The following is a 104,085-nucleotide window of genomic DNA, read 5'->3' on the forward strand; positions in this document are numbered from 1 at the left end:
TCTCCTGTCAGAAGCCCTGTACTCATATTTGCTTGTTCCTATTTCTGAAGTCTCATTCCTCACACATCATCCATTCTTCATTTCCACTTTTCATTTACTCTTGACTTGCTTCTTCCAAAGACTCTTTAGTGTCATCACCCTTGCTCTTAGGTAAGAGCAATGATTGTTTCTCAGTTACTTTTCTGAATTACTTGTTCAAGACTCTGATGAAATCAATGCTCTTAGTTTGTTGAATTCTCACAATCCTCACCCAAGCCTTGCGGCCCAATGACCTACTCACTGGCCCTTTCTCAAGGAACAAGCTGTTCAAGATTGTCCTTGGCCAGGCCTTCAAGCCCTGGTGAAGACTTGTGCGCAATGGTCTGCATGTTGTCAAAATTACACTTTTAATTGATTGCAGGATAGGTTTCATAACTTTGAACCATTCTGCCTCACAAGACATACTTGATTTTTAGCTGTAAACATACCTTCAACATAGTCATATGTACTTTTTAAATTAATTACAATGGGATTGAAATTCACACTTTATTGGTACTGCTGCTCAGGATATAAATGGGTGGGCTGATCCAGATCCAACCCAAGACCCATTGGCTTTTGGGGCAGGTTTGGGCACATTTTGAGTAAACATTAGTTGACCCAAACTCCTCAGGTCCCCAGATGATGAGTGTGGGTGTGACAAGGAGGGTTGAGATTTGGACAGCAGTTGCTGTTTGCATGGTGGAGGCTGCAGAATTGCAGGATGGCATCCGTAAATTTGAAAAGGGAGGGGTGGGGTGGGCTTGCACCCTGCAGCGGCGTAGCCGCTAGAGATGGCAATTGGTACCCGGGTACCCGCCGCGTGTCCGGCAAGGGTGGGCAGTTACGTTACGGTACGTTACGGAGGGCTAATTGGATACCGTAACTTTTTTTTAGTTATCCAAATTAGCCATTTGGGTAACGTAACATTTTTTTTGAGTAACGTAACGTAAAGTAACTTTTTTTATTTTTGAGTTTTGGAGGTTTTGGATAACGTAACTTTTTTCGGGTGGACATTTTCTGTTCAATATTCTCAAAAAATGGTTCATTTGAACAATGAATTTAGCATAATGGTTAGTGCTTGCCACTTGTATGTTTTGCAACATGCAGGTTGCGGGTTCAATCCTCACTGTGCACCTATTTTGACCTGACACCCTGGGCAGAAACTGGCATCAGTGGCTGTTTTACATCAACTTGAGCCCAATGCGTACTCATATTGAACAAAAAAACCCACAAATAGTCATTTCTCTTGGAAAGTTACGGCAAAGTTACCCAAATTTGGGCAAAACTGTAACGTAACCCATTTTGTTGAAAGCTTCTGGGTAACGTAACTAGAAAATAAACAGCCCTTTTTCTGCGGCAGATATCGCAACTAAAATCAAGGTATCTGTAACTACTGGGTAACGTAACTTTTATCCCAATTACGGGTAACGTAACGGCCCACCCTTGTGTCCAGGTACCGCCTGCTTTTTTGGCCCAAAACAGATACCCGTACCCGTACTTGGCACCCGCAGCGGCGGTACCCGCAACCCTGATGAGTACCCGCCGGCGGGTGCCGGGTACCGCCGCGCGGGTACCCATTTGCCATCTCTAGTAGCCGCTTTGGCCTCTAGTAACTCTCAACAAACCAAACCAGGCATTTTGTACCACTTTGATGTTTTTTTTATTGGCAATTAGATGCCCTTTTTTTGTACAGAGAGGATCTACACTACAGTGCGCAATGTCAAATCAAATCTGCATTTAAAAAAAAAAAAAAAAAAGATGCCCGCTACAATTGTGTAGTCAGGTGGTACCTTCTCTCCCTTCCCAGGGGTTTTTACACCATGGACGCAGAAGGACACAGAAGGACACAGATGAGATGGGGACACAGTTTCTTGGCCTTGTTGAAGGCCAGATGGCTGGTTATTCTGAACTTGCGTGCAGGGTAATTGACAGTGATCACCATAGTTAAAGAGTCTGAGCTCAGAGAAACCAGCTGGCCTGTTTGTTCCTCTCAAACCTCTTGCTGCATCAATTCCAACAATTGCTAGCTTGAGCTGGTACAGCAATGGTGCCTCTCCTCCCCCATCAGTCATGTGTCCAGCTTGAAATTACATGACAACATAAGCTTAAGCAGCCTCTCTGGAGGTGTTGCGGGGGCAACACTCTTGTAGAGAGGCTTATGTGTAAATTTGGGTCACAGGGCTGGCAGCATTGACAAATTACCCTGATTACCCCTTTAAATTAGTATAAAAGAAACAAGTCAAGCAGGTGACTATTCCAATACATGAAATTCCCTTTTGTTGTAGACAATTATTATACAGGGGGGTAGAATTTTACAACCCTTCTTTTACAAGTCATAAGCCTTGTAAATTGCATCCATTGTGAAATTATGACAAGCTGGGAGGCATTCATAATTTTCCACACCTCCTCCCATATTTTCCACCATTGTAAAACAAGCATTTTAAAAGATACGTTGTAATTTTTTTGTCCAACGGACTGAAATGTAATTTCACAAGTGATTCTCTTGCAATGATCTCCCTTGTAAAAAATAAGCCCCGCAAAATAGCGTGTGGGGCCAAAAAACTTCAAATTCACAAGGCTTCACTTACAAGGGATGTATTTTTGCCTTCACAACGGTCACAAAATTCTCACCAGGCAAAAGAAAATGTGAAATTTACAAGCCATATAAAAATTTGCAAGTGATAAATTGCAAAGCGCCAAACATGGAGAAACAAAAAATAAAAAAGAGACCATGGATACCCAATAGCCAAACCCCGCCATCCCTAACCAAATTTAGCTTTACAAAGCCTTGACTCCCCGGAGGCTTTTTGTTTGCAACCTCCCGCTTGTTCCGATCCAGATGTCGCACTGACACTCTCTTGGGGCTCACAGGCAGCACCCCTGGGCTTTGTTTGAGCCATGGAAACCTCAGTGGCCTCCAAAGATGCCCCATCAAGTACCTTATTATCTGCCGCCGCCTCAATTTGCTGATCTTTGACTGTCGATCCAGCTGGCCTCAACGGTCGCTTGGACTTTCTTGAAGCGGAGTGCCCGGTCCACTTTTTCCAGCGTGGTCGAGATGATCGAGTGGTTATCGTGGAAGAGCTTGGACAACATCGGCGTGACTTTGAAGTCGTCCCTCAACCCTAGGGAGCGCGGTAGCCGGGTATGCCGGATCCAGGAGATCGTGGTCCCATTGGCTTTGGTCGATTGGCCATCCTCGTACTCAATCAAGACCTGGAACCCGGAATTGCAGTTGTATCCTTGCTATTTGTTCTGGCAGTTCCGATGGATCCTCAGCACTCCGCTACGGAACTGGACGTCCGAGCGCGCGCCCTGGAGCCACCATGGCCATCGTCTATTCTTTGAGGTAGCTTGCAGGACGGCCTCCCAGGGTACCGAGATCGGGGCAAAGACGATTTTATTCTCTAGTGCGCGTAAGACCAGACGCACCTTTCGCCGCATCTGGACCTGGGCGTTCTGGTTCTGGGCAACAGATGCGCGCAGGTCAGCGGGGGTGGAGATACAGACGGGATCCGCGGGCCGTTGGTCATACTTGAAGACCACCGTGAACGGGAACGGGACGACATCGGCGCGGCCGAAGAAGGTGGTCACGCCAACAAGATCAGCCGCATTATGCGGCTTCCAGAAACAGTCGGGCCCGGTGAACTCGCTCCGGATAACGCTCTGTATTGCGAGCGCTTTTGGGTCTGCCCGGTGGCCTGCTTGGCCTGCAGCTCGGCCGTACCTCTCCGCACCAAGCCCCTCAAATAGTCGCACATTCTCAACCAGTCGTTCCCCATGAGTTCCGTCAAAATTGACCAGACAAGACGCTCCCGGAACCTCTTCCCACCATTGCAAGCGCTTCCCTTCGGCCATCCGGTACTCGGGCATGCCCAAAATCCTAAAACCATTGGAGTAAGATATCGTCACAAGAACAGAACACGCATTGAGACTCTCGTCCCAAACTCGCCGGATCACTTCCTTCCGGAAATCAAAATCAGCCGAAAACAAGCTCTTGTCGATCTGAAGGTCTCGGTTAAAGGAGCTGATGAGTCGCTGTACCCTCTTGGAATGGATGTTGAGCAGATAAATCTGGAAGAACACATAGAGATATGGTAAGTCAGTGAGTGGTGTCAGCAATGTGCTCGATGTTTGGAGTGCGCACAAGCGTCGTCCAGATCAGAAGTATTGATCCAAACAGCAGTTCCTGGAAATGGATGATTGCCGATCCTGCGCCGACGACGCTGCACAATAGAAGGAGGCGATGGTCAGCAAAAAGCCAGATGTGATATGGGCGAGGCTGCAGACCTGAGCAAAAGACAGAACTTGGTGTTTGTCGAGACACAGCTCGCCATTTGCATAGACGTTTGGATGGAACATTTTCAAGAGGAATTTCACCATTGGGGCTGGTGGTGATCAAATCAATCAGAGAATTTGAGTGTTTGCAGTGAGACTCCACTATTGCGATTGGGATGAGGGAGTTATGAAGGCAGACGGCAATAGAAGGCGGAAGGACATACTTTCAAGTGGGTGGAAATCCAACGTGATCAAGGCGTTGAGGCATGTAAATTTTGTGTGTCATGGTGAGTTGGAATACTTTTCCGGGCGAATACAGCATTGTAAAATAAAGGCTTGTAACCTGTATCCCGTAAAAATACATTTTGGAGTTCGGATGAAGAAATTCCAAAGGATGTGTCACAAGGTTTGTGAAACATGCAGTGTAATATTATGTAAATGCTATCTACATAGTATATTTGCATAGTATGTTTTACAACGAATAATTTACAAGGGCCAAAACAAGTCCGAAAGCACCGGAAAAATACATATTACCGCGTACATCCCATAAAATCCCAATGCATCCCTTTCACAAGGATTATGCCTTGTGAAATAAGTTTTGTAAAATTCACGTACCCGTTATTATACTGATTTCTCCGTGTTTTCTGTTGGGGTGAAAATGTTTAACATCACAAATTCAGTCGTTTTTGTCGGGCCAAGACTGATCTCTGTTGCCGGTGAGTTTTTAAACCCCCCTCCTCCTCTGGGGTTCACAAAGTGTCACTAATGGACATCTGCCCTGTCACAGACTTGTAGATAGTCCGTTCCACCTCCTTCCTTGGCTCAGCAGAGAACTGACATGCAGTCTCTCTGAGCCAGGTACCCTCAAATTAGCTGATTGAGGGATGCTTATCAGTGAAGCCACTCCAAACATCCCTCCGACTGCCTGGATAACAGAAAACAGGAGCGTCTCCTCCTTTGCGCCCAGGAGGGACTTACATACATAGTTAAGTTCGGGGGTTGCTCCAAAAAATACCCTTGGTAGTGCAGCGGTGTTGGTAAAATTCAACTGTGGACTACCTCCTCTCTTAAATGCTTGATAGAAGTTAGAACGTAATTCACCTAGCAGCTAGTGTCAAACTCAGGTCAGAAACACCGAAAAAAAAAAAAAAAAAAAAAAAATCATGTATAAAGAAAATAAATAAAAAGATACAAAGTGTAAAGTCTATGTACAATCTTCTAGGTTACGCTTGGTTACGGCTTCAGTTCAAAACAGATCAAGATGTGTTAATAAACAGTTGTCTTAGTTATGATAAGTTATGATTAGTAGAAAATCCCTCGTTAAAAGTTGTACTTTCCTTTATAAATAGTGACGCATCAGTCTTGTTTTATTTTCCCTCAAGAGACTTATTTTGTTATCTTATGTTATCTTCTCAAAAATCTAGTAAAAATCAAAATATTATTTAGTTTTCAAACGAAAAAGCCATACAGTGTTGACAAGTTCTTTACATTATAAGTCTCTCAATCCCACTCTAAAGTAACGGAGTATAAATATCAAAGTTATCAAGTAAAGTCTCGTAGAAAGTTATAGTGTTATCATCAGTGCAGAAGTTTTTCAATTTCGTAGAAAGTTAGATTATTATCATCAGTGCAGAAGTTCTTCATATTATCGTTTTGAACGTTCAAAGTCAGAAAAGTCAAGCATATCTTCACAAACAAATCACCTTAGTTCATCATTCCGTCATACTCTCTCGCAAATCTACCGGAGGAGGAGTCAGATCACTCTGGATCTTCTACTCCTCAATCAACAAGTAGCTCTCAACCTTGGTTTTCTCCAGCCTCTTCCCCCACTTGTCATTACCGCCCCGAAATCCCTTCCCCCCTTCGTCAGATCCAAACCTTATCTAGAGATCAGGACACCTCAACTTCTCACGTGTCGCCATTCATTCGGCAAGAGCCCCCTCACTTCCCTCAGCCTTCGACGGGCTTCTCTCCGACGCGTGTCGCATCTCCCATCTCAAGGCCCGTGAGATATCGACCTAATAACCAATCGATCTCTCGTTCTCGACTCCTTCATTTGCAAATCCGGCTTCAGGCTCAGCAGCTTACGGCGGACACGGAGGACTTTGGTGTTTGGTTGAATTCTTACATTAACACTGTTTCTTCTCGCCCCCCCTCTCTCTCTTCCCCTCATTTGCCTCCTTCTTCAGTTCAGATGGATTCAGATGAACAATCCCGAGGGGCTCAAGGCCCTGCTCCTTCGGCAGAATCCTCCTTGTTGGCGGCACAGTCTCAGCGTTTGGATACTCTGGATCAACAAGTCGGTCGAGTGGCGTCGGGTCTGGAGCAGCTAATCTCCATCATGAAGGATACCAACCTTCGCCAACATCCTCCTCCGCCACCGGTTCAGTTCGATCCGGTTTCCACGACTTATACGGACACCCCGAATTTCGCTCGCTTTGCGTTTGTCCCAAATTCGGCGGCACCGGTTCCCCAACTACAGCCCGGTGAAACTTTTCGCTCGGCAGGCGGTAACCCCCAGCAAGGTCGACCAATGCCTTTCCCGTCAAATGATCACCCGATTGAGGAAGCGGAGGGCCAAGGACAGCGTCGGGTCTATCTCGAACCTCCCAAACTTGCGGATGTTTGGTTTTCGGGCAATCCTAAACAATTGGGGTGTTTTCTCCAGCTGATCCATGATTTCCTTTATCCTCGTGAAGCCTTCTTTTCATCCCAGGCTAGGATGATCGTCTGGATCTCTCGTCACTTTGGTTACAAACCATCGGATCCTTCCCAAAACCCCAGCCCCGCCGAGAATTGGTACAATTCTCTCATCTCCACCAATGCTCGAGCTCAGAACGTCGTGGATCCCTACGCCAACTTGGATCGACTCCCCTTCCTTCACCCGATGTTGCAAACGGTCAAGGACTTCGAGAAGGGCTTGGTAGCTTCTTTTGGGGATAAATTCGCGGCGGAAACGGCGAAGAGAGCTTTGGAGGAATGTGTACAAGGGGGACGGACGGTCGCGGAGTACAACGCTCATTATCAGTCCCTTTGTCACTTGGTGGTCGATTCTGAACGGGCTATGATCGACAAATATGTGGACGGGTTGAATGACGACATTGTGGATCAGGCAATGTCGGAGGCGTGGTTAACGACACCAAACCTGGCCACCAAGATGAGTATGGCGCTCAGTGCGGCCGTGCAATTGGAGAGTTTGGTTCGGCGGAAACAAAAGAAGAAAGGAAAACACTCTCAATCCCCTTCTTATCCAATCCATCATCCGCCTACCCTTTTTTATCAACACCCGAATACCTCTGCGCCGGTCAAAGCTCCAGATGCAATGGACATTGATGCTGCTTCTACCTTCCAAGCAGCCAGAACTCCGGAGCAACAGTTCGAGGCGTTATTTCGAACGGTTTGCATGGCTCAGCGAGTTTGCTTTCGATGCTTGCAACGGACCAGTCCACCGGATCACATCAATGCTTATAACTGCCCCAATATGGGAGTTACGGGGGCAGCACGGAAGAAGTTTGTCGAGCAATATCGGAACGCGGTCCCACGGCAGGTAGCAGAAGTCTTGTTCGGTATCAGGCCACCCGGGGAGAGCAGTATTCGTCGGTTGCCTTTGTATCCCAAAGGTCCACCAAGTCCACCGCAAATCCCTCAACATCCCAGCTGGCATTGGTCGGAGACGATAATTCCGGGTCCCGCTCCTGTCCCGGTAGCAACTCAGAACTCAATTACGCCATCGGCACCGGCAAACTCGGCCAACCCAATTGGCTATGATGAGCCCGAAGATGAAAGTGAAGCCATCCCGGTGGCAACGGTGCAGGTTCGATTGGATCTTTCAAAGGCAGGACGAATTTTGATTCCGGTTTCCTTCAGGACTTCGTCGACGAGTTCGGTCATCGCTTCAGTATTGGTCGATACGGGATCGATGGCAAACTTTATCAGCGATCGGTTCATCAGGGAACATCGACTTTTGTCTCGAAGACGCAAGACTGCCATTCAGTGTGTCGGCTTCGATGGACAACCGGGTGTGGGTGGGACGGTGACCCATGATTGGGCAGGGAAGATCACACTTTCGTCGATCGATAATACGCCGGTGCAATTCAACAGCACTTTTGGGATCACTTGACTCGGTTCAGTCGATGCAATTTTTGGTCTGCCGTGGTTGGATCGACAGACTTGGAGCGCATCTGGAAGTGTCGATCATGGACATCGATTTACATTGGGGTCCACGCAAGTCTTCGTCATTGATTCTTCAGATCTTGGGGATGAACTTGAAGGTAACGTAGACTTTCTTGGCTGTATCGCTTCCATTTCTAATCCCCCATTCACGCTCCCTCCTGAATTTCAGCAGTTTGCTAATGTTTTTCGTCCACAGGATAATTGTACTCTTCCCCTGCATCGCGACATGGACATGTCCATTACTTTGCGCGAAGGAGCGGTTCCCCCTTTTGGCGGATTGTACAATCTATCTGTTGTAGAGTTAGCACAGCTGAAGGAATATTTTGATGAAAGTTTGAATAAAGGTTTTATCCGAGTTTCTTCCTCTAGCGCCGCTGCGCCCATTTTTTTTGTGAGAGTTCCCGGTAAGAAACCTCGACCCTGTGTGGATTATAGGGGATTGAATTCCATGACTGTGAGAGACAGTTACCCCATTCCCATTTTGGGGCAGTTGTTGAATCAACTGCAGGGATGTAAGTTCTTCTCCAAAATTGATCTGAAGGCGGCTTTCAATTTATTGAGGGTAAAAGAAGGAGATGAGTGGAAGACAGCCTTTAAAACTCCGTGGGGTCTGTATGAGTATCTTGTTGTGCCTTTCGGCTTGGCGAACGCTCCAGCGTGTTTTCAACGTTTTATTCAACACGCTCTGCGGGAATTTATTCACATTACCTGTTTTGTATATATTGATGAAATCTTAATTTTTTCTAAGACTAGATCCGAACACACGAAGCATGTTCAGCAGATTTTGTCTTGGTTGCAGGACAATCACCTTTTTGCTTCTCCCGAAAAGTGTTCTTTCTATGTTGACAAGGTTTCATTTCTAGGGTTCAACATTTCGCCGGTGGGAATAAAAATGGATACGGTAGTGCAGTGGCCATACCCGGAATCTATCTGTCATCTGCAAAAGTTTTTGGGATTCACAAATTTTTATCGAAGATTTATTCACAGGTTCTCAGAGGTGACGGCGCCGCTCACTGCGTTGACTAAATCGGGTGTGGAAGTGGCAAAGAAATTGGAACAGGAAGAGTGTCGCACTTCATTTTCTCATCTAAAAACTTGTTTCACTAAAGCCCCGTTGTTGATGCACTTTGATTTTGCAAAACAACGAGTACTTTTTGTAGATAGCTCCAAATATGCGATCTCCGGAGTGTTATGTCAACCAGATGATAAAGGCCATTTGCATCCTGTCTCGTTTCTGTCGAGAAAACTGACCCCACGCGAAGCTCTCTGGCAGGTTCATGATCAAGAATTATATGCGGTGGTCTCGGCGTTTGCAGAATGGCGAGCATGGTTAATTGATACCAATGAGCCGGTTATAGTAATGTCGGATCATGCAAACCTATGTTATTTTTTGGCTAATCAAAACTTATCAGATCGACAGGCTAGATGGGCTTCTACGCTCTCCTCATATCATTTCGTTATCAAACATGTCCCAGGGAAACAAAATCCGGCAGACCCAGCTATGAGAAGGCCAGATTTTGTCAATGATGATGGAAAAGACGAGTTATCACGCGCGGTTTTTTGTGAAACAAAGGATGGATTATCACTGATAGACTCGGGATCTTCAATACAACAGGAAATTTCGACAATTGTTCACTCACCCGAGAGTAATTCGGAAGACAAGATTCCTACAGACGGACGGATTCAAATTGATCATATGTTTTGTCAGCCGACGAGACGGGCTTTGGATCTTTTACGCGAAGCCTATCGGAAAGAGCCTCCTGTGTCAGAAAGGGGGGATGACGAATCACCGATGAAATTCGAACATAACATTTGGTGGTTGAAAGATAGGATTTTTGTCCCTTTATCCCTTAGGACAACTATACTGAAAGAATTTCATGATGATGTTTCCGCAGGACATTTAGGTTCCTTAAAGACTCTGCAGAACATCTTATCAAACATGTCCCAGGGAAACAAAATCCGGCAGACCCAGCTACGAGAAGGCCAGATTTTGTCAATGATGATGGAAAAGACGAGTTATCACGCGCGGTTTTTTGTAAAACAAAGGATGGATTATCACTGATAGACTCGGGATCTTCAATACAACAGGAAATTTCGACAATTGTTCACTCACCCGAGAGTAATTCGGAAGACAAGATTCCTACAGACGGACGGATTCAAATTGATCATATGTTTTGTCAGCCAACGAGACGGGCTTTGGATCTTTTACGCGAAGCCTATCGGAAAGAGCCTCCTGTGTCAGAAAGGGGGGATGACGAATCACCGATGAAATTCGAACATAACATTTGGTGGTTGAAAGATAGGATTTTTGTCCCTTTATCCCTTAGGACAACTATACTGAAAGAATTTCATGATGATGTTTCCGCAGGACATTTAGGTTCCTTAAAGACTCTGCAGAACATCACTAGGACGTTCATTTGGCCAGGAATACGGGCTGATGTTATCCAGTACACAAAATCGTGTCTCTCCTGCCAAAAATCAAAGCACTCAACGCAACGCCCCGCCGGCCTAATGGTCCCCTTGGCTGTTCCACAACGTCCTTGGAGTGTCATTGGCATTGATTTTGTGGTAAAGCTTCCGGACTCCATGAAATTCGACTCGATATTGGTCATAGTGGACCATTAAACAAAGGGAGCTCATTTCATTCCGGCCTGTGAAACTTGGACAGCTGAGGAGTTCGCGTATGTATTCTTGGACAGATTTATTAGGCACCACGGATTACCCGACAAAATTGTGTCAGATAGGGGTGCAATCTTTGTTTCCAGGTTTTGGAAAGAAGTCCAACGTCTTCTAAGGATTCGACCAGCTCCTTCCACGGCTTGGCACCCGCGGACAGATGGACAGACAGAGCAAACAAATCAAACTATGGAAACATACATTCGGCATTTCGTGTCGGATCGACAAGATGATTGGGTTCAGTTGTTGCCAATGGCAGAACTAGTGTTTAACTCTTCGACCTCAGCATCAACGGGATATTCGCCATTCTTCGCTCAATTTGCTTTCCATCCTCGGATTAATTCCCTCACAGGCGGTTCTGTAGTTCCAGCAGCAGAAGAGTTAGTGGGAAAATTGACTGACATTCAGATTTCCTTACAGGAATTCATGACACAATCAAAGAAGGTTCAAAAGGACTATTTTGACAAACGAGTTAGAGAGGGACCGGAATTCAAAGAAGGCAATTGGGTATGGCTGTTGCGGAAGAACATAGCAACAAAACGACCATCGGGGAAGTTGGATTTTAAGAAACTGGGACCTTTCCGAATTGCTAAGTCCATTGGAAGCGAAGCTTATCACCTTTCTCTTCCGTCGGAATTAAAGAGAATTCACCCGGTTTTTCATTCATCTTTGCTTGCTCCATATATAAACCCTTGAACATTTCCAGGAAGAAAAGGACCCCCGGCTCCCAGTTTGCACAATGTAGCTCCGGAATTATTCTATGATGAGAATGAAATAGAAAGCATCATAGGATATCGACGCCCGAATCCAAAAACTCACAAATACTTGGTGACATGGAGAGATGGATCAACGGCGGATAATTCTTGGATACGAGCGGGGCATTTTTCCGAAACTATGCTCCCATACATCAAGAAATTCCATAACGAATTTGGCATCACTCCCATCAGACTTCCCTCAAACAAGATGATCCGGGTAAATTTATGAGGTACAAGGCAGATCATTTTGTCAAACTCAGGTCAGAAACACCGAAAAAAAAAAAAAAAAAAAAAAAAAAAAACATGTATAAAGAAAATAAATAAAAAGATACAAAGTGTAAAGTCTATGTACAATCTTCTAGGTTACGCTTGGTTACGGCTTCAGTTCAAAACAGATCAAGATGTGTTAATAAACAGTTGTCTTAGTTATGATAAGTTATGATTAGTAGAAAATCCCTCGTTAAAAGTTGTACTTTCCTTTATAAATAGTGACGCATCAGTCTTGTTTTATTTTCCCTCAAGAGACTTATTTTGTTATCTTATGTTATCTTCTCAAAAATCTAGTAAAAATCAAAATATTATTTAGTTTTCAAACGAAAAAGCCATACAGTGTTGACAAGTTCTTTACAGCTAGCTAAGACAACCTGTACACTACAGAGCATTCATTGTAAGAGCATCTCATCAAATCTTTCAATTATGAGCAAAAAAATGGACTGTCAGTCAATCTGGACATGGCCCCATGGGGCAGTCCCCCGTCGAGGTCGAAAAGCGGGGTACGGGTGCGGGGATAGCCTCGGGTGAAGGGGATCGTCACAGATCCCAGGGTGAACGGCAAGCCTTCGTTGATTGCAGAATACTCGTTGTCATACCACAACCTCTGAAGCTACTCAGTCGAACAACAGAATCACCATGCCGGAAACGAGGAAAACTATCCTGGGTGAGCCTGGCTGGAAAAGTAAACTCAGCAATCCCGAGCACTGATGAATTACCTTATCGCCGATGTTCGCCGGCTGATGTCTCAATTTAGTCGTAAGTCCATTTAGGTGCTCGGTTGTTTTCGAGAATTGATCCTGATTTTGTATCTGGTTTGATGTTCATGATAATTCTCACTGTAGACGGGGGGTGCAGGATACATTGGCAGTCACGTGTTATTGTGCTGTTTATTAACCAAAAAATACAAAGTCATAACTATCGATAAGTTCGTTATCAATATCATCCTCAATCCAATACAACCCCATCGTAAATACGTACAAAGCGTCCCTTCCGACTTCATCTCTTCGGATCACCGATTACTGAATCCTTTCGTTTCGTTCATCTACGTCATAGCTTTCACAATTCGTTTCCGCCGGCCATCGATCGCGTCTCCCGTATCGCTCGCAGTGAATTGCCAGATGATGCCTCAGAAGAAGACAAACTTTACAGCAGTGTGACCATCTACAAGGGTGACATCACCAACAAGCCGGACATCGAGAAGATCTTTCAAAGTGAAAAGGTTTGGGGCGTCATTCACATCGCTGCACACAAAGCCGTCGGTGAAAGCGGAGAAAAACCAATACAGTACTATGAGAATAATATCACTGCGACTATTAACTTGTTAGACGTACGTCCACTGTGGGTGCATTTCGAAAACCAGTTTTGCTGACGCTTTGCCGCTTGCTTACATTCAGGTCATGAACCGACACGATTGCCATCACTTGGTATATTCATCATCTGCAACCGTTTATGGAGCCCCGACGACGATCCCGATCCCGGAGACGACTCCTCTCGCCCCAGAGTCAGTTTACGGAAGAACGAAGATGATGTCAGAATTGATCATCAAAGACCTCTGTGACTCTCAGCCTACAAAATGGAAAGCAATCTCGTTGAGATACTTCAATCCAGCTGGCGCTCACCCATCGGGCTTGATCGGCGAAGATCCGGTTGGAAAACCGGGGAATCTACTCCCCCTCTTGGCACAGATGGCTGTTGGCAAGATCCCACACGATTTGAAAGTCAATGGCAATGATTATCCGACCCGCGATGGTTGTTGTATACGTGATTACATCCACGGTAAGCTACTTCTACCCTGTTCTCATAGACTTTGCAACTCTCTCTAGTTTCACTGCCCCTTCGATAATTTCTGACGCTTGCTTTTGCCTCTGTTTCACCAGTCATGGATCTTGCTGGTGGTCATATCAATGCATTGGATGGTCTTACCAAAGACTCGACCTGGAGTACACCTTGTGCAGGTTTCAAATCCGCCTTCGGCACGAGTGGCGGGAAGTACAAAGCATACAACCTTGGAAAGGGCAGAGGCCAGAGTGTTTTTGAAAGTAAGACATGTCGCATTACACTGAATATATTCAATAACCACTCCGCTCACGTCTACGATGATGATATTCACTGAATTGCGTCTGCTCTCGACTTTGCTTTACTTATTCCAAGTGATCGAGGCAATGCGCAAAGCTACTGGATTCGATTTCAAATATGAGATCATCGGCCGAAGAGCAGGAGATGTTCCCGATCTTACTGCCGATCCCTCGTTGGCCAGGAAAGAACTCGGGTTCAATGCACCTGTGCGCTATTCTTTTTCTCCTGTTGACGGCAGCATTACCATTCGTCCCAGATCTAACTTTTGATCTCTTTTGTAGCGCGAACTGGATGAGATGTGTCGGGATTTATGGAATTGGCAAAGTAAAAACCCCAAAGGTTTGTCAAACAATTTCTCTTCTTCAGTTTATAAATCTGCGCCAATGAAGTGACCACATCTATACCGTGTTGCCATCCACAGGGTACGCATAGAGACATATACCGGCAAAAGCGGTTGATTCAGCATGTTGCAGAAATCATATCTTCTTCAATTCCTTCAATTCCACATAATCTCACTGAGGACTTGAAATCCCAGCCAAGGCCTCATTAATACTGGTCGTTTATCAATTACGACTGCTAATAATTTTGGTCGCGTTCATCAGTTGATGGTGATGCACAAGGGTATTAATGTAGAGTTGCCAATTTAACTTGAATATAAAACAGTCGGGTGTGAAGTCATGTGTTATGACTCAGGCTTCTATCTGATTCTGACTGGTTTGGTTGTCCTGGTTGGCTAAGTGTTTTATAAATACATCGATCATATTTTGCAATAAAGACATGTCTAAAATAGTGTAAAGTAAAAGACGAACTTATAACAGTATGAAGTTAGGAATAAATATATGGGTGCTAAGTTATTGGAGGGTTTCAGCAACCAGGTCTTTGTTATATGGTAGTGAATCTGAGTTTCTGATTGCTCGATACCACTCCTTGGGTGCTTGACTGACTCTGGGTTGAGACTTGAACGCTGGGGACCGATGATGTTTTTTGATTTTGAAAATACAGGGTGCACTTGGCGCGTGTGACTCATTGTACAACTGTGTAGCGCCCAGCCTGAACCCGGCCGGGTTCGGGCGGCCTGTTGGACACTGACGTGGCCGGCTAGTTTTTGGGCGTCCGGGCTCGAGCTTAACAAAGCCTCTCTGAGGAGGCGCGAAGCGTCTCCGAAGGAGAGGCTTACCTCTAAAGTCACACCATTGGCCCAACAGACTCGAGAATTTCTGGCAAAAAAACACATATTTTATTTTCAAAATGTTTTTAAAAATGTAGTTTTTAGTTTAAAAAAAATCTGAGTAGACAGACTTGTAGCCTGCAATCTTAGCTTCCATTTCACAGTTTTTTCCTAGCTGACACACATAATTACTAGCCCACTCCACCTACTGTGAAGTGGTTCTGGAGAGGTGATCCAGTGGTTTTTGAGCTCAAAATTTGAAATTCCCTGAGCCCGCGCGGGCTCAAAGGGGGGGATTGGGTACAGAAATCCACCATGTAACAACATTTACAGGACGTTTCTTACAAGGGGGGATGGATACGGGGGAGTTTGAAGTGGGTTAAAATAAGCTAAGAAGCTTGCCATTCCAATGGTGCAAAGGGCGTGGGATGAATCAAAAGGAAACAGGGAGATATTGGGGAAAATGGGGGAGCGTAGGGTCCTCCCTGCCATTTGTCTCGATCCTGTAGGGCGAGACATGCCAAGCTTAACTGAGCCTCTCCAAGGAGGCGCGAAGCGTCTCCGAAGGAGAGGCTTACGTGTAAAGTCGGACCCCCGGGCTGAGGACATCCAAATTTTGGCAGGGAAATGCTAAAAAATAAACTCAACACCCAATTAAAAATAAACCACGAGTCCTTCTCAAATGCCTTGAGGGGCAGTTGTAGCTGCCCATCTTGGGCATCTCCTGCTTTTTATTTGGGAAAATTTGGCCATAAATAAGCTGCTCAGCAGCTTTTTTGGCAAGGGCACTTACAGATTTGGTAAAGCAAAGTTTGATGACGCTTCGGATTCTGTTTTTCTCGGATCACGGAAAGTCTCACGGTTTTTAAAGTATCAATTTACAATTTTATTGTCTTTTCCGAGAAGGTTGGACCTTTTCCATTTTTTTTTTTTTGGTGTATGGGTTTATTTTTGATTTTGAGATTAACTTTTGGCTGGAGTATCCCACAGCCCTCTTGTCCTTTGCAGGTTGTGTAACGGTCTGGTGCTTGGTTGGCCCCTCCGTTTGGGCAGAGGGCAGCGGTCTGTCACCATGCGCCATGGTCGGGGGGTCAACAAGCAGCTCTGGTTCCAAATATGAGCTCAGGCCCCAATTATAAACCAATTTTTGAGTTTTATTTTGAAAGTATTCAAAAAGAATTTTGAAACAAAAATGAAATCAAGATGAAAGATTTTTGATTTCGAAATTCTCTTGGAAAAGCTTCAAACAACAGGGTGCACATATAAACATTTGTGCATCCCTGAGCAAGTAGCCTGCCGGAGTGGGCAGGCAGGGGCGGGATGTCTGTGACACAGGCAAGCTGGATAGAATACAGCTTGCCTGTTCAGCCTTGGCTGAATGGTGTGACATTTCCTGCGCGGCCGCCTCCATGGACATTTGGATCATCAGCGCCGAGATCAAAGCCAAGCGTTTTTTCCCGTGCCTCCGCCGCCAAGGTCAGGATCATATTGCCCCTGGTGGTCCCGGGTTTTCTGGGGAATTTGGTTTTCCTGCAGGTGTTCGTAACGGTAGGCCATTGGGATTTTTGTAGTGACTGCGATCCAATTGTGGAATGTTGAGGCAATTGGGTATATCGGCACTGCAGCAGTAATTTTTTTCATGTGCTGGCCGACCCCCGCCCAGTGAGCTCCGCCAACCCAATACAGCCATTAAATGGGGGGGGGGGTTTGAGGCACCAGTGGCCTGGCAACCATACAGGCATACTGCCTGTTCAAAATTTTGATTCCTCAAATTTTGAGATTCTGGAATCTTGAACACCCCTCCCGGGTCTAACTTAGCTAATTCCCCCCTTGGGGGAGCGAAGCGACCTCCAAAGGAGGGACTTACGCGCTATGTGGACCCCGCGGCCTGAGAGAATTATGACTTTTGGTGGGGACCTTTTTAGAATCACTCTCCCTCATGAGCCTCTGCACCATTTTTGAAATTGTTTACATTTCTAGGATGGCCCAAGCTGTCCCTATCTTTCTACTATTTTTTCCCATCCTCAACACCTCTTGTTGAGCTGTAATCAGAGTTGTAACATCATGGATTCCAGATTCTGTACAGTGCAACATGTGTGATATGGGATATAGCCAACTAGATTAAGTTGCAAAAAAAGCATTTGAATGTCATTACATATCCCTAAAAATAGGAGAATAGGTGGAAAGATTCTCCTTGATCTTCTGCATCTATTGTTCCCCTACCACTCAATCACACAATGTGATCTGATGAAGCTACACATGATTCAAAAAGGCCAAGTTCCTGATTCTCTCAGGCCACGGGGTCCACTTAGTGTATAAGTCCCTCCTTCGGAGGGTCCCTGCGGGACGGCGTCCCCCCTCCACAAAGAGAGGGACTTAGTTAAGTTAGCTCCCGGGTGTGTTTGAAGAGATTTGGGATTATTTTGAAATGAAAAGAACTCAAAACAAAGTTGGTTTTGATTTCAAAACAATTTCAAAATAATCTCAAAATAATCTCAAAATTCCGTTTATAATTGGGGCCTCAGTTTTTCCTGAGGTCTACTCCAAGACCATCTTCTCAAGGATGATGGCTCTGGGTTTCAATTTAGCCTTGGGCTGTATCTGACACCTGTCAAATGAAAACTCCGAGTATATATGAAAGATATGTGATTTGCAAAGGATTTTTGAAAACATTTTTTTTTAAATCTGTCCAAGCTTCTTGGAAAAGACAATAATAGAAAATTTGAAATTACTCTCCAGCTTGTATGCCTTATGCCGTGTATGCAATAAGGACCGGACCTATGCAAGAACTTATCTGGGCCTGCATTGGGCGGATTGCTCCAATGTCCAATACTTATCCATTCCCCTAGCTTCCTAATGCTATGGAAACCTTGAGCTTTGAGGGCCGTACATATACCAAAAAATCACAAGCTTTTCAATGGTCTGAGAGGCGTGACCAGAATCAGAGTGCTTGTGGGTGATTTGGGGGTTGTAATGTGTTCCTCAGCCAAATGGCTGGTTGCCCTCACGCAAAATTTGGGACATAATAGGGGGTTTCAAAGTTGGCTAGATCCAACTTGCATGCACTTTTGCAAGTCAGTGTCCAAGTTGCAAAAGTGCATGCAAGTCACATTGTACTACACCCCCCCAAACCTGCTTGAATGTTTTTTTTGAATGTTGGTGTTGAGGAAAAGCCTTGACAACCAACTTGCAAAAGTATATGCAAGTCATGCATGGCCAACGTTGAATCCCCCTAATATTCAAGCCCCTCCTTCGGAGGCGCCCTCCTCGGAGGGGACTTGTGTTAAGCTAGGAGACATGCGACTTTAGAGGCAAGTCCCTCCTTCGGAGGTCGCTACGCTCCCCCGAGGAGGGTGCGCTTGTGTTAAGTTCGGTCCGGGCTGCCCTTCGGACTCTCACCGGGAGGCTTGTGCTTGTCCGGTCGGTAGCTTAAGTTGGGAGGGTATTACATAAATTTGTACTTCGGCAGTAGAAGCTCTTCTTGACTCCTCGGAGGCGGGCGCTTCGCGGTCAGGAGGGACTTCAGCCAATTTCGGCCTGGTGAAGCATGGACCTGAAGGTGTGGCTCCATACAAACGCGTCCTTTTTCCAGTTGGAAATTTCCTTCCGATATGCTTTCTGGGATCCTTCTAATGATTCTCGGCATTCACCATCCCTCGACAGCCTTCATGCTCAGCCCTGCTCGGCCTGGTGAGGATCACCAATCGATCAGCATTGAACTATTTATGCATCATAGGAGCGTGAGCAATTCAACACTAACCTTTCTACGGATCCACATCGTACTGAATGTAGGCCGATGTGACCAGCTCACCAAAACTTCGAGTCTTGGTCAAGTAAAACCAGATCAAAGATATATTTAAGTATGAGGATGTAGCTGCCCCATTTGCCCTCCACATCCATCCTCACGACTGGATCCCCTCCTCCATCATCTTTCAATCCTCGCGCTAGACGCCAGCATACATATTCCGCCGAGTAAAGGGACCTCACACGCCTTCAAACTTTGACCTATCATAGACTTTTCCACAAAGAGCCGCGCAGCGTTGAGCGTTTGATACGAGCAACCCACCGGCCAGAGCCTGAATTCTTATTTTTGAATTTTTTAAATCCTGACTTCAATTCCGACCTACAATCCATCGAATCCCGGCAAGATGACGAACTCTGAGATGCCAGCCAAAGCGCGAAACTTCGACAAAACCTTTGAGGAGGAAAAAGCTGCCACGCGATGTCTGGTTGACATGAAGACGATCCAGTTGAATGCCGAGGACCTTTACGATCGCGAAAAGGTCGACCTCGAACAAGTAGAGCTTGAAGATGTTTGGCAGCTGTTGCAGTAAGTGTCTGAATCAGCTGTGATTCCAATGTCCCAATTGCTGACGAGCTTCCTTCTGCACCCCTAGGACAAGCGAAAATGGTCTCGATGCCGCTGAAGTCGAACGTCGACGCGGAATATTTGGTCCCAATCGTTTGGAAGAAAAATCAGTCAATCCGTTCTTGCAGTTCCTAAGTTTCATGTGGAAGTAAGTTTAAATTTTCCTGTCATCCGATTCCAACCTGCGTGAACTTACCATGGAATGATCTTGTTACATAGTCCGTTGTCATGGGTCATGGAAGGTGCGGCAGTAGTCTCGATTGCGCTCTCGAACGGAGAAAACCGTCCACCAGATTGGCAGGATTTCGTTGGTATTATGGCTTTACTCCTCATTGTAAGTCATTTCATGTACCAGAATCGAAATATACGTGAAAGTTAAATCTGACCTTCTTGTCCATAAAGAACTCCGGTATTGGGTACTACGAAGAGAGATCCGCCGGTAATGCAGTCAAAGCTCTCATGGACTCTCTTGCTCCCAAAGCAAAGGCGCGCCGCAACGGGAGCTGGTCGGAGATTGACTCGGCTGACCTAGTCCCTGGCGATATTGTTGCCTTCAAGGTGGGTTCACTCATTCGGCCGTGTTGATGATCAAGCTATTGCAAGATTTTCTGATTGTCATCTTTATCCAGATCGGTGATGTAGTGCCCGGAGATTGTCGTTTGTATGACGCAATCAACGTTAGCATCGATCAAGCAGCCTTGACTGGCGAATCGCTCCCGATTTCCAAATCAGTCGGCGATCAGTGTTTCTCGGGATCCATCTGCAAACAGGGTGAGGCTGAGGGTATCGTGAGCGCTACTGGAGCCAACACATTTTTCGGACGAGCTGCCACCCTGGTCGGTGCAGAAAATGATTCTACCGGACACATGCAAGCAGTGTTGGCCAAGGTTAATTGACTCTCTCTTGTGAGTTGCACCAGAGCAGTGGGCTGATTTCTTCTTCTTCTTCATTTATACAGATTGGTGGCTTCTGTCTTGTCTCAATCGGCATTGCCATTGCACTCGGTGAGTAATCTCAATAACTTCTTTGATTGCAGACCAGACCTCTGATTTCCCGGTCTATTGCAGAGCTCATCGTTCTCTATGGGGCATTCCGCTACTCTTACCGCCGGGGTTTGGACAACATCCTTGTGTTGCTCATCGGCGGTATCCCAATCGCTATGCCCACTGTTTTATCGGTCACTCTCGCTGTCGGCGCTCAACAGCTCGCGAAGTACAAAGCCATTGTCACCCGTATCACCGCTATCGAAGAACTTGCGGGTGTCACTATCCTGTGTTCTGACAAGACCGGCACTCTGACCACGAACAAGCTCACAATTGACAAATCGACCATCAAGACATACTCGGATGTTGGACCGGAGGACGTTTGTATTCTGGCCTCGTACGCTTCCCGGGTCGAGAACCAGGATGCCATTGACGGATGTGTGGTCGGCACTGTCGGAGCTGATGTGGCACGTCGAGGGATCAAGCTTGTGGACTTCAAACCGTTCGATCCAGTTTCAAAACGGACCGAGATAACCTACATCGATATCGCCACCGGAGAAATGCGCCGAGTTACCAAAGGGATGACCGGAAAGATCATGGACCTGTGCACTTACAACAAGACCGAACAAATCGAACAACAACTTGAGGCCGATGTTGAAGAGTTTGCCCGTCGAGGTTTGCGAGCCCTGGCTGTTGCGTATGAAGACGTTCCGAGTGGCAACGCCGAAGGACCTGGAAGTGGATTCCAACTCATTGGCCTCTTGTCCATCTTCGACCCTCCCCGCGATGACACCAAGCAAACCATTGACGACGCTGTTAGCCTCGGACTCAAGGTCAAGATGGTCACTGGTGATCAACTTGCCATCGCAAAGGAAACCGGACGACGATTGGGCTTGGGTGACAACATGTTTGCGTCCAAGGTGCTTAAAGAGGGCCCGCCACCTGGCAGCAAATTTTCATCGGTAGATAGTATGATTCTTGGTGCGTTTCTCTTTCTGAACATGACTCCCTCAGATAACAACTGACTTACAAACTCCATATGCGCACAGATGCCGATGGATTTGCTGGAGTGTACCCTGAGCACAAGTATGATATCGTCAAAAAATTACAGAGCCTGGGTCACATGGTTGCCATGAGTGAGTGCTTTAAATTTGCTATGCTCGACCAAAAACTAACCAAATGCAAAATTGCCAATTTACCCTTTCACAGCCGGTGACGGTGCCAACGATGCTCCTGCTGTAAGTTCAGGTTTTCATGTCTGCACTCTTTCAAAATGCGGTGTTCATTTCTTTTATTACTCAACTTTTTAGCTTGCCCGCGCCAACGTCGGAATCGCCGTTGAGGGTGCCACTGATGCCGCCAGAGGAGCCGCAGACATTGTCCTCACCGAGCCCGGTCTATCAACCATTGTCCACGCCATCCGACAGTCGCGAATCGTCTTCCAGCGCATGAGGAACTATTCTATCTACGCATGCGCTGTCACCATCCGGATCGTCGTTGGCTTTGCCATCATGGCTTTTGCCTTCCAGTTTGATTTCCCCCCTTTCATGGTCCTGGTCATTGCTATCCTGAACGACGGAACCGTCATGACCATTTCACTTGATCGCGTCTTACCCAACAACGAACCTGATCACTGGGACCTGGCTGAGATCTGTGAGTAACCGTGGCCTTCATAATTTGTAGCTACATGTACTGAAATCTTCTTTACGATTCCAGTTACATACGCCGTCGCATATGGCCTTCACCTTGCTTTATCGACCATTCTCTTGTTTGTGGTTATTGTGAACACGACATTCTTTGAGGACAACTTCGGCCTATCACCCTTGAAGGAGGCAAACAACCCTCAGCTGCACATGGTTATCTACCTTCAAGTGGCTATTATCTCCCAAGCGTTGATCTTCATCACCCGATCTCACAGCTGGTTTTTCATGGAGAGGCCCTCTTTGGCATTGGTTGGCGCGTTTTGCATTGCTCAAACGGTTGCCTCGTTGCTAGCCGTATTCGGAACCATGGAATTCTCATCCGTTCAGGCTATCCCATTATCCTGGGTTGGTGTGGCATGGGCCTGGAACTTGATATGGTTCCTGCCAATGGGTGCGCTCTCAATAATAATGTCCATTTCTGCCCGAGAAATGACGACAGATAACTGATTCGTCCCTCCACTCCTTAATCCAGACTTGATCAAATTTGCCACTCGTGCCTTGATCAGAAAGTACCGCGCCAGCCAAAAATCGCAGCATCCGACTCCCGTTCCTGCCCCGGCTGAGAAGAAGCATGAGAGTGCTGGATCCTTGTACAACAACAGACTCAGCTTCATCCAACGCGCCGAACACTCCCAAAATGTCCGCCGATCACTGCATGGACAGGTTCAAACTTCCGAGCGCGATTTACGGAGGTGAGACCTACTAACATCTGATTCTGTCGCGTAGACTGCTCATACTGATCCCTGGTTTCTTTCACTGCTTGGCACCAGGTTCTCGTCTGCACAAGTCGTATCCACAAGCGCGGCTCTGAAGCGATCATAAGCAATCTTATGTCTTCTATCCCTGATCCTATTCAGTCCGTTAGCAGAATACGCTCGAATCCCACTTGCTTTGTCATTACATATATTTCTATTACTTACGACCTTATTTGTATACATGTGAACAAATTATGTATCTAACGACCACATTCATGACATCTGACCCAATTGGAGATCCATGTCCACTTGCCAAGAGTCCTTAATTCATTACCGCATTGCGAGGAATGTCCTGCCTCTTTAAGTTTACGCTGAGATTTATAACCCGTTGATCTTTTGGTTGGCCCCAGGTCGCGTGTTGGGCCCTTTACAATGGGGGAACACTGGGTCAATGAATCTCAAGAACCAGCCACACATAGCTTATAAGTAAGGCCTCTGGCCCATCACATCCGATCTCGCGAAGTTTCGAGGTCAAGTGTACGCTTAAGGAGCCCGCCATGACTACCGAAATGGATACTATACATCTGGGCATTGGACTGACTGCTTTGTTTTCTCATGCTTTGCAGATTTTGAAGGACGCAAAAGATTACCCCACTTCCATCATCAACTGACCTCCCCTCGTCGCGTCTCTACCCAATGTCTGGGATTGTATTTTTCATCGAGGCAGAATTGATTTGTCCCTATTCTTTCGACACCTGCATGGTTGGTCGCCTGCACAGGTGGCAATCTTACTTGTAGAAAGCGCTTTTTTGAAGAATGATGATTGAAAGCTTGCTGCCGATATCACTACGAAATTACCAGGCCAGTGTTAAACTACAAGGGTAATCTGTTTGGGCCAAAAATGTGAAGAGACATAATTATCTATGACAATATGTGACTTGAATCTTATCGTTCGGGCACATTAGATAGTGCTCACTCAATTGTCAAAGCTTGGGTGAATATCCTCGCAACTCAGTCCAGCTAATGGGTTACGTCCCAACCCGCCTTGCTAATTATCGTCGAGCACGAATGCTGCTCATCTTCGAGAACAAATCTCTTTCCCCAAGGAAGAAGGCCAAAACTTGCCTAGAGAGTATCAAGCGTAAATGTATTCTTCTCTAACTGTGAGACAAGAAATCGGCAGTCAGACAAAGCATCATCGGAAGCATGGTTGGAATTCATTTTCGCAGCAACTAATCAAGAAGCAAGATGAATATAGTGATATTCGTACCTCAGCTTCCAATTGTTTTCTGAGTGCGTTCACACACTCATGGGTGACCAGTAGATGAGTCTCGTCTAGCTGTTGGATAATGAACGGTGTGACCAGACCGAATTCAGAGACTTCATGGCCTGGTTGATCGTTCAACTTCTCAATCAGCTGTTTGGCCGCCGGATCACTTTAAATCGATACATCGTCAGTGAGCGTCAAAATCAAGAGGCTCGGAAGGAAAGTCAACATCGCATCTTCGTTTTCGGAGTTGTTATGTAACAGAATGAGAGCGCCTACCAAGTCACCAAGACTCCTTTGTGGGCTCTGACCATATCCAAGCAGACGGAGTTGAGGGGCGAAGGTAGAAGTCGTGTGTAGAACGTGCCCAGCGGAATGAAATCGGGCTAGCCTGCTAGGTAAACTTATCTGGTGTTTACAATGAGGGGGAGGGGGTGGTGAGAGTACATGCGTGACAGGCGGAAAACAGGTGGATGTTGGTCTCTCTCGATCGCCCCTGTTTTTTTTTTTTTCGGCTCATCCATGATCCAACCCGCCCCCCTCTTCTTGACCATCACCACTCTCCGTTGTGACCCTCCCACGACTTCTCATCACCTCCCACCCTCAACCAACGAACTCGCACATCTTCTGTACTCTCCACGATGGATGATGACGAGGCTTTCCTCTATGGGGATGATGCGCCCGAGACTGCGGTCGAAGTGGGCAAATCGGCTAGTAGCCAATCGGCCCAACCGGTCACACAACCTACCCGTGAGTTCAAACTGATCCCATCAGTCGAGCCAGCCAACAAGCCTGATTGTAATAATTACCAGAGCCATCAAACGCGCCGGGAAAGCTCCTTTCGCCTCCCCCTTCCACGTGAGTTCTTCAACACCCGATCCGTCTCCCTGAATATTACTGACTTCATTGCGCTACCAACCCTGGCAAAAAACATCTGAAGCAGTGTGCAGACTACATCGGACCAAGTTCATCGCGCTTTTGAGCTCGCCTCGAACACTCTCATACCTCCCGATCCTTTTCCCATCCCACTCCCATCTCGTTCCCCAGAACCTGCAACTGTTCCGCTCACACAGGCTCTCCCACCACAATCCGAAATCGGCGATCACAGCCAAAGCCAAAGCCTAAATATCGACGGCACTGGTCTGGTCGACGATGAGGCTGAAGATGATGACGATGAAGCGGGGGATGAGCATGGACTGCTGGATGAAGACTCTGACGAGGTTCGGTTAATAATTCACGTCGTCTGGCTCAATTTACTCCTTTGATTCATGCTTTCTTCTTCCGGGAACAAAATAATGTTAGGATCTAGATATCATCTTAGAAGGAGATACCTCAGTCGCTCCTTCGGCACCCCCCTCACGTCCTTCAACCCAACCCATGCGTTTCGAAACTCCTCGAGATTCTGTTCCTTTGGGTCGACGTAACTCGGCATTCTCCCTTGTATCTAAAAAGTATAAGACACGAGTCAAGTGCTGATCTCCCGTTTTTTTTTTTTTTTTTTTTTGCCTGTCCTAGCCCTCGAGCAACTCAATGTTACCACAGAATACAAACCGCTTGAACGAGTCGACTTGAAGCTTGCTGAGCCGACTTCTGCCTTGCCCCTCAAGCCTAGTCCTATTCCGGCCACCCAGGCTAACCCATCTCCTCGGCACGCTCCCAACTTCAACAGCCACAACAGACTACCTACCCCTGAGAATTTTCCGGTCTCAGGTACTCCTCCTCCTCAGCCACCCGCAGAACTGAAGCCGCCAGATGTACAAGCCGAAAATCCAGCGATTCCATCTGGCTATGATGACAAAGATGGATCTGCGTTGATGAACTTTGATTTTGATGCCCTCCCCGAAAGTGAAAAGGGTTGGAAAAAGCCTGGCGCTCATCTTGCAGATTGGTTCAATTACGGCTTTGACGAAACCACTTGGAGAACATATGTCATGAAGCAGAAGCGGATGCGCAAGGAAGAAGGCTGGGCTGCGAATCCGTTCGCGGTGTGTATTTTTCTTCTTTACCATGGTTTGGTTTGGTTGTTTGCTGATTCAAAATCGTCCAACCAGGCATTCGCCATGGGGAACATAGAGCAAGCTTGGGCAGGACTTCCGCCAGAACTGAAGGATGTCATGATGGGAATAATTATGGGGAGTTCTTCGGGATCGAGAAACAATAACCATGCTTCACAAATTCCTCCATTGATACCTCCGATGATGGCGATGAATCCCATGATGCAAGGAATAGAAATGGGGGGATACGGTATGCAGGGAATGTCTAACATGATGGGTGGTGGCAACCCACAAATGAACGGTGGACATAATCCTGGCTTGAATAACCAACACAATGAGGGCGCTAGTAGAGGTCAGCTCTCGATTTCTTTAAGTTTCTCGAATGTTGCTTCTGAACCTTGTACACAATCTGTCATGAACAACATTGGAATGTCATTCGATTGGACTGCAACTATTAACATCAAAATAACCGTTGCGGCTCACCTCGCGGCTGGATATCACTTGTAACCTGGTTTTCTGAGTCGTATGATTTTTCTACTTTAGTCATTAAACAAGACCCAGGCGGTGCTTCTGAGCAGACAGAAGATTCGCCTGCCCTCTACGGTGATGACATGGACCCGCGAGAGCAACGCCATCATGAGCAACAAAGGATACAGGACCAGATGCGACATATCCAGCATATGAACCACATGGGTATGGCCGCTGGCTTCATGCCTGGAATGGATCTTGCTGCAATGTTCGGGAACGTTAGTGACTACTTTGCTGTCCTCTCTTTTATCTTCCGTTGCTTTCTTATCTGTTTATTTGGCTAAGGCTCTGCCGAGTTCTGTGAAAACTAATGCAAAGATATTTCTTATCGATATTATTTGCACCTTTCATATCTAAGCAAGATCATCCGATGTTCATGAACGGGCCGTCTTTTAACGGGATGATGGAAATTCCACAGATGCCGCACATGCAACATATCCCGGCGCAAATGCAGCAACAGCAGCAACAACAACAACAACAGCAGCAGCAGCAGCAACAACAACAACAACACCAACAGAAACAACAACAGCAGCAACAACAACAGCAGCAACAACAACAACAGCAGCAGCAGCAGCCAATTGTACCTGGTCTTCCAATCAAGGTGACCATGCCGCCTGGCGTGATTTCTACACCTACCAGCACATCGGTCAATGCAGCGATGGTAGTTCAAACGGGCGCCCGATCCGACTCGCCCGGAATCCCCAGTACGACTGCGATCTCGCCATCTGCGCCGGGCCCAGTGACACATACGGCGACGCCCGCCGGCTCGCCGAGCTTAGGATCAACGTCTAGTCCGGCAAGCGCAAGAGGACGAGGAGCAAGACTTGCCGCAAGGCCTAGAGGGAGCGCTCAAGCAAGTGCCTTCTTGGCTGCCGCTGCCGCTCGGGGTCGGGGCAGGGTGATATCCGCCTCGAATTCTGTCACCCCACTGGCCCCTGGTCCCGCTACTCCAACACTCAGCCCCAAGATCGATCCACCAGTTCAACTCACACCAGCGACTCTACCTGTGACGACTACCCCAGTATCTTCGGTACCATCCACTATCGCAGGCCGTACGTGTCCCACTTGATCTTGACATCTTCTCAGTTTGATTTCTATGTTTTACCGTTTATCGTTGGACTTACTCAAATTCCTGATTCTCAGCAACCGACCGAGCATCCGCCCGGCCAGTATCACCCCTACCGTCGAACGTTCCTACAGGACCCCGACGAACGGTGCCCGTGAGTAGTGTCCCACCTCCTCGGGGACCACGTGGCACGGGTGGATACTTCGACAAAGATGCAGCTGGTGGGCGTGGAGATGAAGGATTGGACTATGGCGGGGGTGGCGGAGATAGTCCACGTGAGGATCGCAAATCGATCAGTCGTAGACACAGCCACAAGAGCGACCGAGAAAAATCAGAGAAGGATTTTCAAAGGTTCGAGAAAGGGGAAGACCCGGGGGATCGATCCCGGTCGAAATCGAGGGATAAGGAGCTCGTCGACGAGAAAGACATGTCCCACAAATTCCCCAAGTCCCGTCATCGACATCGTGCGCGCTCCAAATCTAGGGACCCTGCCGAGCATCGTAGTGGCCGAGAAAAGAGCGAGAAAGACAAAGAGGAGGGCGGGCATAAGTCTGGCAAAGGTTCTAATGGGGGCAGAAGGAGTCGGCGGAGTCGTCGGGCAACCGAGGGCGATGAGAGAGAGGAAGATCGCTCACCCCATGAAGCTGGCGATGACCGCGACAAGGACAAGGAAAGACTCAAGGAGAAAGAGCGGGATCGGGAGCGGGATCGGGATAAGGATCGGGACAAAGAGAAGGAAAGGGACGAGGATGATCATGGCGACGCCGACTATTCAGCTCCTGCAAAGTCAGTCAAACTCCCCTCTTAGTCACATACCGCTTCCTTCCCCCTGTTCTCTCATCTTTCTTGAAACTTACTTCGGATCCTCTCCTCCTACAGCTCTGGCTCTCGCAAACGAAAGCCCAAGGAAGATCGGAGCAGTCGATCAAAGAGGGAACGAGCTGACTGACATATCTTGCTTTCTCTCTCTCTCTTCCTCTCCAAGTAACCGTAAGTCTTTGAAGCACACCTATTAAATATATATACTAATTCTTAAAATAATCGGAAGAAAGATAGACCAGACAAAGGGCCTGTTGGTTTTGTTTTTTTTTTTGCTTGTCTTTAACGTTCCCTTCTCTTTTTCTCTCCTTTTCTACCTTCTTTTCTTTTAAAATAATTTCAATACCGTTTACATATAGAATCACAACGGTGTATACAATGAAAACCTAAAACCTTTGCTGTCAAGTATCTGCTTACATACTTGTGTAATCTGCATACTTGCTCAGCAAGCAAGCCTCTTGCCTCGATTTTGTCATTGAGCACCATTTGGGACCCCCCCCCCCTCTGCCTCCTCACGGAACTGTAACTGCCCAGTGTGGCTGTTGCATACACTGTATCGCTTTGGACCCAGGTATGGATTATCTTGACTCTTTTCTCCTTTCTCTATCCTTTCTGTTTTTGCTATTTTTTCATCAACAATCATTACCCATACAGCAAAGAATCCTTTCATACAACGTGCACCTTTGGCCCGTGTCTATCTCATCACTCAGAACTGGTTGTGTCTCCAGGAGGGCTCTCGGCTGCCTTGCAAGTGGATGTCGCAGGGCTCGCAAGGCGGCGCTGATGACTGAAATGAGAACGTGAGGATAGATTTCCTGAAAGACAATCGTCTTCTCTTCTGGAGCGGCAGTGTCTAGCTTAGACTGGACGTGTCGGGACCCAAGCTGATCACCAGCGAATTCCACAAATGTCTTGGGGTTGCCATCTAAAGTAAATAGTACCCCAGCTGTGCCATATTCCATGCTGTAAATTTCTGTTTCCTTGGAATAATTTCTAGCCGTGTGGTATCATGAGTATTCAATTATTCACAGACCAATTAACCAGCTATAGGAAACTTAGGTTAGGGCAGCATAATGAGAGAAGGTTAATTAATATTGCTGGGAGGCGGACCCTCGGACGGCGTCCCCCCTCCAATAGAGGGACTTAGTTAAGTTAGGGAGACGATGAATGCGATAAAGTATTACTGTTGGGGTAAGACGACCATTGAAATCGGGATCAGTTGAAATGGTTTACAGGCTTTTCCGCTGGCGTTTGTGGGGCAAGTTGCTTTCGGTAGGCCGCTCATGAACCCGTTCGGAGTTTCTGAATTCAATGTTGAACAGAGATTTCTCGATCATTCGTATCTGCTTGAGTGAAAGCTCGACCCGAGTATGAAACTTCGGGGCGTTCAAATCCGCACTTGGTTGGGGCATCCGAGCGGCTTGGCTGGAGGGCCCGCGCCCGATCGGTGATTTTCCCGGGAGCGAATACCCCTCGATGGGTCGAGAAAAATATCGATTTGCTTCATGGGGCATAGTGGGGTAGTGGATCAAATGAGTCCTTTATTCACCATGTAACTGGGATAGCTTAGCTTGGCTCACTTCGGGAGTCATGCATCATCACCCTAAGATGTGGGGACTTCTTGAACTTGGAATGAAAAAGCGTTGGTTGAATCTTCTTGGGGTTTACTGGTCAGAGGGGTTATTTTTGGCCCGAAAATAGGAGTTTGGAGGAGTCAGTGCCAGCAAGACTCGGTGACAAATATGTGTGTGACTGGGGAATTTTCCAGAGAAATTATGTACCTGATTTCAATGAGGACCCTGCTTTGCCAATTGAAGGCTGACTGCCAGCGCTGCCACGGAATTGTCTCAAAAGTGCGCTTCGCTGGAGGTTTGGAGGCCCTAAGCTCAACTGAGGCTCGTACATCCCTTGGGATATCGCCTTTTGGCCAAAATCGTGAGGAAGCTGGCTGGAAACACCTTCGTAATTAACAGGTGCACCAGCTGGGGTCTTGATCGCGTGCATTTCCAAATCGAGCTGAGGGTGGATCGGCTTCTTCCCAGCACCATTAGCCAGCGTCTTTGGTGCTGAGGGTTCAAGGCTCAACTTCAAGTAGTCCCTGTGCAAGCCGAGGTCGAATCGAGGGTCCGTCGGAATATTCATATAGTCAGCGGCATCGGATCGCCCTGCGTTGCCACGAACCTTGGCGGGGTCCTCGACACGAAATTTCTCGCTTGATGTTGGGGGACCGAGTGCTAGACGCAAATCGACAGTAACTGGGCGGGTTAGGCCGACATCCGGCTTGATGGATCTTGTTGTGCCTAAAGTGTAAGCAGGAGCGGCTTCGACAATAGCTGAGCCAGAAAGGGTATAGAGAGCAACAATGATCCCGAGCCAAAGGGAGCGTTGTGGCAACGTGGACATTGTCTGTGCCATCGTGGGATAAAATCTGGAAACGGGTCGAGAGCAATGGATAGAAGATGGATGTGTGGTGCATGGACAAGTCTTGTGCCGGCTTTAAGTGATTTGCTATTGAGCCCTGCTAGGCTCTCCGGTATTCCTTTAGGCGGTGCATATTCCGGCACCCACAGAGAAACACATTGTCCGACACGAACATTCAGGAGCATCTCGTGTACCGTGCTCTCCAAGCTTCAGAATACAAGTCGAGAAAAAGAGGTGATTTGCTGTCGAGCCGTGCTGGACTCTCCGGTATCCCTTTAGGCGGTGCACATTCCGGCAGCCACAGAGAAACACATTGTCCGACACGAACACTCAGGAGCATCTCGTGTACCGTGCTCTCCAAGCTTCAGAATACAAGTCGAAAAACAAGTCATCAACGCTGGCGGGGAAAGGAGGGGGTGAAAAACACCGAAATTCCATGATTATGTTGCAGATGCCCCCCTGTTTTCAGGCGATGTGTATCAGACTCCTCCAAACATGGGGACTTCAAAGGTGTACCAAAGAGGTTATCCATCCATGTCACTCATGTTCTGAAGAGGATGCATCTGAAGATGATGCACCCTTGGCAGCGTCTACAAGCACCGTGTTGAAAACGACAGTTATATGGAAGTGGAACTTATGAAAAGAGAATGTTGGTGCTGCCTGCAGCAGTGACCGCTTGGCCCCATTGGTCTTCTGATCAGTCTCGGGGCCGATGTTGTCCCAGTAGCTCGGTACTCCCGGTGCGTCTGGGAGCGCGATCATCCACTGATTCCACTCTGGCAGATTGAATGGCCGGAAAGCCACGCATTGAAGCAAACTTGATGTGAATCTTCTGTTGTAGAGGCGAGTGGGCTCTGCTATAAATTGTCTAGTGCTTGTGTCCAACTTTACCATCTTCGCTCTTGTCCAATTCTCATTCCATTACATACCCAGTTCGTTCAACCAACAAGCTTTGCAAGCAGCTTTCAATTATCTTTCTTTCGCCGTCTGACTAAGAGATCCAGAACCTTCGACCTCCAAACAATCGCATTTGCTATACACATTTTCTCGTCCAGAACCAACATGCGTTCCTTTTTAGCGGCATTAGTTATGGCCTTGTGCGTCGGCGTTTCTGTCACGCGATCAAATAACATCAAGCGAGACGTTTGTGATGTGATGAATAACGATGCTGCAGATGACGCCTGCAGCATGAAGAAAGCCTTCGGCGGAAGCTCAGTTTTCCCTCAGGTTTGCTGTCTTGAGGAACTAACGACCACTCGATTTGAGACGTATACACACTGACCTTTGATTCTCGGAAACAACAGCTTTTGTCTATCTTTGACCCCCAGGCAGCTCTCTACGTTCACTATGCTGAGGTGATCGTTGGTGGTGCTCAGCAACTTACGCCCAACCGAGTTGCTACGAAGCCCAACCTCTCGATCGCCTTCATGCGTGGCCCACTCAGCGTGCCCGGAGCACAGATGCTTTTGAACAAATACGTCGTAATGCTTGTTGACTTCCAGCCCCAAGCCCGAATTACCAAGCCAATCTGGATTCAATCCGGGATGACTGTGAACCGCAACACTGGAGCATTGAGCTCATCAACTGCCGTGAGTAAAGATCGATCCCTCTTCAGATCAATAAGATAGACCCGACGTTGACCATGAAGTTACTTTCAATTACATAGCCCATCATTCCTTACACATCCCCTAACCCTCAGCGAGGAACCGGAACGCATGAATACGTCTTCTTAGTCTTTCAAGAAAACGGCGCTGGATTATGGGCATCCCTCAAGCAACACCCGCAATTACGAGCGAGCCTCTCCGGTTCAATGGACTTGAAGGCCTTCCGTGCTCAAGCCGGCCTACAAAACTTGGTTGCTGGCAGCTGTAAGCTCCATGTGCTCTGTATACCAGCCTTCTTGAATATTGCCTCCGTGAAACAATCCAAGGCTGACATTTGCTTTCCCAGTTTTCAAATCCGTTCACCCTTAGTTGAAGCAACACATGCACTCTTTTTGGACATTCGCTATTTATTCATTTGCTTTGGTTCGCTGTCGAGGAGCCCCAAAACTCTCGGCAAATTAGTCAGGCTTCTCCAGATAACCCGAGTTGATTGATTTCGCTTTTCATGTACATCCCTTTGCCAATAAATTTGTTTTGAAAGAGCACTTGAAATGAAGCCACAAGGATGGCAGCTACGCCCCTACAACTTTTGGGATAATTCAAATTAGCAACTATGCCGGAGGTGCCCTTGATCATGTGCGCAGAATTGTCGATGAAGATGACTCTTCCGTGAGTGACATCGATCCAGGCCAAGGCTTTCATTGAACCTGTCCCGACGACACCTTCCACATCTGTACCACAATGTGAGTAATGTGCTGCAGAATCATTTAGCTTGATCTTTGACGAAAACACCGCGCTGTATCTACTGTGTTTTGTTGAATCATCGCCATTGTGTGATACGTCTTCTAAGCAAAGTCGCGATTGCTCATGTAGCTTGTCAGAAAATTGGATTGAATATAATGGATGCGCCCTTCATCATCTCCAACCATCCATGTGATGTTGGAGAGTGCTTGTTTGTGGTTGGTTAGCGTGAGGATCCCCGCTCCCCAAGGCAAAGCTGGGTTCAAGCATGGGTTATAGAATGTATTTTGCCAGCCTGCTTCAGGCTGTTCATGTGATTGCCGCCGCAGCACCGACAGCAGGCCGGCCTAGGCAGCTATTCCAACCACGAAAGCCCGGTGTGGCAGGTCAGATATACCGGCGGCGAACGCCGATACCTCCGGTAATGTGGAGTTTAGTTTGACGTCGGCTTGCACGTCGAGCTCCGGTCCATGGAAATCTGTGTACACCACCTCGCAGCATTTACTCTAGCAAGAGTTGTCAATGGCGAGCTACATAGTGGATTTCCTTCAAATAAAAGGCAGGAGGTGAACTGGGTTGACACTGCGGAAAGCTTTTGCCATTTCTTGAATGCTTTGTTTTTGGATGGGGAGGAGATATTGGTGTGTACCTAGCTCATGTGCATCTTCCCACGGACTGTTTCGGACCCTTTCGATTCCTCCTCTATGATTTTCTCTACGAATTTCCCTCCCCCTGCTCGAAGCCTCTTTGAAGCAGCCACATCCCTTGATTCTACCTTGTGATGAAAGATGTGGGGACCGTTGAGGACTGTTGGCCTGGGTGGGCTGAAGTTCCACTGAATTCCAATCTGCCCCTCGTCAACGAAAAGCGGATCGGCTGCTCGTTTTGACAACATACACCACAGGTGAAGTTTTAAAGTTTGAATCCAGTAAAAATACTGGAGGGCAAGAAAAACCGAAAAGCGATCGGAATGCTTCCGGTGTGGTCGAAGGACCGGAATCATTCCGATCGCAATTCGGGTTAAACCCAAACCTGAAAAGATGGGTCCGCGCCGGAATGAAGTCGGAATTCATTCGACTTCATTCCAGGAAACAGACCGGAATCTCATGCCGGTTTCTTTCCTGGATTTTCCCCGGAATAGTTTTGTATACGACCGGGCAAGCCCCACAAATGCAGCCTTATATCCACTAACCACACACCTGACTGCATGGTGTGTCTAGCATAGTGGTCAAGCAGCTCCTGTAGGGTGGATCAGCCAGATGGTGCTGGTTCGATTCCCCTTTTGTTTGACCAGTTGCCCACTCGCATTTTCGAGCCTTCAGCAGACCGCGCCAACCCGTCACCATTCCGAATAGCCATCGAAAGCAATTCGGAATGGGGTTGGCAATCCGAAATAAATTTGGAATCCCATCCAGTAAACCGCTGGATTCCTTTCTGGAGAATCGCCGACCGTCAATGGACGGTCCGCCCTTGCAGGCGTGCCAACCGAAAGCACTTCGGTGGGCGATTGAAATAATTTCGACGCGCTTCACCCATGGTGTAAGCGACAAATCTACTGCGGTACATACACCATAGCCCAATACTGTAATCCTTGTGGGTGGTGTTCCAGCGCGTCGCCTGACGACGTGGAAGTCGGAGCCAGGTCTAAAACCCTGCGGCAAGTGGTTAAACCCCGAGAAAGCCGCCCAGACAAAACGGCAGAAACCAAAGTTACATCGTCATCGGGTCTTCACATATTGGTTTTTTTCCTCCCTCCTGCAGCTTGGCCGACTTCGTCGTAGCAATTAACCACCATCAACCACCACCCCCCTATCAACTTGGTTCGTCAACACTTCTATAAATATCGCATCTTCTCCGTCCGCAGGTCTACGCCACCCCAGACCTACTCTCTTCCTAAAATCCCTGTCCCAGAACCCTCCCCTGGATCATCTTTCTCAATCAGGTTCTAACTGACTCTTGATTGAATTCTTGAATTTCAGTATTCCATCCGTTTATTCTGAGTCGACTTCGATGAGATCAACCTGCACTGCTGCAGCTCTCGCTGCAATTTGTTCTCTTTCTGTCCATGCTGACTCAGGGGCGCCAAATGCCGAAACTCCCAAATTTACTGTAAGTCAAGCTTCCTAACGAACGACAAGCCATGAGGCGATCGCTGATCGACCTGTTCTCTTCCTTTTTATCTTACCTCATGAAGCCATCCTCAGTGGTAGGTCACTTTGTTGAACAATTTACGAGTGATTGGTCAACTCGATGGAGTCCCTCGGAGGCAACCAAACAAACAAGCACTGGCGGCGAGACGTTCAGTTACGGTGAATATATGGTTTAATCACAACATACTCTTTTCGTCCGAAACAGTCCAGCTGATTGATTTCAACATTTGCAGTCGGAAAGTGGGAAGTGGAAGAACCCACTGTGCTGCCAGGAATCGAAGGTGACCAGGGTCTGGTGGTCAAGAGTCCCGCTGCCCATCACGCCATCTCTGCCCCATTTGCTAAAATTCTTGACAATAAGGACAAGACATTGGTCGTCCAATATGAAGTATGTACCTCCCTCTTTGTTGTTTGTGCGTCCGGAAAATGGGAAAGAACCATATGGACGAATCTCCTTGATCGTTCAAAACCACATTTGACTGACCCCTGACTCTTTCATGTAGGTCAAGCTACAAAATGGGCTGGAGTGTGGTGGAGCTTATCTGAAATTACTCAAGGAATCCCCCACTGGGATTCAGGCCCAAGGCAAGCTTCACTTCGCCTCTATGCGTGTACTACCAGACCCATCGCTACTATTTTCTGACGTGAACGTCCTGATCATTAGAATTCTCTGACAAGACCGAGTACTCGATCATGTTTGGACCCGATCGATGTGGTGCCACCAACAAAGTGCACTTTATCTTCCGTCACAAGAACCCAAAAACTGGCGAATATGAAGAGAAGCATTTCAACAACGCACCTGCCATCAAGAACGTCAAGACTACATCCCTCTACACCCTCATCGTTCGACCTGATCAGACTTTTGCGATCAAGATTGATGACGAAGAAGTTAGCAAGGGAAGTCTGTTGGAAGACTTTGAGCCGTCTGTCAACCCACCCAAGGAGATCGGTGCGTGAATGCAGTCAACCACCTATGCGTTCGATCTGACTGACATGCTTGTCTTTGCGCGGTCTAGACGACCCTGAGGACAAGAAGCCTGAAGATTGGGTAGAGGACAGCAAGATTGTTGACCCCGAGGCCAAGAAACCGGAAGATTGGGATGAAGAAGCGCCCCGAGAAATCCTCGATGAGGATGCTGTGAAGCCTGCGGGTTGGTTGGATGATGAACCTCTAACTATCCCTGACCCAGATGCCGAAAAGCCCGAGGAATGGGATGATGAAGAGGACGGAGATTGGGTCCCACCAAGCGTTCCCAACCCCAAGTGTGAAGATGCCCCAGGATGTGGAGCATGGGTCCGACCGATGAAGTCTAACCCTGCTTACAAAGGAAAATGTAAGTCTTGCTTCGGTTATAATTTTCCTGTAGGTGCTAGTCTGATCAGAAAAATACTTGTCCTCCCAGGGGTCCCACCAATGATCGACAACCCGGCTTACAAGGGTGTTTGGTCGCCACGAAAGATCGCAAACCCGAACTACTTTGAAGACAAGACGCCCTCCAACTTTGAGCCGATGGCTGGAATTGGTTTTGAGCTCTGGACAATGCAAGAGAATATCTTATTCGACAACGTACGACTTCCTCTCTTACAAAATCTCAGTTCGAAATGCTTACTGGCGTGTCCCCCCTGCCAATTCATGCCACATCCAGATCTACATTGGTCATTCGGAAACCGATGCTGCGGCTTTGGCCAAAGACACATACCACGTCAAGATCGCTGTTGAAAAGAAACTGGAAGATGCCAGCAAGCCTGAGGAACCCAAGCCATCGACAGAAGGCATCCCCACATTTGCTGAATCGCCCATTCAATTTGCCCGTGGCCACGCGAAAGCATTTATTGACCTGGCCATGATTGACTTCAGATCCGCAGTCAACCAGATGCCATCAACCGCCATGGCTATGGGAGGATTGCTCGCCACTATCATTGGAGCCCTTTTCCTTGGTGAGTCTCCTCTTTCATGATCTTGATTCCCACGTATTGATTAACGATCTGATACCCGTTCACAGTTCTCACTGGCTCAAGTGCCCCCGCAACCAAGAAAGTCAAGAAAACAAGCAAGAGCAGCACATCCAAAGACAAGGCTGCTGCTGACAAGGCTGCTGATGCACCTGTTGCAGGTGATGCTGATAACACTGAAGGATCATCTGACGTTAGGAAGCGCAAATAGCAGCCCGAAAATTGCCCATTATTGTGTCAAAGTCATACATAACAATAAAAAAATACCTGCTTTAGTCTCTTCCTCTCTATCTTGTTGCAAGAGATTGTTGGTTTACTTGCGGTTCTGTTTGCGATTTTCAACCCCGCGACTTCTACCAATATGCTAAGCTTATAGACATGTAGAGGCATATGTGGTGATGAGACGTAACGAACCACAACGCGGCTGCTTTTCTCTCCTCACACACACACATACACTCTATTCCATATCATTTGCTTTTTTTTCTTTTTCTTTTTTTTCTTTTTTTGCTTGGCTTTGTCGATGACTTGAAAGAATGGGAAACACATTGGCTCGATCTAGACTAATCTGACATACCCAAGCCAGCTTCAAATGCTCCGATCATTCTTTTGCACTGTGTCTTTTCTGATTCTTTTTGGACTAGATGTGTAGCATCGTGCTTACCTGCTTGAAAAATCTCACTGGCGTTGCTACCATTCAACCCCTTGCGATGCCTTGTGGGACTGATCAAGAATACTCGTCTCTTCCCATTTCATCCACCATCTCAAAGACTCTAATCTCAAAGACTCTACCCATGCCGGGAAAATGTGTCCATGACCGAGTGTCTCCTGACGCAGTTTCGACCTCAGGATCAATACGGCAGACTTCTAATTAGGCTGATCTGATTCTGAGAAACAAAACGAGAGCGAAGACTGCGAATTACGATGTCCATGCCCCCGCCTCGGAACCCTCCGAGTGGCAGTTAGTGTCTTCCCACAAGGTTATGTAGCACTTTGTGCACCTCGTACCCCTCGCGTCGCAGCGAGAAACCGAGTAACCACCTGTTTTCAAGTTTTAAAAGTAGTAATCCATTCTCAATTTGACGCAGATGTCGAGGAGATTAGGGAGCCGACCCATTGACTTGACTTACCAGGATACCCAATTCGCCTACAAATCGGGTTCTCTTGCAAGTGCCTGCGCGAAAAGATGACGGGAAGACATCTGCTTGTCATGGGGCTGTGAGAGACTCTCTTTTCGGACTATATCCGCGTAAAAGGTTCACGTTAGTCAGGTAGCCATTTTGTATGTAGTTGGGTAAAGCGGATGAAGGAGTTTATCCCGGTCGGTCAGTCAGTCAAGCGGAGCACCCGCCACCAGCTACTGCTTGAGATCACACCTTGCCGACATCCTTCAGACCCCTACCAGAAAATTTCTTGATGTGCTTACATAAAGGCGTCCGATTGCCGTCATGCTCGCCGTCATTTCCTGCTTCCTTGGGATCTATCCTCCTGGAGCTTCTTATTAGTTGGGCCGACGTGACATACCCTGATTTGGACGAAGTTTGCCAGAAGATGTGTACTCAGCTGAGACTCAGCTTGGTGCACCGAAACAGGCGCAGTGTGTCAAAATATGCTCTCCATCTCGCCTTTTTTGGTTGGCACATTGGAGTTGTTCCCAAGCTCAAGAGATAAAGCTATGTAAGCTGGTGCCGGGAGGGCCCCTCCATCTCATGATCGTGTGCTTCATCCACACTCTCAAAACTCTTTTGATCCACTTGACTCAGCGTTTCAGCAAACCCCGACCCACTCTATTTCACGACAACCTATAAATCTCCGTAAATCTCTGTGCGTCTGTTTGAACCCACCCCTTTCTCCTGATTCGGCCTACCTTGCCCGCGTTCTGAAACTATCAGCCGAGGCTGACTGAATCCTTTTAGGCCTGTGTCTGTCCGCCTTCGAGACCATCCACCGCCGAGATCCCCCCAAACCCCTGATTCTCGACAAACTGCCTGAGTTGGCTTGTTTGTCGTTCAGCACTTTCACAACTCCTACTAGCGGTAGCAAACGAACCCTATAATCATCAATTAAAGCCCAATTTTTAACTACCGATCAGCTAGCACGAATTCATTCACGTCTATCCCCTCAGTTAAACATCAGATTTTGTCACGACCTTTAATTTATTAGCGTTCCTGCTTACCTCGGCAAAAACACCGGCCACCTTCAAGTAGACGCACGCGAGCATTCGACTCCCTCCGCAAGACCCGACTACGCAAATTGACACGGACAACAAAGCACCCTCTCAGCTCATTCACTTCGAGATTAATCCGCTACTTACTTCTGGGTGAAATCTTCTTTCACTCAACTGGCCCAGGGCCATCTGGTTACATACATCTTTTGGATATAACCTTGAGCACAGTAAATCATCTCAGTGATCACCAAGCCCATGCCTGCCTCATTTTCCGTGGCTCGTGCCACCGCCACTTTACCCAGACATTGGTCAAAGCCTCTTCCCAATGGCCAAGCTCTAAATTCGGACCCCCGAATCAGCAAGAAACAACAGGTTTGTAGAGATCCCACCCCTCCCCATCATCCGTCAGATATGCTTACCCTTCTTTTGCGCATGATAGGCTGCAAACAAAACTCGTTTGATCCTGCAAAATTACTTGAAAAGCGGCATCGAACCCCCGCCAGAAGTGCTAGATAGTCTGGATCCCACCAACCTCAGCTACGATGGCACCTTGTCTTCTAAGGGCTCGACAGACTCTCTCAAAGTCACGTCGGCCGCCTCAGATGAGCGCAAACGGCTTGTTCGCAAGCAGACCCGCCGACAAAGCATTCTGCCTTCATTCTTTGAGCCAATTAATCGCAACTCCAAGTCCTCTACCTCGAGCAGTGGTGCGCCTGTCGCACTGACCACGGCTGCTCTCACTCAGCACGACTATCCAGCCGTGGCCTTCCTTGCTCCCTCATCGCGTGTCATCCGTCGAGCAACCTCCTTCGCTGGCACCATACCGCCACCACCAATGATTCGCATAGTCAAACCCGAACCTGAGTGTCTCGATGATCACTCCAACCCCAGTAGCCGGGATCCATTCTATTATGACAAGGTACTAGATGGCCTGGAAGAAGATCGACCATCTAGCCCTCGTCGACAACGTCGCCGAATCAACTCCAAGGTCGAGCCACGTCCCGACAGCGGTTTCGACCAAGGCGGCGTGACGGCCTGGTTCGCGGATCAATATTTAGCTGCCAACTAGTTACGCATTTTGCTTGTTACAAAATCATAGAAAAACAAAACATTCACTACTCCTTACTTGGCTTCTCACGGCACATTAAAACTGACTTGCGGCTTACATGGCCAGCAAGAGCTCTCGAAGTTTCATATTGCGTTTTGCTCCCTGCACTCGACTATCAGGATTTGAGCCAGCTCCTGTTTCATTAAATTTCAAGCATTTGATATCAGCGTTTTACTTCGATTATCTTCGTCATTTGTTTGGATCTGGTAGCCCTGATACTCTATTCCTATCGGTTGTTTCGTTTCTGACACACTCATTCACCCCAATTACTTTTGAAACCCATCTTTGCACAATTCATCCAACTTGTCATTCATCAAAGAGAACTTGTAGCTCCCCTATCCTAAGTCTTGCTCGCAATCCTTTCATTTATTCCTCTCCGAACTTGTTCTTTTTTACGTGCTATCACCTCATTACCAGCGTCTCTGTATTATTGGGTCTTCTCTAGCGCAATAGACTTCAACAACCTCGCAAACCATCTTGCGTGCAATCAAATGTTCTAACTGCTGCCAACATGGAAACCAGCATTTTCACACGCCTCTTAGTAGAGTATTGGCTCATGGGTTCCTCATAAGTGAATGCAGATAGCACTGAAGGCCATTGGGAGGGATGGAAAGTTGTGGAATTGAATTATTTTGAAAGCATATATGGTGTTGCAAGCCCGTCTGGGCACTCACCAAAGTTCGGCCGAAAAAAGGCCAAGCGCGCGTGGCCGACGCTAAAGCCCACTTGGCCAATCCTCAGGCCCGCCTGGCACCCAACTTAACCAAGTCCCTCTCTTTGTGGAGGGGGGACGCCGTCCCGCAGGGACCCTCCGAAGGAGGGACTTATACACTAAGTGGACCCCGCGGCCTGAGAGAATCAGGAACTTGGCCTTTTTCAATCCTGTGTAGCTTTGTCACATCACATTATGTGATTGAGTTGTAGGGGAACAAAAGATGCAGAACATCAAGGAGAATCTTTCCATCTATTGTCCTATTTTTAGGGACATGTAATGACATTCAAATGTCTTTTTTTGCAAGTTCATCTAGTTGGCTATATCCCGTATTGCACATGTTGCACTGTACAGAATCTGGAATCCATGATGTTACAACTCTGATTACAGCTCAACAAGAGGTGTTGAGGATGGGAAAAAATAGTAGAAAAATAGGGACAGCTTGGGCCATCCCAGAAATGTAAACAATTTCAAAAATGGTGCAGAGGCTCATGAGGGAGAGTGATTCTAAAAAAGTCCCCACCAAAAGTCATAATTCTCTCAGGCCGCGGGGTCCACATAGCACGTAAGTCCCTCCTTTGGAGGTCGCTTTGCTCCCTCGAGGAGGGAATTAGCTAAGTTAGGCCTGGCACACTCCCAACCCCCACTTGGCATATCACAAAGTGGGCGGGGTTTGGCACAAAGCCCCGCTGGGCCGATTTCAAGCAAGGGTGCCATGCACGCCAAACGCTGTGCCGGCCATCAAGGAGAGAAGTTTCCCTCCTTGATGGTCGGTCTACAAACCGGTCATCGAGGAGGGAAGACTCCCTTCTTGATGATCAATACAAGTATCACCCACCGCGAAGGGAGTCTTTCCTCCCCAATGACCAGCCTACAGACCAACCATCGAGAAGGCAAAGCTCCCTTGTCAATGTCCAATGTGCGATTTCGAGAAGGGAGAACGTTTCCCCTCCTTGAGGGCACGTTGTTCTTGCCTTCTGAGGCAGAGAGGAGGGCTGGCGTCTCATGACCGGCATGTTGCCATCAGCCCAGAGCTTGATCTTGGCCAAGCGGGACTTGGCTGTGTGCCAAGCTCTGCCCCCCGCGCAAGCTGCCCAATCAAGCCCGCTGGGCACATACCCAACCTCCGGAGGCACTTGGCCAAGCAGGAGTTGTGTATGTGCCCAGACGCGCTTGCAACACCATAATGAAAGAAAAAAATATGCCAATTTTTTGTTGTCTGATTATATCTTGAGGAGGCATGCATATATTGTGTTTTGAAAAAAGCTTGGACACTTTTCCAAAATCAGTTCTGCACCGGAAAGTTCAAAAGTTACACTTTTGGGTGTGGGAGGCACTGGTAGCTGGATATGAGTAGAATCTGTGAGTGAACCCCATTTTTGGCATACATCAAGTGAAGTTGGTGTTTTTGTGATGGAGGGGGGGGGGGATACCAAATGTCCAAGAATTATTCAAAACACAATATGTGTCAATCAAAAATTCACCTGAGTATAACACATTGCCCTACCCCGAAGGATGTCTCCCGCACGCTCAGGAGACAGCCTTTGAGGGTGGGCTCCGCCAAAGTGTCAACATGCCAAAAATGCCTCAAGCAGCATTTTGGAAGGCATACAGAGTCAATTGACTTTGAAAAATCCGAACAACTTTTGATCAACTTGATACAACAACATAGGGTTTTTTCATATCCCCCCCTAGGCTCCTAAGCCCAACCCAGGACCTAACCCTGAGCCCAACCTAAAGGCTGGAGAGGGTGATTAGAGGGGAGAAGCATCATGAATGATCACTTTGTCTAAATCCAAACTAGAAGTTGCGCAAGGTTGGCAGGGCGGGCCCAAGCTTGGCATTTTCAGTATGTTGATATTTTGGCAGAGCCCACCCTTGAAGGCTGTCTCACAGGCGTGCGGGAGACATCCTTTGGGGTTGGGAAATGGCTGGCAATGGGTTAGACTCAGGTGCAAAAATTCATGAAACTTGGTTTGCAGGGGATCTCACCAATCTGCTTATATAATTATGGTATTCAAAATTGCATAAGATTTTTTTTACATAAGATCATAAACTGCAATTTTGGCTGGGAGATGTCACTTTAAGTTTTATGCACACTGACATCTCCCAGCCAAAATTGGCTTGATTTTATGAGGACCCCGGAGAGCCCCTACCAAGCCGACATATGTTGCACGTATCCGGGGGACATTTTTTTGCAAAATGCTCCTGATGTAATTCAGCGGATACATATACAAAATGAATTTTTGTCCTCAGATGATCCTGATGTGGTTGGTATCTTTTTGGCATTTCCTGGAAACCAAAACCAAATATTTGGGTCTTGGGTTCAATTCCCACCCAAAAAAGCGGTTTTTCTGCCAAATTGTTTCCTTTTAGGCCTTTATTTTTGAAAATCCTCCTTATGTACACTGTATCTAAACCGGGTCTAATTGGGAAAACCCCAATTTCCCCACATATCCAAAACCCAGAATTCCAGGAATTTACATATGTCGGCTTGGTCGGGGCTTTCCGGGGTCCTATTTTATGTAAACAGTGACATATGCAATTTTGAATACCATAAATCTTTGGGGTTCCCAGTCAACAAAAATTTATGAAATTATGATGTATGCACTTATGCATGCATAAATTTTAACTTTGAACACCATAATGGGATAGAATAGGACCCTGGCATGCGCGGCCAGCGGGTACGCATGAAAATGTATGAATGTTTCAAGCCACTTTGGCTCACAACCAAACATGATATATGTATTCTGAAAAGATGGGCACAAGTAGGCTTAAAAAGAGAATAATGTACTGCTAATTTCTCCTCAAAATGTGGTAAAAGTTGGCAAGAAAAGCCAAAAAAATATTTTAAAAATGTATGAATCCCACAATTTTTGAATTGATATTCATGTGTACCCTCTGGCCGTGCATGCCAGGGTCCTGATAGAATCAGCTGTGCTTGAGGTTGATGCAACTGAACCCCAGGCTGCTATATCCATCAAACTTTGATGCAGTTTTCTTGGTAAATGTATTCATGGAACATTTAAAATCTTATGAAAATGCCAGGAGGAAGGTAAGGATTGTTATGTATAAGCAAAGAAAACATGTTGGCAACAGAATATTATAATTTTATCCAAGCAAGCATTCAGAGTCAGGAATGCGTGAGGGCTTTGGCACCTATAAAATCATTTGTTTTGAGGAAAGAGGTTGGCAACAGAGCATTATGATTTTATCCAAACAAGCATTCAGACTCAGAAGTACTTGAGGGCTTTGGCATCTATAAAATAATTTGTTTCAAGGAAAGAGGTGACACAAGCATTAGATTCAAGACAGACAGTGGCTGGTGAGATGGGCCATGAGTCAGGACTGAAAGAATCCAAATTACTAAGATTCATTTCTTAAGTCAGAAAGTAGATAAAGAAAGGAATGACTATTGTACCTAAGAGCAAGAGACTGGCTGCTCTTCCACTCAGTAAGGAGTGATATCCGAGTGATCCTAACTTGTTAGGTGCAGATAATTTCACAGAGGAGTTTTCTTCCTTGTTGTTGTCTCTGGCTATCACATTATGTTGGCGCTGAAAGTCACAACAATTGTTTGGGTAAGCCTTTTTCTTGTTACTTGACTGGGGCCTTAAGCTCTTATTGACCAGCTGTTTTAGCTTCAGCAAAACGGTGTAGAAGTCTCTCAACGTTAAGACACTTCTTCAGCTTTGCTGTTCCTTTCTGCCTAGCTTATGAGACTCAATTGCTTACCGTATTTTGTTTCTCCTCTTTGAGCAGTAACAACGGGCAAATCATTCCTATTGTGTTTGACAAAGTCTACACAGATATTGGATGAGCATTAGCCATCTTTTCCTGCCAATTAGCCAGAATTCTTGCTACTCGCCTTCGGTGTTGGCTGAGATCCTTTCTGGCTAGTGTCAAACAGATTTATGAAAACTGTCTTTCTGTCACCAAGGCAAAAAGTTGCAAAGGTTACACAGCTCATGCTCTAAAGAGATCCAATACAGTGGAAAATCACTGGCCAATCTCAAACCCACAATTTATCTTGATTAACACCTCACTGCTATTGGTGATAAAATTTGATTGACATCTCACTCATTCCACTGAAAAAGATGCAGATTACTCCTTAAGAGGGTTATGTGAAGACTAAGAGGAAGCTGCCATTGACTCATGGAATCTGCTGCTTGGTTTCAGTGGGGTATTATGCCCGCAAGGTTCTCATAGCTCAAGAAGCCTAGGAGCTCACTGAGCAGCTTGAATGAGAGCTTACTTGATTCTAAAAAACTGATATCACTTTCCGCCAACTCAGCAAACATCTGGGAAATCAGTATTCAAAAACTTGAATGTGAAGCTTATAAGTCTGATTCTTATCACCCTTCCTCATCTTTATATGTCACGACCACTAAGTTGGAGAGGTGTTTTCAGAAGTAATTTCACAGTGTGGTTTTTGAAATCTCTACAAGGGAGAGAATCTCAATATTTAATTGAACACAAGAGAAAAAGGGGGTTGAGAGTAAATTGTTATCAAGCACTTCCGCCATAAATGAGCAATAGGATAGAAACGTGATCAAGAGGGGTTATACAGGCGCTCTTTCAAGAGGGATATCATTTGAGAGCGTTCGACGACGACTCCACACTTGTCCTGAATGGCCAAATTGCCCTCTTTTCCGACTTGCTCCTTGATTCGAACGTGGCCTGATTTGAGTTCTTCCGGCCCAAGGATGATCGCAAATGGGATCTGATCTCGGTCGACAATCTCGAATTGTTTTTGGGTCTTCGGTTTTGATTTATACATGAATTCAGCCTGAGTTTGTTGTTTGTACGTATTTACATCCCGAAATTCATCCAACAAAATAATTCAAAGTCTCGTTAGCAGCTTACATATAATCTATTGATTCAATGTTTGAGAAAGAGATAAAAAGAGGGGGGGTTGACTTACACTTAAGCCAGCGTCCCAGAGCTCCTTACATAGCTTCATCCGCTCGACCAACAGGCCATCTCCGACACTCATAACGTAGACGTCTACGTCCTTTCCGCGAAGTTTTTCCATCCGATTCTGGGCAGCCTTAGTTTTAAGAATCGAGAAGATCCGCTCAACACCGAAGGAGATTCCTACACAAGGGATCTTGTCCTTGCCCGCCGAAAACATCCCCACCAAGTTATCATACCGTCCTCCGGCTGCGATCGAGCCCACCCCAATCTGGCTCTCATCGATTTCGGCGGTCTCACTCGGCTCGTTACTTTTCCCTTTCGCTTTCGATCTCGAGCTTTTTTCCCCGCTCGGTTCATCAGTTGTCGTGGCTGTCACTTCTTTTGGGGGCGGTGCCGAGCCTTCGACTACCGCTTCGTAGATGACACCGGTATAATAATCCAGTCCACGGGCTAGACTCAAATCAAACGAGATCTACAATGGATATTCACAATTTATTTTCAGCATCCCGTCCTTGACAAAGCTCATGATACTTAAGAATTAGGCAAACAAACTCTGGGCATGATACCAAAGACATTCATGTAAGACATCAACAACTTCATCTCTTCTAGTCCTTCTTTGGCGGTCGTATTGGCAATCAATCGTTGATCTTCCAAGAGCTGAGCTAGTAGATCTTCAGAACCTGCGTTACCACGAATTTGATCAGTATGTGTGAAGGATATCAACGCCAATTCATGCAGAGAGAGAGAGAGACAAAAAAAACCTTTGAGTTTAACATATTCTCCGATCCGGTCCGCAATCTCAGGGTCCAAGTTTTTCTCTTCCGTCATCTCTTTTCGGACGTCTGTCCATGACATCTATAACGGATAAAACAATATGGTTCTATAAACAAATGAGAGACATCCGATGGAAGAGGCAGGCCGCGAAAAAAGAGATACCTTGTCTAGTTTATCAACAGCTGAAGAGATTGCTCTAAATTTGTCCTCAGGCACTCCACATAGATCGAAGATCCCATCCAACAGTTTTCGGTGATTAAGCTGTATGGTAACATAAGAAAAGAATCAGGGAAGGATTTCCCCTAGATAGAAATGAACAGGGGGAGTCATTTTAACCTTGATCGTGAATGGGCCAACTTCCAAAGCTTCCAGGACTTCGCAGGCGATCGTCAACACCTCTGCGTCAGCAATCATCGGATCAGTCGCACCGGCGATATCAAAATCCTGGAAACATTCCGATCAAAAACTTTTTCTTAGTCCTTTTTGAAGCAGTAGATTTTAACCCGTGTTTTTCTTTCAACGAACGCATTGATAAAATTCTCTCATCCTTCCCTTCGTCATCGCCGGTTGATCTCTTCGATAGACTTTGGCAATATGGTATCTTTTGATGCTTGGATATTCTTTAGAATTCATAGCCAAGAATCTAGCAAACGGAACCTAAATACTTCACGCAAAAAACATACACCGAAAGGAACAAGTTCGGTTAGTTTTTTTGTGGGGGTAGGTAGATAGAAAGATAAAGCTGAGCTGACTGTAAGATCGTATCTGAGACTGCATAGTTCACCGCCTTGGTCTTGTAAGTCATAGATTAATTTCGAATCTTCGCCGTATTTACCCGAGAGAATTTCTTTAAGTTCGAAGACTGGCGTGTCGATGGTGACTGCGCCATGTAACTTGAAGATTTTCGTGATCGTCGAGAAAATCTTTTCTCTGATCAGCATTTCTTTGGGATGGTGGTCCTTGGTCCCCTTGGGTACTTTGAGTTGGAACTTCGTCGGTGGGACACTTGTAGCATCTTTCTTCTTCGATTTCGATTGTTGTTGATTGGTTGGTGGTGGTTCCTGGGGACCTTTGAGACGCTCTAGTTCCGCTTTCAAGTTTTTGAGGCTCTCGATGGCTTGTGCTATCTCAGTTGGGTCTCGTCGTTCGGCTGGCGCTGATTTTAGGCTTCTGACGTGGTTCCCCTGGTTCTTGATTTTCGCGTTGAGCTCTTCAAGTGGGTCTGATTGGATTTCCATGTTGAAGAATCTTCCTCTGTTGTAGTTCCGCTGGTTGTGTTTGAGTAGGGTCGTCGCTAGCTTTCTGATCAGTCTCCTACTAGTCATCCGTCGGTTGCTGCGTTGTTTTGTTGTAGTTGAGTTTGGTATTTCTGACTGAGTTTTATTTGATTTTTGCCGGGACTTTATTCACAAATAGTGCAAAACGTTATTCAATTTGGACCCTGGTCAGTGGTCCCTAAACCAAGTTTTCATTCCCCAGAGCACAAACCCCAAACCGAGCAACTCAGGAACCAACAACATGGCCGACGTCTCCCATATCCTGTCTCTAAAACCTAAAGGGTAAACCGCAAAGACTGGTATCAGAAATCATATCCAGAATAATTAACAATCCGCTTGCAATCCACAGGAAATCGGTCACCGTCGAACGTGAAATTCCTATCGATCTCGATGTTGGTTTACTCGCTGCATTTGATCCCAACCCAATCGACCAACCTGAATACAAGTAGGTGTGAAATTAGAAACTACAAACATATTTAAATTGTCTGATCAGTTTGCTTGGATTTTGAAACAGCTCAGCAGGTCGAGAGGAATATCTAAAGCAATCGGCCCGGGACTCGATTCAAGTGCTGGTGAACAAATTATTTGGGCTTCCGACGAGTCTGACGGATGACGGGGTGGTAGCCAACTTACCCTCGGGCGGGCCGACGACAACCTTGCCCCGATCGAAACGATTGCCGAAACCGAAACCGCTAACGAAGTGGCAGAAGTTTGCCAACGAGAAGGGAATCGCACCCAAGCCAAAACGGGATCGGATGGAGTTTGATACGGAGAAGCAGGAATGGGTGAATCGATGGGGATGGAATGGGAAGAACAAGGATGAAGAGAATGCCTGGATTAGGGAGGTCAAGCCGTCCGAGGAAGTCACCAATCCTGGCCTCGAAATCAACCATGCCAAACGAGCTAGGAAAGAGAGGACGCTCAAGAACGAGAAACAGAGGCTCAAAAACGTCGAACGAGCGGCCACCGAGACTGCCAAAAGCTCGGCGACCAAGGTCTTGGAAGCCTCCACCGCTCGCCCATCCACTAGTTTGAATAATAGCCACAAAAAGTCCGACGTCCGAGCGGCCAAGATCGCCGACAACACTGCCCGCACTAAAGCACAAGCTAATGCTAAACGAGAGGAACAACTCAAGAGGAAACAGGAGGTCGAAGGCCTCTTGGTGGCCACTAAGAAGAGTACCGCCAGTTTGGGCAAGTTTGATAAGAAGTTCGCCAATGAACCCAAGCCCAAAGGCCTCAAGCGAAAGGTAAGATATCCTTGCCCGATTTTTCCCTTTCTCCACAACTCAAAGCAACCCTTATTTTTCCTATTTCTGACGCCCCTTATATAAACAGTTTGAACCGACAGAACAATCGGCCAAGGTGGAACGCAAGAGTCAACTAGCGATTGTCGAGCAACTAGCCAAGAACCCGACAGCGTTCAAGGAGAAAGTGGCCAAGAAACAGAAGAAATCCAGCTCGACCAAGTCGGCCACCACCGAGGCCGACAAGTCCACCAAATCTTTGGTCAACACCCGTAAGGCAATCAGGACTCTCACCGGGGGTAGGGGCGCTACTGCTTTGGAGAACCCTAAGCCACTTAAAAAGGCTAAGAAACGCCCATAAAGACTCTATCTTATTGCTTTCTCTTTTCCCGCCCTCTCCCTTTTTCCGTTCTAGTTGTGACAAATATCGTCTTGTCAATCAGTTCGCTGTTACGTCAAGAAAATTGCAGAATTATCAAACTCAAACAGTGCGAAACAGATACATAGACAACTTTGATGGAGCACGCCGGCCCTTATGCGTGACATTCTTGAGAAACCACGTCTCACAATGTGATACGCTAAAACTACCAGCAGCGCGCGCTATCCGCTAGTCTAGTGTTGCGTAATTCCTGGCACAATGCTGTAGCGGTAGCGCCGCTACATACGCCACGCTAACGGGCGCTTCCAGGGCCACCCGCTATTTTAGCGGGTAAATAGCAGTGACAGCGCTGATAGCGCCAATTGAGTTGCTTCTTTTTCTCCTGAAGCCCAACAGTGGTAGTGGGTAATCACTGACTGCTATGGGAAAACCCTGTCAGCTTTAGTGTAGCTCTGATAGGCTATTTTAAGCTACCAACTGAAAGTAGATTGTAGAATAGGGGCCCACTGTCGCTTGTGTCAAGTTGGCCTACACACACACTCCAATACAAGGGCTTGGCTGGCACAGCTTTCCCCCGGCAATGCCAGCAAAGGTCTTACATGCAAGACTACTGCTGATACCAAATTTCATAAATCAGCCTTGAAGGATTCAGGGTTATACATATGCTTCCGGAAAAAGTACAAACATTACAGAGCAATACTTTCTTTGCCATGAATTGATAGCTATTGTCTCATCAATCAGGTAGTTGTACTACCAATGGTGAAACGGTACGGTACATGTTTTGGTATGGCTTTTGAGTCCAATACACTGTATTGGTATTGGATCAAGTCACCAAACCAATCCAATACATGTGTGTTGTATCACCAATACATTCCAATAAAATACAATACAAGTGTATTGCTGGGAGGGGGTATTGGATTGAGCACCAATTGCCAAGAACAGGTGTTGTTTTTTTAGATACAATACACTGTATTGCATCTTTTTTTCAATACAATACATGGTATTGAATTCTGATGTATCAAAAAAACAATACAATATATAGTATTGGCCAATACTGCTCTTGTATTGTATTGTTTCACCGTTGGTACTACATATATGTCAAACAAGTTTTAGAAACATCACAAAAAACAGGGAAATTTGTTCAGACACTCTGATCCCTTGATAACACAGAGTTGCAGAAATACCTGAAGATTCATCCTAGGACAAACTTGCTCCACCAAAATCCTAACCACTAGAAGAAAATACTCTAGTTTAACATCTGATGTATTCTCACACAAAAAGCAGTATGCACAAGATGGTTTCTCATGCTCTCAAGCTAACTGTTTATGGCGCGCTTGTTCTACTTGTTGTGGAATCATCAGTTCACTCTTACAAACCAAGATTGGCTAAAAGGTTGTACGAACTTGATGCTTATGGCAGATATCATTCGTGAGTGTCATTAATAGAGGAATCATTCTGTTCCATTTTGTTCTGATCTTTTAATATGTATATTTGGAATCAGATGTGCTGATCCATATCAATGGGCTAAGAAAGAATTGTAAGTTAACTCAAGGGATATTAAAATTAATGGGAGGAGCTAACTTGAAATTATGGGCACCAGAGAGTCAGCAACAGTAAAAATCATGTATGTATACAAATAATTGAGATTATTTGTAATTTTGGCAAACACTTGATTGATTGATTGATTGATTTTGTTTTCATCTCATCCATATATTACAATAGAGTCCCCACAGGGTCAAAAGAAGTGGAAGCTGGCACAGTTTCTAAACCAAACTTTGATGAATCTCTGGGATTGGGTGAGTGTGGCCTCAATCAAGTTACATTCTTTTCTTTATTTAAATTACAAATGAATTGAAACCTCTTTTTAAAAAAAATCAGAGGAAGAAAACACAAATTGGGAAGAGGTGTATGTACCTCAGGCTCTAACACTATCAAAAAACAACCCATATTGTAAATCTGATTTTGAAAACTAACCAATTGCAGTACTCCTGTGGAGTTTTATGATATTCTGTCTCATATCATACCCCTGCGCCAAAATAACTACAAGCTCAAGGGTAAGATAGGGTAAGTTTTATTCTCATTGTAAATTTTATGGTTTGAATTCCATTGAAATGGTGAATTGCTATGAACTAAATTTGACTGAAATTTTGAAATCAAAGTGAAATGTTGAAGCGCACTCAAGAAAAAAATGTTAAGCTTGAGGTTGTTCTAAACAATATACTGGATATTATTTGTAAAAATGGATGGCTGGAGTGAACTTGTTTTACCAATTTCTCAAGACAACAAAAATATTGATTTCCTTTCAATTTGCTTGTCTTTTATCCAGGGAGTGTGTTCACCAATTTATGATTGGCTCACCAAAGGATCTTGCAGTTGCATGGATGATGAATAAATTCAAGTATAGGTTAGTGTATCTGATAATGAAATGCCACAAGATTGAAAATGGGGCTGAAAAAGAAATTTTTGATGAAAATTTTATCAAGGAATGATACTCCTTCAATGAGGAAAGTTTACAATGGAATGAAATTAGAATTAAAAATGTCTCCTGAAGACTGGCCAGTTATTGAGATACTTGCAGAAATTAAAGGAGTTGGGAATTTAATTACCCGTTCCTCAGGACATTCATGGGATGAAAAATCTGTGGAAGACTTCATACAAGTTTATCACCTAGCTCCAAGTCTCTATTATTCTACATGTAAAGATGGTGAGTCCCAAAATAAGACCAAACATGTAATAATAAAAAATAAACAAAGCATGTCAAGGTAAATGATGAGCAAATTTGACAAATAATTAAACTCTCCTTTCCCTTTTTGAAAAATGAAAGTAAATTTAACTGCCCTTCAACATGGAGATACCCAGTAAGCAGCCATGCACATGTGGAATCAAAATGAACATTGTTTGAGTGCTATGATCAAGCTGACACAAATAATTCTTTCAGAATCACATCCAATTTTTTCACAATGCTGAAAAATGAAGGAAAATTTGATTCAGATGTGATCAAACAATTAGAGGAAAGTCTAAAGTAAGTCAAGTTTAATGGGGAAAAATATTTCACAAGGATTTGGTAATGATGATCTGCATGGGTTTTTCAGAAAAATTGGTTGGAAAGCTGAAATATCTTTGAAGGGACCCCTATTGATGTATACCCACAAGTGGCTCCTTCTCAATGCAAAAAAAGCTTGAAGAAAATCATCCTTGATTGGGTTAAATTATTGAGCCATGATAAGAAATCATTCATTGTTACTATTGATTCATTTTTTTATCCAGATTTCATCTAAACTATTCAGAAAACCATTTCTTTCACAAACTTCATACCAGAACTGATGTGATTTCAGCTATCCCTCTATTTATATATTGTTTGCAAGTTTCTTTTTAAATATTCAAAATTTGGGCACTTGGTTTGTGATTTTATGTTTGGCTCAATCAGAGCTTAACTAATCTGCAATTGTGTCTACTTAATTCACAGCCACAGAGTCAAAATCAAGGCACTTGTTTCACCAATTTCCTATCAATGTTCTTTGTCTCAATTTCACCAATTCAGCTTTCTGTTCAAAAATTTCTCATCTTCTCACATTTTTGGCTGAGATGCAAAACAAGATAGGCAAGCAAGAGTGATCTTCCAGCCCAATGAATGTCTATACAATATACTTTAACTTCCTTATGCATTTAATTCTACTGAAAGGTAGTTGGTGTATTGTTGGTTCATTACCATGAATACTCAAATCAGTGGGAGTCATGCCATACTGCTCACTAGTAACGCAGCCCAGCTTAGCTGTCATTGTTGATATCATGGATCTACAAGCATGTTTATCCCCTCAGGTGTCTTCTTTGAAATTTTTATATTCCAAAAATTTATTGCCAGTTGCTTTTTGAGATTGAAGCCACGAGACCAACACCTTTGAAAGAGAATATTCAGTTCTCTCATTTTCCTCTTGGGCAAGGGGAAAGGTGCAGTGATGTGGACATCAGAGGAAGTTGAAAAAGCTCCCAGCCAAATGGGTCATATTGACACTGCCAAAAAGTGGTGATAATTTACCCGCTTGCCCTTTGAAACAATGGGACTTGTGTCAACTTAGAGAACAACGGAAGTCTCAGACCCATCGCTGCAAACCAATATTTTCAAGTGGTTTTCATGGTGACAGCGTTGCCCTAGGTTTTTTCAAAGGTTTTTACAAACGCTGCGTGAGAGAGAACTTGCACATAATTGCACTGAAAACACTAAACATGTTTTCAAAAACCATTTCATAACCAGCAATGTTTGATCAAATCAGTTGCACTAAACTTTTCCTTGCAGCCATGGTGTACCAAATCTCAGTTCAACATGTGAAAACATGAGGCTAGACGTGTCATGAGGCCGTTGAGTTATTTTCCTTTGTAAAGCCAAGGATCCTCATGTGAAGCACTTGCATCAGAATTTCTTTTAGCTTAGCTACCTAGTCTGGGCAGTAATACACAAATCATACATGTACAAGGAAGTTTTAGGCCAGAAAGTCCAACAATTTCTTGAAATCATTGGCGTCGTTTTCGACTAATCGATGTTGATCATTAACGGCGATCTCCTTTCCATGGTGTTGATTGTGCGAAAAAAGGGTGATTCGGAGGGATGAGTGTCTGGTGGAAGAGATGCGAGAATAGATAGAGGACGAAAGGGGACGAGCTTACGGAATTGAGGTTGGTATTGGATGGAGGACTAGGACAAAGTTTGAGGACCGTTGGGATCTTGGTCAGGTTCCAGGGAGAGCGTCGGAATGGGTTCTCGGGATCCTTCCATCTATACCAATACGTCGGGGTCGAAATAGGAAGTAACCAGAAGCAAAAGAAGAACCCAGTTTCATCAATATACCAAACAACGGGGAAACAACCAAAATGATGGAGAGAGAAAAGAAGCTCACTGATCGCGGTCACCGACATACACATACACCAAATGGTGCCCGGTTTGACCCGATGGTTGGTCGGGACCACTGCTACTAGAAGGAGTGGTGATCGACTCGAGGTCTTGGTATTTAAGAACATTGCTGAGATTGGTTTCCATTTCTTCGCAATCCGGACACCACATCTTGCCCGTCCTACATGCAGATATACGCATACCAAAATCAGAAAAGTAGCAGTCAGATGAGAGTCGTGATAGAAGGAGATGCTCCAAATTCCAATCTCACTCAGGGTTTCGCGAGGACCAAAAAATGAGCACTAGACGGTCGCGCTCGGCGTGTTGCTGGACGAACTGGACCAACTTGTCGAGTTCAGATATCGTAAAAGTTGTACTGTTCGATGCCGAGCTTCCTCCTTCCTTCGAAGGTCCGAGTAAGCTGTCTGGTACCAATAACATTCTTGGATTCTGTGCGTGTGGTCCTTCGTTCGTTCGAAGTTTAGCTTGGTGGGTATTTTTGAAATGAAACTCGGCGAGATATGGCAGAATGCACTCGTATAAGCGTGCACTCTTACAAGCGGAGATTGAGCGCCGTCGGGGACAAAAGCCAAGGTGAGGGGGGGCACAGCGAGAAGCTCCGAAATGACGTCAATGTTCCTGTTGACCAAGTTCAAAATCATCATCGAGATACTGGAGAACCCTAACTTGAAAACCTTTCAAAAACATTTCTCGGGAGATTTTTAAGCTTCACGGCATTCATACACCGGTAAAAAATGTACACACGTGGCCAAAAGTAGGTCGAACGACCAACACAGATCAAGCGTGGTTGGAACCCCAGACGGATTCGAACGCTCCCAAGCGTGTTTAGTGCGTTGTAGGGGAGTCGAACCCCTGACGAGGCCATGGCAAGGCCCCAGTTTACCGCTAGCCTAACAACGCATGCTTGTACTCCAGAAAATAGAGGTTACAGACCGTGGACTAGTTACTGGGCTGCAATCAATAATCTAGATGAGGAGGACTTGACCTGAGTGTAACGTCTTCACGACCCCAGAAAACTCCCGTAGCTGGGTTTGGCCAGGTCTAGGCACTTTATGGCCCTCTTGATCAATGAGTTGAAAAAATCTGGTACATTACGACGTGGGAACCTTTGTTTATATAACAAGTGGAAGAAGTCCTTTGAGATCACAAGTAGAGATGAAAGTCCTACGGATTTCTAGTATCATGTTGTATCTGAACAGAACTAATTGTTGTGTTGCTTGGAAGGAGAGTGTGTTTTTCTTTCGACATAACGAGTGTGTGTTTTGACCAAATCCTGTTTTTCCAGCGGGGATCGTACAAGAGCTTGACACCAGTTAAACCCGAGCGCAATAAGTATCAAAACATTTTTGACATTGTTTTGTTCGTGCTTGTGAATTTCGTTGGAGTTGGTGGTCAATCAGGGCACATGCCAGACAAGCGGGCCACTCTTTATCCCCCTTGCCTGGCGCATTCTGCGATGCTATTGCTAGTCCGTTTTCGAAAAATTCTTCCAATCGTTCTTTCTGCAAAGCCAATGTTTTGCGTTGGTATCGGATACTTCGGGGAAAAGATGAAAGGTGAAGAGTCTTCCTCACCGAGTATGTTGTTTCCTTAGTTGGAACATTCGTCTTTCCCACCATGTAGTAGTTTGGCAGATAAATTATCAGCGGAGTCTTCGTTCCCGCATCACAACCAAAGAATGTTGGTCGTTCATGGTATCCCGCTTTGGAGAAGCTTCCGTCATAAGGATTGGGAATCCTTCCAAAACAGAGTGCTGTATGTGAGTGACCAGTTTTTTTCTCAAAGCACCATTAAATCTGACTGACTTTGGCATTGGATATCCCTTGAAATCTGGCTGTAATGTTTTCGAGTAAATGGTGAAAAGCGCAGTGCCATTCGGGTCTGCGTGGACGAAGTAATGTCAGCTTCATAAACTCAATCCGAAATTTTTAAATTTCGAGGTGAGTTGGAAAACTGACATCCGTATTGAGATGGGTCGGATGGCTGGAGACCATCGGCACTCTGGTGAAAATGAAAGAAAAATTAAGCCCAATTCATTAGGTTTCCCGACTGCTACTTAGAGGGTAAGTATAGTGCGAAGATAACTGACTGAGTCCACTGCGAAGATAACATCAACTTTACGAGATGGTTGAAGAAATGGAAAAAGCGGGACGTTTTCCATTATCAATCCACAGTCGGCGATGAGCAGCATGTCCCGATTAGCGTCTTGAAATTTTCCGTCTTTCCCTAAGCCTTGGAAGGTATTTGGTACCTGTATCGGACGAGTAGTGTTATTATTGGCCAGAAAGGGTTGGAAACTTGCTAAAAATGTAAAGCTTATGAACCTTTCCTTCCCAAGAATCGTCATCCACGACTTTGTCCAGCACTCTTATGAATGAAGGAAGATAGTTTATGTTGGGATCATCCGCAGCAGAGTAGATATTACTAGACAAGCCCATGACGAATCTGAATCAGATGTCGGTAGAAATCAGTTGGATACACTGTGAATCAAAGAAGAAAGTGGAGGGATGGCTACCCCGCATTATCGAAGCCTTTCACACAGCTTGAAGTCGATGGGCTTTTGTAGGCCTCGGGGGGAGAACCGAGGTAGTCGATTGGTATCGAAACGTTAAGATAAGGATGCCAGACACCGAATTCTTCAGGTGTGAATTCGTCTGTCACCAGATGGTTCCATCAATGTGCGGGTCCAAACGTTAAGATTCCAATTGTGGACTCACATATAGGGGTCTCTGGGGTGAACGCTGTTTTCTTCTCTGGCCGGCTTGTGGCGATCGCCATAACAAAAGGGGCGCTCCGCTCCTTGTATCCCGACGTTTGCCTGATCGAAGACCAGAGAACCGCTTGGCCTGTCTTGGGGTCCTTATTACTCGGATCGTTTCTTGAATCAACCAAAGATATGCGAGCACTTTTGTGAGCACTGAAGGACAGGGATGTTTTTGATGCTTGGGATGTGCTCACATGAAATGTCGATTCAAAAGTATAGCCCAAGCGCTGAGAGTCGAAGAAAGATGTGTGGGGGTTATCGTTCATGAGTGTTGGCCTATAATCTTGGCAGTTGTTAGGTATGAAAGGATACTTACTCTACAACACTAGTGGGAAACCCAGCTTGTGTCTTCTTTTTCACTATTTTGTAGACTTTGAGAAAGTGCTTGGCAACGTTCCAGTCCCACAAATCATTTTCTTCATCTAGCCTCCAGTTGAGGGTGGAAACACGGGGAAAGTTCGAGGTAGCCTTTCGTACGAAGGCCAGCATAAACATCGTATAAGCTACATGGGTCATAAAACTAGTCCAGGGCATATCTTACCCAAGAGCCAAGCAACCAACTAGATCTACAGACGATAAAAAAGTTAGTGATTAAAACGAGAACTGGTGAAATTCGATATTCAAATTGAGAAGGCTCGGAGTGTTCCGTAATTTGGCTCTCACCCAGATACGCCTGCTACGTAATTTGCTAGTTGAAGAATGCCGCCCACTTTGTCCTCTTTTGCCTTATCATTCCTTATGTCAAAGGCTTCGAGGATCGATGCCGCAACACACAAAGCACGCGCACCACCGCCACTCAAGGAAAACGCCAAGTTAGGGAGTGTCTCTCCGGCCCGACCGCCGCTGCTTTGCGCTTTGGAAAGAAACGATTTGACGTCGAAGTCTTTTAATCCCACTCGGCCTAGGTATTCCTCCCATAGGGGTATCGATTGTGCTGCTCTCGTGTTGACATAGTCCGACTCGGCCTTTCCAAGTGGTGCCTGAAATTTTCCTCGCAGGAAATTTTTAAGATCTCCTCTTGTGACGCATGCTAAATCTGAGTGATGTAAGGGTGCACACCTCAGCTTGGTCCGGTCGCCTGGTGAAAAAGTCAGTCGGACAGCGGTCTACGACTGGTGCGTAGTTTCCCGAGGGGGAGTTCGAGATTGCTGCGTCTCTTCGAACAAGGTGCTTGCGGTTCAAATTGTAAGCTTTCGAGGGAACTACTGTAAGGTACAAAAGGCACCAGAGGTAGCCCAAACAGTGAGCCCGTGTCATTTGTTTTTTCTTCGGCTGTACTGAGGAGCAGTCGATATAGGTCGAAGTTTAGGAAAAATGCATCGGCAATGGATGGTGAAAATGTGGCGAAAGACGATGGGGCTTCGGGCAGTTGCTGCAAAGGAACGAGGCTTATCAACCGAAGCTTCAGGCATCACCACGCCTCCATCCCCTTTTACGCTTCTGTCGTCGGTTAACCCCTCGAATGTTTCAGTTAGACCATGGCCAATATTGTCTGGACCGATACAGATTTCCGGGCATTATTTGCCTGCGTTGTCAGATGTTTGCAAGGGGAAGAAGGTCTTCATTAATTCCGGCCACTTGTACCGTTTTCTTACTGTCCTTGAAGCTCAAGAATCCACGGGTAGTGTTTCAGAAGGTCTTCCATTTAAGGCTGCGGCTGTGACACGGTGTTCCGGAAGGGACATGGGGGTCTTCTGGATCCCCAGACCCTGAAATGCCCTGGGGTACCCCAGAGCCCCGAGTTAAACCCTTCAAGATATTGCTGCTCACAGGGCACATGGTATGGTGGTCTGGTATGCCTATGTCTATGGCTGATGGATCAATCTATTAGGGCTGAGAGGTGTGTGTGATGCTGGAAGCCAAGGAATTTCGCCCATTGAACCGACTTCACCTTCACACAAGACCTCGGCCAATCGAACAATATCAAGCAGCGTTTGTGCCTCAAGACTTCAAGAGATGGTACCAAGAGGTACCACTACCAAGCCATTGATGGTCAATCCTTTTTCTCAACTTTATCTTTTCGATTTGAGCTCAATCCCAAAATTGTTCCTCAGCGTGCGTCCAATATGATACATACCGCTATGGAAAACGTGAAAAAGAAACCACCTCTAGACACCGTCTCCACCTCTCTCCGTCCTGTGGTTTGGGGTGCACAGAGGTGACCGGATGCCCCCCACCCGGGTTCGACACCCCGGGGCTTCAAGGTGGAGCCACTGGACTGGAGATTCTTGCTTGCAATTATCCCCCAAAAGAAAATTGGACCTTTGGGTGGAGAAGATCTATAATCAATTTTGTGAAAGTAAAACCTCAGCTGTACTGAGCATGTGGAGCAAATGTGGAGCAAAGAACAAACTTTTCACAACCTGATCACAATGGATTTCTATTCAGACTGGCAATATTTGGGGTGGTGCTGAGCATGCTCAGTTATTCCATTTTTTCCCCAACCCAAATGTAATATTTTTCTTGGGGCACACTTGCAAATGATTGTAGTGAGTTGGCGGGTTGTAAATATGTATGAAAAGAATGGTGTGCATGGTATATAATCCTTTGAGACCATTGGATCTTGAAGCTGAAAGAGGATTAAGGTGGCTTGCATACATTCTTAGACCCCAATTTTTTGTGGACTGATAATAAAGGCCTTAAAATGGGCTCCCAAGTTTTTTTTAAAAAAATTCTGTAGTGAACCTCCCTATTATAAGGCTTTCAAACAGACTCACAGAGCATATATATACATTACCTCCAATTCAGTTATAACAGTATCAGTCTTCTCAATGTTTGCATGTACACAGCTATCTCTCATTGTGAGGATCACTGGAGGACTTCCTGTTGATCTGGAAAGTCAGATCTGAGCCAACAGATTTCAGATTTTGCAGGGAAATCTAGGTGCCCAAAGATCCCTGAAGTGATCCAGAGTTCCAGATTTCCGGTTTCCCTGAGAAATCCAAAATTCCAGATTTATTCAAAGGCAACTCAAAGTCCTCCACTGCTTAAACAAACCCATGAATTGCTTTCTTTTGCAAGCAGGAGGACATGAGTTCTGAAATTTAGGTGAGGAAAAGATGGCCAGTTTGACTCTACACCAAACTCCATCCAAGTTCTTCACCATCAATGCTACCCAGTGTTTCTTCAATTTTTTTTTATTGAGGCCCAGGATAGATAGAGTGGTTCCAAGAAATTTTATTTTGTTTTTTGGATCCAATAATTCAGATTGGCTTATGATAGCTTTGGCAGATGAGAATCAGATGATTGATCCTCTGCTGGGATTCATTCACATTTCAAGAAGATAGAGAGCCTGAGGAGCAGGTCCTCTTTGCAAGGTAAGATAAGCTATTGATTCACTTTTTGATCAATTTGTTCTTTCCGTTATTGAACGGGGTTTCCTCCAGGACTTGTTCAAACCCCATTCCTTTCTTCTTTTTTTTTTATCTGGCATGATATGTTGTTGTGCAGCCCTGTTACTGGTGTTAATAGTAGTTTATGAATAATCTGAGGGATGGATTAATGTGGCAGGGCATTCCCGTTGTGCTTGAGCAGCTTGATTTGTTTCTGCTGGTGAAAGTTTTTGTGTTGCATGCACAGTGCAGATATCGGAGCTGAGTGGGCTGGGCAGGCGGGGACGTCGTTCGGACGGGGCGGGCCGGCTGAGTGTGTGTGTTTTTTTCTCCCAGGGTCGCCAGTTGACCGAGCTTGATGCCCGTCCGAGCCAGGGCGAGCCCTCCGCCTCTTCTTGCCTTCGCTCCCCCTCCGCATAACAAAACCAACGACCACCCTTACACACCCCGAACACACACACACACACAACACAACACATAAGACACAACACACAATAAAATAAATAAATAAATAAAAAATAATAGCAACAAAAACATAACACAAGTCTGGAGGATGACCGACACCATCTCCCACCCAACCCGAATCAGAATCATCTCCTCCGCAAACAACACCTCCACCACCAACCAGAACAGCAGCAACCCCCTCAAACGCAAACAGCCCCAGCAGCCAGCCGAACCCACCCCGCAAACACTGCCAGGCTCATCAAAGAAGGTACACTCTCACACTCACCCCCAAGCCCAAGCCCAACCAGCCACTGACCATCTCCACCCCTCCAGCTCACCCTCCGCCTCAGACCACCGCCCCCTCAGCAGCAGCAACTACCGCCCTCAGCCTCAGCCTCATCCTCGCCCAACCCCATCTCATCCATCGCTGCCCCCACCCCCGACCAGATCAACCAAATCAGATCCCATGGACTCCAGCTGTGGTATCGGATCGTCAACTCAACCGATCCTGAGTATGCCAGATCCCAGCCATCAACCCCATCTGCCACCACGCTCACTCTGTGCTTCCTCCCTCTTCCTGCAGCGGCCGCCTGCGCTCGATCGCCTTCATGGACCTGCCCTCGGCGGCCGACTATCCGGACTACTATCAGTTCATCAAACACCCCATCGCCCTCAACCTAATCAAATCCAAACTCGACTCCGAACGCGATCCATACCTCTCCCTGGACAAGCTGCTCGCCGATCTCAAACTAGTCTTCTCCAACGCCAAAAAATACAACGTCGAGCAGAGCGGAATCTACAAGGATGCTCAAGCTCTTCTGGTCCGTGCCCTTCAGCTCACGTGCACACCCCTTTCTTCCACTGAGTGCTTTGCTCCTCCGCCCCCCAGAAAATCGTTCGCAAGGACCCCTTCCCGGCCGCCAAGGGTGCCAACCACCAAAATCAGCCCGAGACGGCCGAGCCCAAACAGAAAAAACTCAGGATCAAGCTTCGTCCATCCCAACCCACTCAGCAAATTCCACCCTCTGCCACCCACACAAACGGCACCCAACCGCTCGCACCAGACACTGTCGTCATCCCCCCGACTCCTGTTGACGGGGTATACCAAAATGGCATCCACCCAGCAGCACCCCCCGCACCAGGAGAAACACGTGTCCAGATATGCCCTCAGACACAGCATCCCGTCCCAACTCGGCCCCAGCTCCCAGCGACCGGACAACTTCCATCGATCTCTCCACAGGAAATAGAACGGATCCAATCCGAGGTCAGGGCGGAGACCGAGGCTCGTAGCAGGGCCCAGCAAGACGCCCAACAGAGAGAACTGAGAGCCCGGGAAGAGTCTCGCCAGCAGGAAGAAGCCCAGCTCCGGCAACAGGCCCAGACGCGTCAAATCGAGCTACGTCAGCAAGCCGAAGCCCAGCAAGCTCACCCACGCACCCAGGCCCCATCCCTGACACGCGTCGAGTCGCAAGCCCAAGCCCAGCCCACCTCGTCCCAAACCGAACCACCACTGCTAGCCCAGATCCCCATCATTCCCAAGCCTAGATCCCCCGCGCGACTCCAGGCTCAGTCCCAGCTCCAGAGCCCCTCTCGACGAGCCCAGACACCGACCATCGGCCAGTCCCTGCTGCCCGAACCAACCACCCCGAACACACGCGCCTCGCAAGTCCGGACGAGCCCCCGAGCGATCAACAGACCCACCACCCCGACCCCTTCTCACCAACCTCCCCGCTCGCCCTCCCCCTCCAAGCCTAAAGTCAACCTCAACAAGCTGCGCCTGTGGATCAAGACCGTGCTCGAAAACCTCGAAGGGCTCACCGACCGTGCTGGGAGACAGTTGGTCGAAGAGTTCCGGACCCTCCCCGATAAGGCTCGCTGGAAAACGTACTACCAGATCATCCCTCAGCCGATCGCAATGGACAACATCAATGCGAGTCTTCTGTGCTCAGGTTCTTATGTCTACCCGGGATGGATTGACTAATCATGTATTCCTACACAACAGATGCGAAACAATAGAACGGGCTACAAAGATTTCCAGTCCTTCAGAGACGACGTGTTCAGGATGTTCAAGAATGCGCAGCATTTTAACGAAGACGGGTCGATGGTATGGAACGACTCGAAAGTTCTGGAAGTAAGTTGTATTTTGGTATTAAATCGTTTGTTGACATAGTCAGTCTGACCCCATTTATGGTTGTGCCACAGACTAAGTTTGTCGAATTGATCCATCACCCGCCGCAAGAGCTCGCCCCGATCGTCCTGCCCCATCTGCCGGACCCGAATGCCAAGAAAGACGCCCCGCCGAGTCCCTCCGGCTCGTTAAATGGTAAGTCGATCGGCCTGGATGATCAGTGAGGGATGGATGATTGATGACCTGTGAATATAGGCAAGCGCAAGTCTCCGGGGAAGGAGATGCCAGCGAGGCTGGTCGGGCCCTCGGCGACCCTTGCGGCGCCGATAGCGATTGCGGGACTGCGGCGCTCGTCGCGCTCGCCGTCGCGTCCGCCGTCGGCGCTCGGCTCTCCGCCGGTGACGCGCTCGTCACGCGCGGTGTCGCCGTTGCCGCGACGGGCGCCCTCGCCGCTGGGCCAGTCGAGGAAACCCGCCCCGCTTCACCCGGCCCACGCCGGCCTCCACGCGCCGCCCTCCCGGCCGCCCTCCCGGCCGCCCTCCCGGCTCGCCGCCGACATCTCTCCCGCCCTCATCTCGATCTCCAACGGGGCCAGACCGGCCGACGCGGGCGCCGGCAAACCGGGGCCCAAGCCGCGCTCGATGCCCGTGATCCCGCTGAAAGCCCTCGACGGCCATCCGCCCAGTTGAGTCCCCCTCCCTCTCCTCTGTGCCACCCGTTCCTCCCCACTGAGACTTCTTTGTGGGGACAGTGATCAGCCGGTTCAGGATCACCAGCCGGCCGAAGACGATGGAGACGTTGAAGATCAAGAACCGGCGGGTGTTCCAGCACGCCTTCCGGGTGCCGCGGGGGACGGAGAGTGTGGTGGTGGAGAGCGAGCTGAACCGGGCATGGCCGCTGACGCGCCAGCTGCGCTCGTCGGTAGGTCTGGTGAAGGTGAAGGTGGACCACGTGCGTGTGCGGGGGATGCCGGCTGGGCCCGGGCTGCTCCAGGCTGGTGGTGCAGGAGGCTCGTCGGCGAACGGCGCGGGCCAGCCGGAGAAGGACGCCGGCGTGCTGCTCACAGAGGTCAAGCTCGTCGACGGGCTTAACCTCGTCGAGCTCGCCGTCACCGGAAACCCCGACGCCCACAAACTCGACCCCGCCGTCCTCGCCCTCCCGCCCTCCTCAGCCGCCCCCTCCGCCGTCGGCATCCCGGGCGGCCCCGCGAACGGCTCGGCCCCCGCTTCCGTGGGCCTCGTGCGCGAATCATATCGGCTCTTCATCTACAGATAAACCCCCGTCTCCGGGCGCTTGTCTGCCCCCGTCTGTCCCTCTCCCCTCCGCCCCCACACCGCCTCTTCTCCCCAAAACCACACCTATATATATACGTAACCAGAGAGAGAGATCCGGGCGCGGATCGGGCACACATCCACGTCGTGTATACATCCTGCCCTTTTTGTCTTGGTCTTGTCTTCTGCTTTGTGTCCGTTTTTTCTTTTTTTTTTTTTTCGCGCGCGGTAATCTATGTGTGCCTGTCTTCCTGTGCTTGTGTCGGCGGGGCCGGTGTCGTGCGCTTGCTCCGCGGGCTGTGATCGGGAGTAACCACCCATGTGTTTGGATGGCCTTTTGCACATCACTGTGGGATGGGGATCGGAGGGCTTTCTCACCTCTCTTATCGCAAGCGCCCCAAAGCTTTCCCGCCACGGGATTGTTGGGCCCATCCACTTGAAATCTCTCCTATGTCTTTCCTCCCGTCCATCGGAACTACACAGCACTGGTGATGCCAGGAACAAAACAGCAGACTGGCCGGGGGCCTGGGCCGTGGGTTGTGTTGTAAGCCCAGTTGCTGGCTCACTAGACCGGTGCGTGTCTGTCGTGAGAATAAGAATTGTGACTCTGAACCACATCAGGTTCCAGCTATCAAGCTTTGCTGTCCTCTGTGCTGCAAGTGGGAGCTGTAGGGGAGGGCTCTGGAGTATGTGTTGGGCTCAAGACTTGAGTCTTGGGTGCTGGTCAGTTATATTGAGCCCTCTTGGGTTGATGTTTTGCTTTGGAAAAGAGTATCTTTGGAGCACATGCTTGCACATGTGTTTGTCCCAGGAGGGATGATGTGAGCTCTGGTGTTTGTGTGAGGTTTTCCCGTCGAGAAGTTCCTGTTGGTTTTGTAGATGTTCACAGGTGGGCTGTGACTTGTCCGCCTATCAGCCATCCTTCAAAAGGCGGACGGACTTGCCCTTGATCTCCCGACCACCCCAAGAAACACCATCAACCACAAAAACCACTTCCCCCCCACAACCACCGATTTAAGCCTGTAACACTACCTACCCTGCTATCCCTCCTGCTGTACTTTATATACAACACAATTACCCCTCCCGCCACTCCCACTACTTTCCAATAAAAACGAAACCCCCAAAAAATTTATATCAAAGTATCTCTCCTCTTCCAACTCACTCAGTATCCGAAGAAAAAGCGATCTCCGCCATGTCGACCAACCCCAAAACCAGCTCCGAAAAACCACAGCCCAACACATTCGTCTTCAGGATCAACAAGACGAATTCGAAGAACAAGAAACCTAAGATCCATGGCAAGTTCCTCTATATGTGCTCTCCAACCAAGGCGAACTTCGAGGTCAGTAGCTGGTTCGCTCCCATCATCGGCTGGCTGGCCTGATCCCCCCGCCCCTTTATTCCTGCATCCCATCCAGAGCCTGATGCAGCGAGCCCAAGAGATCTATCCGGGCACCGGAGCCAACTACGTCCTTTCGATTGCCCTGCGCGAATCCAATCCCATCAGCTTGTTCCCCTTCGACTCCTTCCGCAAGTTTGCCATCATCGTCGACGCCATCAGACTCAAACCCGGCGCCATCCCCCGCGACCGTCTCCAACGCATGATCATCGACGTCTTTGTTGCCAGCAGAGCTTGCTCCCCCGACGATCCCCCTCCCGCAAACTCCACAAGCTCCAGATTCACCAAGGCGGAAGCTCAAGCGATCAGAGAACGGGTCGCAGAGGTCCTCAAAGTTACCGATCCTAAGAGTGCTACTCCACTCGATCCTGACCTTGATCAGTATATGGAGTTGTTCAGAAATGCTTCACTCATCCCACCGGGTATGTCCTTGGAGGCTGCGTGCAAGTTGCCTCAGGGATCGTCATCAGCTGGACCATCAGACCACGCCAAGGAGTCTTCAATCGATCCTCCGCCCCTCCCGTCGAATACCACGTATGCGGATATGGTCAAGGCCGCTCCCGGATCTTCATCAGCTGGGCCATCAAGCCACGCCAAGGATCCCTCGATCGATTTCTCTGCTCCCACCTCCCAGACCGCCCCATCCGATTCCGCTGACATCCAGCCCTCCACTGAAGCCTCCAAAGGCCAAGCTGACCCCCCCTCTCAACCTCTGGCTGCCCAGCCAGAGCCAGGGTGCAAGGCTAATGCCCTCCCGAAGGCATTGGTTGAACAGCTCAACCACCCGACTGCCGTCGATCTGCACTCGACCTTCGATCAGTCCAGCAACTGGTACGGAATCTTGTTCGAGGTCTTCCGGGACGATTCTCGCTTCGTCGTCTCACCTCAAACAACTCAGGCCGGCTTGTTGACGCTGCAGGTCTACTTCCTCCCAGCGGACGGCCGAGCCGAGCTTGTCTTCATGGCCCAAACCCATCCCGTCGACGCCGTCCTATCCGCTTACAAGAGGCAACAAGCGGACGACCAAATGAGGAGCTACTTATCGGACCATGCCCCTCATGTGACCATACCTACATTCCACGCCGTCAACGTTTGCGGTGCCAAAATGTCGTTCTATATGGTCGAGTGCCAGTCTGGACGGATTCTTCCCCGACGCGAAAGCAACGATTCGGTGGATCATGTGCTGCCTGCCCATCACCTCATGAACCTATGGACGTCGGAGCTGGGCACGCCGGCTGGCGAGGAGACCTTCTTTTCGTTGATCTCGGAGATCCGCTCCATGGTTAGCCGCCATGTGAAGACCGAGTCGTCGATCGGAAATCGCCCCGAGCCCCAGTCCACCACATACGACCATTTGTCATCCTTGGGAGCTTTGAACCGAACTATCCGCGGCACGTTTCCCTCGGGACGTTATCGCCTCACTCCGTTATGGCACAAGCGCGAATCGATCCATGGCGCAAGCTTTGCCACCCTCTGTCTGTTGGTTTCCGACGCCGAGAATGGGCCGGTGTTGATAGTCCAACACTCTCCTGACCTCGGCACCGCCGCATGCCGCTATAAATGCGACCAAATGGTCCGAGAGTCTTTCAACCTCATCGCGCCTGCTTGCAAGAACGCAAAGCTCCACGGCCTTAGCGTGTTGGATAGCCAGGCCAGGTTCTATCAACTCGACATTGCCACTCGCCTCATTACTCCCAAAACTTCTCCCGTCGACCTGGCTGATCGCGTGTTGCCTCGTGATTATCTGTCCGGCGCTTGGGACGCGAATGTTCAACAAGCTGGTGTCTTCGTGGAGCTTGAGAAGATTGAGGCCGACTGCCGAGTGAAACCCTCTACCGGCCCATCCACACACCAAGCAAACAAGAAATCGACCGTCGCCGAGCCATCCTCCCAGGCCAAGATCTCTCCTGCCCCTCAGGTGCATGGCTCTCAACTGAGAGTGCTCGATGATTCCCAGCTGCAATTCATGTGTGATAGCTGCAATACATCCATCTCTGGCTTCCGAGCCAAGTGCGACCATAAAACCTGTCCCGACTTCGATCTCGTGAGCTCATGCATCTCTACTATACAATCTTCTCTATCGTCACTTCTTTTTCTGATGATCCTTCTTTCTTTTAGTGTGTTAAATGCTATGGTAAAAAGGACGATGTTCATCCAGGACACCCTTTCAGATTATTGATCCAACGCAAGAGCAAAGATCCTTTCTCAATCTCAAGCTTTGAGAAAGCATGGTCGCCGGCCTCACATAAATTAGCTATCTGTGAATCATGTTCGTCCGTCATCCCAGGCGTCGACAAAAGATCGCCCGCCTCCACTGGCCCTCCAGACCTCGTAAGTAGATCTTGACGTCTACATCATCTATCTCCGAGTTCGCTGATTTATTTATTTATTTCCCAAATACCCAGTGTCATGACTGCTCGGCCGGTCGAAAGGAGCCACCGGCGCCTAGGAAAACTGGTATGGAATTCCATACAACTGGTATGGAATTCCATAATGGCGCACGCGTGGTTGCATCACCGCCGCGTTTGTCCATCAAATGCGACAACTGTTTGGAAACGATTACTGGGTTCAGAGCCAAATGTTCTCATGCCGACTGTCCGGATTTCGATCTAGTGAGTCGGCCAATGTTCGTCAAGGTCAGCGGAGCATGTACTGACCTATCTGGCATACATTTTTTATCAGTGCTCGAACTGTTTTGCCGATTACGATCGCCTCACTCTCCATCCATCCGACCATGCCTTCAACACCTTTCAAGTCAGGGCAGATGCGGCAGGCGCTGTCATCTCGTGCGACCCGCTCAGCACCCGGCCCCGCACTCTTGGCCCACGCGCTGCTTCTGAAGAGATCCACTATGCGGTCTCATGCCGCACGCTCAACGACCGCTCTGCTTCTGACAAGACTCACCATGCGAGATGTGACTTGTGCACCCAACGCATATCTGGAATCCGATGGAAATGCATGGATTGTGTGGATTGGGATAGTGTCAGTATCTTGAATCCAGCTGTTAGATTGGGAGCCATTGACTGATTTGAATATGCGTCCTGAACAGTGTGAAGGGTGTCTAAAGAACGTCCCCGCGGTCCATCCCTTCCACAGACTCGTGCCCATCAATGACCCCAGCCAACTTATCCATTTGCCGGCTCAACACCTAACCAACCACCCCAACGTGTTCTGTGACGGATGCGACGAGCCGATCCGCGGGATCAGGTACAAGTGCTCTCACTCGAACTGTCCCGATTACGACCTCTGCAGTCGCTGCGAATCGTCCCCGATCCCGAAACACAATGTCGAGCACGTCATGCTCAAGATCCGTGACTCGCATACTTGGCGTGCTGGAGTCTTGCAGTCCAAAGCCGATCAGACTTATCATCGTCACCAGACTAATTTCGCGATCCCATCGGCCGCGAAGAACGTCGCTGGGTTGTCTAATCCTAAGCCGACCGCTGCTTCGAGTCGCGACTTGAGGCCCGCACCCACCGAAAAAACGGAAGCTATTTCACTCCATGCGCGAGTATTGGTGCACGAAGATCCGGTCTCTCGTCCCCAGAGCTCTTTGGATAGTCACGAATTTGATCAAGTAATCCGTGCGCCAAAATTCCAGCCGCTTGTTACCCAACCATCGCCCTCGACCAGATCTCCTTCGATCAGCGCTGAAACCATTGGCAGCTTCCCGCTCAAGGCTGATGTGGAGGAGCCGGGCCTTGAATCTAACTCCTCTCATGGTCCGAGTGTGGTCGTTGAAACCCCAGGCGAAGTTCTTGTCGACTCGGCTGCATCATCCTCTACCAACCCACTCGACAGTTCCCGCTCCGCCCCAGAGCTTCCCAAAGCCCACAATAAACTTGGCCTTCCTGGTGCATTTCCTGACGACAGCTACTCCGCGGATTGCCTCCCCGCTTCCTCCCAAGCGTCGCTGGACCAGGCTATGACCTCTTCTGGAGAGCCCAAAGCTCGATATGGGGCGAGCTTTGTGTCGGACTTGAACCTTCCTGACGGCACGTGCGTGTCGGCCGGGGCCCGGTTCACGAAGATCTGGATGGTCCGGAACACGGGCTTGGAGGCCTGGCCGGCCGGGACGCAGATCGTCTTCAACGGGGGCTTCCACCATTCCTCACACGAGTCCTTCGCGGTCCCTTGTGCGCAATCGGACGAGACGGTGGAAGTGTCGGTGGAGACGATGGCGCCTGAGGACTCCGGCGGCTACATGCAGGTCTGGCGCCTCGTGAGCCCCGCCGGGACCCGCTTCGGAGACCGGCTCTGGATCAATCTCCAGGCTATCTCCGAGGACCAGGTTAACATCGACGACCCGAACTCCGAGTCCCTGTCCACCTCCGTCGGCTTCCTCCTCCCCAACCCCTCCGACCGTCCCTCACACGACTTCACCAGTCCTCACTCCGACCCCTCGAACCTTTCTCCTGGCCCCTCTGGCCCCGACCATGACCACCACCCGGGCGCTGCGGCAGACTCCCACCACCCTCGCCAGCCGCTCCCATCGCCCCGCTTCGACACCCTCTCCACCGGCCAGCCCGGCTCTGCCCTCTCCTCCGAGCCGTCCGACTTCGACCACTTGTCCTACGAATTCACCTCCGACAACGGCGACAGTGACGACGCCCCTGATGACTCGTTCGACTTCGAACTCGTCACCGACGACGACGACTCCGCCCACTAAACCCGCTCTCGTGCGTGCCCCGCCTCCCACTGGCTCCTCTGACCCCCCCCCCCCCCTCCCACACCCGCTTCTGTCTCTTTCTTCTCGCCCGGTGGTGGCTCTGCTCTTGTTTCTTCTCGTCACTCCTTTCTCCTCTTATACACACGTGCACATGTACATCTAACACCTCTATACATACATACTTATTTCTTAGCCTCTCCACTCGTCGTCACTCGTTCATCTCGTTTTCTTTCCGGCTTGTGTTTGTTGCAAATCGCGTGGTTGATCAATACATGATGCGTGTTTGGCCATGTTGCCCTATTCTCTTGCCGGGGTTGAGGGTTGATGCCTGATGGTGAAAGAAATTGGACATGTAGGTATGCATCTTCAATGAAAAACGGTTACCATATGCGCTCCATGTAGTGTATTTGTTTCAGCGTTGGATCCACCTGGTGCAATGTGGCAAGCAGGGAATGTAGCACTCAGGCTCTGCGCGGCAAGCCAATGGTCCAACCTGGTGATCTTGAGTTTCTCTGGTTGGTCCATGTTTGTGCATTGCACGGGAAATTCTGTTCCCAGAAAGGTCTCCTGCTGGTCATTGTCAAGAACCAGTCCTCCCACCAACACTGGGTCGCTACGCTACGTACGCTAACCATAGCGGTTAGCGTAGCGTAGCGCAGCGCAAATGCGCTATTTTTTAGCGTAGCATTAGCGCAATTGCACGCATATGCGCTAACGCTACACGCACACGGTGCGCAGCTATTTTAGCTGATAGCGTAGCGTTAGCGCAGATGCGCGCAATTGCGCTAACGCTACACATGCAGGGCGCAAAAGAGCGTGCGCTACGCTGCGCTACAGCGCCTTTAGCGGGAAAAAAGGGCTTTTTTCCGCTAAAAGCGCTGTAGCGCAGCGCAGCGTAGCGTAGCGACTGTAGCGGCGCGCTAACGCTAACAAAGAATTGGCGCGCTGTTAGCGCCGCTGAAAATTAGCGCAGCGTAGCGGCGCTAACAGCGCGCTAACGCTATGCAAAATAGATGGGCGCTTTTTGCCGCTACGCTAACGCGTAGCGCTGAAATAGCGTAGCGTAGCGTAGCGACCCAGTGTTGCTCCCACCCTCCCGGAATTTCAGCCGTCTTTTTTTGCTTGCAAATGAGTGGGGCCAGACATCCCACAGGGAGTCAATAGACTTGGTCTTCTCCAGACAGAAAGAGGGCAGAAAGGATGGGGAAATGGCGGCCTGGTCTTGACTACATCACTACATACTTGAAAAAGTTGCGCAAATGCGGCCTGGTGATGCGCACAAAGCTTAAGGCAGCAGATGGTGTTTAGTGCTGAACCTTTGTCAGCTGTTGTTCTTCAACAAGGCGTCAATGCACAGGGACTGTGCAAAGACACATTTTTATGCAGTTTGGTGGCCATATTCCTGGAGCATCTTGGATGTCAACTGACAGCAGTTGCACAACTTTTTCTTGTAGTGTAACTGCCTACAATGGGATCACTGAATACGGCATCAAAGCGGGGCTGCTATGCTTTTTTTTCTTAAGAAGAACAAAGTTCTGGTTTGGAAATGGTTCTTTGTCACTGCTGTTGCTGCAGTGTTAGCAGCCACTGGGCAGGTTTGCACTGTGTTATGATAAGTCATGCTGCAATTCAGCGCACATTCAGTAGCAATAACCAGCACAAAAACGTGCTGTGATACAGGGTAGTGGGGTTTTTACAGCCTGTGTGTGTGGCCTTGGCACTACTAGCAACCATTGGGAAACCCATTGGATGTTAGGAAACTTATACTGCGCTACACTGTGGGAATAGGGAGGCCCAGGACGGGTGACATGGAACAGGAAGGCTGTCAAGCAGAATACAAACAGTGTGAAACTTCCACAGGCTTTTTAAGACCCTGCAACTCAATTGACTTGTCTGTTTGCCAATACAGTTGAGTATGGGCCTGGCTAGGTTTGGTGAACAGTCTTGGTTGCCCACTTTGGCCAAACTTGTCTGCATCAACATGTAAAATAGTGCTGCTTTCAGAAAGTTTTCCAAGCTGGGTTTTGGGGTTGGTCTGGTTTGCTTCAGTTCTTGTAAATGGCAAATATTGTGCTGTACTCTCTGTGTATACTGGATACATAACACAGCACTATGAAACCTGCTTGCTGTATCATACAACCATTTCCAATGTTACCAAACCAGAAATGTGAAAGTCCTGATAAATCAGCTGCCAAGGTTGTTTCTTGTCTATATTCCATACAGCCAGCTGTTTCAAACCTATACTTCATACATGTCTGACAGGTCAAACACAGCAACTCTTTTGAGATGGCAAAGGAATAAGAGAGCATCCTGAAATTGGAACTGCCAGCTCATATGAACTATTAAGCCTTCCACTCATTCTAATTCAAAAGATGTGGTTTGAAATTTTGCTTGTTAGTGTTTGTTGCATCTCACCTTCTTTTGGAACTCTCCAGGTTCCAGAAAATTCAGAAACTGAAATTATCACTCATCTTGGTCACCCAAATACTCTTGAAGGTATATCTATTGATTAATTTTATATTGTTCAATGAGCCTATTTCCTTGCTGATATTGGCTTTTTTCCCATCCCAAGCCTACTCCCACCCAAGCAGTCCATTAGATGCTCCCCCCAAGGGAGATAAAATGCATGAGCAAGAGCTATCAAGATCTCTTCCCAGCAATTTCAATGAAATCAGCACCCAAGAAGATGCTAAGGGATACTGGAAAAACAGGATAAGTCATGGCCGAGTGAGCCCCCATGAGGATAGAACAGGTTGGTATAATTTCCTTTGATTGTCTTGACTGTCATCTGAAATTGATTGGGATTGTATTTTGGCAGGCAAAAAGATGGAAAAGAAGATGAAAAGAAAAAAGGGTAAGTTTCTATGTCATTCTTCTCTACTTTTGGTGCTTCCATTACTGACCAAAAAATACCAACTGAACTATCTTGATATTTAGAACGGCTGATTTGGCTTGAAGAGGAGTTTGAAGTGCTTGAGCAACTCAAGGATTCTCTTAGTACTGAACACAAAGAACCTAAAATCAAGAAATTTCTGGCCAATTATCAAGAGTATTTAAAAGTCTTCAAAAAGTTGATGTTTTATGACATATTGGAAGTTAATCCAACCGCTTCAACAATGCCACATTTAATTGAATTGCTTGAACAAGAGCAACCACACGCTGGATTTATCAAAGACCTACCAGATGCTGTCTTTCCAATAGTTTCAAAACACACATCAATGAAAAAACATGGTGCTGAATTTTTAGATGAAATCAAGGACCTATTTTCTTATTACAGAATTCACCAAAAATAGATTGAATATGACCTATACTACACTGGATATGAAATCCCTGTGGCTCACATATTCAAAGCAATTGATATTTTGTTCAAGAATGGATTTATTTATGAGGAAGATATCCAAAGACTATTTCAAGAAGATGAAGTTCTATGGTATTTAGTTTATCACAAGATTGGAGATCTTCTTACAATTCTTCCAGAAGTCCCATTGAAATATTCTGGTACAGATGTGACTCAACATTGGCTTTGGGCGTCAGATTTTGGGTTCCTTCAAGGTAAGTTTCTTATCACAAATGTCTCAAAGTTAAGAGTTCTCATTGAGCATAAGCTGCAAGATACTAATCAATTGAAATTCCAAAGCCTTCACCAAGTTTGATGAAGATCGGATAAATCTCAGGGTTTACAGTCAAAATTTTAAGAACAATTATGAAATGTATGAAAAATCTTCACATCATCAAAGCTGCAATGAATTGCCTGATTTCCAATTCTGGTTTGTGGACATGCAATCAGGTAAAAAATATATTGATCATCTTAAAGCCACTCAATCCTCAGTATCATCAGTCAACAAGGAGATTGCTCTACAAAGGGAATCAGGACACATGAAAGAATTTGAAAATGATGTTAAGAAACTTATAATTCTTCTGCTGAAACTCTGCCCAGATATGGAATTACCATTGGGGAGTAGCAATCTCACACAGATTCTGGTCTATGACATTTGTGAAATGTTACAATTCATTGAAAATAAGTTTTCACCAGGGATTATTGGACATACTGTGAAGAAATTTCAACGTAGAATCCTTGCTGTATTGAAGAAATATCCTACAAGAGTCCCACATCCATCAGAGAAATTTCCATGGAAGATTTCACATTTCACACAGAAGGAAGCATGTATACCAAAATACTTTGAATAGAAATACCAGATGCTGCTGTTATCCAACCATATTTTTGGAATTCAAGGATCTATAGAATATACATTTATTGTTAAATCTCATATCTTCCAGAAAACCCTTGGGAAAAATCCACAGGATTTCAACTCACTTTACAAAGAACAGTGCGTTAAAATTGCAGACATGATTGCAGAACATGAAGGGGTTCAAAATGCACTTGAAAGTGAAATTGAAAAAGGAACAGAAGATGAAGACATAAAAATAAAGGAGCTTAAAAAAATAAGAAATTACTCAAGAGAACTTCATCAAAATATTGAAGCATCAATGAAGGAAATGGAGGCCAAAGTATATGAGGAAAAATCAGATAAAATAACTTGTCCAATTTGATAGCCCTCAATTAATTCAACCAATCAATCTTTCAGACCCATTAGGCTTCACCACTGTACTTTTAGTGGTACAGGAGCAATACATCTAGCACAGTGGCCAGTACACATCACCAAGAAAGTTTGTAAATATCTTGAATGGTTGGTACCACTCATTGAAGAGATTGTATCTCCTTGAATTTCTGGTACCAGGCATCAATGGAGAACACAAATCTGGATAAAAATCTTGATTGATCTTTTTGGGACCCAGCACACTTGGTGGAATGTGGGGTTTTGACTTGAGCATGCTGAAAATTGTTTTACTGATCTTTCCCAAGAGCTAGCAGACCTTTTGGAATGTGGGGGTTTGAACTGAGCATGCTGTAAATTTTCAATGAAGTGAAAAGAATTGTGTGATCTGGTATTTGGAACCAAAAACACCTACATTCATGAGGGATGCTATAATACAACTGACAAAACAGGCAAACAGATGATACTGCGGGATGCAGAAACAACTAAGCCAAGCCCTTTGAATTAGGTGAAACTGCATGCAGAAACATCACCTAGAGGTCCTTGGTGTGAGCTCAACACTCATTGGTCTTATAGGTAACTACTGGATGATGACTTCAATGATAAGGCTCAACCACACATATTAGGCATGAAGCATACATTCCATCAATTCCAAAATGTCTTGCAACCCTTTGAAGGGTAAGACTATAACCAAAATAAGTCAGTAGACCATCCAACAGGAGAGGAGATGCATGCAAGACATGTGGCTATTGCAATTGGTGCAAGTGGTGGATGGTTGATGTGAATCAAGGATGGATTTTCTGTGTATCAAGTTTGGTCACAAAAAAAAGAAACAGATGCCAGCATTTCAGATGGAATGGGGGCAGGTATATCCAAAAGGATGGTGGTCTTGAAATTTGCAGCTTGGACATGCTCTGGTGGCAAAGATTTTCTAGTCACATAAATTAAATAGGTACTCTTTTGAATGGCCCATTCAGGTTTTCAAACAGGCAATCAGGCAGAAAGAAGCTTTGGTGGAGGGGCTGAAGCAACTTCATTGGACAGCCCTCTCAACTGAGAGGATTTCTTGGAACCCCGGAGAGGGAGGAACAGTTGATTTGTTTAAGACTACAGGAAAAGACTACAGGCACATTAGGGGGATTCAAAGTTGGCCATGCAAAACTTGCATGTACTTGAGCCTATGAAATGGAATATTTGGATTGTTGTGTATATAAGAGCGAGGCTCTAGCAGTCTTTATCCCCCATGCTCCCCACCTAGGCACTTTCAAGCCACGGGGGTGTCAGTGACAATGGGGACTCGGGGTACTGGTTAGCAGGATTTGCGCCAGCCCCAAAAGTTGATTAAACTCACACTTGTGTTTTTTTGGCTCAAAATCAGGGCAACCCTTGAACTAAAATTCCACAAGTTATGGGTTTTAGAGAACTTAGATTGATCAGTTAGCAATTTTTCATCATTTGATGCAAAAATGAAACATCAAGGGGATAGCCAGTGAGTGAAGCTAGCTCAGTTCAGAAGGAAATCACCTTTTCTCTCAAAGTATGTGATGCTTATAGCATCAATCAATACAAAAGATATAAGTATCCACAATGTTAATTTTTTTCCACAAGTCTATAAATATCTCGAGTGATAAAAACAGAAAGAAGATTCATTGAATTAATGCACTTTCATCACAAAGGTATATCTACCAAGCCAAAAGTTTTGTTTTCCATATATGAAAACACATTTTGAGCGGTGTGGAGGGCATAATAAGCACATGATCAATGAAAATATATTATTACATCAAGAAAAATCTGGTTTCTGCCAATAAATGAAGATTGCTTTGCAATGCAGTTGAAAACAGGTTCTGGAAAAGATACAATTACTCAAATAGTCCAGTTTGGGTGGATATGAGGTTGATATGAAACCATGTCCAACATGAATTCATACAAGATTCAGCATCAATTCAGACACACTTGAGCATAAATTCAATCCAAAATTACGCATAAATTGGTGTCAAGTTCTGCAAGAGATCTTAAAGGGTTCCTAAAGAGAGGGATGAAGGCACTTGCACGCAAGTGCTGAGCAAAAATCTGTGGTGGTAGCACAGCGCAAACACACTATTTTTTAGTGTAGTGTTAGCGTAATCACACGCATCTGCGCTAAAGCTACGCACACAGAGTGCAAAGCTATTTTAGCTTTTAGTGTAGTGTTAGCGCAGATACGTGCAATTGCGCTAATGCTACGCTAAAAAATAGTGCATTTGCACTGCGCTACGCTACACCACGGTCAATAGAAGGTGTGCCTGATGTGTAATACCTAATTGGACCAACGCTGCAACCAATACAATACAGGTATTGGTATTGGGCTTTATTTTATTGCAATACATCCTGATATTTGGTATTGGTATTGTATTGGGTTGCCCAATACAAGTATAGTATTGGTTGCATATGTATCAACAATCTGATACTATACATGTGTCTTGTCCCAGGTATCCAATACAGTACAGCCCTATACCAATACTGTATCTGAGAAATGGGATTGGAAAGTAAAAAACTTAAAATTTGAGCATAAATTCACCCAGGATTGAACCCCTAACCTCAGCAGTATACAGATGCATCACAGAGGCACGTCTTAGCCAGCAGGATAACCTGGAAACTTGTGCTTGGCCAGGTCATATAGGTCATCATAGACCTACATGTGCCACCTGGCTTGTCATTGAGTCCTCAATCACCAGTCAATTGGCCAGTCTCAAAGTACACATCCACCTTGATGACCAGCAAAATAGCCAGTCATCAATGACTGGCACTGACCAATTACAAAACGGCCATTGAGGGAGTACCTGGGAATAGGTACTCCTCTTGATGAACGGAACAGTCCGGCCATCAAGGGGATGTTGTTGCTCTTGACAACCGGGATAGCCGTTCATCAAGGCATGCACCTTGATGATTGGTCAGACGGCCAGTCATCAAGGCAGCACCTCGATGATCAGTCAGACAGCCCATCAAGGCAGCACCTCAATGACTGGCCAGCTGGCCGGTCATCAAGGCACACAGTTGTTGCTGTCAACTACCGGGATAGACGCTCATCAAGGCATGCACCTCAATGATCCGTCAGATGGCCAGTCATCAAGGTGTACACATGTGTACCTTGCTGACCAGTCTGGCCGGTCATCAAGGTGTTTTTTGTGCACCTCAATGACCAGCAAGCTGTCCGGTGATCAAGATGTAAGGTCTGTACTTCAATGACCAGTCAACTGGCCGGTCTTCAAAGTGTTAATGAGGGTGGGGGCGGAGGCGCGCAGGACCAGGGCGGTGTTGGCGGTTAGAGCAGACGCGCTGAGCTTCGCAACAAGTTCCGCTGGCCGACGCAGGTCGGCCAAGAGCAGCGTGTAATGGGCGCCATGGAGCTCCGTTGGCGGGCCATCTGCCCTGCCCAATTCTCCGACATTAGTGTCTTTCTTCTTGTCTGGGGAGAGAGAGAGCAGCTCCACTCACCAGGCCAGCCATTGGGCGGAGGTGTTGTTGTTGCGGAAGGATCAAGCAAGCAGTGGCCACACAGACCCCGGAGCGACTTGTGTGTGGTGATCGTCCGGATCTTCTGGCGCACGGTCGGCTCAAGTTTGGTCTTGAACCAACGGGCCAGCGGTGGCCACCGGGCGGTGAGCCGGGAGCAGGGGTGCCAGAAGCGGCTGTCGCTGCCTGCGCCCAGCGACACCACTTGCGGCCCTTCTGCGGCGGTTCCGAGGAGGAAGCGGTTGACCAGCTTGTTGATCATGTATGTGCGCTGGTGGGTGCCAATGTTCACCCATGGCGGCCAGGCCCACTCGCGGCTCGAGAGGCTTGCTGGCACAAACAAGGCCGCATAGTCGCTGTGGACGGCCCCGTCAATCTCTGGCCGGGCGGAGACACTCAACTCATGCAGGTAGTTCTTCGAGACTTCCAAGAACCGGGCCAGCGCCGCGTCAAGGTTGGTGTCTCTATTCAGATACTTGAGATTGGATTGCCAATAAAATACATTGGTATTGTATTGGAAAACCAAACCAATACATGTATCTCTGATGTTGAGCTGAGATCAGCGCACACAAGGTGAGGGCAAGTGGAGATGATTGTGGAAGGATTGATTCATTACACAATGGTCAGCAACAGAGAAGAAGAGAAACAGAGGAAAGAAAGAGAAGCTGAGAACAATGAGAGAGAAAGAGAAACCAAAGACTATACCTGAGATCAGCGCACACGAGGTGAGGGCAAGTGGAGATGATTGTGGAAGGATGAGGAGAGGAGTCCTTCCACGTGCGCTGTCTCAGGTCTACTAACAACACGTGAAATGAATGTGAAATGTGAGATAAGTGAAATACATGTATGTAGCAGACACTGGAAGAATAAGATAGGAAACAACTGTTGACTAGCTTAACATCTGATACTTTGTATTGAAGAGCCAATACTATACCTGGTATTGGCCAATACATGTATAGTATAGTATTGGTTGCAGCGTTGCTTGGACCCTATAATGTTTTCTAGAGAATGTATTCTTATAGCAGAAAAAATTTGGGGCTGTTTGGAGCACCGTAGATAAGGTTTCGGGGTTTTGCCTTAGTAGGAAATCCGCCAAATCCACCCCCCGGCTACACAGGGTCTCCCTGAGGAGTACCAATGCCGTGAAGCTCACAATAGTATTTAGATTGCTGTAAAATTTTTAGGGTGTTTGGGTACAACAGTGACAACATATAATTTTTTTTGTATATTCTGTCACATTTTGTTAAATTAATATATTGACTCCCATTCATGATAAGGGAATTAATTAATTGACTCCCAAAATGCTTTTGGGGCCGCGTGAGGTCCCAAGGACCCAGGGGGGATGTCCCGAGACAGTCTGTGCAACATAAAACACTTTTGGGGGAGTTGATTTTTCAACTCCCATTACATAATGGTGGATTTGGTCATATTTGATACCCCCTAATTCTGGGCAAGCGCTCTGCATAACAACGGCTTCCCCATTCCTGGTGGACCATGAATATTCCAATTCATATTGATGTTATATGGTCATAAGTGTTGAGTTGTCTGTTAGTCTGCTACCATGATGTATTACCACAGTATGGAGGGCTGTCAGATCGACCCATGAGCACTACCAACCAACCACCCAGCTGGCAGCCACAAGCGTCTGTAGCCTAGTTGGTAAAGGCAGCACTCTAGTATGTGTCTCAGCATAGCTGAGGTTGTGAGTTTGCTCTCACCAGACACATCCTCATTTTACAGTCTCTACAATAAGGGATGGGGTTCAGCATCCCAATTGAGCAGTATCACGTTTTGAGACAGAGGTAACTTAATACTGACTGAGCACTACACCACCGCTCGAATTTGAGCTTGGGTTGATGTGGGCCCAACGGCGCGGTTGGCGAAAGCTGGTTGGCCTGGGTGGGCGCCAACCTGCCCGCCCAGACTTAGACCGCGGGATTGGATTGTGTCAAAGATTGGTTGGGCCCCCCTTGACCCGACCCATCCAGCACCGCGGGCAAGGCAACTCAGCCACCACTGGGCCGGATGGGTCGGCCGTGGCTAACCCAGCCAACCCATCCCGGCTCTGATCAGCGTGCCCACGGGGGGAGCTGGTTGGGCATGACAAGAGCCCAAACAGCTTCACTCAGCGGGTGGGCCAAGCCGATCATGGCTGGCACTGAGTAGCGCACCAATGTTGCACTCTGGTTGAGCCCGCATTAGGCCAACCAAAAAATGTTTTTTTTTTTAAAAAAAAAAGATATTTTCTGGGCCTCTTTCCATGTTTGGAAAAAGGCTACATAAGTGAGAAATTACAAAAAAAAAAAAAAAAGGATGAGTCCTGTCCAAATCCGCAGACTTCGTCTGACAAAACTTAGAAAAACAGTCTTTATGGCACAATAATCTGCGGCACCACCATATAAGATATGTCTGGTGTTCGAGCTGGAAAGGCTGATAGTGCCTTCCTCCTCGAGGTGCAGTTGCGATCCGGGTTCCATCCCGGTAGCACGTCATATTATTTGCTGAGCCATTCCTGAACCGCTCACCGGACCCCGACCGCGGCGCCCCACGGCGAGCCACCGTTGGCAGTTCTCCGACCGCGGGTTCTGCACGTGGGGCCCGCGTGAGGGGTTGTGCCGACCGCGGGTCCCGTGACCTCCCGCTCAGAGGCACGCCCAAAGTTTAGGGCGGGGTCGCGGGGGTCGCCTCCACATCGGAACCCACGTCGAGCCGCGGTTGGGCGCGCTCCGTGGTGTAAGACTGCCGCGCTGAGGACCAATAATGGCCTTGGAAAGCAAAAACAATCACTCGGCTGCACTGGTGGCTGGAATTGAAGGGCGTCGTCAGTAATCCGGCTATCAAGTCTAATATCTTTGACCGTTCGATGTGTCGCAGGAACGCATGGCCCAGGCCCACGTTCTCCGACGCTTTGGGAAGCAGGCCCGGGCAGTCGGCGATCGTCAGCCGGACGCTCTCGCACTTTCGCACTGATTGGCGGGCAGACCGTTGTCTGCTCGACCGACCGGATCCGATCCGTTGTACTGTTGACATCCAGATACTGCCGGTGCAAGGGCAAATGGTCGATCCCATCCGTCGGCTCGTCCAGATCCCACAATCCGTCGTTACAGATTACATATCAGAGTGCCTGTTTCTGGATTCAGCGTTGTGGATGGATGGATCATAGCCACCTGCCGCACCGTCTATCGGTAGCCCGGCTATAGTTTTACTTATGAAGAGGCGGTCTTTGTTTTGGTCTACAGCTCATTCGTCCTATGTCTTCCTCGTCAATCCTCTCGCGAATGGGCGAAGTGCGTATATATTGAGGATGCGCCTGACTGGGGAAGTTGGGTTCGCAATCGGCGATGCTTTAGCGGAGAGGGCCGGAATATAGAAGCTTACACAGCAGTAAAGTTAGGGCTGTTCCAAACCCGGTGGCCTGGATCTGCCTGGATATGGCAAACTCTATGGACACCCCGGGACATGTCCGGGTAGAACGTAGGGCGGCCGACCGTGGGGCTGGACCACCTGGCTCACCAACCCACAACAAACAAAACATCCTCAACCAACGCACCCCTACATCATACCTCCATCAATCCTCAGAATGCCGCCATCGATACCTCCACAAGTTGAGTGCCCGGTTCCGCCATCTTTTCTAGACACCTAATCTGACCATCTCCCCCCCACATCGGCCTTTGTCTGACGTTTGGTCTCCCGGCTGTCCAGACTATCAAGCGAATCAACCGCGAGCTCCTGACGATCCAAAGCGAACTTCCCGAGGGCATCCTCTCCATCGGCCCCAAATCATCCGCGAACGTCTACGACTGGAAGGGCTCGATTGCTGGCCCTTCAGGCTCATGCTACGAGAATGGGGTCTTTCACTTCAACATCTTGCTTCCATACGACTATCCCTTCCATCCACCTAGGGTCAGTCTCCTCATCCTTGACGAAAGAAAAGACAACCGTTCAATCCCAGGCCTTATGAATCTTTTGCTCTTCTGGCTTTCCCAGGTATCCTTCATCACACGCATTTTTCATCCCAACATAAACCCACAGGTGTGAACCTTTTCCTGTAACGCCATTCTATTTGGTGATCTGCTTCGCTCGTCTGACTATTGTTCTTCGAATTAGGGTGCCATCTGTCTGGATATCTTGACTCGTAAGTATACATCTATATTTTCGGAAGACTCGGTCTGATTTCCACAAGGATCATTCTTCACAGACAAATGGTCACCTGCACTGAGTATCCAAAAGGTAATTACAATCCGATCCAATCCCTTTCTTTCACGTCGAGCGAATCTTGATCCGATCCAGCTGTTTTGGGTGCTCTCATGGATATAGGTTTTGTTATCGATCATATGCTTGCTCACCGATCCAAATCCACAAGATCCACTGGTACGAGAGATCGCACGATTATACGTGGAAAACCGATCCAAGTTTGAAGCGACAGCACGCCAATGGGTTGATCTCTATGCCCGACCGCCGGCGCCACCAAAAGCGGAGAAGCTGAAGAAAGAGGAGCCCAAGCCCCATTCGAAGAGCAAACCTGCGGTGATCAATCTAGAGGATGATGACGACATCGAGGTGGTCAATTCTACCCAAAGCCAGTCTCTACAGACCGCCACCACCTCCCGCAACAAGCGGAGTGGAGAATGCAATAACAACACCCTTCAGACTGCAACCACCTCCAGGAAGCGAAGCGCTGACTACAGCGGCTCTCGATCCTCCGCTTCCTCCGTTCCCTCTACTTCGCTCGCATCCGACTCCGGTCCGCAAGCCAAGCGGTCCCGCAAACAAGTCATAGAACTCGACTGAGCTCACCCTCTCCCTCCCTCAGATTCTGGGCCGTCATTTCCCCCTTTTTTTGTTTGTTAGGTCTGCATATAATAATCAAAAAATCCACCCCTCGTTTTTGTTGTTTGAGCTCATCATCGTGCTCACTCAGCTTCGATCAATATCGCATTACTACTCATAAATTTCTGTCTGTTTTCTCGCGGCCAAACCCTGTCAAGTTCCCCAAAAGAAACTAACACCCACATGTACATGTACATTTCCATCCCACACAAGTAATTCCATCTTTCTGTTGGATTGTTCTTTCCAATTGAGATGATTCCGTCCTTTTTCTCCCATGCTCATTCTGGTCCAGAGACAGTGCGTGTGTGGAACCTTGTAGTAATCTTTGTCCAATTCAATTGTGTTGTGTCTCCATGTGTAGAATCCATATCAGTTTTGTGGTTTGCTAATTGTGATTCCCCAAGTTGAAATCATATAATCCATGAAATTTGGGCCACATTGGTTAGAGCATTCACATTTGTTGGGTTAACTGGCCAATTTCTGGCAACTTAACCTGACTGGGGAATGACATTGGTCCGGGCTAAACCCTGGGTCAGCAAAGCTTAGGCTTGGTTTCAGACTAAGGTCAGCTAAATTTAGCCAGCCTTAGCTTGAAATCAAACCTCAGGTTTGCTTGGGCTGAAAACTTAGCCAACAAATGTGAATTCCTAGTGTAATCCACATGAAAGTATAAAGCACAATTAGAGCATATAAAAACAAACCAATCACAACAAATTGCCAATACAGGCCGGCCAACCGCACCCACCACCGCCTGGCGGGTGCGCGGAGGGTGTGAGGGACAGGGGGAGGGAGGGGGGGGGGGGGGGGGGGGGGGTTCACACCCTTGGAACCAAAGATGAACTAAAGGACACCACTGGTTGATGCTGAACCCAAAGCTTCCAGCAAGTTATCAAGCCTGTTCCCCCTTACACAACTAAAAAAGCAATGGAAAATATTGTCTACTTTGAGATGCTCCCCAGCCACATTGCAGCAGCAATCAAGAAAACATGGAGCAGAGGATTGAAGAAATGCAATGCCTCTCCTCTTCCCATCCCTATACAGAGATACCCAACTGGATAGCAGGTATCTCTGGACCCATCCTGTGACCCAACCCAACCCAGTAGCTTTCTGGGTATTGCCTGAGCTTTGGGGTCTGGGTCAGAGCCTTTGGCTGTAGGTTGAGCCCATATGCAACAGCTTTAATGCTGTTCCACTATTTTTTCCCTTTTTCAAAAAAATCTATTGTATTTAGAGGAAACTGGGTGAATTTTTTTCTCTTTTTTTTAGGGTGGGCCCTGTTTGTGAATTTAATAACAGACCTACTTTGTGCATAAGAGGAAAACTTTTTGAACACCACATTGACTGTCTCCTGAAGCCAACACCACTGTGTGCGCAAGCTGAAAATTACTTTGCGGACAGAAAAGAAGGAGATGGTATTTCCAGACTTTTTTTTTGATAAATCAAAAGGCCTTCCTTGTACCCTTCCAAAACTATCAGATTTTTGGATGCATCCTTATGATGCAAAAAGAATCTGCACAAAGTAGGTCTGTTGAAGAAAACTTATATTTGAGAAAGATTACTTGCCTTCTAAAAATACAATTTCAAATCAACTTTTGAAAATGATATAAAGAGAGAAATTTAGTATTATAATACTGAGAAAACTGGAATATGTCAAAATCTAAAAGTTGAACTTGACTGAAATTTAATTGTAGAAATGGAGAAATATTACTTGGCTTCTAAAAGTGTAATTTTAAAGCTTAAGCAGCTTTGGAAAATGATATGTAGAGGAAAATCTGGTAGTACTATAAATTAAATGAATAATGAGAAAACTGGAATAGGTCAAAATATAGAATTTGAACTGGAAAAAGGATCATTATCCTAAGTTTTTCTAGGCAGGGGTCGCAGGCTTACAGAGCCCCTGAAAAAAACCATCTGGTAGCTTGGAGAACATTTCGCCGTCCTGTGATATAAAATGGAGCTTAGCTAAGATTACAGCTACAAGAGCAAGGAGATGGTTGGAATTTCAACACAAGGATAAAAAAAACTCACCAAACCACCGGGGCCAAGACCTGGGCCAAACTGTGGTTCAAATTGGATTTAGCTTGGATTATAGGCAGCAAGGAGCTGATTGGAATTTCAAGCCAGGGATTTTAGAGAGAATACAAAACAACACATACCGCAAAACGCACTTTAACGTCGCAGCACCGGGCCTTCAAATTGTCTGTTGCAGGTGATTTGGCTGCACTCTTACTGCAGTCAAATTTTGTTTGGGCTTTATCTGTAAATAACCCAAAACTTACTGTGATAACAAAATGGAAGTGATTAGCCAACAGAGCAAAACAAGACTAATTCAATCCTACCAATAAAATTGCCTGGCTTGAAGGTATCCCAGTTAAAATGGGATAACCTGAACCAAGGCAATTTTTCTGGCAGTGAATTTGGTTGGGTGCAGTACACTGCAGCTCCAAGCAGGGAGATTGATCCTATAGTTTCTGTTAGAATTAAAACATAGGCTTACGTGCAAGAGGCGCAGGTGGTTGCCCAACATCTGTTCTGATCGTGAGGCATGCCAGCTGATTACCCTTGGGACATGCTCTTGCAACTTTTGGAGTGAGCGTCCCCACGGCTTCAGTAGTTTGTCCCTAGAGCATGATTGCCAACAGAACTGAAGGGAGAATTTGAGACAGCTGCATTCTCGAGTGTGCTGCTGCGTATGGGGGTTGTCGAGATGTTGATACGCAGACGGATGCTTTGGCGTTTTTGGAGGAAAATTGAAGCACTTGAGTAACTTTTGGAAGTAAGTGGTGATGGTGTAGATATTTTGTGTGGTTGTGGAACACTCTTTATATCTGCAGGAGGGCTACCTGAGACCATCCGTCGTCAATTGCCCCTGCAACCAAAAAGGCCAGGATGCGACCCCCTTTAGCATCTTGTTTTCGGTTCTTGAGACTGCCAAGAAATCTCCCCCGGTGGTTGGTTTGGAAGGGTGTTTGTACATCAGTAGTGCAGATACAGAGCATGGTTGTCTCAAAACTCAAATGCCGACGTCGAGCAACGGGTTTTGATGATTGTTGCAAACTTCGTCGCGTCCGGCTCCGGTCTCCAAACGCCGAGCAAACAGACCCGAGGAATTCACTCGACGACAATTGAGGAAAGGCCGTGTACATAGCCAGTGCAGGGTGCCTTGAGGCTTCTTATATGAACTCTCAATTACAATGCAAGGATGTATCGGATAATACCAGAAAAGGGTGAAGGGACGCAATCTGATAACAATTATAATCAATGAGTCAATTTGCTCCATTTAACAACGAAGCGGATAACAATATATGGATGAGTCAAGTTGTTTCTCTTGATAACAATGTGATGAATGAGTCAAGTTGTTCCTCTCAACAACAACAATCCCTTATGAAAATATAATCAATACATTTTTGAGGCCGTTCGGCGGGACAAGCAGTACATTACCACAGGGGGGTAACATTTCTGAGAGGAAGACACTGGATAGGGGGAGAAGTGGCGAACTAGCTATTCGTAGGAAAAGCCTCCCTGCCAAAATGACAACAGCTCCCCGGCCAAGAATACATGATTGCACAAGCCCTACATAAAATTGCTTCACGACAGCCCGGTCAGCTGTCGCAGCTCTTGCCATCCACTCCAGTGACTTTATTTGAGCTTCTTTTTATCTCAGTACACTCTGTACCACTAGAGAAGCTTCTGGGAAGATGTTTATGTACATATCCTGGATTGGTTTGCACATGCTATGCATGTTGTATCTTGTCACTTCAGTCGAGCTCACCAGCAGCAAGCTGGCACTGCTGGCACTCGATCAGCTGGGGCCGATTTGATTTATGTATCTTATCTCTTGGAGTGCAGTCTTTGAGTTGTTTTTTGATATTCGTACTACAGAAAACCGACTCGGCACATGTCTTAAACGTTTTCTGGCACGTGTCGGTCGGAATAAGTTGATCTAAGGGTTTTTTGTCCATGTCAAGATGGAGCGATTCGGTTGTCTCTGACAACTCCTGTTATAACGTCGCGGTCTATAACTGACAGGACACGGTTCCAAGCTGTTCCCAAGACCTTCCAGTCAGCTAGCAATCGAATGTCCTCGGACATGCCTCCGCCAACCCACTCCAACACCAAGAAAATTTGATTAAGGTCGAGGATGAATGTGTTGCAACGTTACATGAATGCCAAAAATCAACTAGCTGGCTTTACCTAGTCCTCTGCGGTCGAGAATCATTGGTCAGCGCCATTTCAAGTCAAGAAACTATCGTGTGTTGGGAACCGAGTCATAGGGATGAGGTACGGCGTGCGTGGTGGATCGCTTGGAGCATAAATACCCGATGGTTCGTGGAGCTTTGAAGCAGTCAATCACACAATCACTCTCCTTAATCACTCTCCTTAGTCCTCAGCTTCCATCCAACCACTTACAACACTCGTTCTCATTCTTTTGAACATTATTATTATCCTGAGCTCGTGGGCCATTTCGTATGCTTGATGATTGATCCTCGTTTTAGCGCTAAGCTCTTGTTTTTTGCGCGCATCTTCATCTTCATAGAATTCGGCGAAGGTAATCTAACCCCTGTCTGAGAATACGGAGTCCCTCCATCAATATCTTCCTGATCTCGTGAGCCATTTTGAATTCTTGACTCGTCTCCGGGGCCCATAGATTATTAACCAAGCAATTGTTTTGACCTCATCTCCACAGAATCCACGACGCTCAACATGCAAACGTTCCATGGAATCAGATCCGCAGTGGTTATCCTCTTCGTCATGATAGCGACCGTCCAATTCGCTGTGGCTCGACCTGCGGGCGCGGTTTGTACGAATGGGACGTGTGTCCATGAACCTCATGGATACAGCGGGCGAGGTTGCAACGCTCACAATGGTTGTTCTCATACACACTAGGACATGCGATGATTTTCGGCTCAGCGTTAGAACTTTCTTTTCCGAATTCACCTCAAATAATAAAACACATTGTCGAGCTTTATGAACAATGGCTGTTGCCATCAATTTTGCGCCATTGAGAGTGCAAGGACGCAACCTTAGCTGAGTTCCATGATCGGGCCATAGAAGGAGGGACTTCGCCCTAGCTCGTCCAATTTCTTCTTTTTTTGTCTTTTTTCTCTGCCCGTTCTTTTCAGCGCCTGAATCTGATTTTTTTAAGAGAGAAAAGAAAACGCAGAAGCGCAGAAAACGGGCGACATGTGTGTCCAAAGGATAACTTGATGCCCTGTTCAATCAATATCCCTGCAAAAAAAACCCATGCACTTCATTTTTGTGTTGTGTTTTGTTTTAGGACTTGATGGACTTGCTGAAGTGATATGGCCTCAGGAACGTGGCAGCCAGGTCGGCCGAGGCAGGCGGACAACTGTGGCCATCCATATGTCTGGTAACTCGGATATGAGCAGAGATATTTATATGATAATAATTTGAAAAGAGATACGAAAATCTTCACTTTGCCCTCGCTGTATGTATTTTGCGAGATGCCCCTTGGGAGGGCCGCTTGGCGACACCGCTCTCGCACCTGCGATCGCGGGTCTTCCAGCCAAGAACAAGGAGGCCGCAACGAGTTCAACATTTTGGTGGTCCCTTGGAGCTGGCAAAACCCCTTCGAGGAACAAACGGGCGGGCGCGCCGAAAAGATGCATAACCCCAGGCATGTATCTAACTTAACACAAGACCCTCTTCGGAGGGCCTGGTGCAGCCTGGCTGGCGCGGAGCGCCCCTCGCGAAGCGAGCCTCCTCCGGAGGGTCCCTGCAGGACGGCGTCCCCCCTCCACAAAGAGAGGGTCTTAGTTAAGTTAGGGCATATATGCGCGGAAAAACGCGGTGGTTAAGGCGCGTGCTTCTTTGCTTGCTTACAGGAAAGAAAAGAAAGCGAAAACCAAAGCGAAAAGCTCCGTCTAAGAAAACAAAAAAAGAGCAGTTTATTCACACACCACACACACACCTACACACAACCATGTGATAAGAGTGGATTTCATTCGTTATAAGTAGCTTATATATATGATAGGAACAACATGCCTAATACTGCAAAAAAAAGGGAAAAGTGGGGAAGAAAAGTCTAGAAAGAAGACGGAGGAAGGTGGCGACGGCGCGGGGACCTCTAAGCAACGGAATCTACGCAAACACAATGACAAACAAACAAAAGATCTAGAGGGAGAAGGAAGGACAGAGATGTGCAGTCGCCTGATCAAACAAAAAAGAACGCCCCGTTCCCGCACAAAAACAAAACAAAAAAACAGTGTATAAGGAAAAAAGAGAGAAAAGAGAGGGGGTGGGTCAAGAAGCGTCGGAGGATTTTCTACGGAGGAAGAAGAAGTCGGCGATCGAGCCTGAGGAGGGGACAGGATGGGAGCCGGAGAGGGGTTTTGGGGCAGGCGCGGCAGCGGGGGGGAGGTCGGCGGGGGGGATCGAGGAGGGTCTGGCGGTGGACGCAGGGAGGCGGGGGTTTCTGGCGAAAGCGGAGACAGGGCCGGACGCAGGGTACGACAAGGGTGGAGGAAGCGGGTGGGGCGTGGGGCGGGGGTCGGGGGGTGGAGGCCCGGGCACGAGACGGGGAGAGGGGATGGAGGCAGGAGGACCCGAGGTGGAGCCGGAGGCGCTGCGGAACCGGCCGTGGCCGCGGCCGTCTTGGATCCCCGGAAGCCCCGGCTGGTGGGACGGGGACAGAGGGGCGACTGGGTGCGAGGCCTCGTGGGGCGAATGGGCGCGGGAGAGCTTGAGCTGGGTGGCCAGCCTTGCCGTCGTCGACGACGACGTCGTCGGGAGGGTCGGGGTCGTCGGCGTCTTCACAGAAGAAGAGGAGGACGAAAGATCTTTGGGGGTGTTGTGGATGATGGAGATGTGGTCGTGGAGGAGCTTGGAGTTCAAGGAGCGGTCTTTGAGCGCCTTAAGCTTGTGTTTGACGGCGATCTTGTTGGCCTTCTCGCTGGCCTTCTTGATCTCGCGCTGCTGTTTCTCGGTCAGACTAGCGGTTGCGGGTGGCTTCTGGGCGCCCTTGAGGATAGGACACGCGGCGATGGATGGGGAGGAAGGGGCGGGAGAGGAGGTGGGGTGGGGGCTGGCGCCGATGAACGCGGAGGGATGGCAGATGGAGGAGGGGAAGACCGAGTGGACCGAGTTCCGTTGGCTGGGCGGGAGCGAGTTGGCCCCGTTGTAACTCGGCCCAGCGCCCGTCGGATGATCGAGCGCAGTCGAGAGACTGTGTCGGTAACTTGCCGTGATCGGCCGAGGCGAGAAGAAGTGTTGTTGTGGGTGGCGGTGTTTGTCGGTGGGATCGGGTCCGAGGGGAGAGGAGAGGATGGGCTGATGGTAGTAGTGGCCAGGAGTGTTCCGGGCGACGTGCTCGTGGGAGGTTAGTCCGAGGCCCAAAGGATCAGCCCCAGTAGCAGCAGCAATGATGGGGCTCGTCGAGTGCGGGGACGGATCGGCCGTCGGGGGTGGCTGGACGGGCGAGGTGGTGGTGGTGGAGGACTTCTTGCGTCTCAAGAACTTGGCCGAGAACTTGCGATGCAGTTTGGGGGCAGAGGAGGCGGATTGGGGCTTGCTAGGATGGCCGTTACTCGGCGGGCTCGTCAACGGACTGGTTGGCAGGAAGGCAACAAAGTTCGACCTGCTCGAGACCTCGTCATGCATCTTGGGCGAGGGCAGATTGGGGATCGTCCGAACTGGAGCACTCGGGGACACGCTCTTCGGGAGCGAAGGTCCGGTCTGGAAGGGTGATAGAAGCCCCCCCGAGTCGGGACTAGATTGGGGAGAGAAACGGACATCGATCGGGTTGGGTGCTAGATGAGAACCTGATCGGGACAGTGAGGAGAACTTGGTGGCAGTCGAAGGCGACCTGGATACCATGCCGGCTCCACTGAATTTCCGCTGATGAGATTGGAGGGTTGTGCTGGGATGATTGCCCCCCAGCTGGGGCGATGGCTGGCTGGCTAGCTCAGGTGGCTTGGAGTTATTTGTAGACGTCGACAGATCGCCCCGATCGCTCGTTGAGGATGGTAAGGGATGAGTGTTATTCGAGGAGGAGCTAGAGAGGCCTGACGAGAAGGGCACCGAGTTTTTCCGCGTGCGCTCGGCGGATGATGGAGGCTGGAAACCGTTCCATGTGGCGAGTTGAGGGAGCTCTTTCTTGAGCTCTGTAGCAGCGTGCGAAGAGCTGTGCGCACTGAACAGTCCACCCTGGGAGCTATCGTCGAGCGTCGGAATAATCTCGTCACTATCCTCGGTCCCCACCTCTGAGTCATCTTCCACATCTTCAGGCTCGGGGGGCACGCCCATCAGATCCATCAGGTCCAGATCGGTGGCTTGGTAGAAGAGCACGTAGCCGCTGCCGACACTCGGAGTATCCCCGTAGTACTTTTGGATGTCTCGCTCTTCGATCCGCGTCACCACATTGTCGTCAAAGAGTAGCCATTGGCCGTGCGACTTGAGGATCGTCACGTAATGGCCATGATGGGGCCCCCTGATGAAAGAGTACGAATCAGTGAGCAGCCCGACTTTTGTAAGGCAAACAAGAAAGAAACGGTGAATGAGAGTGATGGTGTGAAGGCAGACTAACGCGCCTATGTGCACCACGATGGCCCACAACTCATACAATCGATCGGGGTCTTGGATGTCGTCGGTGGTGTTGAAAAGCTTAAGTTCGAAGGGGAAGACGACGCGGTAGCTGAGCTTGGTATATCGTTGCAAGTTTTCTTGGTATTTGAAGCGTTTTAGATGGAGCGCGAGGACGTTCGGGAGTTTCTTGATTTTCATCCTGTCACCAAACCATTCTTTTTTGAGTTAATTTTTTCTTCCGTTTCAGATAGTGAGAAAAGATCTACCTTTTCTCAGCCTCTTGTAAGCCGCAACATTGATCGCAGGAGAATTTATTCTTTTGGCAGAGCATTTCACTAGCACTAAATTGACGCAGACAGGCGGTCAAACTGGTGTTTTGATGGATATTGATCGACAGATCGAGGAAGCTTTCATCGCGCTGAGTAACAGTCTCACATGTCAAGCATTTGGTCTCATTAGTCAGGACGCCTTCGAACAGTTTGTGGACCCAGGTAGAGCGTGGATGGGCGAGTGTTACAGATGGTGTGTTGTTGTTGTTGTTGTTGTTGGATTTCTGGAGGGAGGGCGGTGTGGGTTCGAGTAAGGATGAGCGTTCGTCCTCCTGGCGTTTCTTCTCCTGTTCTGCAAACACATCTTCGGCGACCGAGTTGACGAGATAGTTGAGGAACTCGTGTGCATCCTGGTGCATCGTCGACCGAAAGAGCTCGTTGTAGCGCTTGAGCGTCGTGATGAACGCCTGGGGTGCTACCGCGCCGACCGAATTAGGCTGAGCAGAGATGTGGCGGAAGAGATCGCGTAGGGATGAGCAGATCGTCGGATCTGGTTGGTCGGGGTCGGCCTGCAGGGGGGTACTAGTTTGGTTTCGGCTGCTGCTGCTGGAGGGGTTTGCGGATGGGAGATGGAATTTGCCGACGCCGCCTTGGTCGAAATCGGCTGCAGCCCAGTTGCGTTTGGTATGGTTGGCTGGTGTGGGGATCGAAGTCTTTGGAGGGGCTGATGGGTGATTCTGGGTGCCATAGAGGGTGTTGGGGTCGGTTTTGAGATGGATCTTGGGAGGCTGCGGCTGCTGCTGGGAATGAGCTGGCGATGAGGTTGATGATGGTGTGAGGGTCTTGGTGAGCAGGAGCTGGTTGCTCTTGGAGCGAGGACGGGTGGTGGTGGTGGGCGAGGGTGAGGGTGAGGATGAGGGTGGTGGATTTGATTGTTGCTGGTTCCTTCTTTGGAGGGTATCTAGTCCGAGGCCTGTTGACTTTGATCTGACATGGTTTTTCGAATGGTTCGATGAGGGTGATTCTGATGAGGGGGGGATCCTGGGGTTTGGGAGCTGCTGCTGGGTGAGTGAGTGGGGTGATGAGGAGCTGGATTGGCTGGCTGCTGGCTGCTGGCTGGCTGGGGGGAGTAGAGGGTCTGCGGATGAGAGTTCGAGTAGCTGGCGAAATGGTTTGCAGAAGTAGAGTGCTTGGAGGACTGAGTTGGCGTAGCTGGATAAGCGCCAATCAGTTATGGTTTCAAGCTGTACTGAGAGAGAGGGGGGGCACTGACCACGTGTTGCCGAACTGGAATTGGGGAAGCAGCAGTTTATGAAGTCAGTCAGTCAGTCAGTGGGTGGGTGGGTGGGCAGTGAGGACCGACGTTTTCCATTCCGAAGTACTTCTCGTCTGAGCCGGCCCACCACTGCTCGTTGCTCGGGTCGTTTGGGTTGAGGTTCTGGGCGGACTGGCTTGCACTCGAGTTGACGCCGATCCATCGCAGCAGGCTCATCGTGGGGAGTGGGTGGTTGCTGGCGGGCTGGCGGAGGAAGGGAGGGAGGGAAGATAAACTGGGGGTTTTAGGTTTATGTAAGCCACAGCAACAGCCAGAAACCCCCGAACTGCTCATCACCAACAATCACTTCCTCGCTTCTCTAGCCCTGGGAAATCTACCACAAGCACAGAAGGCAACCCCCCCAAAGTTGAATTAAAGAGCTAGCGGGCATCGTTGGAGCCACACCAAAAAGACTTTTCTTCTGAGGTGGGAAGTGGGTAGGACAATCTGCGATCCAAACAACAGCCCTAGTTGAACACCACCATGAGGGGGTGTGTGGACTCACATCAAACTTCTGTTGAAGAACAACCTTGAAACACAACTTGCACAAGGCATGCCTGGCCAACTTTAACCCCCCATAAGATTATGGTGAGTGATAACACAATAGTCATGGTTGCTACAATGTGAGGGCGGCCCAGACAACACAGCATGGAGTGCTACGTGTCCCACCAAAGCTTTTGGGAGGAGCTGGAGGAAAGATTGCACTAGATGGCCAGTGGGTACCTTTCACATACCCTCCGGCGGGTGCCGTGTGTGGGGCCGGGTATGTGCTTTTGGGCTAAAAGAAACACCAGGTCCCTGTGACACAGTGACAGTGGGCTGTGCACCCACCAAAAGCACTCCTCAATGGCCGGTGATCTGGGGTGGCAGTCAAGGTTAGGCAGTGTACTACCCTCTCAATGACCAGGACAGACTGGTCATCAAGAGAGTACACAACACCCAATGGCTGGAACACTAGACCAACCATCAAGAGAGTACAGCTCAGGATAAAAGTTGGGTGTGGTCAACCCAAGAGAGACCTAATTATACCCAACAAAGTCAAAAGACCAATTTCTGACCCAACCTCTTGGTTGGGTTTGGATTTGGCCAGCATATTCAGAACCTGCCCCAGCCCAGCATTTAATCTGATTTGGGTTTGGGCACTGTTTTCCAACCCAAAGCCAATCTGTTTACATCCTGGTTAAAGCGTAAGCAGTACCTGTGGTACCAATGCTGAAATAGATACTGTTATCACAATGATTTTTTTTCTGCTCTATTTGAATATAGGGGTCATGCAATCCAACAAAACTGGTTTTTAGCCATGCAACTTGGGAGGCAACCCCACATGATACAATCTGTCTATAGTATTGGCTTCAGTGTTGGTGGTGCCCACCTAGCCTACTGCTGATGACAGGTTTGCTACCCAGTGGTGTACAAGACAGTGATTTTACACTTGAATTTGGCTGGGTTTGATGAAGTGTGTTGGTTACACCCTTCTCTATATCCCCAGGGAAGAAAAACAAATGTCACAAGACAACAGGTCACATCAGGTCAAGCTTATCCCACTATCCAGCATCTGGCCCATTATTTATGATTAAAAACCCCTGCAGAGGAAAAAGGGTCCATTGAAGTCTATTGCACTGCAAGAAACACTAGTTGGTGCAAGTTGAAATGTGAGGTACTCCTGTGTAATGGCCATTTTTATCTTGGCCAAGGACTCAAAAATGTTTTTTGCACAGTCACTGTGTATTGAAGCTTGGTGAACAGCAACCTTTGACAAAGGCTTGTGTATAACCACAAGATTCTTCAAAGATCTTGCATGTCAACTGGCATCAGTATTCAGTTGAACAAGTTTTTATTGCAATGTTGGCATTGCAACAAGACCAGAAAAGGAGCTGAACCCCAATTTGCACAATATCACCCAACTTCAAGTGAATTTTTTTTTCCTGGTGTGTGTTTTTCCTACATTGACCAAAACTGTCTGCACTGACATGCGTGTACTGTTGTTTTTGGTTTCAGTGAGTTGTGCAAGCATGATTCAAGTATAAAAGACAAATAACTAAATTCTATGTAGATTGTAAGAAAATGTAACAAAAAAGCTAAAAAAAATTGCTCATCACGAGTAATATACAGGATGTGTGACTGAAAAATATGAACCTGTCAAATAGTATAATCAAACCAAATTCAATATAAAAACAATATCTCTAATCCAGCCACTTGTCTCTTTAATTGGTTTCCTATCTCTCCATTTGACTGTCTGGCTCATTCATATTGTACCTGATAAGATGCTTTTCCAATTTCTGCTTCTTAGTGGATTCTCCATCTCAGCTTTGTTTGGTACTATTGAGCCCCCATGGAGAGCAGAAACTGAGATTCAAGAGCATGTTGGTCAAAGATATACTCCTGATGGTAAAAGATGCCTTCTCTTCACATCAATTTTACACAATTTTATGATCCCTTTTCCATTCTAATTCTGGATTTTCTTCACTAGGCCAATCCCGTTTCCAAAAAAAGAAATCTTTATATTTTCTCCAAGGGGAAACAGTACAGAAAAATGAGTCCTCAAGGTCCATTCCCAGGTATTCTGGTGAAAACAGCAATACAAAAGATCCCAAGTTATATTGGGAAAATAGGTTGAGCCACAAAAGGCCTGAAAAGAGTGAAAGAAGTTGGTTGAATTCCCCTAGATTGCTGAAATCATTTCCTTTTGAATTTTGAATTCCATGATTGATTGGTTGATTGGGAAAATATTATCAGAACGTCATGAAATGAAAGTAAAACTGGAACAAAAGAAAGGCAAGCTTCTAATAAATTTATTTTTGATTCCATCACTAACCAATCAATTATATATCAACTATCCTGAGCTTTAGAGCAGATGAAATGGCTTCAGGAGGAGTTTGAAATGCTTGAGGGACTGAAGCCCAGTATCTTTCCTCAAGGATTGGAACCTGAATTTGCAGAATTTCTGGACAAATATCACAAGTATTTACAAGTATTTAAGCGTCTTGTGCTCTGTGATATACTGGAAGTTAATCCAACAGTTTCGTCAATGAAACCATTAATAGAATTGCTTGCACAAGATCAACCAAACAGTTCATTTCTGAAAGAATTACCGGATGCTGTATATCCATTGATTGCAAAACACAAATCAAGGACAAATCATGGCACTTCCTTTTTGATTGAAATACAAGAAATATTCAAAAATAACATGAAAAACAATCAACAGTCATTTTATGAAATTTACAATCATGAATCCCGCGTAGCTACGCCATACCTATTCAAAGGAATTGATTTTATATTCACAAATGGATTTGTCAATAAGAATGATATCAGAAGATTGTTTGAAGAAGATAAACTTCTATTTTCTTTTACCAGAAGTAGGATTCAAGATATATCCAAGGCCCTCCCAGAATATAGTATTACTTACTCTGGGACAGATCCCACTGAGAACTGGTTTTGGAAATCAGATTTCCAGTTCCTTGAGGGTTAGTTATTTTAACAGACAACTTTTGAAGTCAAGATTGATACTCATGGGACATGAAATGTTTTATTTTTTTAATCCTTAAACACCCCAGCTCTCAGTAGAAGTGGTGAAGATAGAATAAATATGAAGCTTTACAGCGACAAATTTGCTTCCAGTTATTATCGCTATACAGATATTTATGATTTGGATGGGTTAGAGTTCAATTTTTGGTATGAGAGCTCCAGTAAAGAATTAAGGAAGCATCTCAAAGGTACTTTAAATCAATCAACAGGTTTGAAAAACAAAAATAATGAAATCCAAATCAAATCAATGAATGAATTTGAATTTGAACTTGATGTAAAGAATCTCATCATTCTTCTGGTGAAAATTTGTCCTGAAATGAGTTTACCATTGGAGAATTACCACTGCAGCTCACAATATCACATAGAAATACTAACTTATGATACTTGTGAAATGTTGGATTTCTTTGAAAGGAAATTTTCACCAGGGATTATCAGACATGTTTTGAAAAAATATAAAAAGGGTATCTCTAATGATTTGAACAAATCTCTTGAGAAAACATTAAGACACTCACCAAAGATCACATATAAATCAAAGAAACTATTTCTTCCAAAGTACTTTGAATACAAATTCAAGATGATTTTGATAGCTAAACGTATCCATGGAATGAAAAAATATACCAAATCTATATCTGAAGAAGAGTACAATAGCTTCAAGCACCGCCTCCGGAGACATTCATGCAACATTCAACCTTTCTATAAAAACCAATATGATCTGCTTTCAAATATGATTAAAGATTATAAAAGGGTTCAAAAAATACTTGAGAGGAAACTCAAAACAAATATACTAAACATACCCATCATACAAAAGGAGCTCAGAGGAATCAGGCGTAATTCAAGAAACGTTCATGAGGAGTTTCAAGACTTGATGAAATATCTGGAGGAAAAAATGGGGTGAAGAAAATCAAGAAGAAAGAAATTTATAAAATATACAACTGTCAATTCATTGAGTTGATGAATATTTGAGATTATAATGTGGCAAGATGATGGTAGAGAACTGATATCTGCATTCTCCTGGCGTGGTGTTTACACCTGTGCACTTACCAGGAGCCTCAAGAGTCAAGAACCTCAATCTCAAGGATAGCACCAGAGGTTTTTCCTTGACTTACTTTTTTATGATCCTTTTTGACGTATTTCTTTTTTATTGTGATTGATTTTTCTTTTGCCTGTGTCTCATATTTTCTCATCTTTTACTTCTTTCACTATTTGCTACAGGCCAAAGCGGCTATGCCACTGCACAATATACGCCCCCTGCTTGGGCCAAGCTCCCCCTGTTGCCTTGCTCACGGCACAGGGATGGCACCCGCCCAAACCCCACTGATCCAGCAATCCGAAGATTGAAATCTGTCAACACAAATGAGGTTTTGTATGTACTGTTGAATGAATTCGGGAATTTCTTATCACACATTTTATTTTGTTATCAAAGGTATTGCTGAGCCACAATACCCAACAGATTAAACTTATCACAGATTGCTTAAGAATAAGCTTATCAAAGCCTGCACTTGATGGTTAGGGACTCATGAGCACACAATTGAGTCACTTGAGCTGTTTGTGCATTGCCAACGTTGCTGATCATTGTTCATTATCAGAAAACATCAATAAAGACCTGTATCCAAGTTTATTAAAGACACAGATTTTCCACAATTGAAAAAAAAGATCAAGGGTTCCCCCTGTAAATACATCAAATCACAAAAAAAAAAATCAAGGGTTTCCCCAAGATACAAAAATTAAAAAGAAAAGTACTAGTGCGCAACACAAAGTAAGTCTGTAGTGAATTTCAAGGCCTTTATGAACAATTTTTATAAAAATGAAGAAGTTTGTCTGATTCTCAGGGGACAGCAAGTCCTGCACATTTTGCCAGATTTTTAAAATTTGGTGATAAAGGCCTTAAAAATGACTCCAAAATTTTATTTTCATCCTATTGTGAACCCCCCTAATGGATCAAAGTTCAAGACATATTTTTAGATAAAATAAATCTAATCATAGCCATTGTCACTTTTTTCTTCCTCCGGTCATCAAGAGGACACACCCCTCTTGATGACCAGCATAGACCGGTCATCGTGAGGACGGTCATCGAGAGGACAGATCCCTCTTGATGAGCGTGATAGACCGGTCATTAAGAGGACACACCCCTCTCAATGACCGGTCTATCCCGCTCATAGAAAGGATAGATCCCTCTCAATGACCGGTACAGACCAGTCATCAAGAGGGATATATCCTCTTGATGACCGGTCTATGCCGGTCATCGAGAGGAGTGTGTCTCTTGATGACCGGTCTATGCCGGTCATCAAGAGGGGTGTGTCCGCTCAATGACCGGCCTGTGCCGGTCATTGAGTGTACATACTGCCCTCAATGGCTGGCGCAGACCGGCCATCAAGGGGGGGCTGGTTTGTTACTTACAATCTCGAACTCAACCTCTTCCTCAATCTCAGCATCAACTGTCTCCGGAAATCAAATCGTTGGACTCACTCGCCATCGAACTCGTCTTGATCACCATGCCTGCTCGTTCTATGCAAAACCCCGCGGCTCTCATTGGGAATGTTCCGATACTCGATGGAAACTCAGTCAGTTTCCCAGCCTGGCGAACTCGCCTTGAGGAACTCTTTGCGATTGTAGGTGCCCATGACATCGTTGTTGGGAAACTACTCCGTCCAGAAACTGACTACAAGGATTCGGCGTCGAAACCGATCGCTCAAGGATCCCAACGCCTCTACTATGCTGAAGAGTCCGCCGCGGACTGGGACCACCTATCCGAAGTGGCTCGAGCCACCCTGAAGATGACTCTGTCGGTTGATTTGGCAATAAGATTCAAGGAGCTCAAGCCCGTGAGCGTTCCCTTCAAGACAATCTGCGATGCCTACGAAAAGAACACCCGAGCGAGAAGGATGATGCTCGAGGATGCCTTTTGGACTGCTCGTCACGACCCGAACAAACCGATTGCTACCTGGATCGCTCGGATCAAAAACTCAGCCTCCGACCTCAAGTCGGTTAAACTAGCTCCAGCAGATCAACAGATCTGCGATCGTCTGCTCCGCGGACTGGACGACTCATGGAAGCCAATCCGTGACCACCTTGTCTACTCGCCTGTCAAAATATCCCTTGACGATGCCATTGGATCGCTCAAAGCGCACAAAGTATCAATGAGCGTGTCATTTGATCACCAACCGGAGGCGTTTGCATCCCCGGCTGTCACCAGGAAGAAGAAAAAAGGTTGCTGGAAATGTCACCAGATCGGTCACCATTCCTCAGCCTGTCCAAACCCTCCAGCCAAGGACAAACAACAGACCCGATTTGAGACTCGTGCCGGTGCGGTGTTGACAGTATCCCTCGGAGGCGGTGGTCCTAGCAATGAAGAAGATGAGGAAGAGGACGACTTCAATGCGGAAATCGACGTTGTGTGGGGATGAACTCCAAAGTAGAAGACAATTACCTTTGTAGGAACAGCAACTCCGGCTAATCCTGACGGTCAATTCCTCTCTGGCGGCGCTAGGTATACTTATTGTTATGATATCTCCCTGTCTTCCACCGTCAATGGATCTCTGGCCCGATTACTTTAAATTTTTCTTTCTCTTTCTGTCCCCCATAGGAAATATTCTTTAACTTCAACTCTAAGTGGTTTAGATATTTCAATTAGTTTAGTTTTGTTTCAGCAAGGGGGTGTGTTGAGATACATATATGCTTATATTTAGTACATTGTACGCTTCAACCAAACACGGCCAATCTTGTATTTAGTCTACACTAGATTGGCACCTGGAGTTTGATCCTCAGTGAATCAGAACATATATCTCACTCCCAAAGTGTCACTCGTCTGTCAATGGTGAACTTTGGTTTTCTCCCGTAGTCCCTCGCTACAACTTTTCCCATTTCCCAAATGGTTAATCTTACTTCCTCTTACGGCTTGGCCTCACAGTGCTTTTGTTGGTGATTTCAGCTTACCTGCAATGAATATCACTTACGCTTTTGAACCAACCACCTGCACTCCCCTGATTCTGTCATGTTTTATTCACATTCTATATTTGGGTTGGTACTCTTCCCTTTTCCAATTTTTATGTGGGTATAGCCCGAAGGCCATGGCACATCCAACAGGACGCTTCTTGCAGACAAGCTTCATGGTGCTTTTCACTCATCAATAACCCTCTTGCTTCGGCGGATTCCCTAAATGTTTGGTACACAGTGTGAGCCCCCCTCCTAGGGTGTCACACAAATGTCACAAGGTACAGAGCAGGAACCATATAGTCCCGGCTCCTCCACATCCTACCTAGCCTGGCAGAGATCATTCTCTCCACGCTAGGTAAGTCTCTCTCTTTTTCTCCTTCTCTTGTTTCTCTCTCTTCATCCTCAGGTTGTAGATACTAACAGAGAGATCATTCTCTCCATGCTATTTCTTCCCCCTTTCATCTGAAATTTAAGTGACTTGGGCCCTGAATCTCACGAGACGAGCTCTCAGCACCCCATTCGAGCCCTTCAGTGAAGAGTCCCAGTTGGACTCTTACACACGGTTCCACCAACAGTTTGAAGATCTTTAAAACTTTTTGGACCACGCACGTTGAGCAAAAGTACCCCCAGAAACTACCACTCCCCATTGGTTGGGCTTGCAAAATAAAGCCGTCCTATTGTGTCTGAAGGCTTCTTGCGGGCAAGTCATTCCTTTGACCTTGTCCAATAGAAATGATCTGGTATTTCTGTGTACAGCAATTCACACACAAACTTGCCATATCCGACGGCGTTTGTGATCTTCAACTCAAAAAATTGAGTCAAGTTCGTGATTCTGGCTACGCCTGAAAGCATGTTGACGAGCTCCTTGAGCAGTCTTGTAACAAACAGTCTGTTGGCACGGCATGTGCAGCGCCAAACGCATACCGGTCCGTGATGGGATATTGAAATAACCAATGCACTGCTGTAACCACCTTTGGGCTATGTTTTGCATGCTCCTGGTCAACCAAACTTAGCACAAGTCCCTCGCCTGCCGGGGGGCAGGGGCGCAAAGCACCTCGCACAAAGTGTGACCTCCCTTCAGGGAGGGACTTGCGTGCAATCCACAATTTCTGGCGTGAGATCCCCGCGTGCAGTTGGTGTTTTTTGCAGGTGGCCAACTTTGTACCCCCAAATCCCCCACTTCCCAGAGGTCATGCTGCCCGCCTTTTGAACCAGTGAAAGACCTGCATCTCCTCTTCAAATTGGTGGTAGGCATGCTACCATTGCCCTCCTCCCATGAGCTGGAGATGGGCTCAAAGGAGATCACTTTCTGAGAATCCTTTCAGATGACTAATAGAGTTGTACAGTTCTGTACAGTAAATCTCACTTCCTAGACAGCCACTTTTCCTTTGTGATTGGAAACTTCAATCAGGAGGATCAGGCCTTATATCAGCAGCTAAAAGGCCCAAATTGCATCAGAAGAAGAGCACTCCCAAGAAATTCTTAAGTCTAGAAGGCCAACCTCCACAGGCCAACAGTTGATTTTTGAAAAAATGAAAAAGTGAAAAAAGCCCAATACAGGCAGATATTACTGGGGCTTTCAGGCCAGGTACAGGTTTTTTCACATAAGCCTCTCTGTGAGACGGAGGCCCTGCAGGGCTCTCACAGTGAGGCTTTCTTAAACTCAATTGGTTATTGCAATAAACAACAGAGTTGAAGTCATGGTTGTTGCTTCCTCCGGTGTTGCATCCATGGTTCTTGACAGTGGGGGCACTGCACATTTGAAGCTCAAGATTACGCTGAAGGTTAAATCATCTTCACACACCAATTATGACCTGCAAACAAAATTGGTTCAGCAACTTCTCCAGCTCCAAGTTTTGATCTGGGACAAAATAACCATGACACATTGTTCTGCTGTGGAAATGGTTGATCAATCTTTAAGAGATTTACGGAAGAAAAACTGGTACTTCAGAGGAGTCCATGTTGTGTTTGGGGGGGATTTCCGTCAGACATTGCCAGTTTTTTGAGGTGGGAATATATTTGTGCGGGGTTCAGCAAGTTTGATTGGATTGTATTTATGGTTGCAGGTCACCTGATCCAGGTTATTGGAGAAAATGCACCTGGCTGCGTCTTCTATTCATGGTGGATATGCCAAGCTGCACTTGAGACATTTTGGACCTTGGTTGCTTGGTATAGGATTTGGTACCAGCATGAAGACTAATGCAGAGTCCGTGGATCTAGACCAGGTGCGCATTTTGACGGGTCATGTCCACTTGGTATTTCTTGATGAACTGGTCAAGTTTGTTTTCTAGGATCAGTCCTTGACATTGGGCGGACTGAGATGGGAACAGCTTACTACAGTTCTTGGGCTATATTGACACCGCTGAATGTCAGCATTGATTCCAACAATTTACTCTGCCTCAACCGGTTGCTGGGTTGTTGTC

General features: G+C 47.2%; 18 protein-coding genes across 18 annotated transcripts; 10 read left to right on the top strand and 8 right to left on the bottom strand.

The window, feature by feature from the left end:
* Positions 1 to 2,976: 2,976 nt before the first annotated feature.
* Positions 2,977 to 4,355, bottom strand: PtA15_8A332 (uncharacterized protein; the record flags this gene model as incomplete). Its single annotated transcript, XM_053171751.1, has 4 exons — positions 2,977 to 3,234; positions 3,301 to 4,092; positions 4,166 to 4,244; positions 4,309 to 4,355. The coding sequence occupies 4 exons, from the start codon at positions 4,353 to 4,355 to the stop codon at positions 2,977 to 2,979; spliced, it is 1,176 nt and encodes a 391-aa protein (XP_053022983.1).
* An 8,525-nt stretch (positions 4,356 to 12,880) lies between these two features.
* PtA15_8A333 (uncharacterized protein) lies at positions 12,881 to 14,681 on the top strand (the record flags this gene model as incomplete). Its single annotated transcript, XM_053171752.1, has 8 exons — positions 12,881 to 12,929; positions 13,029 to 13,098; positions 13,227 to 13,384; positions 13,629 to 13,949; positions 14,051 to 14,212; positions 14,325 to 14,455; positions 14,531 to 14,588; positions 14,671 to 14,681. The coding sequence occupies 8 exons, from the start codon at positions 12,881 to 12,883 to the stop codon at positions 14,679 to 14,681; spliced, it is 960 nt and encodes a 319-aa protein (XP_053022984.1).
* Positions 14,682 to 19,565: 4,884 nt separating this feature from the next.
* PtA15_8A334 (uncharacterized protein) lies at positions 19,566 to 23,294 on the top strand (the record flags this gene model as incomplete). Its single annotated transcript, XM_053171753.1, has 10 exons — positions 19,566 to 19,715; positions 20,416 to 20,673; positions 20,745 to 20,790; positions 20,854 to 21,750; positions 21,819 to 21,905; positions 21,979 to 22,007; positions 22,080 to 22,422; positions 22,486 to 22,863; positions 22,945 to 23,164; positions 23,243 to 23,294. The coding sequence occupies 10 exons, from the start codon at positions 19,566 to 19,568 to the stop codon at positions 23,292 to 23,294; spliced, it is 2,460 nt and encodes an 819-aa protein (XP_053022985.1).
* A 1,781-nt stretch (positions 23,295 to 25,075) lies between these two features.
* PtA15_8A335 (uncharacterized protein) lies at positions 25,076 to 28,971 on the top strand (the record flags this gene model as incomplete). Its single annotated transcript, XM_053171754.1, has 10 exons — positions 25,076 to 25,184; positions 25,247 to 25,292; positions 25,375 to 25,654; positions 25,737 to 25,854; positions 25,950 to 26,419; positions 26,486 to 26,780; positions 26,972 to 27,174; positions 27,315 to 28,008; positions 28,100 to 28,808; positions 28,902 to 28,971. The coding sequence occupies 10 exons, from the start codon at positions 25,076 to 25,078 to the stop codon at positions 28,969 to 28,971; spliced, it is 2,994 nt and encodes a 997-aa protein (XP_053022986.1).
* Positions 28,972 to 30,070: 1,099 nt separating this feature from the next.
* PtA15_8A336 (uncharacterized protein) lies at positions 30,071 to 31,244 on the bottom strand (the record flags this gene model as incomplete). The annotated part of the gene is made up of 3 exons (XM_053171755.1): positions 30,071 to 30,342; positions 30,422 to 30,508; positions 30,623 to 31,244. 3 exons carry the CDS (start codon positions 31,242 to 31,244, stop codon positions 30,071 to 30,073), a joined length of 981 nt encoding a protein of 326 aa, XP_053022987.1.
* Positions 31,245 to 32,324: 1,080 nt separating this feature from the next.
* PtA15_8A337 (uncharacterized protein) lies at positions 32,325 to 33,235 on the top strand (the record flags this gene model as incomplete). The annotated part of the gene is made up of 4 exons (XM_053171756.1): positions 32,325 to 32,489; positions 32,567 to 32,851; positions 32,929 to 33,130; positions 33,213 to 33,235. 4 exons carry the CDS (start codon positions 32,325 to 32,327, stop codon positions 33,233 to 33,235), a joined length of 675 nt encoding a protein of 224 aa, XP_053022988.1.
* A 2,382-nt stretch (positions 33,236 to 35,617) lies between these two features.
* On the top strand, positions 35,618 to 37,921 carry PtA15_8A338 (uncharacterized protein; the record flags this gene model as incomplete). Its single annotated transcript, XM_053171757.1, has 9 exons — positions 35,618 to 35,716; positions 35,802 to 35,916; positions 35,991 to 36,145; positions 36,261 to 36,342; positions 36,422 to 36,706; positions 36,774 to 37,091; positions 37,161 to 37,324; positions 37,404 to 37,695; positions 37,761 to 37,921. 9 exons carry the CDS (start codon positions 35,618 to 35,620, stop codon positions 37,919 to 37,921), a joined length of 1,671 nt encoding a protein of 556 aa, XP_053022989.1.
* Positions 37,922 to 38,626: 705 nt separating this feature from the next.
* Positions 38,627 to 39,169, bottom strand: PtA15_8A339 (uncharacterized protein; the record flags this gene model as incomplete). Its single annotated transcript, XM_053171758.1, has 3 exons — positions 38,627 to 38,748; positions 38,838 to 38,946; positions 39,134 to 39,169. 3 exons carry the CDS (start codon positions 39,167 to 39,169, stop codon positions 38,627 to 38,629), a joined length of 267 nt encoding a protein of 88 aa, XP_053022990.1.
* A 960-nt stretch (positions 39,170 to 40,129) lies between these two features.
* On the top strand, positions 40,130 to 40,943 carry PtA15_8A340 (uncharacterized protein; the record flags this gene model as incomplete). The annotated part of the gene is made up of 2 exons (XM_053171760.1): positions 40,130 to 40,246; positions 40,314 to 40,943. The coding sequence occupies 2 exons, from the start codon at positions 40,130 to 40,132 to the stop codon at positions 40,941 to 40,943; spliced, it is 747 nt and encodes a 248-aa protein (XP_053022991.1).
* Positions 40,944 to 46,246: 5,303 nt separating this feature from the next.
* PtA15_8A341 (uncharacterized protein) lies at positions 46,247 to 48,710 on the bottom strand (the record flags this gene model as incomplete). The annotated part of the gene is made up of 8 exons (XM_053171761.1): positions 46,247 to 46,483; positions 46,619 to 47,083; positions 47,164 to 47,291; positions 47,373 to 47,466; positions 47,548 to 47,646; positions 47,722 to 47,829; positions 47,911 to 48,042; positions 48,138 to 48,710. 8 exons carry the CDS (start codon positions 48,708 to 48,710, stop codon positions 46,247 to 46,249), a joined length of 1,836 nt encoding a protein of 611 aa, XP_053022992.1.
* A 193-nt stretch (positions 48,711 to 48,903) lies between these two features.
* Positions 48,904 to 50,270, top strand: PtA15_8A342 (uncharacterized protein; the record flags this gene model as incomplete). The annotated part of the gene is made up of 4 exons (XM_053171762.1): positions 48,904 to 48,944; positions 49,012 to 49,107; positions 49,177 to 49,912; positions 50,001 to 50,270. 4 exons carry the CDS (start codon positions 48,904 to 48,906, stop codon positions 50,268 to 50,270), a joined length of 1,143 nt encoding a protein of 380 aa, XP_053022993.1.
* A 4,496-nt stretch (positions 50,271 to 54,766) lies between these two features.
* PtA15_8A343 (uncharacterized protein) lies at positions 54,767 to 55,614 on the bottom strand (the record flags this gene model as incomplete). The annotated part of the gene is made up of 4 exons (XM_053171763.1): positions 54,767 to 54,847; positions 54,951 to 55,059; positions 55,181 to 55,354; positions 55,445 to 55,614. The coding sequence occupies 4 exons, from the start codon at positions 55,612 to 55,614 to the stop codon at positions 54,767 to 54,769; spliced, it is 534 nt and encodes a 177-aa protein (XP_053022994.1).
* An 893-nt stretch (positions 55,615 to 56,507) lies between these two features.
* On the bottom strand, positions 56,508 to 59,215 carry PtA15_8A344 (uncharacterized protein; the record flags this gene model as incomplete). Its single annotated transcript, XM_053171764.1, has 13 exons — positions 56,508 to 56,696; positions 56,769 to 56,931; positions 57,000 to 57,075; positions 57,153 to 57,195; positions 57,284 to 57,445; positions 57,519 to 57,639; positions 57,710 to 57,848; positions 57,912 to 58,072; positions 58,153 to 58,185; positions 58,275 to 58,426; positions 58,500 to 58,524; positions 58,622 to 58,938; positions 59,018 to 59,215. 13 exons carry the CDS (start codon positions 59,213 to 59,215, stop codon positions 56,508 to 56,510), a joined length of 1,779 nt encoding a protein of 592 aa, XP_053022995.1.
* Positions 59,216 to 61,843: 2,628 nt separating this feature from the next.
* PtA15_8A345 (uncharacterized protein) lies at positions 61,844 to 65,137 on the top strand (the record flags this gene model as incomplete). Its single annotated transcript, XM_053171765.1, has 8 exons — positions 61,844 to 62,002; positions 62,068 to 62,246; positions 62,318 to 62,555; positions 62,624 to 63,664; positions 63,737 to 63,865; positions 63,937 to 64,057; positions 64,118 to 64,546; positions 64,614 to 65,137. The coding sequence occupies 8 exons, from the start codon at positions 61,844 to 61,846 to the stop codon at positions 65,135 to 65,137; spliced, it is 2,820 nt and encodes a 939-aa protein (XP_053022996.1).
* Positions 65,138 to 66,325: 1,188 nt separating this feature from the next.
* PtA15_8A346 (uncharacterized protein) lies at positions 66,326 to 71,198 on the top strand (the record flags this gene model as incomplete). Its single annotated transcript, XM_053171766.1, has 6 exons — positions 66,326 to 66,472; positions 66,549 to 68,573; positions 68,648 to 68,860; positions 68,935 to 69,141; positions 69,212 to 69,511; positions 69,579 to 71,198. The coding sequence occupies 6 exons, from the start codon at positions 66,326 to 66,328 to the stop codon at positions 71,196 to 71,198; spliced, it is 4,512 nt and encodes a 1,503-aa protein (XP_053022997.1).
* Positions 71,199 to 79,055: 7,857 nt separating this feature from the next.
* PtA15_8A347 (uncharacterized protein) lies at positions 79,056 to 82,276 on the bottom strand (the record flags this gene model as incomplete). Its single annotated transcript, XM_053171767.1, has 3 exons — positions 79,056 to 79,162; positions 79,229 to 79,710; positions 82,044 to 82,276. The coding sequence occupies 3 exons, from the start codon at positions 82,274 to 82,276 to the stop codon at positions 79,056 to 79,058; spliced, it is 822 nt and encodes a 273-aa protein (XP_053022998.1).
* A 550-nt stretch (positions 82,277 to 82,826) lies between these two features.
* Positions 82,827 to 84,037, top strand: PtA15_8A348 (uncharacterized protein; the record flags this gene model as incomplete). Its single annotated transcript, XM_053171768.1, has 6 exons — positions 82,827 to 82,850; positions 82,949 to 83,149; positions 83,234 to 83,278; positions 83,354 to 83,381; positions 83,445 to 83,476; positions 83,564 to 84,037. 6 exons carry the CDS (start codon positions 82,827 to 82,829, stop codon positions 84,035 to 84,037), a joined length of 804 nt encoding a protein of 267 aa, XP_053022999.1.
* Positions 84,038 to 90,340: 6,303 nt separating this feature from the next.
* Positions 90,341 to 94,381, bottom strand: PtA15_8A349 (uncharacterized protein; the record flags this gene model as incomplete). The annotated part of the gene is made up of 8 exons (XM_053171769.1): positions 90,341 to 90,784; positions 90,854 to 92,525; positions 92,622 to 92,819; positions 92,887 to 93,755; positions 93,882 to 93,950; positions 94,032 to 94,101; positions 94,163 to 94,176; positions 94,253 to 94,381. The coding sequence occupies 8 exons, from the start codon at positions 94,379 to 94,381 to the stop codon at positions 90,341 to 90,343; spliced, it is 3,465 nt and encodes a 1,154-aa protein (XP_053023000.1).
* Positions 94,382 to 104,085: the final 9,704 nt, after the last annotated feature.

Source organism: Puccinia triticina, chromosome 8A (genome assembly GCF_026914185.1).
Source record: "Puccinia triticina chromosome 8A, complete sequence".
Taxonomy (NCBI): Eukaryota; Fungi; Basidiomycota; class Pucciniomycetes; order Pucciniales; family Pucciniaceae; genus Puccinia; species Puccinia triticina.